At 42.6% G+C, this 144,179-nt stretch overlaps 4 protein-coding genes across 7 annotated transcripts; 2 read left to right on the top strand and 2 right to left on the bottom strand.

Moving 5' to 3' along the window:
• Positions 1–24,917: 24,917 nt before the first annotated feature.
• LOC123773656 (uncharacterized) lies at positions 24,918–48,557 on the bottom strand. 3 transcript variants are annotated; one of them, XR_011224426.1, is made up of 11 exons: positions 48,227–48,557; positions 36,962–39,009; positions 35,159–35,271; positions 32,785–32,941; positions 31,949–32,019; positions 31,160–31,250; positions 29,924–30,069; positions 28,875–28,947; positions 27,620–27,793; positions 25,411–27,203; positions 24,918–25,329 (listed from the first exon to the last, which is right to left on the bottom strand). XR_011224426.1 is itself a non-coding variant. In XM_045767478.2 (10 exons), exons 2-10 carry the CDS (start codon positions 37,120–37,122, stop codon positions 26,612–26,614), a joined length of 1,578 nt encoding a protein of 525 aa, XP_045623434.1. In that variant the 5' UTR covers positions 37,123–39,009; positions 48,227–48,557; the 3' UTR covers positions 24,918–26,611. The 3 variants fall into 3 exon arrangements, 2 of the variants coding, with proteins under 2 accessions (XP_045623434.1, XP_045623435.1); XM_045767478.2 differs by having other exon boundaries at positions 24,918–27,203; XM_045767479.2 differs by lacking the exon at positions 48,227–48,557 and adding an exon at positions 44,102–44,702 and having other exon boundaries at positions 24,918–27,203.
• A 1,126-nt stretch (positions 48,558–49,683) lies between these two features.
• LOC123773655 (cubilin) lies at positions 49,684–137,480 on the bottom strand. 2 transcript variants are annotated; one of them, XM_045767477.2, is made up of 79 exons: positions 137,054–137,480; positions 121,256–121,408; positions 120,827–121,003; positions 120,165–120,383; positions 119,643–119,828; positions 119,316–119,504; positions 118,491–118,565; positions 112,430–112,541; positions 112,074–112,203; positions 108,089–108,241; positions 107,663–107,839; positions 106,889–107,107; positions 106,364–106,549; positions 106,037–106,225; positions 105,338–105,479; positions 104,750–104,844; positions 102,648–102,771; positions 101,206–101,418; positions 100,656–100,796; positions 100,017–100,204; positions 99,608–99,782; positions 99,072–99,256; positions 98,683–98,845; positions 97,502–97,692; positions 96,111–96,267; positions 95,196–95,386; positions 94,398–94,569; positions 93,970–94,198; positions 93,656–93,789; positions 93,255–93,441; positions 92,682–92,845; positions 92,036–92,217; positions 91,283–91,442; positions 90,776–90,972; positions 90,198–90,366; positions 89,582–89,763; positions 89,090–89,258; positions 88,750–88,931; positions 88,308–88,469; positions 87,514–87,631; positions 87,090–87,175; positions 86,678–86,811; positions 85,842–85,975; positions 84,821–85,057; positions 83,712–83,899; positions 82,841–83,039; positions 81,966–82,172; positions 81,356–81,511; positions 79,947–80,131; positions 79,081–79,221; positions 78,129–78,334; positions 76,940–77,124; positions 76,038–76,256; positions 74,862–75,008; positions 74,447–74,658; positions 74,087–74,149; positions 72,487–72,604; positions 71,877–72,068; positions 70,248–70,348; positions 69,597–69,770; positions 68,657–68,879; positions 67,412–67,596; positions 64,598–64,756; positions 63,787–63,952; positions 62,132–62,341; positions 61,013–61,133; positions 60,674–60,900; positions 60,403–60,477; positions 60,004–60,143; positions 59,303–59,468; positions 58,864–59,078; positions 56,598–56,687; positions 54,286–54,427; positions 54,008–54,171; positions 52,956–53,112; positions 52,014–52,157; positions 51,636–51,739; positions 50,892–51,009; positions 49,684–50,382 (listed from the first exon to the last, which is right to left on the bottom strand). In XM_045767477.2, the coding sequence occupies exons 8-79, from the start codon at positions 112,525–112,527 to the stop codon at positions 50,348–50,350; spliced, it is 11,649 nt and encodes a 3,882-aa protein (XP_045623433.1). In that variant the 5' UTR covers positions 112,528–112,541; positions 118,491–118,565; positions 119,316–119,504; positions 119,643–119,828; positions 120,165–120,383; positions 120,827–121,003; positions 121,256–121,408; positions 137,054–137,480; the 3' UTR covers positions 49,684–50,347. The 2 variants fall into 2 exon arrangements, with proteins under 2 accessions (XP_045623433.1, XP_045623432.1); XM_045767476.2 differs by lacking the exons at positions 118,491–118,565; positions 119,316–119,504; positions 119,643–119,828; ... (2 more) ...; positions 121,256–121,408; positions 137,054–137,480 and adding an exon at positions 113,640–113,655.
• Positions 125,645–126,658, top strand: LOC138356419 (sperm acrosomal protein FSA-ACR.1-like). Its single transcript, XM_069312562.1, has one exon. The coding sequence runs from the start codon at positions 125,645–125,647 to the stop codon at positions 126,656–126,658; it is 1,014 nt and encodes a 337-aa protein (XP_069168663.1).
• A 1,339-nt stretch (positions 137,481–138,819) lies between the features above and the next one.
• On the top strand, positions 138,820–142,473 carry LOC123773654 (prothymosin alpha-B). The gene is made up of 5 exons (XM_045767474.2): positions 138,820–138,923; positions 140,254–140,394; positions 140,744–140,821; positions 141,156–141,250; positions 142,349–142,473. The coding sequence occupies exons 1-4, from the start codon at positions 138,919–138,921 to the stop codon at positions 141,241–141,243; spliced, it is 312 nt and encodes a 103-aa protein (XP_045623430.1). The 5' UTR covers positions 138,820–138,918; the 3' UTR covers positions 141,244–141,250; positions 142,349–142,473.
• The last annotated feature ends 1,706 nt before the right edge of the window (positions 142,474–144,179 follow it).

Below are 144,179 nucleotides of genomic sequence, written 5' to 3'. Positions count from 1 at the left end.
GAAAACTACATTCCTGGTCTTGTTCTTCATTTTCTATTATCATCCCTTATCCTTCCTTTTTCTCTTCACCCGATATTCTCCCTTTCTTGGCTATATCTTCTTCAATTCTTCGATTCGTTACATTCATGAACATATTCTTTCTTCAGGATTTTAATTCTAATTTGATCTTTAGCTTAGTTTGTCTTATAGTAGATCTTTCCTCTTCGTTCGTAAGGCCTTAATGCGGCCGCTACCGTCGGTTAGAGTACTCTTGTACCCTTGCCCGAAACTTCAGTGTAGTGTACCGTTGTATCTTAAGCAGTGTGCCGAAGTTCCTTCTACCCAAGTAAGTGAAGGATAGTACCCATGAATAACCTGTCTGAGTACCTGACGCAGAGTACCCTTGTGTACCCTCCAGCTCGAATTGCCGATGGATAATACCATTAATTGTACCGCATGCCCCGAACCGAAAAAATGGAAAGGAAATACTTATACCCTTGACCTGATCATCCAAGCTGTGATTCATACGTCAGGCTGCGAGCAGCCGCGAACGACAGCCTGGTTGAGCAGTCCAGCAACGAGGAAGCCTGGTCGAGGACCGGGCCGCGGAGACGTTGAGCCCCCGAAATCATCGCAAGGTATATCCCCCTATAAGGTTAACCGTTACGTGGAATGCACTGAAAGGAGAAGTCGTGGAAGCCAACTCCATCTACAATTTTAAGGAGAGACTTGACCAAGAATTCAAACAGCAGAAAAGTTCAAGTAAAGCACAATAGGTACAACAAAACAAGTAGACGAGGCACAGAGAGCTAGACCTCACTTTCTCGCAGTCACTCTTAGGAAATAAGTGTTAGGTAAGCACTCTAGTACCCCCCTACCCACTAGTGTCCAACACCGCCTACCTGGGTACCCAGAGTGAATATTTCATGTGGAACATCAAACACCACTGTAGACAGCTTAGGAATTTTCGCTCTGTTAAATTAATTTTCATCTTCCCGCCTTTGCTCTCTTAGGAAAAAAATGCCTCTTTACTTATTCCACCCGCTATTTTTCCTTCCTTCTCTCTTTCCTTACCTCCTTTCTCTTTCCTCTGCCTCCTTTCTAGACCATCCTAACCCCTATTACTTTTCTGAAAATCTTCCAGCGACGCTAGCATTCCTACATTTACCATTATTCTTCATTCTCTCCGCCTTGCTTACTGTGATATAAGCATTCTTGTATTTCCTCCTACCTTTAATCCCGGGTCGGAAATAGGGTGTATTGCAGACATCTTATCATCAAATATTTATTTTGAAACAATATCTTTTGAAGCTGGTGTTGTCGCTAGTTCTTTACCGAAAATAGTTTTTTAATATACACAATTTTCCTGTCATGTTTTTCTGGCATCGAATGTTCTATATTTACTTAAAAATAACTCTATAGCATACACAGCAAGTCTCCCGTGCCAGGTAAGTACGATAGACCCCCGATATCATCTCAGGATACAAGTTAATGCCTCGTTCCTGTGCCACGTAAGTCCACAACGGGCTCACCTTAGCCCGTGCTACTTGGAACGTTTTGTTCAGAGTAGCTGAATCTAAAACAACAACAATCTCAGGATAAGGTTTCCCAATGTCAAGAAAACAGACAAATTAAAGTGTTCTCTCCTAATCTATCAGTGAACCCAGAACAGACAATTGGAACAGTACGTCACTTTCGCGAGTCTGATCCATTTTCAAATACGAAAATTTTTGGCCTTATGTAACGCATACGAGCGAAATGCAACGTTCTTTGTAAGAGGACAGGTTGCACCATAGCCCGTGCTGCTTGGAACTTTTTGTTTCCAGTAGCTGAATCTAGTAGAAATATCATTGATTTTTATCTCTCGTAGGCTTCGTTGTTTACATGGCCTTGATTATGTATAAAACTCTTCCTCTTTACACAGAGATCAGAGCGTTTATGAACTCATTTAAGTAGACTGTAGTCTTCCCTCGGATATTACATAGCTATTTCTGCCCCTTCACTCACACAAAGTCATCCCTCACAGACTGTTACAAAGACAGTCATCACTCACAGACACAGAATTGAACTGGAGGAATCAGACTCGTTGCTTTAGATTCAGCTACTCTGAACAAAATGTTCCAAGCAGCACTGGCTATAGTGAATCTGTAGTAGACTTTCCTGGCACAGGAGCGGGGCTGTAACTCCAAGCAGACATTATTCACATCTTCAAATATGAGAGAAGTCGAATATGCTCCAGAACCTGCTGAGTGAACCCTCTCTTCAGGCGGGAACCAAGAGCTTAAGTTCATCTTCCACTAACAGAAAAGAAAGTACATACTTCACAGTTTCACTAAACAATTTTCTCTTATGCTGTTGAGACAGCCTTGATTCCTGTGAATCTTCCCTCACGAATTATTGACGAAATATTTACATCTTTCCTCAATCATTGCTGCTTTGTTTACCTTTAAGTTTATAAAGCTTAAAAGCATTACGAGGCTGTAAAGTTTCGAAGCACATAAACTGTTTAATAAATGCAAATAGTGCCAGCATGATTAAGAAAAGATATACAGGCTTCGTAAATGGTCGCGTAATTGGTTAATGAATCCAGGACACACTGTATCGCTTGCAAACACTGTCAGGTATACCTTAACATCAATTTACATTTATATCAATGATATTATCAAGCCATATTCTTCTGTCACGATTACTTTAATTGCTTCTTCTACTACCAGTACTAGTGTTACTACTACTACTTACATTTCCCGTTTGCTTCTTCATGGTAAACAAAAGTAATTAATATTGATCCCGAATAAGGCCAATGTTTGCCTTGTCTACACAAGGAACCTCGTAATTCAACCGAACAAATACTGACCTCCAGAGAAAGATATATTGTAATAATAGAGTTAATCTCCCGAATTAATATTAGTTTGCGGGAACACACACTGTTGTTGTACTTAATGCAGGCACAGGTGGTTAATGCACGAATGACGTAGTATAATTACTTAATACATACAATAGCGGATAACACGAATGATGTATAATTATTTAAGGCATGCAGTGACGGATAACAGACGATGTTGTATAATTACTTAAAATATAAAATGACAGGTAACACAAATGACGTTGAATAATTATTTAAAGGCGAATAGCACCTCTATTATGTCTACTATATATATCTCTAAAAACCCGCACACACATTCCCAGGAAGCAGCTGTTTTTAACTCCCAAATAACTATTTTCTGTTAGGTGAACAGGCTCATCAGGGTTAAAGAAACTGCCCGTTTGTTTCTATCTCTTCCGGAAATCGAACCCTGGCCCATAGAATTATGAACCCCGAGCGCTGCCCACTCAGCCGCAAGGCAACCTACCTATTACTAGAAGCTAAGTTAGTGCCTCTATCCAATAGCAGACGTCCTGAAAAAGTCTCAGTTGTTCCTACTATCCAGAATCTTTCGTTTTTTTCGTATCCAGTGTCTTGTGCAGTTCGAGACACGTATGTGGCCCTCTCATCATCAATGGTGTTCACACTAGCCATGCGCTACAATAGAATGATAGAAAGAACAGAAATTACCTATCAATTAATAGAATACTATGACTCAAATGTGAATAAGAATATAAATATAAAATATCTAAGTGCAATTATTAATAAACTTTTGTCAATATTTCCTGGAAAGCAGAGTTTAAAAACGAGATTTTTAGAGAGTCGGGTCGCATGTTTATTTTCTTGTGGTAAATGACCGTCGCTCGTAAACAAGAAGTTCAGGAGTGCACGGGGCGAATAGAAATATATTTCCGGAATCTCGAATAACGAGTAAATTCATGTAATGAGGAGAAATCATCATTACAGGTTTAATGTGTTCGTGTCCCTTAACGAAGGGACTAGAAGATAGACCCGTGTCAGGTATAAGTGTTCGTTCGTGGCTTGATTACGTTCGTTTAATTACATTAAACTTTAGGTAATATTGGCTTCGGCGATTTGGCAGCCAATGTAGAGTCTCTCGCCTCCTGCTTTGTTAAACTCTTTTTTCCTCTTCATACAAGTTTCTTCTTAGTTGTGTTCTTACATACCACACTGTCACCTGACACTCTTTTCTATCTCCTTTTATTTCATTCTTTCCTCTTTCTCGTCGACCTCTATTTTCACCCTTACATGTTTTTGTCTTAAATTTTCTTTTCTTGAGATCTCCTCCCTCTTTCCTTTCTCTGTATTTCTTTCGTTTTTCAGTAATTAAATTTCAAAATTCCATTGCATCATAACTCTCACCAAACCTGCAGACCTTCGTCAGAAACAACCAAATTCACCCAAAAACAACCACCACTGTGCAGAATCAACCATTTTCCATTCTCTTACGCGACATAAGGAAAGAAAACTGGTTTCGACAAACACCAACTTCTTATCATAACATCATGTAGATGGAATTCAATTATCTGTTTAATCAGGACTAAGGATCCAGACCTGACTGGGTTTAGGTTTGGAGTTCGTGTAATGAAGCGAGGATTCTCCATCATTCGCATTAATACAATTATAGATGATGGTCGGCTGAATCGTCTTATGTGGGATTAGCTCGAAGATCGGGGGGGGGGATACTAGATTAGTTAATTAGGTAATTCTGGAAGACCAGAGTGATCAGGTCATATTGTGTTTCCAGACATCAGGCAATATTGAAGGTCTGGAAATCAGGCCATATTGAATGTTTGGAGAGTAGATCATATTGAATGCCTGGAGATCAGGTCATGATAAACGGCTGGAGATCAGGCCACACTGAATGTTGGGAGATCAGATCATGTTAAATGGCTGGAGATTGTTAAAAAATACAAGACTAAATGTTGTTTAATTAAATGCGAGACCACAAGAATCAATGTTATACTATTGAAACTAATTATTTTCGACTGTGAATGTATTATACAACAATAAAATGTAACTTTTTTCTTCGTTAATGACTTCATACAAAACAATTGTATTAATACTAAATCACTACAAAATATATACAACAACATGTTTGTAAACACTGAGCCAGATGTAATGTGAAAATATGTATTTTTTGCATTTACAGTAATTAGTAAACAGAAACGGGTAATAAATACTCATGTAACATTTTAATACAAAAATATGCGTTCATTTTGATTAATTAATCCTACTGCTTTGGACGTCTATTTTCTAATAGGCGCGAAAAGACCTAATTTGTGTCAGCCAGGCAGGCGTTCCCTGAGAAACTATTTTACGTCAACCGGGCAACTTATTGATTTGCAAGTTTAATCTAAAAAAAATCTCAGTTTAATTACCTTTGTTATTGAATTAAAGTGAAACCTAAATTATAAATAAAAAAAGCAGGGGGCCTACATTTGCTTTTCATGAGAAGACTCATATATAAACACCCTCGGTAGTTCAGAACGAATAGTTTGATGAAAATCTCAAATCCCGCCTTAATGGGCCACTAGCTCTAGAATGGACCACCTCCTGGTAACAAGAACTGGTCACAACAGACAAGAATAACTGGGAAAGTCCGACTGATTCGAATCGGTGAATCATTTATTAAATGATTTAGTATCCGTTACAAATTTTGATTGGCTGTGCAACTTACCGTCGTTCACGTATGTGTTAAGTCGTGTGAAGTTTGTCTTGGGGAAAAAGTAGTTTGCTAGTTTAAATGTTAAATTGAAAATTAAAAATAATATAAATTTACCTCATAAAGTTATAAATTTTGCTTTATTGATTTAGGATTAATATAATTCCTTTGTTATTTCTATAATTGTTATAAGTTAATATGAGACTGGATAGTTCAAAGGCCTTATAGACACACTTAATTATTTAGATAATTTATACGAACAAAATCTCAACAAAACTTCACGTCAAAATTCGATATCGAACCTAAATAGTTTTACACGAAAGTATAAGTTACACAAAAATATTGAACACGCTTGTAATACAAAACTCTTCTGGAAAACGGGGAATTGTGGTAAAACATTTTTCCCAATATGGACTGGGTCGCGAGTACGGGCTGGGGATGATTGACTGGGCGCCGATCCTGAACCGTTTACCTATGCAGTAATTTGGTATCTGGTTGTAAACCAACTGGCGGGTCGTGTTCCAGGGAAAGAATTAATAGGAGATAGCCTCGCCATTGGACATGAAAGGAGAAAGTTCTCAGCCTGTTAATAGGAGTCAGATGCATGTTCCAATACCCACCTGAGTAAAAAAAAGTTATGGGGCGATATTATTATAATCCCCAAATAAACAGACAAAATATTTCAGTGAAAATACAAATATTCACTGAAAATCAGATAATCATATTAAGATGTTTCCATACTCGACGTGAATAATTGTTTTCATAATTATAAAAAACTCTAGTATTATAAATTATCTAGAAATATATAAACTCTAGTATTATAATTATAAATGAGGCATTTTTATAATTATAAAAACTCGCAAATGTTTTTTTTTCCAATTTCGATAAACGAAAAGACATTTTGTCACAAAATTACTTCACAGGCCGCAGTAATTTTAAACATTTCTTCATGTATTATTTAGTATTATGCCAGACATGTCAGTGATTGGATCTGAGCGTAATTCAAAATTCTTGGTCATGTTTATGTAATGCTGTAATATCACCCGTGTTTATGAAACGCTGAATCCCGTGTGTTCACTTAATACTGTAACATTACGTGTTCAATAAATACCGTAACGGCAATTAATCATTGTAATTTGAATCGTAATTGTTTGAAATAATTCTGAACGTAGCATTGGTTGTACCACGTATTTTTATACAATAAAAATATATATATATAAATGAGGCATTCAGTAGCGCCCAATAATTGTATTGACAATACACAATTACATCACAATAACGGGATATATCTGCAATACAATCTTCGGAGCACGGGGATGGGATCGAAGCAGCGTCCTGGGATCGAAACGAGATCTTTGACTGTCGGTCTGTCAATAACACATACATAACAAAATGCAATGTGCAAAATGCTGTATACAAAATTCAGCATTCAAAATACAGTACTGTATACAATTACAGCATTCAAAATACAGTACTGTATACAATTACAGCATTCAAAATACAGTACTGTATACAGTTACAGCATATAAAATACAAAATACATTATATAAAATACGGTATACAAAATGCAACACACAAAATACATTACCCAAAATACGGTATACAAAATGCAGCACACAAAATACATCAAAAAATCTACAGAATACAAAATATAGTATCAAACACGGAAAACAAAACACAGCATGGGAAACACAACATACATAATACAGTATACAGCATGCAGAATACAGCATGCAGAATACAGCATGCAGAATACAGCAGCAAAAGCGTAAATTTCTAAATACCTCAACAACTCAGTCAGCCTAGTAATATTTTATGCCATAACATGATGGAATATTCTGTCATGATGATAGACTTGTTCAAATTTGGAGCCGAACCAGAGAGTGGTGTTGTTGTAGTGTCGTGTAGGTGTGGTGTAGGTGTGGTGTGGTGTAGTGTAGGTGTTGTGTGGTGTGGTGTAGATGTTGTGTAGGTGTGTTGTAGGTGTGGTGTAGGTGTTGTGTGGTGTGGTACAGACAGTGTGGCGTGACGGTGGGTGTTAATCAACATGAAAACCATTCTGAATGCAGGTCGATGAGCATCTGCTGTTAAGTGTACTTAGTTAATGACTCTATGGGCGTGGTTAGCAAGGTCATTAATGACTTTGTGGGCGTGGTTATTTGTAGTTGTGGGCGTGGTTATGTGTAGTTGTGGGCGTGGTAAGGGTAGTTGGTGTGCAGATAATACTGAGATCGAGGTAAAGGGGGGCAATGATGATTAGTTAAGGTGTAAACCTGATGATTAAACACCTCAGATGTATCTATAATCATTATTATATACAATATATTAATAATCAAATTTTTAATTGGATTAGGATGTAGCGGCTAAGTACGAGTCAGTGGCCCTGCAGAAGAGGTGGTGGTTAGGGATGAGAAAACGCAAACTCTGAAGGTCAGGTCAGGAGAAAATGCTAATCCAAAATCCAGAATCTAATCCAGGGGCTAGGATATGGGGACAAGGAGCTAGGATATGAGGGGGTAAGGAGCTGGGATATGGGGACAAGGAGCTGGGTTATGAGGACAAGGAGATGGGATATGGGGACAAGGAGGTAGGATATGATGACAGAGTGAGGGAACGATGCCCCACCACCTGGATCATCAGGGATCGAACAACGACCTGCAGAAACGATGCCGTCGCTCTACCAACCAGTCCAGGAGAGCTGGGAAATGGTTAACGCGGCAAATTCAGCCGAAATAGTCCCGGGTTCGACTCTCGCACCGGACACACACGTTCGGGCGACGTTTCCTTTCATCTGATGCCCCTAGAGGGACCACCTCGATAAACCCTAACAATCTGCACAATCGTCATGCAAACACACACACACGACGCTTGTACACATGCACACACGCGCGCGTCGGCCCTTGTTTGTGGTGGTCGGGGCGCTAACATGTGTTTGGGCCAATTATGTGATCCATCTCCTGTGTTTGTCAGGTCAACATGTGTTGCTCTGGGACGTGTCCACCCCCCTGTACCTCCTTCTACCCTTGATCCGAGGCGACGGAGACAGGCAGACAGAGATAGTGGTGAGGAAGACTGACAGACAGAGATAGAGGTGAGAAAGGAAGACAGAAATAGAGGTGAGAAAGACTGACACTAATATAAAGCTGAGGAAGGAAGAGAGAGAGAGAGAGAGAGAGAGAGAGAGAGAGAGAGAGAGAGAGAGAGAGAGAGAGAGAGAGAGAGAGAGAGACAGAGATATGGATGAGAATGACAGACAGACAGAAAGACAGATGGAGGGTAAGAACAGCACATGCACTCGTGGTATTTACGGCTGTAATCCATAGAGACTTGTTTCAGTGGGATTATAACGTGGCCAAGCAACCCATTAGTGTGCTCAAGCAACCCATGAATGTATCCAAGCAACCCATTAGTGTGCTCAAGCAACCCATGAATGTACCCAAGCAACCCATTAGTGTGCTCAAGCAACCCATGAATGTACCCAAGCAACCCATTAGGGTGCTCAAGCAACCCATGAATGTACCCAAGCAACCCATTAGTGTGCTCAAGCAACCCATGAATGTACCCAAGCAACCCATTAGTGTGCTCAAGCAATCCATTAGTGTACTCAAACAACACAGTAGTGTGCCCAAACAACCCATTAGTGTGGCCAAGCAATCCACTAGTGTGCTCAAGCAACCCCATTAGTGTGCTCAAGCAACCCATTAATGTGCCCAAACAACCCATTTGGCGGCACATAACTTCTTCACAACATAATTATCATAAAAATCACAAGTGGAACCTGAACACGTTTACAAACACAGATGTTTACAATTTACACTTCAAACGCTTTCTCTTTCTGGTGTAAATGGGCTCCACTGCGTTATTGATCTTTCATCGTCCTAATGGATGCTTAATAGAGGGTTGTAAGCAGATGAATGGGGGATGGGAGAAGGGGGGTTTGTTGAGCAGTAGAGCGTTCGTGATTGGTTGGGTGTTAGAAGAATATGCGTGAGTAATTAGGCAGGTGTTGGTTGGCGTGGGGAAGGCAGAGGTACACTGAATGGTTGGGAGGATTTAGGACAACCCTATGCTCTATGCCCCTGTTACCTAGCAGTAAAATAGGTACCTGGGTGTTAGTCAGCTGTCACGGGCTGCTTCCTGGGGGTGGAGGCCTGGTCGAGGACCGGGCCGCGGGGACACTAAAGACCCGAAATCATCTCAAGATAACCTCAAGATCAACACAAAACCCATGCAGTTAAGGTCCCAACGGACCAACAGAAAATGTGACAAACGAACCAATCATCTATAATGATACATCTTCAGCAGGACCACATCATCATCATGCAGAAGTAGAGAATTACTACAATGAGATTGAGGATGACCTCGAAATAGAAGATAATGAATTAAACACAAATACAAAGACACAAGACTACCCCCAGAAGACCACAGAACATTACAAACCAGGGGCCAGATTCACGAAGCAGTTACGCAAGCACTTACGAACCTGTCCATCTTTTCTCAATCTTTGGCGGCTTTGTTTACAATTATTAAACAGTTAATGAGCTCCGAAGCACCAGGAGGCTGTTTATAACAATAACAGTTGATTTCCAAGTTTTCATGCTTGTAAACTGTTTAATAAATGTAATCAAAGCCGTCAAAGATTGAGGAAAGATGTTCACGTTCTTAAGTGCTTGCGTAACTGCTTCGTGAATCTGGACCCAGATATATTTAGCAATCTCCTTTAGCTGAAACAACTGATGCACACAAATGGGAACGAGAGACAGCAGAAGGAAGCCTCAAGATGAGCTACAAGATTATGCAAAACAGAATACACAAATGGGACGATCTTACATGCCAAATCCAGACAGATTACAGACACCCCATGAAAGTTCTTGATAAAATAAATATCACGATGGGGACCTCGACCGAGGGAACACCATAACACCAATGACGACGTCTTAGGAAATAAACTTGATGAAGACAGAGAACAAGAATTCAGGAGATATGAAGAAAAATATATTCTGAATACACCATGGGGAAAACTTTTGTGTCCAACACAGAAAGAGCAATTACGAATCCTGGTTGATACCTGGTTGATGGGGTTCTGGGAGTTCTTCTACTCTCCAAGCCCGGCCCGAGGCCAGGCTCGACTTGTGAGAGTTTGGTCCACCAGACTGTTGCTTGGAGCGGCCCGCAGGCCCACATATACCTGGTTGATGGGGTTCTGGGAGTTCTTCTACTCCCCAAGCCCGGCCCGAGGCCAGGCTTGACTTGTGAGAGTTTGGTCCACCAGGCTGTTGCTTGGAGCGGCCCGCAGGCCCACATATACCTGGTTGATGGGGTTCTGGGAGTTCTTCTACTCCCCAAGCCCGGCCCGAGGCCAGGCTTGACTTGTGAGAGTTTGGTCCACTAGGCTGTTGCTTGGAGCGGCCCGCAGGCCCACATATACCTGGTTGATGGGGTTCTGGGAGTTCTTCAACTCCCCAAGCCCGGCCCGAGGCCAGGCTTGACTTGTGAGAGTTTGGTCCACCAGGCTGTTGCTTGGAGCGGCCCGCAGGCCCTGTGGAAAACAGAGTCGCAGCAAACAATGGACCTTAACAACACTGTCAGTGACTACCTTATGAAGCATATAACTACCGAAGAGGTACAAAAAAGCAGTTAGAGGTGTTAAGAACAAGGCATCTGGCATTAGCAAAATAAACAAATATTTACAAAAAACGACCCAGTAACGACAGTCCGCCATTTTACCCGAAAAATAAATGCAACTCTAGCATCTGAACTATTTCTCATCTGTTCCAAAAATACCTCTATTATGCAGGCGATGAGTCACAATAACGTGGCTGAAGTATGTTGACCAGACCACACACTAGAAGGTGAAGGGACGACGACGTTTCGGTCGTCCTGGACCATTCTCAAGTCGATTGTGAATTATTAGATTAAACTCTATTAGATTAAACCTTAAGCCAGATAAACCACCACACAAAACGATGCAATGTTGAGTGAGACTAGCCGCAAGCCTCAGGCCTCCAGCGTTGAACAGATATAATCTTATTGATATAGATTATTTTTATATATAAAAATCGCGTGTTTTTGTAAATAAAGTGGAGACTGGCATGTTCAGCTGAGCTTAGTGTAGCCTAACATGCTCAACCTTACTTGAACTTTGTTAGAACTTACACCCATCAAGTATAAAAGATTAGTGTTTTAACTTGAGTGCTTCATCAGCGAATGAGCGAAAATTGTTTTAATGTGTAAAGTTTTAATTCTTAGACAGTGTGTATGTCTGTACTCACCTAGTTTGTACCTGCGGGGGTTGTGCTACGGCTTGTGGGCCTGTCTGTTTATGCACGTAGGTGTACGTGCGTGTGTACGTGCGTGTGTACGTGTGTGTTTGGATGTGTACTTATGTATATATCAGCTGTCTAATGTCTTATCTCCAGACTCTTGGGCTTCTCGTGCCTACTTGTAATTCTGGCTTAGCTCCTTAAGCTCGTTTGCGTGCGTGCGTGTGCGTTGGGTACCTATGTACGCGTTTGGGCATGATCAATATATGTTTTCGTACACAATGAAATAACACTAACATGAGCTGTCTGAGAGGAGATATTTGTGTACGGTGCGCGTCTGGAGTGAAGCTGGACGATAGTTCGATCCCATCACCGAGGGAGCCGGTCGGCCGAGCGGACAGCACGCTGGACTTGTGATCTTGTGGTCCTGGGTTCGATCCCGGGCGCCGGCGAGAAACAATGGGCAGAGTTTCTTTCACCCTATGCCCCTGTTACCTAGCAGTAAAATAGGTACCTGGGTGTTAGTCAGCTTTCACGGGCTGCTTCCTGGGGGGTGGCAACCCGTTCTCGCAAATTCGTAAAGTCAATATTGACTTATTAACTACGTGCATAGGTGACATACTAAACATAATAGATACCCTTAAAAAGATTCATAGAAAACACCGACCTTACCTAACCTTGTTAGTATCTTAAGATAAGCATCTTATTGCTTCGTAATTACAATTATTACTTAACCTACACCTATTATAGGTTAGGTAATAATTGTAATTACGAAGCAATAAGATGCTTATCTTAACATACTAAGTAGGTTAGGTAAGGTCGGTGTTTTCTATGAATCTTTTTAAGGGTATCTATTATGTTAAGTATGTCACCTATGCACATATTTAATAAGTCAATATTGACTTATTTAATTTGCGAGAACGGGTTGGGGGTGGAGGCCTGGTCGAGGACCGGGCCGCGGGGACACTAAAAAGCCCCGAAATCATCTCAAGATAACCTCAAGATAACCATCGTACCGCTGTAAAGGTTTTCTCATATATCATAAATATTCTAGCTGTTTCATCCAGGTGTCTGCTTGATAACAAATGGTCAGCAGACGCGGTTGTAAGTAATGTAACAATTTATTTTACCAATATGTCAATATATTATTTGTTTTGCTGCTAAACCAAGAAAAAAAAATCGATGCGCATGTGCGCGTGCGTAGCCGGAATTCGTACGTATGCGCGTGCGTGCGTGTTTATGGGAGTTTGCGTGTGCCGAGAGCATTCAGATGATCCTTGGAAGTGATTCTGATTATATTCCGGCCGGCACTCTCTAATACCTCCATGCTCTTCTCAGCTAACGTTACGACTCTCATGCACGCCAAACACGCTCCCCCCCCCCCCCACACACACTGTACACCACACACTTTACACACGTTCAGGAATCTGTACCCTGGCTGATTGACAATTGAGAGACGGGACCAAAGAGCCGAAGCTCAACCCCTCCCCCCCCCCCGCATGCACAACTAGGTAAGTACACGACACAAACACCCTATATCACCCCTATCCCACTAATCCAACACCCCTCCCCACAACCATTCATAACTAATCTCCCTCGGAGCACATGATTAGTAATCGACAGTTTCCTTGCTCCGACCTACTCAAGGAAAGGCAGTTCAAGTTCTACCTCGACTTAAGGGAGTGTGTGGAGACCATAAGTACATCTCCCAAAGTGCCTTCGTCAAGGAACATTGACTTATTGATGTCTACGTAAGTCAATATTTGACTTCAAGTTCAAGTATGTTTATTGAGATAAGCAAGAAATACATCTCAAAGGGATAGAGTAGCTTAGGCTATTTCTACCCCCCCCCCCCATTTGACTTTAAGAGGGTCAATTAGACTCGAATTGACTCGGCAAATCAGTCCGTTCTCTCAATTTGTAAACAACGTATCTATTTTGCCTAACCAGAAACGTACCAACCCAAACAGTTTACCTATTGTCAGGTTGTCTTACGTGAACACTTCAATTTGAAAAAAAAATATATGAGAATCTGTGAAAATTTGTCACACCAACAACTTTTATTCAACTTTGTATTCGACTTAACAGCAAACGCACCTGAATCTTTTTCTTCACCCACAGAATCCTCATCTCCACACCATCTACAAGTTCACTACTCACACGTTACTTTGTTCCCCTGAGCCCCACCCACACCCATCTCCGCCGTCAGAAAACCTTGTCCAACACGCCCAAAAGAGATACTGAATATTCAACACATGAAAATCTGATGAGTTTCCCTGGGACTTGTTTAGATCGTAATCTTACTTATGTAGTCCCTTTTAAACTCGTAAATATATATATATATATTCATATATTCAAATACCTCTATTCATCGCAAACTCTATACATGTATATATTTTGTGAACGATAACTCCTTTATGACAGTAAATTGAATTGACATGCTAAAGGCTGGTAAAAAAAGGAAAATTTCGCTGGGGTTATTTGATTTATTCAAGCTTTTTATTTTATTACATTTATTTACTAGCGAAAAAGTCCATGCAAGCGCCAGCTCTCTTGTCAAAGCGAAAATGCGTCTGTATTGTTCTGTGTCGTTCTTTCGCTTGCGAAAACAAGTTGGATTCAGAGGCCTTTATGAAACATTCTCGTCAGCGTGTAACTTACTTAATGTAACAGTGATTGGAGAACCCAGTGTGAATGCAGTTTATGAATACAGGTGGTGTGAATGCAGAGATTTTTTGAATGAAGGTGTGAATGCAGAGATTTTGCGAATGCAGGTGGTGTGAATGCAGAGATTTTGCGAATGCAGGTGGTGTGAACGCAGAGATTTTGCGAATGCAGGTGGTGTGAACGCAGAGATTTTGCGAATGCAGGTGGTGTGAACGCAGAGATTTTGCGAATGCAGGGCTAGTGTGAATGCAGTAGATATGAATACTTATCGAGCATCTTTGATAGATACATATATATGCTGGAAATGCTTGCAAGGTATACTCATTTTCTTAAAAGTACAGTATACTGATATTAACTCTTTTGTCAAACTTTCCAATATGTACTGTACGACCCCTCGAAGAAAAAGTCACGTTCTGACCTAAGACAATGTAATGACACTACATTAGACCTAAGCTACCGCATTAGCCTTAGGATTGTTTGAATAGATTAGGTTAGATTGTTCAATCACAATTCCGATCAACAGATGATCATTTGGGCTAATTCAGTAAATCAAAATTAGATTTTTTTTCGGAGGGGGGGGGGGGAATATGCTGCAACGCGTACTATCATCTTAGGAGAACGTGGCTACTTAATTAGTTGTACTGCTGTTAATACTGCTACTTCAGGTAGGTACTTATATTACTCCCTGAAGTATACGAGTTAAATTTGAGTGGATATATATAGTAGCTGCCTCGTGTAGGCCCAATGTAGGCCTTCTGCAGATTCATTATTTTTCATTCGTATTCGTGACACTGTTGATGAGGCTGTCGTGGTTATTGCTACTGCAATTACTCATGACCCAATTTCAGCAATAATGGCAAAAAATACTGCTACTCCAGCCATTAACAACATTAAACAATTACCAGAACAATTGACAGATTTAAAAACAACTCTTGCACTGAGCGATATATTTACCTCTCATCCCAATTCCTCACATCTTTCACATTTCAAAATTTTAAAAATATATTTCCAATCGTGTGCCAGGAAAAGTTGTTAAAAGATGTTTACAACCAGCCGTCTTAATTAGGCGATATCATTAGCTAGCAGTTAAGAGGTGTTGCCATGGATTCCTCTCAGTGAAGTGCGATATCTGACGCCATCTTCTGGCACTTAATCCTAGAGGATTTAGTTATTGGGTGACAGACAGAGAGAGCTTATAGAAAACATTCCAAAATACACAAAATGCAATAAAAAATCATGTTATAAAGACTGAAACATAGTGATGATACAGAGAGAGAAACACAGATGGAAATCCGTGTGCAAGGCAAAACGAGAACAAAGTTTGACGGGGGAAAGTCGAGCTGAGGCACCAGCTGTGGCTGCTGGATAACCAGCTGGAGCCAGAGCTGGCCAGGTGGCACCTGTGTGGGCCAGGTGGCACCTGTGCGGGACCACGTAACACAAAGGTGAGTGTTGCTCACGTGGACCCACAAAGTGAGGTGATTCGATGAAATATCTATGCCCAAGCTTACCACCAAGTGCTGTCGGGTCGTTGGGGATATAGCCTCGGCTGCCAATGACTTTTGTATAGTCCCGGTGGTCGAGTGGTTAAGGAACTAGGTTTGCCATGGTGCATAGTGCTCCTAGCTGTCTGGGGTTCGAATCCTTCTGGGGTGTGGAGATATATATATATACAGCATATTTAAATATAGCCAATAAATTACCAGTTTTTTTCACAATTTTGGTGTAAAAATCCATAGTGCTTCTCTTTCAGTCATGAACAGATACAAAGAGAGAGAGAGAAAAAAGTCCAAGAAATAGTCCTTTGACTATTTCTTGGAGTCTTTGAAGTCTCATTGATAAAAGACTCTTCTTATATCTCTAAAGATATAACCCACGGGTGACTGAGCAAAAACAAAACAAAAAACACGAGTGAGAAACCACCCCCTCACAAAAAAAATATATAAAATACGAAGAGAATAGAGAGCAAAAAAATCAACTTACAGTTTCTAAGGTTCCAAAATTGCAGCCATCAACCCAAACGACCTCCGCTCTGAAGGCTGACGTGCAAGGAATTAAAACTTCAGTGATTTTGGAGAAAGAAAGCTTTATTTTTTTTAATAAAGCAAGGAGAGAGGGAGGGAGGGAGGGAAGGTAAGCTTACAAGGAATTAAATTCGAACAGTGCCAACCACTGAAACTATCTGTACAAAGCTTTATGTGAACCTGAGAACAGCTTATGTTTACATTTGGAAAAGCTTTTCCGAATCCCTTGAAAGGAAAGTGTGGGGAAACTCAAGAACATGTTTCGTGAATTAGATAGTTACAAAATTCAGGATAGGGGGAGAGGGGGTGATCGACCTTTGAGAATCTGCGAAAAGTTTGTATGAACACTGGCGAAACCTATTTGAATCTGAGTGAACCTCTGTGAATCTTGGGGGAGAACCGCTATCCACATGGCTGGAATCCTTGTGAACCGAGAGGGGAAATCTATGTGAACCAGAGGGAAACAGTTGCCAACCTGGGGAGGAAACCTTAGGGAACCTGGAGAAAATTTTGCAAAGCTGAATAAAAGTCTTTTGTAGTCTGGGAAAATCGTCTTAACATCGAGGAAGCCTTCACTAACGCCTCGCAAAATAAACGCGATTTTTCGAATTTCTGAAACGATATCTCTCTCTTTTTCGACGATTTTCATATTATATCTTTCGGCTTGTAGGCCGCAGCTTACAAGACCGCAGCTTACAAGACCGCAGCTTGTAGGACCGCAGCTTACAAGACCGCAGCTTGTCGGACCGCAGCTTGTCGGACCGCAGCTTGTCGGACCGCAGCTTACAAGACCGCAGCTTACAAGACCGCAGCTTACAAGACCGCAGCTTACAAGACCGCAGCTTACAAGACCGCAGCTTACAAGACTGCAGCTTACAAGACCGCAGCTTACAAGACTCGGAGAGAAATATGCCGGAAAAGATTGAAGAAATATTGGACGAAGACCCAAGAACATTGTTTAGTTATTTAACTAGAAACTGAAGACTGAATCAAATAAATTCCTACTGTCAGGGGGACAGGAAGCCTGTATACTTAGGCCTATCGAGGCCCTCCTTAGGTCAACTACTGATGACCTTTCCCAGGATGCAACCCCACAACACTTGTCTAACTCCCAGGGTACCTATTTACTGCTAGGTGGACAGAGGCATCAGGTGAAAGAAAAGGTGCATATTTCTGTCCCATCCGGGGGTCGAACACGTGGTCTTAGAGTATGGATCGAGGACAACATACAACAGGAAGACAATAACAGAAAACACTAGGAAAATCGACTCTTATAAAAAATATGCAATTTAGCGCCTTAGTGTGGCGATCCAGAGAGGAAATGCTCACTGCATCCATGGTTCCTGCGCGCCATCTGAGGAGCTGGAGGAAATCTACAACCAGTAACAAGCAGTCTTGTACCCTGCATGTAACCAATGTTGTAACCATTTTTGTGCAATGAAATTTGAATATAAAGTGAGACATATATATACACACATGCAAAAAGAATAGTGGAGGTAGGAGAAGGAAATATCAAAGTGTTCGGTGAGGATCCACAAGGTCTTCTCTGAGTACTCTTCATTTTCTTCTCAAGAGGCTATGGGTCCCTACAATTGCACCAGAGGTGGTACCCCATTTAGACTAAAGTAATTACAATTTGTAGACAAAATATGAAGAAACTAGTAAAGCTATCGTACACCTTAGATTTTTCTACGGCATAGTTGGGCACCCTTTCTTCTCCCGTCCCATCCCAAACCCCAATTTTTATTTTAAATTATAAATTTTTGCCAAATTTTTATTATTATTTAATATATAAATCACCGTATATCCTCGTATATGCACGAGTTGCATTGGTACTCAGACGCTACGCACTCTATACAAGAGTTGCATTGGTACTCAGACGCTACGCACTCTATACAAGAGTTGCATTGGTACTCAGACGCTACGCACTCTATACAAGAGTTCCATTGGTACTCAGACGCTACGCACTCTATACAAGAGTTCCATTGGTACTCAGACTATGTACTCTATGCAAGAGTTCCATTGGTCACTCAGACGCTACGTACTCTTGCAAGTATTCTGTAAATGGATTAACTCCGGAGCCATCAACGAGCCATTAGGGAGAGTATTGTGTGTCTGTTGTGTGCTGTGTCCGAGTTCTAGGGTGTTGCGAGGGGCAGGGCCGGGTGTTAGGGTGTTGTGAGGGGCAGGGCCGGGTGTTAGGGTGTTGCGAGGGGCAGGGCCCGGTGTTAGGGTGTTGCGAGGGGCAGGGCCGGGTGTTAGGGTGTTGTGTAGGGCAGGGCCGGGTGTTAGGGTGTTGTGTAGGGCAGGGCTGAGTGATAGGGTGTTGTGGGAGGCAGAGAAAAGCACTACTGTGATAGTACTTGCATGATAGTGAGTGGAATGCATATAGCATAACAGCGATGGTGAATTCCCCCATTACTGTACAATGAAAGTGAATTGTGCAGCCCCACAGACATGATGGGGCTGTATTGTGTCACAATGATGGGGGGTATTGTATTGTGTTTGATTGTGGCAAAGGGTCGTGTTGATAAGAATTATCTAGATCCTGCCACATAGCGAGGATATAGATTCACAGCTACTAGGGGTTCTATCGCGTTAGAATATCTAAATGTTATACACAGAGTCAATGGTAAGGATGATTGTGGCATAGCGTCAGAGAGGTGCCCTGGGCCACAGTGACAAAGAGCTATACGGGACAGAAGTTGCAAGTGGGAGTGGGGGGGTGGTGGGGTGGGGGGGGGGGTGGGGGGGGGAAAGGGTGACACAGCTGTCAGAGTTGCAGGCAGTGTACGGTGCCACAGAGATTGATTGAGGCACAGCGATTGAACTGAGATGTCGCACAGTAACAGAGAGCCAGTAGAGTCTGGTATTGGGCTAGGGTGACATAACCTGCCATATCGCCAGGGCGTCCTGCCATATCGCCAGGGGGGGGGGTGACCTTCCAGGTCCATTTAGGCAAGTTCATACTCACACTTACGGACTGGAACGAGGCTCATTCATTAGCTTTCAACAGTATCTTCCAGAGAAGACAGGTCACATTTGCGGCTGAAAAAAACAGTAAGGCCGCGCGATATTGCAACTTAAATTTGTATACAAATGAGAGGCACAAAATTCTAGTCTTTAGTGATGAAGTTAAGGGGAGTTAGTTGATCCGTCAACAGAGAAGGAGGCCTATACTCTCTCTTCCCCTTCTCTGTCTCTCTCCCTCTATTTCTCTCTGTCTGTCTGTCTCTCTCACTTTCTGTGTCCGTCTCTAAAGCCCATTAACCTTGGGTGCAGCGCCCGGCGCGTCGATAATCAAAGCCATTCCAACTTTGTTCCCGACACAAAACTTTGTATGGGTTTACTTGTTACGTGTTAACTTAGGCAGAAGATCGTTCCAGTGAGTCTACGACCCTGAGTTAACTATGCCGGAATATAACCTATTCGTAAACACTGCTCCAAATGGTTTTTTTCTTCTAATAACTACAAGCCTGAATTTCAGAGCTTCATGAGAACTGAACTATCCATAAAATCTTGTTTAAATCGTTCCCTTTTGATAAATAGTTAGCACAACATTCATTTATAATTAAATATGACACTGCTAGAGTTGGCGTAATGTTATTTACATCAGAATTAATGCCATAAACGAAGCAGTGACGTCAGTGGCAGCTGTTACCAAGGCGACCATATAAACTCTGGTCACTGTAGCCAATTCTCGGAAATACTTAAAATAAATAAAAAAAATTAAGAGTAATTGTCTTCACTGCATTGTCTTGGGATGTTTTCCAGTTCTACCCTTTTCATAGTCTTATCCAGCAAACGTGCAATACAATAGTGACGTTTTCTGACGTTATTACTGCGTTATTTGTTGTGATAATGTATTCAAAATGCGTTGTGGTTATCTGGTGACTATGTCTATAGTTCCCCCTCGTCAGTTCTTCAATTCCGGCCGTTCAATAAGCTGCAAAGATTAGAAATATACCCGGCTTAGATACCTGCACCTGTACTAAGGTCGGCACCGACGGCTTGTCCGGACATTGCTCCTTTCGGCTCGTCCGAACATTGTTCCTTCCGGTTCGTCCGAACATTGTTCCTTCCGGATCGTCCGGATAATCCATCGTTAGCTCCTGCGACGGTTGTGGTTTCTTCCGGCTCCTGAAATAGCCTGTTCTTTAACAGGTCGCGTTTTATACGTTTTGGTGACCAATGTTGCAAATGCAACCGACCATGAAACAGCAAGAACCTATCTTCAGGCTAAACACGCAATTAATCAATTTTAACGAATTCTATAAGAAAAAGTTTTAATCATATATAAATTAATATTATATTAATATATATAAGCTTTATAGTTAGGCATAGGTTAAGTGTTTAGGCTCTGATGGCAATTTCTTGTATTTGAAGTACGTGAATGAAGCATTTACGGAGTTGCTATTCGAACAGAGGTCGTCAGCGAAGCACTGTTCGAGAAATGTTCGGTGGCTCGAAAAATCATGGCGCAGGGCGGAGGTGCGCAAAGCGTTACTTTGACCGAAAATCATCATCATTATAACTTTTTAGAAACCACCGACTCATGGGAGCCCTGACGAGGCTCTCTAAGGTGGAAGACGACGACGATTTCACACGGCAAATACCACAGCAATGTAAACAGACTTGGAGGCTGCGACGCGCCGCCTCTAAGAGGTAAACAGAGCCCTTCCTGACCAGAGGTCCGCGGCCTGAGCCCCAACACTCGCGCCACCGAAGTAAAACAAAATTTTCGTATCCTGAAAATATTCTTGTTTTCTTTTGAAGACAATTTGGATAGGAGCGTTTTTTATATTACAAAAAACCTCCCAGGCTCATATACAATGCATTTTCCAAGATATTTCATATCAGAGCATTTGATATACGATCAGATAAACAATAGAATTTTATCCCAAATAGACCACAGCCACAGCGAGCAACGTACAGAGCTCACAAACATTACTGAAATCCCTGGGTACAAAGTGAGATGCTGTACACAACCAGGTGACTGACTAATCAAACACATTGCCAAACGTATCATACACGTTAGTGAAGCTGTCCAAACACAAGCAGACGATGCTTGTCTGCGATGAGTTACAATAACGTTGCTGATATGACTACTAAACCTTCACAACAGGAGATGGAGAAACGGCGACGTTTCGGTCCGTCCTGGACCGTTATCAAGCCGTATGTTGACTTGAAAATTATGTCCAAGACGGGCTGAAACGTCATCATTTCTTCATCTTCTTATGTGTGGTTTGGTCATTATATCCAAACACTACTTCAAGCACACGAACTTCCCGTCTACGGAATACAGAAATTTATGCGTAAAATGGACCACTTACCTAGTGCAACTTACCTTCCAAGATGATCCTCGACTTGATCGGATGTGGACTGATGATTATCTTCACGAACTAGAAGTATATATATGCCACGTCAAGTGTTTCAGATGTAAAGAATTTAACCACAGTTCATATGCACAAAAGACACCAAATGTGGCAATTGTTCAGAAACAAATTACACCCAAACATGCACTTTAGACGCACTCAAATGTTCAAACTTTGAGGGCGACCATGGTATTAAACCACGCACATCAAAAAGTGTTTCCAGTATAGCAGCAAAACAACCCACCACCAGTAAGACTTTCTCTGAATCCACCGTCCACTACAGTGGTCCGCTGAAACAACTCACCCACCGTGTTAACTGGGCGCTTCTGGTCCCTCACTCGTCGACGCCTCTCAACCCACAACACCGTTTTAAACAATCTCCACCAAATCACCAAACACCAGACTTCGCACTTATTTAATGCCTCAATCACTATAACCACCCTGACACCCTCAGTAAATAATCCACTCCCACAAGACGCTCAGCTAAATAAAGATCTCGTCTCCAAACTCATAATATTGAAAATGCAATAGAAAAACTTACTGGACTCCTTGATATATTTTTAACACAACAAATCCAACCCATCCCCAAGACTAGACCCACACTTATAGAAAGTGAGATACAATCACACACAACTTCCAGCGACCCAAACATCAGGATAGAACTGATACTGAGCCAAGAAATAGATAAATACTTCAGCAAAAACGAACCCAGTCCATCTCCCACCTTAACGTGCCATATGATACAGCCACGGAAAATATTAGCAAGAAACTCACAGCAGTTAACCAACCAACGACCATATTGAGCAGACCACACACTAGAAGTTGAAGGGACGACGACGTTTCGGTCCGTCCTGGACCAGTCTCAAGGCGATTGTGACCATACACTCACCAGGCTGAAAAGGCACATGTATCTCCCCGCCCTTCCCCGCACTCTCAGATACCAACTAGCCACGCCCCTGAACACCAAGACATCAATACCAAACCAAAACGTACTGAATGACTCCATTTGACTTTTCATGACCTGAAAAGCTAAACACATAAATAAAAAAATGTGAATTCCTGTGTAAACTGTTTTTCATTCATAAACAAAAGAGGGGGGAGGGGGGGGGGGTGTTTGGCGGATGGATTAGCTAGCATTTGGCATTTGTTACATTCTAACTACGCCTAACTATACATATAATTCTAATATATAATATTAATTTATATTTAAGACAAACTATTTCGAATACACAGTTCGTTAAACTATCGTTGATATAAACGTGTCCTTGGGGGGGGGGGGGAGCCGCGGCATTAACGAGCCTGTCTTGAGAACAAGGTCGCACTCTAGTCATGTGTAAATCGTTAATCTTCATCTATAAACAAGCAAGAAGTTTTGACGGCTGGATTAACGAACCTATAACGCAGAAGAAGGGAATATTAAACGAACATTCCTCCCCTCATCACCCGTCTGGGCGACAGTGGGTCATCCACGTACACGGGAACATCCCCACGTACCTTCATAGGGCTACAGTGGCTCATCCACGTACACGGGAACACCCCCACGTACATTCATGGGGCTACAGTGGCTCATCCACTCAACACGTCCTCCTAATAGAACGTCGCATTTTGACCTATACTTTACCCAAAGCTAAAAAAAATTGTACTAGAAAATGGAAGCAGTTCACGAAAACGACATAATGCCCCGTTTTCTCTTTTGGGTCCTCTGGTAGGTTTGGTTAAGGGGGGAGGCACTTTAGTACGACAGTTTATTGACGTTGGGAAACCTTAGGAGGACAGGCTGATTCACTAACGTCACTCAACGCATCTGTACCTAACCTGAGATTTTATCTAAGGATTTTATTTTATCATAAGTTAAAAACAGAAATTTAACTTCATTCAACGGGGACAATAACATGACAAACTACCCGATGGGAACCTTAAGACACTCATTTGACATCTAATTAATATTGATTGCGTCAATTGAACGCTGCCGACGTTCAATTCGTCTGTGGAAGAAGATGAATTCTTCGAAATTTTCAAGTCGACGTCCTAGCCAATTTGGCGTCGAATTGACGTTGTTCTTGGGTATTGTACCAATTGGGACGTTGACTCAAGTGTTATAAACGTCAATTCAACGTTTATAATAAACGTTGCATCAATAAACCAGAGTATCCCTTTCGCTCTTTCTTAAAATTTGACGAAAGACAGAGGAAAAAATAAAACAATTTTTTTTGCGATAACAGCTCAATTATTTATGTATATATTGCGTCTTTTTCCAGTATGCGATAACAATAAGTCCGAGAAGCATCCATAACAACAGCATCATCTTCATCACGTGATGACATGATGAGTGAACAAGCTGGACTGACATGAGCAGAACACTCATCAGCCAAACACACACATGTCATCTAGATACTATAGCTCAATCATTCATGCGTCTACTGCACACTCTTCCCCGAAACTCTATTTGCCATTTAAACTTTTAAAAAATCAAAAGACAAATTATTTACATAGGAAATGTAGATGTTTATCTCTCAGAATGTTTGGTAATATGTTTATTGTTTGTGATGTGTGTCTATGTATGTATTAACACGATGTACTGAACGGGGTGAGAATAGCTTGAGCTACCTCATCCCTTTGTGTGTATTTTACCTCAATAAACTTATTTCAATTATTTACACAATTCCCGACAAACAATAGTCATAACAATAAATAGTTTGCTGTAAAAGGGGAAAAATATATTCGTATTTCACACATTATATATATATATATATATATATATATATATATATATATATATATATATATATATATATATATATATATATATATTCATGATATATATATATTATATATATCACTATTCAGTGATATGTCCTATACCATATTGGACAAATCGGGTAAGAAGAGATAAGCAATTATAAATTCTTTGAGATATTCTCATTCCTTCGAGTATTTTTGTCTGTCGGTCACTCTTATTTCCATTATTTTGGCGCCAGAAACAAGAGTAATTTTCGAAAGAAGGTGCCAAGCCACGAGGCTATGTCGCGCCAGTAACGCAAGTCGTACAATATTTTAGAGCAGAAATAAGAATACTCTTATTCTTTAATCCATGCTGCCCACCACAAGAACTGTCAATCTCTTGCGTTGATGGATTGTTTCATGGCATTCTGTGATGTTGAATACTCTCATGGGGGACCTCGCTATATTTCCAGAGACGTTGTACACTTCCATGGAGTCCTCGCGATACCTCTGGAGACGTTTACAATCCCATGGAGTCCTCGCGATACCTCTGGAGACGTTTACAATCCCATGGAGTCCTCGCGATACCTCTGGAGACGTTTACAATCCCATGGAGTCCTCGCGATACCTCCGGAGACGTTGTACACTTCCATGAAGTCCTCACGATACTTCCAGAGACGTTATACACTTCCATGGAGTCCTCGCGATACCTCCAGAGACGTTGTACACTTCCATGAAGTCCTCGCGATACCTCCAGAGACGTTTACAATTTCACGGAGTCCTCGCGATATCTCCAGAGACGTTGTACACTTCCATGGAGTCCTCGCGATACCTCCAGAGACGTTGTACACTTCCATGAAGTCCTCGCGATACCTCCAGAGACGTTTACAATCCCATGGAGTCCTCGCGATACCTCCAGAGACGTAATAAACTCACCACGAAGTCCTTGCCATACCTTCTGCACCGGGCAGTTGACCAAGATGGCTTTTGACTCACGGAGATCGCATGAGAAGGCAAGCAGATACTACGCAGAAGTTTCCACGTTACTGTGACTTACGCGGGTGTGGAACTAAGGAACTCTACTGTAAACAAAGAATGGCTTTAGGAGTGCGTGCAATGTAGGAAAGGCGTGCTCAGTGGTGTTTTGTCATTGGAAGCTACGTACCGCAAAGATAGGACTATAGTGGCGCGCTGCTGTGTCTAAGGTACGCTTTGTGCAGTGTTCTTTTACAGTCGAGTGGGCACCATAGAACGAGTGACGCCCGAAGCCTGTCGAAGATGGGAGTGGCGGTGCTTGCTATAGCGTCACGACCGATGGCATTACACGGAAAACCTGGCTATAGCGGTGAATCGGGCGAAGGTGCGTCGAAGCACTTATTCTCGCTGCTCAACCACTGGGGGCTGGAGGCAAGTTACGCCAGACTAAGCTACGCTTGCTCTCACTTAGCCAATAGCGCTGCTGTCACACATATAATGCGCCCTACGTCCCCACCGCTTCCCTCCCGCTCTGACAGCCTGGACAACTACATAGCAGGATAATCTACGTACAGCTTTATCTCAATAAGCTCGATTCGGGACGAGCTACAGAGTCGAGAGCTGGGCCAGGATTTACAAATGACTTACGGTTCCCCTTACGAGATGTGTACCTCTTAGCTCCATCATGGCGGCTTAGTATGTCTTTATTTTGGTTTACGAGTTCCGAAGCGCTTCGTGCATAACAGGACTAACTTTCGGTTGATGATGTGCTCTTCTGAGATCGTAACTATTCAACAAGTACAGACCAAGTTTTCTTGATCACGGTAAGAGGTACAGGTGTCTTAAGTGAACACGTAAGTTCTGGCCGTCCTATGCCTTACCAGAGGCTGAGAAAACTTAAGTCCTCCCTAACTGAGAGTTATAACGATAATATTCTTGCCAGTTATAGGCAAAAGTTACGCAAGTATTGAGGTCACAGGAGTACTTTCATCGTTTTAATATGAGCGCCTCCGGAAAGATTCTTGCCTTTATTGACCGTAGACGTGATCACGTTCTTCTCATCTTGGTTTCATCCAGGGAGATAACTTTACAACTCTTGCGCCATTTTCGTACCGTTTCACGGACTCCTTCGGCCTTATGCTGTTACTCTCTCTCTTGTCCTTGTCCGCAAGTCTTCGGTCGACTTTCTTTCGGTATGGGTCTTTTCCGTTGTGTAAAATCTCATTACCGGTCAACGTAACGTCTTTATTGAGGGTCTTCGTCACCTTGGCGACGTTTTCGTGAGCTCGACGGCGTCCTTCGAGTCCTTTAACGCCTCTGTCGGTATTCTTCGTATCCCGTCTGACGTTTAATGTGTCTTTAACGCCGTTCTTCGGGTCCGTGTTCGATACTCTCCAACCACTGGCAGTGCTCTTCGAAGCCCTGACGATGCTCTCTGGGGTCCTTACGCCCATGTCTTTCAGGTCTCCTGTTGCGCCCTTCAGATACTTTACTGGGTCCTTGGAGGGTCTCACGGAGGTGGCATTGAGTTCGTAGTGATAGCTGTAGAGGTGGAGGGGCAGGCCTGGCCAGCCGTGCTTCACCAGGGCGGTGTCAACCTCCTTCATGGCCGCCTCCATTACCAGGTGCAGCTCCTGGGTGAAGGGATCCCTGTAAGAGATAAGTATATGAGCCTAAAATACATAAATAGGAAGTAAAATCTACAGAAGAGAGAGAGAGAGAAAAGAGAGTCAGTTTGGGAGGAGTGTCACAATTAAGAATTAATTTGGGTCTACACATGTCCCCTTCTTAGAAATATTCATCGTCATTCAGGTCCTAGCCCCCACCGTCCTAGCCCCCACCGTCCTAGCCCCCACCGTCCTAGCCCCCACCGTCCTAGCCCCCACCGTCCTAGCCCTCACCGTCCTAGCCCTCACCGTCCTAGCCCTCACCGTCCTAGCCCTCACCGTCCTAGCCCTCACCGTCCTAGCCCTCACCGTCCTAGCCCTCACCGTCCTAGCCCTCATCGTCCTAGCCCTCATCGTCCTAGCCCTCATCGTCCTAGCCCTCACCGTCCTAGCCCTCACCGGAGCCTGTAGAAAATGTTATCCGGGGTGGCCCGTCTGAAGGCACCGTCGAGGTTGGCCAGGACACACTGGAGGCGGTTCTTTTCGGCTCGAAGTCGGAGGAACTGGATGATGCCGCGAAGCTCCCGTTGTGGATCCTCCAGCAGGTGCTCGTAGTGCACCACCATCACGCTCCTGCAACAACACGCTAATAAACATCAAGAACTCACTTTAGCAACAATAACAACATGCTCTCTCAGCAGTAGAATCAACAAAAACGCTCCTGAAAATCTGCGTAACGGGGGGAGGGAACACGGGAACATTTAGTAATGAAAAATGGCAGGAAAGAGGCAAAGGAAGCAGCTCAGGCATATATACAGAAGCAGGAGAGAGATAGGGAGAGATGATGGAAGCAAAGATCACGAAGAATCAAGCGGAATTAGCAGCGGGCTCTTGACTGAACGAGGCACCAGACGGAGCCATCAGTAACCTCCAGAAACAAGACCACCATTCGTTTCTGGCATAGGGGCGGGCGAGACTATCCGGGTCATGGACCGAATCCTTCTTACCCTTTAGGAAGAACGAAGGGCAGGTATCCGTTTTACGCTTCTGACTGGAAGGCGGAGGTGTAACGAGACCTGGACTGGCAGATGCAACAAACCCTGCGATATCAGACACTCTCTCGACAGAAGAATGTCGAGACCAGCTGGGACACTGTTGGACATCGTTATAGTCAGAATTGGGAGGACCAGTACCCAAGGGCAGGAAGTGGAGAACAGGGACCTAATGGAACCCCAATGACTAAGAGGCTGGACATCAGGGGTGGAGCCACACAAGGAGTACTATCAGGGCAAGCTGGCTGGAAAGGACATGCCAAATGGGGTAAAACGCCGAGCGGAATACCCGCGGAATCAGGTCCTAGTGGCGCAGGAGATAATGGGAATCCGGTTAGTGCATCAGGACTAAGAACCTGGTACAAGTCTCGTAGCTGGGAACCAGAAGAACGTACGAGGGGGGACGGCCCTCACGAGCAGCACTGTCTTAGTGATGCACAAGAGTCCCAGATAAAGAATTTTTAGCCTCAGTAAAGGGGCTATTGTTCCTATGTTTTAGTCTAAGGGTAACGTGTCCGGGCTTAAAATGGATGCAGATTAACGTAGCGAAGCGGTAGCTTGTGACACTTGCTCTGAGCATGGTCTGATTCACTACAGGGAGAGAGAGAGAGAGAATGAAGAGAAAAGAATGAAGAGAAAGTGTGAATATACACCAGACTCACCTTCCTAAGATGATCCAGTCGAGGGCATACGCTTTCCACAGCTCCATCTGACCATACACAAACCGTGCCCAATCTGTTAAGGTGGTATGTCTTAAGTGATTCCTGAAATCATTTACAAGTTTTTTTTATAATTGAAGAAACATTAATTATCTGGCGAGAACGTTATAGTATATGACTATATAGCATTTGGGATACGAGGACATGGCGCTGGGATACGAGGACAAGGAGCTGGGATACGAGGACAAGGAGCTGGGATACGAGGACAAGGAGCTGGGATACGAGGGACTAGAAGCAGGGAAATGAGGACAAGGTGCTGGGATTAAGAGGGCAGAGTGAAGAAGCGATGCCCAACCCCATGCACAATCGGGGATCGAACACCGACTCTGCAATAAGCAAGGCCGCCGCGAAACCATCCCACTCTAAGTAGATGGAATATCCATACAGAAGAGGAGAGCCATATACCATTATAAATTCTATACGAATAACAACTCAACTTGAACACATAATTGAAACAACAAAGTACAACTGACCCGGTCAGGTATATACATGTGTCTTTCCATTTTACTGAATGGTTATTGCATTGTTATATTAAACATTCCATGTGATAATAACAAATATAGATAGAAGGAAGTATCTTAGAATGAGATTTTAATCTTTAAATTAAGATCCCAACACCAAGACTAAAGACAGGGATGAGAATGAAAAGGGTTGGCGTCAGGTTCTGGGAAAAGGTGAGTGAGAGGGGGTTGGGAGAGAGTGAGAGGGATGAGAAGAGAAAATGTGGGGGGTCTGGGATAAAGTGAGAGAGAGAGAGAGAGAGAGAGAGAGAGAGAGAGAGAGAGAGAGAGAGAGAGAGAGAGAGAGAGAGAGAGAGAGAGAGAGAGAGAGAGAGAGAGAGAGAGAGAGAGAGTTGGGAGAAATGAAAGTGGTTAAAGGGATATGGGAAAATTGTCTCCTCCCACAGGAGTAAATTTTCAGGAGAAAACTCTTGAGAATTCAGGAATCAGTATGAGGACAAAGAAGGGAGAAGAAGCGATTGGGTCCCATACCTGCTCCTCTGAAGGCCGCGGGGCCGGCCACACCCAGATGCCCCGCCGACAGATAGTTCCGGTAGGCGATGAGGGTGTCGTAGGGGTTCCTTAGAAGCAAAAGTCCCCGCCCGAAGAATTTATCCATCTCCTTGACTCGTTGATCTCTACGGGAACGAGGAAAGGATTATAGTGTTGGTAGTTCTCCTTTTGTTACTCTATTATTTTTGTCTATTATTTTTTGGTGCTTTTGGATACGAGGACTGTGCACATTTCGGTAATGTATTCAATCTGGGAATAAACCTTTGAAGAATATACGAGTTATCTCTCGATAGTATAAAAGAAAACGATTCAGCGTTTCTCATTTTCTCTTACAGAGGACAATTTATTTTACCATTTTATTCTTAACTTATAAGTAAAATAAGCACATTGGTAACAAAACATTGCCTACATTAATGTCACTACACTACATTTGTTAACGAACAGGCGATATCACAGGGAAGGTGGTTCTTAACATATCTACGTTTACAGACCACACCACAATAACCATTGCGTTTATCTCAGTTGATTCACAGTTGAGAGGCGGGACCAAAGAGCCAAAACTCAACCCCTACAAGCAAGAACATGTGTCTTCATAACCCCCGTTCCCAAGACTGTCGACAACTAATGGATTATATCCAATACGTCCCATACCTTCCAGCACCAGCCTCTATATCCTCACAATTACCATGACTTAAAAAGCTGTGAAAAGGCTTAGTTTAACTTTACATATGACCCCCCACCTGTGGGGTCATATGCAAATATATTTATCACCTGTGACCCCCACCTGTGCTGTGGGTCACCTGTGTCACCCCCACACCTGTGCTGTGGGTCACCTGTGTCACCCCCACACCTGTGCTGTGGGTCACCTGTGTGTCCCCACACCTGTGCTGTGGCAAACCTGTGTCACCCCACACCTGTGCTGTGGCTCACCTGTGTGTCACCCCACACCTGTGCTGTGGCTCACCTGTGTGTCCCCCACACCTGTGCTGTGGCTCACCTGTGTGTCGCCCCACACCTGTGCTGTGGCTCACCTGTGTTTCCCCCACACCTGTGCTGTGGCTCACCTGTGTGTCACCCCACACCTGTGCTGTGGCTCACCTGTGTGTCACCCCACACCTGTGCTGTGGCTCACCTGTGTGTTGCCCACACCTGTGCTGTGGCTCACCTGTGTGTCACCCCACACCTGTGCTGTGGCTCACCTGTGCTGTGGCTCACCTGTCCTCTGGGAGACCTCCCAGGCAGTAACCGTGGGTCTTGACTACTATCGTACACCCACATTCTGGATTCTCGTTCTCGCCGTAAAATCCTGCAATGACAACACTATCGTTCAAGTACAAGTACATTCATAGTAGACGAATTACAAACAATGTTGGATTTACAGATAAATCCTATATATATGTATTTATAGATAAATCATATAGGAGCCTCTAATCATACACAACAAAAGAACAGCTGATCTATGAACTGCTAATAATATTAAAAAGCCTAACAGCTTTACAAATTCCACAAAGGAATATTAAATTATGATATAAATAATTTGTTGTACGCAAATGCTATTGTTTTAAATTTCATTTTCTGCTTTAAATGCAGGGCGAAGGTTCATCCTTATTCATCACCAAACACATTCATCAATTTTAAATTAATGGGACTTAATGAATCTCCCCTTGATATTAGCCCATTAGAGTGGTCATGAATCAGCCCATTGATATTTGTCTATTACAACGGGTCATGAATCTTCCCCCCCCCTCTGATATTAGCCCATTAGAGAGGGGTCATGAATCAGCCCCCTGATATTAACCCATTACAGAGGGGGTCATGAATCAGCCCCTGATATTAGCCTATTATCCAAGGACTACACTAGGCTCTTTGTGTGGTCGGACGAATGATCAATAGACTAATAGAGCATTATAACAAGCGGGCACCGAAGCAAGGGGGCCACACTATAACGAGGGATACCACTATAGCACTAGAAGATCCAACCTAAAACAGATGACTGAAGAGTACCTTTAGCGGCCAGTTCTCGGTCGATGTAGACGGAGCCGGTGAAGAGTCCAGTGGCGCTCTGGATGAGGTACCTGTGGAGGGCCAGTTGATGGGTTTATCGAGGGAGAGAAAGTGAGTTTACTGACGGAGGGAAAGTGGGTTTACCAATGAGAGAAGGCGGGTTAACTGATAGAAGGAAGGTGGTTTACTGAGGGGAATGCAGGTTTGTTTAGCGAGATGAGGAAAGCAGAAAAGGAAGAGCAAGAGAGAGAGAGAGAGAGAGAGAGAGAGAGAGAGAGAGAGAGAAAGAAAGAAAGAGAGAGAGAGTAAGAAAGAAAGAGAGAGAGAGTAAGAAAGAAAGAGAGAGAGAGTAAGAAAGAAAGAGAGAGAGAGTAAGAAAGAAAGAGAGAGAGAGAGAGAGAGAGAGAGAGAGAGAGAGAGAGAGAGAGATACATAACGTAGATACACTTTTAAAAACATAGATACACATACACACACCACACAAATGAACGGAATGAGCAGGTTACGAAAAAATTACAAATGTCCTGTGCCTTCAAGTATCTTTTAAAAGAAGTCTTCAGCAACCTTGACCAACAAGACCTTGAGAATCTTTGACTAAGAAACATTTATAACCCTTTACGCAAAAAATTAAACGCGTAAAAACAGTGTCAATGAAAAACCCAATGCATGATAACTAAATATAAGAAATAGGACGTATTAAGTGATTCAGTGCATTAAAGGAACGATAGTATAAATGGGAAAGGTTTGGGCGTAGGAGCAACGCTCAACCCAACTAGCACCTACACACATAGACAACCAAAGAACCTCAAATACAATCACGTGAAGGACACACGAACCTCAACCAGGTGTTGCCAGAGCCAGGGTAGGAGGCGAGAGCTGTTCGTGGTAGCGTTCTCCGTCGTGCGAATCCGACTCGAAGGCCCATACATCCTGCCTTGCCCGCCCACGGCTCGTGCTGGGGTCGGCCGTAGTCCAAGTGGATCTTCAGGAACCCTGCGAAGTAAGGAAGGAGTTCGTTCTAAAACCAGAGATGAGATGTCTTAAAAGATCTGAGCGGCGTAAATCTACATGGGTGAAATGAGAGTGAATCTTTATTATATTTACATATGTATATTACAGTAGGACATTCTCACCGAGCACGGTATATCGATATACCAAACAAATTAGACTCAAACACTAGGTAATGCAGGCGATGAGTCTCAATAACGTGGCTAAAGTATGTTGACCAGACCACACACTAGAAGGTGAAGGGACGACGACGTTTCAGTCCGTCCTGGACCATTCTCAAGTCGATTGTGAGAATGTTCTCAATCTGAGAATGGTCCAGGACGGACCGAAACGTCGTCGTCCCTTCACCTTCTAGTGTGTGGTCTGGTCAACAACACTAGGTAATGTTAGTAGAATACGAACCCTGTCTGCTTTAATCATTACTGTTGCTGAACCATTCCACGTTTGTGATTAGTTTTTCTTCTGCGAGTTATATATAAGAATTAATGACCCGAGTCTTGCGTGCCAAGGCCAACGACGTTGTTACACGTCTTCACAATTCATCAACGAGGATGAGGACGTTCTGGTGTGTATTAGAATGTATTCTTTACCGACCAAGTTTTGAGTTAGATTTCTGCGTATGTAGGTGGTTGAGTGAGTGTAGCGTGTGTGTGTGTGTGTGTGTGTGTGTGTGTGTGTGTGTGTGTGTGTGTTTTTCCCAGTTAGATTGAGCTGTTAGCTGTTGGACCCGCCTTTCTAACTGTCGGTTGTCCAATGTACTGACGCCACACCTATTTTCTCTATCATATCTATTACATTTTTCTCTTACACACACACACACACACACACACACAGGAGATCCAATCTACAACAGCTGTCTAACTCCCAGGTACCTCGTTACTCCTAGGTGTCTTTTGAAACAGGAGTTTTTGTGGATTTTGATATAAAAATAGAGACTAAACCCCTACACTTACTATCAGCATCTATCATGATCTATGACGTTTTCCTTCATATAATTTTTTAATATGCTTTCATTTGAACCTTAAAAAAGGCTTTATCACACCTGGATCCTCGTATGGTTATTCTTCACGAATAAACCGATTTGTACGAAATATTAGAAGACCACCTCAAGGTCAAGTACGTTTACCGAGACAATAAAATACATCTAAAAGGGATAGAGTAGCTAAGGCTATTTCTACCCTCCTTAAAAGACCATTGAATTCTCTCCAAGGATTGCTTCGTCGGTGCCGAACTGCACAGTAAGGCGACATCATAGACCGTTTATAATTACTCCTTGCAAGACAAGTGGTTGGACACCATTCCTTCCCCCCGTCCCATCCCAAATCCTTATCCTGACCCCCCCCCCCTTCCAAGTGCTATATAGTAGTAATGGCTTGGTGTTTTCCCCCCCTGATAGTTCCCTGCCCTTCCTTGCAACGCAGACAAGAAATATCGTCTACTCTTTGAAGTATAATGAATTAAAAGGATTTTCTTAATGGCAGGGAAGCACTTGCGTGTGTAGGTTCCTTTGTGGGCGTTCGAAGGGGGAGTTTATAAAGCCGCTCCCTTGCTGGTGTTGACCCAAGATTACGCGAAGCCAGAGTATTGATCCTAAAGTGGCCTCGCGACTTATGAGGCCGTCAGAGACCCTGTGTTGCAGCCGGTTGCTTCTGCAACTGGCGGTGGAGGGGACCAAGAGGTCAAGGGTCACATTTATGATTCGTTAATGACCCAGATAAATGATTTAGAACTAAAACATTTTTGTCTGAGGTTTGGCATGTTTTGTGATCTAGAATACAGTGCGCAAGTGTCTAAGGAATGTAACGTTAGACTTGGCAGGGAAGAAGGATATGTAAGTCTTTCTGACAAGAACAAGACTTTTGGAAGCTTTAATCACTAGTTCAATTAAATGCGTCTTACGATGGCCATGGCACGCAAAGGAGCCAGTCTAAGGACATGCCGATATTTCCGAGTCTTTGTGTTCAGTCCAACATCACAATACCTGTACATACAGTTGCCGGAACATGCGTACATAAACATTCTTTGAGGGGACAAGTGTTGTCATTGTAATGGTTACCCCCATAAGTGGGTGGGAAGACAGGGGGGATGAGCGCCTACCCGTTTTCTTTTCCTCCAAATGCGGCCTCAAAGAAAGTGGACCAAACAGACTTCTTTTTACAGCTATGTATATATATCAAGAAAAACCACGTTGCAGGGGCCAACCTGTGTTGTTGCCGGAGTAATCCCAGGCCGCCTCTCGCTTGACGGGGACTCTCTCGGGGACCTCCTCCACATCAACAGAGACCTCCGCTACGTATATACCGGGGTTCTCCAGGCTGTAGCAGAAAACGGGAATATCGGAGATCAGAATCGACATCAGTTATAAAGGAACAATTTAGATAATAACAACATTACACCAATTACAGCATTCCTTTTCAGTGATCCTATTTTTAGAACAATTATAAAGAAAGTTCGTCATTGCAAAATTGACTTTCGGCCTTAATGACAGCAAATGCAATTTGAGTTGCAACATTTTAATTAATTTTAACATTGTCCTATTTAAAAAAAATTAACAAATCTTAAATTTATTAATATCTTGAACATTTCATTACACATTTAAAAAAATAATACGAAGAGAGAAACAAGCGAATTAAACCTCACTTCCAGAGCCGGAATTAGGCATAAATTAATCAAAATAAAGCCTAGATCCTTATGAACAAATCCACGAGGACGTAGATCATCCCGGACGTAAGTTCGAGCCCTCATCACGGCCCTAGTGGATTTATTAATGTGATATATCACGCTATTGTGATTTCTCTGTGCATACTTAGATCCTTTATTCCCCATAACCGGAACTTTAAACCTTATCCCCACTCCCCCCCCATCACAGGAACCATAAGTCACGACCCCAAACAGGACTTTCGCACACCCCCGCTCCTGTGCCAGGTAAGTCCACTACGGGCTCACCATAGCCCGTGCTACTTGGAACGTTTTGTTCCCAGTAGCTGAATCTTAAAAACAACAACAACAGGACTCTCATGCATTAACCTAATTGTTTGTGCTTGCGGGGGGTTGAGCTCTGGCTCTTTGGGCCCGCCTCTCAACTGTCAATCAATCAACTGTTTTTTCACGGGCCGTACAACTGGTCCGCGTCCGTGTGTGAGACACTGGTATCACGCTATGCAATCACACGACTCCTATTGCCCTAATTATTCAGGTAAACCGCTGTGCTTCCGTGCAACCTGCCTGGTTTACCTAGTTTACTTGCAAAATGTTACTAAGAATATTTGGCAAGGTAGAGCATGTTCTTAGGTCTTTCCCCTGATGGATTTTTCCTCCTTGTATTATAATTTATTATTTTAATTATTAATATGATTTGTATTATAATTATCGTTATTATGCAATATTATTAAACGATTTTATTTGCATTTGGTTGTATATAAGAATTAATTTATCCTTGACATATATACAGTCTTGGCCTCTGCATCATTAATTGGGATAAAAAATGACTAAAGGATGATAAACATGAGAGAGAGAGAGAGAGAGAGAGAGAGAGAGAGAGAGAGAGAGAGAGAGAGAGAGAGAGAGAGAGAGAGAGAGAGAGAGAGAGAGAGAGAGAGAGAGAGAGAGAGAGAGAGAGAGAGAGAGAGAGAGAGAGAGAGAGAGAGAGAGAGAGAGAGAGAGAGAGAGAGAGAGAGAGAGAGAGAGAGAGAGAGAGAGAGAGAGAGAGAGAGAGAGAGAGAGAGAGAGAGAGAGAGAGAGAGAGAGAGAGAGAGAGAGAGAGAGAGAGAGAGAGAGAGAGAGAGAGAGAGAGAGAGAGAGAGAGAGAGAGAGAGAGAGAGAGAGAGAGAGAGAGAGAGAGAGAGAGAGAGAGAGAGAGAGAGAGAGAGAGAGAGAGAGAGAGAGAGAGAGAGAGAGAGAGAGAGAGAGAGAGAGAGAGAGAGAGAGAGAGAGAGAGAGAGAGAGAGAGAGAGAGAGAGAGAGAGAGAGAGAGAGAGAGAGAGAGAGACAGAGAGATTCACTTACCTCTGCATAACGAATTGACTGTAAGTAAGATCAGTCTGCCGGTAGAATCCCGTGGAGAGTCGCATGTGGAAGTCCGGAGTACAGAGGAGGACGAGCACCATCATCATCCCCGTCATCACCATCACCGTCAACATGTACAAAGTCTTCAGAAACAGATGCATCTTGGAGAACCTCTTCGTCTGGGCTGGAAAGACTTTAAGCTGACACAGCTGCCTTTAAGGGTCAAACTGTCCTTGACACAGTCGTGTAAGGATAACTGGCGCTCCTGGGTGCAGTTACTGTTGTTGGAAACGATTGGGCAACAGTCGTTTTAGGAGGATTGAGAGTGGATTTGCGTTTAGGTGCTGCGGGCTTGGAATGCTTCATAGAGGCGTGAATAGTGGGGCTCGCTTCAGAAGGGCATCTTGAATGCACACTCAGATATGCTTACATATTTTCACATTAAGTAGTGTGTAGAAATATTTACTTAACAAGCCTTTATAACATGCAATATACATATAACAATGTGTTGTCTCAATTGCATATACTTAATTCCTCAAGAGTGATGTTGCTTCCTTAAGAATATAGCAAGATCACTTCTCATCTCACAAACAAAACTAAAAGACTTCAAGTACACAAACTGAACCATTGAGCAAAAGTGTACATATATTGAGCAAAGTTAAAGATATGTAAAGAACTCTTAAACAATCGTATTAGAAACATTCATCATATTAATCATATTAAGTACGGCCATCTTCTCTCTCCCTCTCTCACAGTTAAGTATCCAAGTACAAGTTACTTTTATTAGTTATCTTAATGCTCGTTCATTTATTAATAATTATATACAAATAGCCGTATATATATATATTTTTGGGTACAAGGTTAAACAGCCTTATCCATTATCCAGAATTTGCATTTTATCACGTTGATTGGCCGACTTTTTAATGGTGTTGAGAGCTTTTTTTACTGTGGTAAACGTAACTCCAGTTTGGATGTGACTTTGCGTTCCGTTAGCGAACTGTCCCCGGCACTAACAAGGAGGCAACTGATGAGTAGATTGAGGTAATAACAGTCCTTCAGTACAGAGTTCACAAAGTTCAACTTCAAGTATGTTGCAGGTTGTTGACCAGACCACACACTAGAAGTTGAAGGGACGACGACGACGTTTCGGTCCGTCCTGGACCATTCTCAAGTCGATTGTGTATGTTTATTGAGACAAGACAAAATACATCTCAAAGGGATAGAGTAGCTTAAGCTATTTCTACCCCTCCCTCCTGTTCGCAAAGCAACCAATCACAGGTATTTGGGACACCTGACGGAGGCTCCTTTACTAAATAATTAACGATAAATAATTGATAATTAACGAGATCATCCAATCACCATTATGGATTTCAGGTGCTCTCAGGCGGGGGCATCCACTGCCAACGACCTCAATAAGGGTCTCCCCCGGGTACAATTAAGGCTCTTGCAGGACCTACCTTGTACCTTGTACTGTACCTCGCATTGTATCATCCAGGTACAAAGCTCTTACAGGACCTCGAAACTGTCGTTACATTCCTCCTGAACCAGAGTGTGACACACGCGAACTAACTCACATTCTTGCCTCTTGGTACGAAGATTTTAGTTAAAAGTTTCTTCAACACAGTGAGAGTTTAGTAATTTTATGGATTTTCGAAGAGCGGTTAGTTGTACGGGCGCATCGTTCTTCATGCGCGCAGAGTAGCGACTTGAGACAACATGCGCGATTTTAGTGCGGAACGGATTTGTTCATTAAGCCACAGCGTCTTTTATTTTGATAATTTGAACTTTACGTCACATGTAAATTGCTTCCTAAGACGCCAGGAATACGTCTTGTGTCCCTCTCCAAGATGTCTTGTGCAGCCAACATGTAAAGACGTAACACATAGCAGCAGCAGCAGCAGCACTAGAGGTGGTCTGCCCTGGTTTCTCGCTCTGACCCACCCCTTAATTCGGTCTCTCAAGGGCGGGTCGATGGGATTGCAGAGGAGCTCATGCAGCAGCAGGAGGCCAGCCCTCGTCGGTGTCCTGGTCCCCCCCTTCACCTACACCTGCAGGAGGAGGCAAGGACACGCTGTAATTAAAAGATTATTTTTGTACATATGCTGAATATTATTCGTCTTGTCGGGGTCAGCCAGCACTTTCCCTCCCCCTCACACACACAATAGTTGATTATAACTCCCGGGTATCTATTTACTGCTAGGTGAAGAGAGGCATTAGGAGAAAGGGAACTAAACTTGCCATTCCATTTCCATCCTGTCAGGGATTCAAACCCGATATCATATATCATTTTCTCTATCTCTTGTCTGACTCTCTGTCAATACACGTTTTTATTTGTTTCTCTACCACTGATTTATTTTACATTGTTCAAACACCTTTCAGCATAACCAACTGTGACGAAGCAAAATCTAAACAGTATACACACATGCATACACACATCAGCGGCGTATGCGAGGCTGGCTAACATCAGAACAGCCTTCAGGAACCTGTGTAAGGAATACTTCAGAACCTTACATACCACGTACGTAAGGCCAATCCTGGAGTACGCGGCCCCAGCATAGAGCCCGTACCTTGTCGCGCACAAGACGAAGCTGGAAAAAAGTTCAGAGGTATGCCACTACTCTAGTCCCAGAACTAAGAGGCATGAGTTACGAGGAAACGCTGCGTGAACTGCACCTCACGTCGCTGGAAAAACAAAAAGTCTCAAGCCAAGATTCTTATTAACTTTTACCGTGCGCTTCAAGGAAAAGTTTAATGGTGAGGTCATTTACCGAGCTGCAGGGGTCGAGGTAGCTTGTTGGGGTCAAAGTTCTTAGTGTTTACGTCAGTGGTGGCACACGCTAGCCGGTTTCCGAATCAATTTAAAACCAGAAACAATTTGTGATTGGAAACAGATTGGAGAGGGGGAGGGGGGGGGGAGAGGAGAGAGGGGCAATTTAAGAGGAGAAACAGAGAGAGAGAGAGAGAGGGGACAATTTCAGAGGGGGAAAATTCGAGTGGGAGGACATTTTGAGAAAAGACAGATTTGCGTGTGGGGGGGGGGGATAATTTGCGGAGAGGAGACAGTTTGAGAAAAAGGGAAGGGGGGGGGGGATAATTTGAGAGGGGAGGGGGGGGGGAGAAAAATTTGAGAGGGATAAAAATAGTTTTTTGCAGCGTCGATTTAGGGTCATTTCCCATAAACATTGGATATGAAAAATACTCTTCAGTCTGTTAAGCGATTGAAGACGTGTGTCAACAGCGCTAATGAGAGAGAGAGAGAGCGGTAATATAGGACACACATACCGTGCTCTCTACAGTCTGTCTGTCTAACTGGTAAGATTGTGTGTCTCCGGCTCACTCTTCAGGAACCCGGATCCGACTGCCAGCCAATACAGAAACAATTGGTCTATTTTTCACCTCATGCCTCTGTTCACCTAGCAGTAACTAGGTACATATAAGTCACATATGTGTGTGTCACATATTTGTAACACACACACAAATGTGTGTGTGTGTGTGTGTGTGTGTGTGTGTGTGTGTGTGTGTCACAAACATATAGTAGATATAATAGAAAAAGATAGTCGGGAATCAGTACGTTAGAAAGGCGGGACCCCAGAGCTTGCAGCTCGATCCTGAAGCCACGTAAAAGTTAAAAACAAACACACACACACACATACAGAAGGAAGAACGAAACGAATGATAAGACTTTTCAGAAGAACTTGGAGCACCTCGCGACGGTCCCGAAACTCCTCAAGCGACTAATGTCAACTTCTTGTCAACTAGAGCAAGGATTTTTTTGTTTCATGTTTTTGTTTAAACTTTCCTTACCATTTTACATGTCGTTAGGGAGAACTGATATTAAAATCAACAGTAATTAGGGTAAATATTTTGAAAATTTGAAATTATATTACATTATGTTTGATCAATTTTTGCAGTTTCATATTTGTATTATATACGTTTCAGCATTATTGTTCCTTCGCCTTCTTTTGTTTTTCTTTTGGATTGTGTTCGTCTTATCCCTTAGATTTACCCGAGGACGAGGACAGGAAGCCGGCGGCTTGTTGAAAGTCCCACTGGTATCAGGGGTTCGCACCCTCGAGCCAGGTAAGTCCACTACGGGCTCACCATAGCCCGTGCTACTTGGAACGTTTTGTTCCGAGTATCTGAATCTAAAAACAACAACAAAACAACAAAACTGATGTGCTAAACTGTCCCAAACTTGCCTTAATCAAGGACCAACAAACAGAAAACGGGTCATCACGTCGATTTTGCGACCCGCTATGATTTTGAGTAGATAATTTTTGGGGGACTTTGGGGAGTTATACGTGAAAATACGATGCACTTTTCGATAGGACCGGGAGAGAAAAATTATCCCTATTTTAAGTTTAGTTGAATTCTTACTTGTTATTTTTAATTGATAGTTTTAAACGTTATAAAGGATTCTAGTGAGCCTTCGTGTATAGACACACACACACACTAGAGAGAGTAATTACCTAAGTATAGTAAGTATAGTTCACTAGTGTGTATAATTACCTAAGTGTAGTTACAGGATGAGAGCTATGCTCGTGGTGTCCCGTCTTCCCAGTATAAGTGTGTGTGTGTGTGTGTGTGTGTGTGTGTGTGTGTGTACTCACCTAGTTGTGCTTGCGGGGGTTGAGCTCTGGCTCTGGTGCGCGTGTTTCACACATACCCTCTCTCTGCTTTGAAACAGTGTTACAATTACAATTATTAACAGAATTGTGGTTGTTCCTTGGCTCTGAACACGCACACACAAACACACACATTCACACGCAACCACACAAAGAAGTACGCAAGAGCACGCAAAAAAAATTTCATTACCGTTCTCAGGGTACAAAGCTCTCTTTGAAACGCTCTCTCGCTCTCTCTCTCTCTCTCTCTCTCTCTCTCTCTCTGCTTCACTTACTCCTCATTCCCTATCCATACATTCCATTCGTGTATTCACTGCATGATCGTATCAATACTGTATTAACCATCACCCAAGAACCACCTGGACCCCCCCCCCGCGCCAAGCAAAGAACAAACACACAAACAAACACTGACTTCCTTGAGGGTCAACAAGGAGTCCTTTGTTCCAAAGCTTCAGGGTAAAGATGCGCGGTTCCCAAGGGTCTTATAATTATTACGATCGTAGGATAAGCTGAGGAGGAGAGGGTCGTAGGATAAGATCTGGGGGGGGGGTGGGGGGGGAGGATCGTAGGATAGAAGGCCAGGGTCCTGGAGAGTCACAGTGAGCCGACCGGTCTTAATGGATAGGATGTAGGGTATATCCTGACAGTTATGAGGGCTGGGTTCGAGGCCCGGGTTTGTTGTTATTAAGATGGTGCTTGGTGTCAACTATGAAGAGAGGGAGAGAGAGACAGAGAAAGAGAGAGACAGAGACAGAAAGAAAGAGAAAGAGAAAGAAAGAGAAAGAGAAAAAGAGAGAAACAAAGAGAGGCATTTCAACATTATAACGCTAATTATTATAGCAGCCCTTCTTCAAAGTAACCATATACCATCTTAGAGTGGCGTTCCTCGGGGTAGTTATTTACATATTCACATAAATGTTGCTTTTGGACTCTGCCTCTGACGACACGACACGAATCTTAAGCTCAAAGAAGTATATTGGAGTCCAAACTGATGTCAGTAGTCTATACTATCCCCGATAGTCAGCCGTTACTATCATGAGAGGCAATAGTCACTATCGCGAGTACATCTTTCATCTTCACTATCAAGTCCTGTTCATTTGCTGCTATTGACAATTTTCACTATTAGTGTCCATGTCACTATCACGCCCCCCCCTATCGTTCTTAAGGATCACCACAGTCGCCTAACCACTTACCTTAACAGTCAAGGTAATCTCACTATCAATGATCATTACGTTCTAGCATCACTATGACGGGCCATCATTATCACGCCACTGTCAAAGAATGATCACTGTCGCGTCATCATCTTCCCAATGCAGTCACGGGCCTCAGTCTCATAACTTTCACTATCACAGATTATCACAATAATCCGTGATAGCGAATCATCGTTATGGATCCTCACCATTTTTTTCAACAAGTCTCACGAAATATCACTATTTCAATTTGCGTATATTGTGATCATTGTCTATAGAAGTAAACATTTAAATATACTCTTACTTTTCTAAGTAAAAACACCTGTAGAAAATTTCTTAAGAATATATGTTTCCTTACTTTCAGTCTTGTGCTAAAAAATATGTGAAATCAGCATAAGCTGTGCGTCACTGATGGTTTGTAAACACCCTTTCTAGAGGCCAATATGTGTTGAACATTCTCAAAACATCCCCATTAGAGTCCTACACATGTTGAACCTCCCCCCCAACAACACCTGCACTACTCCACACATGTTTAATAAACACAGCTAAGGTTAAGACAACAGAAGTTCCTCCACTCTAGGGCGAGCAATCTACTTGTCATAGCTTCATATCATTGGTAAATATTTGCTGGAACTTTAAAAGCTATCGTTAAACCACTTATAAGAGTGGATAAAAAGTTTCCTTAAAAGCTATCGTCATAACACATTGATCTGCACAAAAGATCCTTAGAAGTTATCGTAAGATATGTACAAGCATATCGTTAACCACTTAAAATTCACAAGTTATCTTTTAGAAGCTATCGTCAAACACGTGTAAGAAAGAACAAAGGATTCCTAGCAGATATCGTTACACACTTGTGAGATGCACATGGGATCCTTTCAAACTTTTCTTAAGACACGTGAAATGCACAAATAATCGTTAAACGATATCACTGAACACGTGAAATGCACAACGAGTCCTCATTTAAGCTATCGTTAAAACACTTTAGCTCACGTACCGAGATATCTCAAAAATCCCAAAAGCAGTAACGAGAAGCAACGGAGACACGGCGACAAAGATAACACACACACACACGCTCAAAATGATAGCATAAATGAACACGCCAAATGTTAATATTTGATGAAACCAGAACAGATAAACGACACTAATCATAGGTAATTGACCACGCTAACCCGATTCGCGAAAGCACAGACATACACGTATTATATATATATATATATATATATATATATATATATATATATATATATATATATATATATATATATATATATATATATATAATCGTCAATCATACGAGAATGAATGAAAACGGAGTCAGATACCTTGTAAGCCGTCAATCGTCCCTTTTTTGACGCACTCAAAATCCTGGTTGAACACGAAGGACGGTGGAGAGGACAGCAAAACCCTGTCCTCGGCACAGGTTGCAAAAATCAATACAGACGAAGCAGCTACTGACGGAGCAGGTCTTGTCCTGGGTGCCGGTGAAGCCTGCTGGTGCCGGAGGAGTCTAGGCGTGGCCGGTTGGGCTAGTGGTGGGAGCAGCACTGAGTGCCATGGTGCCAGGCGAGGTGAGAAGGCCACACTGAAGCTGTGGTCGTCGTTCGAGGTGTGGAGTGTGGTGGTGGTGCGTGGGGGAGTGTGGGGGGGGGGAGCCTGTAGTGGGGATGGTGTGTTCCGAGTTGCTCCACACTGCACACTGCGGCAGGCTGCTGCTGCTGCTGCTGCTGCTGCCGCTGCTGCTGCTGCTGCTGGCTCAGCCAGGGATGGGGGGAAGGCAGACGCCACCCTCACAAGCTTGGGCCCCCACACACATATGGGCCCCCACACACACATATATGGGCCTCGCGGCTGAGTGGCCAGCACTCGGGGGGGTCGTAGTCCTAAGGGTCCGGGTTTGATCCCCGGGCAGAGGCCGAAACAAATGGGTAGAGGTTCTTTCACCATGATGTGCCTGTTCACCTAGCAGTAAATAGGTACCTGGAAGTTAGACAGATGCCATGGGCTGCTTCCTGGGAATGTATGTGTGTGTGTGTGTGTGTGTGTTAGAGAGAACTATATATAGTAGCCACAATAGAGACAAAATAAATTGGTTAGAAAAGCGGGGTCCAAGAGCTAATAGCTCGATTCTGTAGACAAATAGTAAATGCAAAAATACTGTGTAAAAATCTAGATCCGTAGTTCACCTAAGCCGTACTAGGTGAACGACGTAACATAGTGAACAAGGTGTTTTCACTACACCATGCGTGGGAACAATTAACGAGGCATATACTCCCGGCCCCACCATCAGAGCCAAGGTCACCATATCTCTAACTCCAGCGATGCTGAAAATGTTGACCTTCCTGTCCATTATTCTCTCTACTTAATACGAGTCAAAATGTGTATTATTTAATCATGGAAGTACGAAGCTCACATGATTGACATCTTTTTCAATTCATTGTAGTCATTTTCTACCATCTTTCGGTAGTAACTTGCAAGGGAGTAGCTTACACCCTTTTAACCCATTAACCTCTTCACCATAGACAACTTCGGTCCCTTAACCTCTTCATCACAGACAACGTCCGCCCCTGGAAGGAGCATCCAGTGACCTCCATTCACACCCATGTAAACACACATTTAAGTCTTATTCAAGCCTCGTCAACAGAGGTCAAACTTCCCCTCGATCTCTTTCCTCCTATCTCTCCCATTTTCCTCCCACTCCCCACCCGCCGTGTCAATTGACAGACTAATTTATAAAGTAAATCACGAAAATGCTCGGGTAAACGGCGGGAGTACGGTCAACATTCTACTATCAACACATCAACGACTTCATGAAACTCACACGGGAAGGGGTCTGGGGTTACAGGCCATATATATCATAAAGCATTTAATTTAGGCCATCCCCTACTAGCCTATGTTCATCCCATACCCCAGACCATGTTCACTACAAATTTGGATGAGGTTAGCCCTAAGCATCTATCTCCAACTTTGAATAGACAAACAGGCATTCGCTCTTACAGGTATAGACAAATGGTAGATTTTCTCAGTACACATCAACAGATGATCACACCATTTAAATATAAAAGAATACAAAAAATTGAACAAACAGATTATTGGTATCTGAAGGTTAATTAATTTATACAACAAAGTTGAAATTTATATCCAATTTCTCTCGCTCGGCTCATCAACTTAGGCTCTAAACTTTTAGTTCATCATTGCCTATTTTGTTTACTTTAAATTGGCTTAGAATTTATTGTTTCCTGTTTTAAGCACCATTTCTATTTTAAGACCTGTCTATATATCCCTTAGTTAAACAGTTTCATTCGATTGTCTACTTGTGTCTCTTCTTATCATGTGTGATATATCTAGATATCATTATCTAAGGAAAGGAATTTAGTTTCCTCCGTCTCTCTTCACAAGGGAATGTAAGAATTAAGGAAACTGCAGAAGGCCTTTTGGCCCATACGTAGCAGCTCGTATTCATTTCTACCCAAACTCATTCATATACTGTATATATAACAGAAAACTCCTCACCCCAAAAGGATACGAACCCAGACAGCCAGGGGCTTCATGCACCTTAGAGTGTCCGGTACTGGCACTGGATAGGTTAGGTGGGCTGCTTGGGTTCCCACATTTCTGGTCAGGTTCGGAGGATGGATTTTTAACGGAGTGGCAAATCAAGAGAACGGGCCGCAGTGAAAAGGGGTTATGGAAGTTCAGGTGATGAGTCACAATAACGTGGCTGAAGTATGTTGACCAGATCACACACTAGAAGGTGAAGGGACGACGACGTTTCGGTCCGTCCTGGACCATTCTCAAGTCGATAAGTCGACAATCGACTTGAGAATGGTCCAGGACGGACCGAAACGTCGTCGTCCCTTCACCTTCTAGTGTGTGGTCTGGTCATCTTATGGAAGTTATCGAAAAGTTATGGTGTTGCGAGGGATGAATGATGATATCCGCATGGTAATTTGTTGCACAACTGGTTAATTACGTATTCCACAATAAGTTAATTACGTTAGGCAATTACAAATTTTGGTTATCAATCGTGATGTACCCAATTTCGATACCGGGGGGGGGGGGAGGTGGGAAAGACGTTTGGGCACTTTTGGTTTCACCTGATGCCTCTGTTCACTTAATAACCCGGGATATAGGTAATTTATGCGCTGCATCCCGAGGAAGGTCAAAGAAGGTTAAGGGCAGGGACCTGCTTGATATACCTAACTGGACTCCCGTCTGTCAATAAAAATCCAAATAGAAAGTGAAATAAATGAATTAGTCTCCCAATAAAGTAAATTGAGTTGTTTTCTCTAGTAGTTTTATCTCAGAAAACGTATTAAATATGAATGAAAGGATAAACTATGGCATTTATATTTACTCAGCGCCATGGCTACGGTAATTCAACAGTGGAATTACACTTATAAATAGTTAAGTGACAGACCGGACAATTACGCTGCTACTAGAATGTACCAATCGTCATGTTAACCTTGCGCTTGGCTGCCTCCCGTGTCTTATTTAAGGAAACTTCAGTTTGTTCACATAGAACAATGTTTTTTTACCTTACGACTAGACAACATTATTATTTCATCATTATTACATTTTGGTAACGAGAAGCAGCCGATACACGTAATTCTTGGAGCCAGATTCACGAAGCAGTTACGCAAGTACTTACGAACGTGTACATCTTTTCTTAATCTATAACGGCTTTGTTTACATTTATTAAACGGTTTACAAGCATGAAAACTTCCCCAACCAACTGTTATTGTTATAAACAGCCTCCTGGTGCTTCGGAGCTCATTAACCGTTTAATAATTGTAAACAAAGCCGCCAAAGATTAAGAAAATATGTACAGGTTCGTAAGTCCTTGCGTAACTGCTTCGTGAATCTGGACCTAGGATATTAGGCAGAACGGACGACAAATTATACCTTTAGTCCTGAAAATAGTCCAGAACTAGAGTACACTCTCAGCGTAAGTTGAGGTCTGATAAAGATCTTTTGAGCCCTCTGTAATGCTTTTTGCGCTACCGCTCACAGGTTGAATATGGGTTGCACAGTAAATTGGCCGCCTCCGGTGGCACCAATAAGAAAATCTCAGCGTATTTACGCGGAGAAGATGCGGTAACCACTATGGGAGGGCATTATGAAGGGGAGGGGAAAGCGCCAAGCCATTACTACTAAATAGCAATTGATAGGGGCCATGATAAGGATCTGGGATCGGACGGGGGTAAGTAATAGTGGCCCAACCACTTGGACGGTCGGGGATTGAATGCCAACCCGCATGAAGCCAGACCGTCGCTCTACCGTCCAGCCCAAGTGGTTGGGCAAATAAACCTCTATGAATGAATACACAAACTAATTTAACCATAACCCCCATTATTTAATACAATTTAAATCGTACCCTAATTTGATAAAGAAATAAGTTACCTTTGAGGGAAGTCCTTAAAAACAACAAATCAAACAAGTGGTCTTACCTGGCAAAGAAACTATTTTAGAGGTCAACCATGCAATTGGTGTCGAACCGTCATCTTGAGGTTATCTTGAGATGATTTCGGGGCTTTTTTAGTGTCCCCGCGGCCCGGTCCTCGACCAGGCCTCCACCCCCAGGAAGCAGCCCGTGACAGCTGCCTAACACCCAGGTACCTATTTTACTGCTGGGTAACAGGGGCATAGGGTGAAAGAAACGCTGCCCATTGTTCCTCGCCGGCACCTGGGATCGAACGCGGGACCACAGGATCACAAGTCCAGCGTGCTGTCCGCTCGGCCGACCGGCTCCCTGTACGAGCAGCCGGCGCCCTCTGAGGTCACGTCTCTACTGACTGCTGAACCCTCCACACCGTCACAAGGTAACCCGCCCTCATACCAATCCATTCAAAATACGACGTATTAGTTAAAAATCAGAGCCACCGAAATATTTACGTTTTCCGTCCAAATAAGGCTTCGATATAGGTCATAACTGGGTTGGTTACGTACGCTTCTGGTTAGACAGAACAGTTGCATTTTCAACGGAGTGGCAAATCCTTAGAACGGATCGGATTTAAGTAGAGTGAACAGGAAAACACAACTAGGTGGTGGTGGTTACCCGCTAACGATGGTTATGCTCGTTCCCAGTTTAGCCAACAACTAGGCCACAGTTTTACATTGGTATGTAATGGCAAAAATGCATACAATCTCAACACACGTCTTTGCATATAGGCATAAGTAGAACAATCCTAGTCCATAGACAATCTTAGAAAAACTATAACAATCTCTTAAAGCTAGGGAAGCTTAATGAGTTAAACTTGAGGGAGTTTTAAGCTTACTGAGGAACTCAGCTAAGGCAGTTTAAAAGTTACAGAGATGTTCAGTCAGTGCAGCTTAAATAGCTTATCGAGATGCTTAATCAGGGCAGCTTGAAATTTACCGAGATGCTAGCTTACTGAGCTTAGAGATTACCAAGATTAACCAGGGCAGCTTCCTATCTTGAGGTTATCTCGAGATGACTTCGGGGCATTTTAGTGTCCCCGCGGCCCGGTCCTCGACCAGGCCTCCACCCCCAGGAAGCAGCCCGTGACAGCTGCCTAACACCCAGGTACCTATTTTACTGCTAGGTAACAGGGGCATAGGGTGAAGAAACTCTGCCCATTGTTTCTCGCCGGCGCCTGGGATCGAACCCAGGACCACAGGATCACAAGTACAGCGTGCTGTCCGCTCGGCTCCCGGTCGGAGCTTGAACTATATATTTATTCAACATGCTTAAATAATTTATTGACGTCGGGAGGAGGAAGCTGGTAGTCTTGTCGCTGTTAACTCAGACGATGGATCATACCCATTCACTACGAGGTGAACAGAGGAATCCGGAAAACTGCCAGAAAATTGGCCAGGAATCGAACCCAACACCAAATGGATCGAGAGCCACCTGCCCCATACAAATTGGATATGAAAAAACATATTAATTTTTTTTTTTATTTTATTCGGTAGCCTTTCAGTAAATAAACAGTTAGTATATACAACACACAACTGAGCACTTAGCATGTTGATGTAATTATTTATGCTATTAAATATGTTATTGAGAGTCTACATGAATAAAATCTTAACAGACTCAATGACCAATATATTTAATTAAAAGTAATTAAAGGAAAATTTCTAATAACGTAACACATGAATACCCACAGAGCAGCTCTGTTTAGGGGGTGAGTCACTCACATACACAGGTGGCGATGAGTCCCTAGTTGGGGGGGGGGGGTAGAAATAACCTAAGCTACTCTATCCCTTTAAGATGTACTTCTTTCTTGACTCAATAAGCATACTTTAACTTGGCGAGTTCCAATTAGGCCACGATGCGATGCGTTATCAACTGGTTTGGACGATGAGCCACTAATATGGTGAGACTAAAGTAATTCGTCGACTCATATGGTGAGTCGCTGGGAGGCCAGGTGAGTCAGTCATGTGGATGGTTGTAACTATTAAGAGGTGACTAACAGTTGAGTGAAAGATGAGTAACAGATCAACAAGAGATGAGTCACTAACAGATCAATAAGAGCCGAGTCGGTAACAGATGAGTAAATCAATAACAGGTGAGTATGAGGCGAGTCCATTACTGCCTCTTCCTGGACTCATGGCGAGGCTTCAGCGGAAGACTCATCATTTACTGCAAGTATACCCATGAGATCATGTTGAGTATATAGTGAATGTTTAAAACATAACTCACAACTAGAACGCACTGAAAATGTGTAATATTTTTTGTATCTCATCAACACAAATATATAACAAAAAGGTAGAAGTCTGTTTTATGGTGTGTGTGTGTGTGTGTGTGTGTGTGTGTGTGTGTGTGTGTGTGTGTGTGTGTGTGTGTGTGTGTGTGTGTGTGTGTGTACTTGTGCAGTTAACAGAACTCTACAAACTTTATTTATGCTCATCACTCTCCAAAGTCCTTCTCTACTGAACGTTGTCCAAAGTGTTACCAAAGCTTTATAAAATATAGGAACGGAAGGAATGGTGCCCAACCACTTAAAGGACGATCGGGGATTGAACGCCGACCTGCATGAAGCGAGACCGTCGCTCTATACCGTCCAGCTCAAGTGGTTGGGCTCCTTTCTAATGAACGACACTCTCCTACACTCTTAAATGAGTGACACATTCCTTCACTCTGTCACTCACCTACGTGATGGGCAGGGAAGAAGTTAACAGACCATCCTTGTCCTGTGACGTTACCAGAACCAGTCACGTAACGGAGGATCATCTTGTTGCTCTGTGCCAGGTGCCTCGAGGTGTCCTCCTAAGGAAACAGTAAGATGGGTTATCAACGGTAAACCTGACTTCTTTATTGGGAAGCATCAATGTATTGGCGCAACCTACACTCTCCCCCCCCCCTACCCCAACACCCACACAAACGTCCCTACGACACAAGCCTACACATCAATATATCTACATCAACCCTCCCTACACGTCCCTTCTTTATTAGACAAATGTGTGATACTATTTACCCAATATACGCGCCATACCTATTTATAACCCGTTGAACGAAGGTATTAACTGGAAGAAAATGTGCCCAACCATTCTATCCCACCTGGGAATCGAACCCAAGATCTCCGATTGTGAGTGGAGACGGAAACTAACTGTACTACGAGACTCCCTGTGTAAATCTGCCACATATGCAGACGAGGAGTCACAACGTGGCTGAAATATGTTGACCAAACCACACTAGAAAGTGAAGGGACGACGACGTTTCGATCCGTCCTGGACCATTCTCAAGTCCATTGTCTTTCCACTTGACAATCGACCATTCACAATCGACTTTAGAATGGTCCAGGACGGACCGAAACGTCGTTGTCCCTTCACTTTCTAAGTGTGTGGTCTGGTCTGCCACATATCTATGTATACGCTCATAGCTTTGTTACTCACATGGCCACAGAGGGTGTTGAAGAGGGAAGGTTCTCCTGACAAGGAGACGTCATACAGCTCAAGGAAGGTGCTGTTGCAGCCTTCAGAACTCCCGAAGTCCAAATCTGAAGATTAGCACAGACAATTTAGTACTATGTAGTCAATTACAGACGCTTTGGAAACTGATAACTCTTCATTAGTTTAACAAAGATACAACAAAGGTTCACCATTTCACTTACTGATCCCAGTTTATCTCTCATCAAACCTGCGCTTCAAATGTTGCCACTTTTCCTCTGCTTGAACTATCCTACCTGTTGTAAGAGTTCTGTGCAAGATCTGAGTTCGATCCCCCAATAATCCAAGTGAGTGATATATATTATATATATGCAAACGTCTTACACATGATCCTGAAGACCAGGTTGTGTGATGGGTTGACGGACAGGGCGTAGACACAGTCCAGCCCCCCAGGGGCAGGTCCAGGATACGATGGGCTGGTCATTGTAGTCCAACGATAGGCGTACATGGAACCACCACATCCTCCTCCTGTAACATAGTTCATGCAGCGTTACACGATCATGATACAGTTATGATATAGAAAAGGAAGGAGGGAATTAGATTCCCATGTTCACAGCTCTGTGTCTGGGTTCTCTTTCTCTGTCTACCGTAAACACATGCATAGTGGCATGTACATTCACTTCTTTTCCTACCATGATACAGAAACATTGACATTCGTTCACAATAACAGCGGAAATCGGTTACAACATACATCATTTAAATACAGTTAAAATATACTTTATATACTTTCTCAGCAATACAACAACCACAGATACAGGTTTAATGATAACCTAACGTAGCGATACAGCGATTCCGATACACAAAATAGATGCTAATGGGTAATATCCTCCGACTCTGAGGATCATCAGCTCGATCAACCAGGCTGTGATTCATATGTCAGGCTGCGAACAGCCGCGTCCAACAGCCTGGTTGACCAGTCTAGCAACCAGGGACACTATTCACGAAGCAGTTACGCAAACACTTACCTGTCCATCTTTTCTCAATCTTTGACGGCTTTGTTTACAATTATTAAACAGTTAATGAGCTCCGAAGCACCAGGAGGCTGTTTATAACAATAACAACAGTTGATTGGGAAGTTTTCATGCTTGTAAACTGTTTAATAAACATAATCAAAGCCGTCAAAAATTGAGGAAAGTTGTACACGTTCGTAAGTACTTGCGTAACTGCTTAGTGAATCTGGCCCTAGGAGACCTGATCAAAGACCGGGCCGTGGGGAGGTTGGGCTCCGAAATCAACACAATGGTAAGGTAACTCTTGACCTCTGACCTTGGGTTGACGTGGAGTAAGCGAGGTCGAAATACCCAGAGTGAGCACGCTTGAATTCTAGTCTGAGCGCGTTCCCTGTGGAGTAGACAGGACCCGGGAGCGCGAACTCACAAGCAGACAGCAGAAGTGGGGCCGTGGCGTCTGCGCCGTCGTAAACCTGCCGGATATAACGCCCTTTCTTCAGTATACACAGCGTTATACGCACGATAAATATACATAGGCACGATATACACAGTAGCGAGCCCGAACACCAGGACCGGTCATCGAGTTTATGTGTGTGTGTGTGTGTGTGTGTGTGTGTGTATTTACATCGTTGTATTCACCTAGTTGTGTTTGCGGGGGTTGAGCTTTGCTCTTTCGGCCCGCCTCTCAACTGTCAATCAACTGTTTACTAACTACTTTTTTTTTCACACCACACACACCCCAGGAAGCAGCCCGTGACAGCTGACTAACTTCCAGGTACCTATTTACTGCTAGGTAACAGGGGCATTCAGGGTGAAAGAAACTTTTGCCCATTTGTTTCTGCCTGGTGTGGGAATCGAACAGAATTACGAGTCCTGCGCGCTGTCCACCAGGCTACCAGGCCCCTGTGTGTGTGTGTGTGTGTGTGTGTGTGTGTTTACTAGTTGTGCTGTGTTGTGTTTTTGCGGGGGTTGAGCTTTGCTCTTTCGGCCCGCCTCTCAACTGTCAATCAACTGTTTACTAACTACTATTTTTTTTTTTTTTTTTTTTTTTTTTTTTTTCCACACCACACACACACACACACACACACACACACACACACACACACACACCCCAGGAAGCAGCCCGTGACAGCTGACTAACTCCCAGGTACCTATTTACTGCTAGGTAACAGGGGCACTTAGGGTGAAAGAAACTTTGCCCATTTGTTTCTGCCTCGTGCGGGAATCGAACCCGCGCCACAGAATTACGAGTCCTGCGCGCTATCCACCAGGCTACGAGGCCCTGTGTGTGTGTGTGTGTGTGTGTGTGTGTGTGTGTGTGTGTGTGTGTGTGTACCCATTCTCATACCCCCCATAAGTCTATCTCACCTTCAAGGAGTCATCATTAGAGCAGTTTGGGCTCACGGTGTAGAAGTTGTTGAAGTAGAGGTTGATGAAAGAGCCCGGTGGTGCCAGGAAGGTAGAGAAGCAGCTAGATCGCCCTCCCGCGCTCGTTACTCTCCCGGAGGTGCTATTGAAGGTCCGGTTGCAACCTGCAATAGGGAAGAAAAGAAAATAACCTCATGTTGGGTCGTACCGTTTGTTCGCCAATAAGCGCCGATCATCCACCGAATGATTATCGATGGTTTACCTAGAGCTCTGCTCACCTGCGATGGAGTAGTGTAATCTGAAGCCCGGAGCGACGGTGGCTTCGTCACTAACGAAGGCGAGTCTGACGGCGTTGGTGGTGGAGGTGAGGTGGTGGGAGAAGGTAGAGCCGCAGTAACCATGGGACAGTCTGTTATCCAGCTGCAAGATAACGAAGATTTGTTGGTTATCATCTTTTGTCTTTTCACCTACCCGCACACGTGCACACGCAGAGAAGGATACCAGAAAGCCAGGAATGAATACGTCAGGGTGAGAAGAGAGGCAGGAGGGCAATATGAAAACGACATAGCAAGCAAAGCAAAGACTACCTAAATTGCTGCACAGCCACATCAGGAGAAAAACAACAGTGAAGGAACAGGAAATTAAACTGATGATAGGGGCAGACAGATTCACTAGAAACGACAAGGAAGTGTGCAAGGAACTCACTAAGAAATTCCAGGTTTTCACATTAGAGCAAGGAGAAGTTCCAGAGATAAGAGAAGGAATAGTTAACCAGACACCACTAGTGGAGTTTGGGATTACCAGTGGGGATGTAAGGAAGCTTTTGCTAGAGTTAGACGTGACAAAAGCTATAGGCCCGGATGGAACATCGCCATAAAGACTAAAGGAAGGAGCAGAAACTCTGTGCCTGCCACTCTCCATGGTGTATAAAAATCCTTGGTAACAGGTGAACTGCCAAAATTTTGGAAGACGGCTAATGTAGTCCCGATATTCAAGAAGGGCGATAGACAGGAGGCACTGAACTACAAGCCAGGGTTCCTAACTTGCATACCATGCAAAATGGAGAATATTGTGCGAAAAAAAGCTAGTGGAACATCTGGAGGGAAAGAATTGTAACATCAGCATGGGTTCAGGGATGGCAAATCATGCCTCGCAGGATTAACTGAATTGTATGACCAGGCAAGATAGAGAGGGCTAGGCAGACTGCATATTTTTAGATTGCCAAAAAGCTTTGGACACAGTACCACATATGAGACTACTACACAAGCTGGAGATGCAGGCAGGAGTGAAAGGGAAGATACTCCATTGGATAAACGAGTACCTAAGCAACAGAAGACAGCGAGTCACTGTGAAGGGGGGGATTTCTCAGATTGGCAAGGCGTCACCAGTGGAGTCCCACAGGAATCAGTCCTGGGACCTATACTGTTTCTGATATATGTAATTGATCTCCCAGAGGGTATAGACTCGTTCCTCTCAATGTTTGCTTATGATGCAAAAAGTATGAGGAGGATTAAGAGAGGAAGATAGTACGAGGTTACAAGATGACCTAGACAAACTGAAGGAATGGTCCAACAAATGGCTACTAAATTTCAACCCAAGTAAATGTAAGATAATGAAACTAGGTGGAGGAAATAGTATGCTAGACACTGGATACCGAATGGGAGATGAAGTCCTTCACGAAACAGAGAGAAAGATCTAGGAGTTGATATAACGCCAAACCTGTCTCCTAAAGCCCACATCAAAAGAGTAACATCGGCGACGTATGGGAGGCTGGCTAACATCAGAACAGCCTTCAGAAACCTGTGTAAGGAATCCTTCAGAACCTTGTATACCACGTATGTAAGGCCAATCCTGGATTATGCGGCCCCAGCATGGAGCCCGTACCTTGTCAAGCATAAGACGAAGCTGGAAAAAGTTCGGAGGTATGCCACTAGGCTAGTCCCAGAACTAAGAGGCATGAGTTATGAGGAAAGTCTGCGTGAACTGCATCTCACGTCGCTGGAAGACAGAAGAGTTCGGAGAGACATGATCGCCACATGCACAATTCTCAGGGGAATTTACAGTAGAAGACACGGATGGATTATTTAACACGGGTGGTACATGCACAAGGGAACACAGGAGGAAGCTGCGTACCCAAATGAGCCACAGACATTAGAAAGAACTTTTTCAGTGTCAGAGTAGCTAGTAAATGAAATGCACTAGAAAGTGATGGAGGCTGACTCCATACACAGTTTCAAATGTAGATATGATAAAGCTCTAGAAGCTCAGGATTCTGTACACCAGTAGATTGACGGTTGAGAAGCGAGATCAAAGAGCCAAAGCTCAACCCCCACAAGCACAACTACGTGAGTATACACACACACACACACACACACACACACACACACACACACACACACACACACACACACACACACACACACTGTACATAAGACTCGTGCTCACGCCACTCTAAATATGATCCGCATGCTCCCGTCACAGTACCCAGGACCCCTTCATTTTCACTCTCGTGACACAGGACCCCCCACAGTTCAACACCAACTGAAGCAGGACCCTCAACTTCGCAACCAAATCGTCTGCAAATACTAACGATGAAGTAAGCCCGCCGTCCATTAAAGTTTAGGGCGACTTCGTATGGTCTCGTCCTGGCGTTGTTGATGGGTATCCTGCCCGGATCAGCCTGCAAAATTTACATACAAATAATAGCAAAATGGGAACTGTTAATGGGGTGAACTTTGTGTAATGTTATGATCCCAGGTAGCTAAAAAACGAGTCTCCCCTTGAGAGTTATTCTATCAGGCCTGACCCAACTAAGAGGTTAAGAAGATATAGACCTAGATATTCATATAGTAAACACTCGATTGAATTTGACAGATAGTTTGCATGTATGGGCAGTAAGCAAGAATATAAATAAATGATTGGTCATGAGATGTGGAGAGTTTGCTGGGGGCGTGAGGCTCGCTTCTGAGGACCTTGACACCACTCGAGTACCAGAGGTCGTGAGGGGAAGTTGCGCTCCGTTAGAGAAGAACCCCTAGTTGATATACCTTCAAGAGGAAGGAAGTGTGCAGACGTTTCAACTGTGGAATCATTCTGGAAACGTTGGGCACTCAAGTCCTGGACGACAGGAAGAGTTGTGAAGCTGCCGAGAAACATTTTCGTGGGCAGCAGTATGTGCACCCTGGTCAGGCATCATCGAGTGAGCGCCCTCGCAAGATACAATTTTGCAGGTTTGTATTGAGGAGAAGTTGGTGGGAGAACTTCGAGGTCAGAGGAGGAGTTAGTGGAACTCCAAGGCTGCTAGAGGAGCAGTATACTTTGAGGAAGAGTAGCCCTACAGTGAGGAGTGGAGGACCTAGAGCTGTGAGGAGAAGCAGTGAAGAGGAGTGCCACGTGCTTCTGCGTTACCAAGGGTGAAGCACCATAGCTGTTAAAGATAAACTTTATGGTGTAGCAGCCTGGAAGATCTGTGGAGGACCGTGGTAGATAATCCTGGAAGAACCTGAAGACGTTCTGGGTAGAGAGCCTTTGGATGTAGAGGAGGCCTTTATTGACTGTTTGTAGAGAGCTGTCGGAGTGTTTGAGTATCATTGGCGTGCAAGGCACGGAGGAAGGTGGGTGACTGGGTATCTTTTTGGTATCAAGGAGTCTTTATATTGATATTTATAGTATTGCAGCCATAGGCTGAAATTATCTGCAGATATTTACATATATTCCAGAATTTATAGTGCCATATATTGTACTACATGATTTACCCACTTGATGAGGTTGATAGCATAAGTGGCGAGCCAGAAGTTGTGCGACCACTTGGTATAAGTGACTGATAGAGTCCTGATGGTTTTGAACTCCAACCAGGTTATAATATCAAACTGTAGAGGTTTGTATTCCCATGTATGTGAGTGCTCTGTATATGTTCTGTGTTATTAAATCTGTAGTTAACAGGTGTTTGCCCTTGTCCTAGTAAGGCTTCCCAGAAAGTAGAGAGAGAGAGAGAGAGAGAGAGAGAGAGAGAGAGAGAGAGAGAGAGAGAGAGAGAGAGAGAGAGAGAGAGGGAAAGAACCACAGCTGTGGGCAGGGTGATACAGAATTCTAATTCAAGGAAAGGGGGATTGAGGAGGTCATACCAAATAAGGAGAGAGTGGGGAGTCACGGCGGCTCGAATAGGTGTGTGCACGTGACAACGAGGTCAGTATTGTAGCCGCATCCCCGAAACGTGTGACACTGAACCCCTCTCCAAGTACCAGAAGCGCCCAGGGTGATCTCCTGGTCAAAATAAGCACTCTACGGAATTTTGGGTTGGTTGTCCGTAAGGAAGGACGACCGACGGATAACCGACCGACAACAACTATAATAGTACATAGAAGTAAAAATTGGCTTCTCCATCACAAGTTCAATGAAACCACAAAGGATTTTGCAGGCGATGAGTCGCAATAACGTGGCTAAATTATATTGACCAAACCACACACTAGAAGGCGAAACGTCGTCGTCCCTTCACCTTCTAGCGTGTGGTTTGGTCAATTACAAAGGATTTTCTTATAGTGAATGTAATGACGTATTTGGGATAGGTGAAAATTGTAGCAATTTTATTTTGATCAGTAAATACAGAAGTATAAATACAGCCTGTATTGTTGAATATTATCACTAAATTGATATACAAATATTGATGCGATCATTAGAATTGTCTAGGGTTCTAGCAGTGTCATTTTTTTACAAGCAGAATAATATATATATTTTAATATTTATATGCTCTAGTAGCATATAATATGGTCAATATACAAGTTTTAGCAAGTCTCCAAACTGGTTCGAATTTAACATATAAAATCAAGCATATTAAATATTACATCAAACTTCCTTACCCTATCATATTCGCTAATGTAGAGCTGGTCCTTGGAGCAGCGAGGGGAGGCCTCAAGGCTGAAGTCGTTGATCTCGAGATGGATATCCATGTCGTCCTCGGGTGCCGTGATGACCCACTGGCATCGGGTACTGATCGGGTATGCTGTTGGGTACCCGGGCGACTCGAGGACCTGGGTTTCGTTTGTTGCCTCAAGACTTGAAGCTCCACATGGATCTAGGTTTTGTGGAAAGAGAAAGAGAATGAAGTAATTACAGATGACGTTTTGAAGCTTCTTAAGCAGGAAAAAGCATGGAGATTCCCTTGTATTTGATGACGGAGCCCCTGGAGATGCTACGGAGCGTCTCCAGGGGGTTCCTTGGCGCTCAAGGAATTTTGCTGGACATTGTGTCGTGTGTCGAGTGGGGACTCACTTAAGGGGACGTCGAGTGGGGACTCACGTGGGGTGTTGGTGAGCATGGCGGTGAAGCCGGGGTACTGGTTGGTGCTGTCTGAGTAGAAGCGAATAAACATGACGTTGGAGGATGACGAAATAGGGCCGGGCAGTTCCGTGGAGTTGCAGCGGGTGGTGATGAGCGCGGAGGCCTCAGACGGCCCGTCGTACACCTGCATGGAGAAACGCGAAGCACTTATTTTAGAAAACACGAACAGTTTTTTTTTTTAATTTTCTAAAATTAAACAAACATTTTCTAAAATTTAAAAAACCTAAACTAATTTTCTAAAATTCAAAAATTAAATTGTTTACAACTTAAAAACCTAAAATTAATGTTCTAAAATCTGTAAAACCTAAAATAAATGAATTTTCTAAAATTTAAAAAACCTAAAACATTTTTCCTAAAAATAAAAAAACCTAAAATTTTCTAAATTAAAATTTATCAATTTTAAAATTAAATTAATTTCGTTGCATATAATATAAGAGCTATACCTCGTATGGGTCAATAGGTATTCAGCAGGTTTCTTCATGCTTATGTTAATATAGAGACAAATCCAATGTTAAACAATTGTAAAATGCATTATTGAACAACTTTTATCATTAAGCAGAGAAAGTTACTTCCTGTGTGTGTACATTATGAGCTCCGTTTACCGAGATCTTCCAGCCACTAAGTAAAGGCAGCGTCTAGAGCCTTTATAGAGCCTTTACCTTCACGGCGTCGTAAGGGCAGGGCGAGGTGTCGTTGGCGCCGGGCGGCTCCACGTCGAGTCTACTGAAGGTCAGCGTCACCACATGGTCGGCCAAGCCCTCGACCAACCAACCACAGTACAGCATAGGTTCATAGTTTCCTATTGGGGAGGGGAAGTTGTTTTTTGGCGATGGTCAGTTTATAATCAATTTGAGAAGTCCGTAGCATACGCGTGATATTAATTATTTGTGAAGCGTTATAGTCGGAATTACGAAATATGAAATATTAAATCAAGCACTGGAGATAAAATTCTGATTGAGCTTTAGCTCTAAGCACTCGGGGAAGAAATGTCAGTCATGGCAAAAACAACGAATTTCGAACAACGAAATTGCATTTTTGAAAGTATCAAAACATCCTACCGTCATTATCAGCATCCAGTGATCTGATCGTCTCCGAGGCGCCATTGTAGGAGATGTTGACGTTTCCTCCGCAATCTGAAACACATCACACCATTAACAACAACTTCATATACTGTCACTTTAGTTGATCAATGGAACTAATTACTGGGTAATGTGATAGACGCGTGTTATTCGTAGATTGCTTCAAGCGCAGGTTAAGACATATGGGCATAGGAAGACTCACATGGAGGTCCAGTGCAGGACTCTCTCCAAGGATACCCTACACACTTACGGTACGTAAATTCCAGCGCGGCCCGGAAGCCCTCTCCGGAGATACTACGGTCCGAGCGGAACACCAAACGCGCCAGCCTCTCGCGTCCGACGACGACAGGCATCGCTCCCATATGGTTTCCACACAAGCGTACCACCATCTTGTCGTTTCGTATCGCGTGACCGTCGTAGATGCTCAGACTGTCGTACTGGCAGCGGTAGCTCCCCTCTATCTCTAGCTCTTGGAACCTGCGGAAAAAGACAGTGATAATCAAAGTACGGGTATGACACCATGCCCATTCTAATACCCATAAGCATTATACCAAAGTGTGTAGTTCACCTTCCCTGTACCCACACTCACTTGAAGTGTGGCACCTTGCCCTCCGGCGCTGTGATGTACCAAGTACAGGACATGTGTGGTGCGTAGATGGGTCTAGTGGGAAGCTGTATCACCCCAGGAGCACTGATGTTGCCTCCACAGCCTGCAGGAATAGTCAACCAGGAGCGTTATACTGTACTCGGTAACCTGATGTAGAAAGCGTTTTAATGCGGGAGCAACGATATTGTTGCGTTAACTGGATTGAGAATAAGCGATTGATAAAAGAGAGAGAGAGAGAGAGAGAGAGAGAGAGAGAGAGAGAGAGAGAGAGAGAGAGAGAGAGAGAGAGAGAGAGAGAGAGAGAGAGAGAGAGAGAGAGAGAGAGAGAGAGAGAGAGAGAGAGAGAGAGAGAGAGAGAGAGAGAGAGAGAGAGAGAGAGAGAAGAGAGAGAGAGAGAGAGAGAGAGAGAGAGAGAGAGAGAGAGAGAGAGAGAGAGAGAGAGAGAGAGAGAGAGAGAGAGAGAGAGAGAGAGAGAGAGAGAGAGAGAGAGAGAGAGAGAGAGAGAGAGAGAGAGAGAGAGAGAGAGAGAGAGAGAGAGAGAGAGAGAGAGAGAGAGAGAGAGAGAGAGAGAGAGAGAGAGAGAGAGAGAGAGAGAGAGAGAGAGAGAGAGAGAGAGAGAGAGAGAGAGAGAGAGAGAGAGAGAGAGAGAGAGAGAGAGAGAGAGAGAGAGAGAGAGAGAGAGAGAGAGAGAGAGAGAGAGAGAGAGAGAGAGAGAGAGAGAGAGAGAGAGAGAGAGAGAGAGAGAGAGAGAGAGAGAGAGAGAGAGAGAGAGAGAGAGAGAGAGAGAGAGAGAGAGAGAGAGAGAGGAGAGAGAGAGAGAGAGAGAGAGAGAGAGAGAGAGAGAGAGAGAGAGAAGAGAGAGAGAGAGAGAGAGAGAGAGAGAGAGAGAGAGAGAGAGAGAGAGAGAGAGAGAGAGAGAGAGAGAGAGAGAGAGAGAGAGAGAGAGAGAGAGAGAGAGAGAGAGAGAGAGAGAGAGAGAGAGAGAGAGAGAGAGAGAGAGAGAGAGAGAGAGAGAGAGAGAGAGAGAGAGAGAGAGAGAGAGAGAGAGACGGTCATGCAGATCAAGTACTCTTGTATTGAACATCGCCACAAAGCGCTCACCTTCGACAGTAAAGTTGGCCACGAAGCCAGCCTTGGTGTAAGTAAAGTCGGATGCAAAGACCAAGGTGGTGGGACCCCTGGTCGTGATCGCGGCCGGAGGTGGGTTCCCCCCGCAGTAAGGGCCCCAGCTTCTGGTCGTCTGCCATCGCCTGAGAAAGCTAGGTCTCTCCTGTATCACTGTCAGATTGTCGAATAAACATGATGGTCCACCTGAAAGCAAACACATGGAGTGAGGGTAGTGTGGTAGTGTAATGATGTAAAAATCCACAGCAGCCCTGATGAGAATTCGAACGAAAGCGTGTCTGAAAACACAGTGCATTGGTTCGAATCCTCATCACGACTCGTGTGTTTTTTCTCATTAATTTGAATAATTATCAGTATAAATATAATTTTCTTATTCTTCTTGGGCTTCGTGTATGCACGAAGTATATTGCATCGAACCCTTTGCACGTCCAAAGGGTTCGTGTATATCGAACCCTTTGCACGTCCAAAGGGTTCGTGTATATCGAACCCTTTGCACGTCCAAAGGGTTCGTGTATATCGAACCTGGACGAAGATTCATGGCCCTTATAGCTGAAATAACGTTCAGCCACTAGGTTTTCACAAAATAGGGGAGAGGGTGGTATTAATAGAATAGTAAGCTCTGGACACTTGAGTAGTCGTTAATTGTCGGGGAGGGGTAACCGACAATTAAAGACACTGTAAAGGGGGAAACGGGATTTATGTAAAACGCTGAATGTCAGACCAGTAGCACAGTCGCTGGGTATAGTTAAAATAAAGGAGTCGAATTAAATGCAATAGCTTATTATATTGACTTAATGAGATCCTAACTCTTGTTTCTCTACTTGAGGCTGATAAGCGACTAGAACAAGAGATCAGTACTTATTCCACAGCTAACTCCACTCTTCATGATGCTCTGATGTCCAGCACTCATAGATTCGCTGTGTAACACACTCCAAGACACACTGCCTACTCTATCTATCCTCCAATATTTTATACAACCAATGAGAACGCCTGAGGTCCTTCGGTGTGTGTTGATCTTGACTAGTAATCTCAAGCGAGTTAGTAATGCCGCAGCATACCTGACAACGATGTTATTTCTCAAGCATAGAAAGTGTGATCTCCCATCGTCTCCGAACACAGTGGCTATCGTTGCATCCAAACCTGTTCTATCGTTATCCTGTCCCCCCTTGTTACAGGGGGCACAAACCCAATAAAAACAGCATGACTGGGGAGAACATTCTCAAATAGTTTGACGATCTTGAACGAAGAGATAATCGTAGCAAGGCTGAGTGTGAATCCGAGTAAATTGGAGAGGAAGGCCTTCAAGCAGATGAACAGATATGGTGAATGAGTAAGACGTGGGGATATAATATCTCTGGCTGCCTTACTAGTTCCCAGGGTAAGTTTAAAACGCAGTTAGCCACCAAATGTCTTCTTCCTCTTTGTGAGCACCGACGGGCCAGTGGTAGACAGTGTACCTGCTGCCTAGGAGGGCGGAAACTCTTTCCTATGTAGATTTGATAGACCCCAGTAGGCTCAAGAATATATATACACCAGTTGATTGACAGTTGAGAGCCGGGATCAAAGAGCCAAAGATCAACCCCCGCAAGCACAACTAGGCGCACAACAGGCATCAGCGAATCCCTACTCACTTTCCAGATCGAAGCTTAGGAAGTTGATAGTGATGTACTTCTCCCGAGGCGCAACAATCCTATAAACACACAGAGCGTTGTCGGGATAATTGTTGGGATGTTGAGGAGACACGATGTACCCTACGCTGCCGGTGTAGATGTTGCCACACACCTGTTGCCACGACACCTGTGGAGGCCAACAACACAGTTGCGTCAATGCACCCTACTTAGAAAACTTTGATTCCAGATAATGTGAATAAAAATATAGTTAGAAGCTTTAACGAGAGAGCGACAGGGGTCGATACAGATCGATATATATATAAATAGGCATACGCAACCCGCTCTAGCACAAGACAGCACATATAGAACTTATTGCTTATAGTCACTATTTCGCTTATAAATAAGTATATATGTGACATATTCCAACCCAAATTTTTTTTTCAAAGGCACTAACTCTTCTTCTCAGTTTTATTAAACAATAGAAATTTTATACAAAAAAATTACAATATCCCGAGTTACTTTACAATTTATTTAAATATTTTAGTTTTGTTTTATTATTTTTATAAAACTGTAATATCAATATAGGTATAGGTTCAGTACTGATTGTAATATCTTAACATACTAAGTAGGTTAGGTTAGTGTTTTCTATTCAGTATTTCAAGGTAAACTCAAATATTCACAATAAATTAGTATGTCACATATGCACTTATTCATGTGCCAAATATTGACTATAAGCAAGTGCGAGAACGGGTTGGCACACACAAGAGGCAAATATAAACATATGGAGGTGAATACATAAGAGGCAGTGTCAGAGAAATGGAGGCAAGCGCACCTTGAAACCATCGCCTTGGACTGCATCGTTGGTGTGGAAAAGCAGCTTTATACTACTGCCGCTTGAGTTAACTGGTGGAGGGAGCTGTTTCCCACACATCTTCTCTCCTCCTACCCAGCGAACGGGGGCGTGGGGGTTTGTCTCCATAGAGGAGAATATCTGTGTACCAGAGAGAGAGAGATAATCTAGGGATGCTGCATGTTAACACATAGCTAAGCATATTAATATTATAGATAGATAGCACTCACGAAATCAGATCTGTGTCGCTTGGAGATGGACATCTCAGACAGCGTTACAAAGATGCTCAGGACTCTTCACGGCTTCGCCAGGTAAAATTTTGTGTTTTATTTAAAAAACAGGCAACATTTCCATAAGCTTTTAGCTTTATAACAATGATTCACGAAATGTATTGCTTGATAAATATACTAAAAGTAACAGTGCTACCTTAATCTTCTTCAAAAGAAAAAAAATAGCTTCTGTTCCCTTTGAGTTGGGTCCACCATACCTTACCTTGAGGTGCTTCCGGGGCTTAGCGTCCCCGCGGCCCGGTCGTCGACCAGGCCTCCTCCAACCATAGTGATGTATTTAACTTAACTTTTGAAGTTTTTGATGTGAGAAATTTATTATTTATATTCCACTACCAGATGGACAAGCTGTCATCTATACACACAACATTAGTAGTATTACACAGAGTAATCACACTAACCTGACGGCAGCAATGAGGAAATCCATAAAGTTCGAACCTATGCTGTGGATGTCCTCGTATATTTTGTTTTTCAGCAACAGTAAGTTAAGGGTCCTCTGATAGGTTAGGTGGGCAGGAAATCCTCAAAGTTTCAAAACGTTATGAAAAACGTTAATTTAAAGTGTCCTCTTATAACCTCTGCGCGTACGCCGGACGACTCAAATAGAAAACGGAACAGAACGTCACTTTTGTGAGTCGATTTCATTTCAAATTACGTCCAAATTTAGCCATATCGCGCATACCAGCCAAAAGTGACGTTATTTTTAAGAGGACGGGTTGCGCATACACGCTTCTAGCGACTAGACCACATGGTAATAAGGATTGTAACCTTATTACTTATTATTACCATATCGTGGCCTAGTCGCTAGAAGCCTGTGCGTCGAAACACCATCCGCATAGGTTTGAATCCTCATTAGGGCTCCAGCGGATTTTCATTTTTACAAATACCCAAATTCTGCTGCAGATTCTACTCGATTCCCTCGTTGCTTCTAGCGTTAAACGTGGAATTGTTATCTCCTTATTACTAGAACAAAATCTAGAACCCAAATTCCCCATAAGTGTATTAATGTCCTCGTTTGTAAAGACAACAATGGAATCATTGAGACCTACACGAAACATAAATGTCTCTAAAACAGGTGTGTACAGCGTCAGTGCAAATGACCTCTTTTCAACCTTAAAAACACCTAAACCCTTGAAAATAGTTAATGATATGAATAAATGCATAATGTTTAATAAGCCGTTTTATTTATATATGATGGATCTAACGTTCAGTACCACCATCTGTACTTAACAACTTTCACACTACGGCATTGAAGAAATTCAAGGAAACCCGAAATTAAGCTTTTGAAGGCGACTATCGTTGTTTAAGATTCAGCTACTGGGAACAAAAAGTTCCAAGTAGCACGGGCTATGGTGAGCCCGTAGTGGACTTACCTGGCACAGGAGCGGGGCTGTAACTTTTTTTTTTGGAAGGAGACCATTTGGTGCCTACTAAAAGGCATAAGGAGCCACGCCTCACTTCCCCGTAGTGACTGACTGATGAAGATTAAGCCACGTAAGAGGTAGCACGGGCATGAATAGCCCGTAAGTTCCCTTCCCTGTGGTCATGGAGAAGCAGGTATATACTGATTGGCAAGAATCTTCTCATTTTCATCCCCTCCTCCTCCATTTCACGACTAAAGATCACATTCACTCCAAAAAATCTACCACTTACGGCAGCCCATCCTCCTGTTTTGGTAGTACTTATAGCAACGATGAGGACCATTGTATATATACCGACGTTTGTCCCTCTTACGGTCGTGCATGTCGTCCTTGAATGTCCTGACTTCCAGGACGAGCGTGTGTCTTGCTTTCCGACCGCCCCTCGCGGACACCTGTCCCTCGATAGAATTCTTGGTGACTGATACTTTTGATATCGTTCGCCTTATGCGTTTTTGTTCTCGTATTGGCATCCTTGGTGCTACATAGCCTTCCCGGTTTGGTGCCTTCTTTTGATAATTACTTACTTATATACCGACGTACAACGAATGTGGAAATCTGAACTATTGAGTTGGACAAACCGGAAAATTATTATTTACTTGCGTTGCTTTGACAAACTAACCTAACCTAACCTTCCTAGGCCTAATACACGATATCTGAGGCCTAATATAGTACATATTGTGTCATACAGCTCCAATGGACATTGGAGGAATATCCAACTTAGTTAGACCTAGGAATATTTAACTTTGTTTTTTAGCTTCATTTATTAAAAAAGAAATTCCTTACTAGTCAGTGTACTATTATCTAAAAGCCAAGTACGCACGAATTCATGACTATTGACAACCGTCACAATACCTAAACAGAAGGATGGGTTGCTTACGGGATATTCATGCCCGTGCCACCTCTTGGGTGGCTTAACCTTCATCAAACAAATACACACACACACACACACACACACACACACACACACACAGCACCGCTCCTGTGCCAGGTAAGTCCACTACGGGCTCACCATAACCCGTGCTACTTGGAACTTTTTGTTCCCAGTAGCTGAATCTAAAACAACAAACGTTTCTGAATGAGAGACGCACCTGAATGTAATCGTTCTGACAGGCGGGGCTAGTCTCAATATCGAAGCGGTCGGTGAAGGTGATGATAGCGTGATACCCGGTGGTGATGTCCACCTCCCACTCACACTCCAAGTTCGCTTCGTACTGCCCCGGGAAGCCGTGACTGGAGAAGTTACCCGCCAGTCCGTGGAACACTCCGCCGCAACCTGAGAGGGGAAGAGAAAATTGGTTCTCGCGACCGCATGCGGCTCAGATGGTTGAATGGAATGGAACTATCAGGGGGAAAGCGCCAAGTCATTGCGACTTTATAGCACTGGGAAGGGATCAGGATAAGGATTTGGGATGGGTCGGGGGGAAGGAATGGTGGCCAACCACTTGGATGGTTGGAGATTGAAAGCCGACCTGCATGAAGCGAGACCGTCGCTCTACCGTCCAGTGGCCAACCACTTGGGCAGGACGGTAGAGCGACGGTCTCGTTTCATGCAGGTCGGCGTTCACATCCCCCCCGACCGTCCATTAAGTGGTTGGGCACCATTCCTTTCCTCCGTCCCATCCCAAATCCTTATCCTGACCCCTTCCAAGTACCATATAGTCCTAATGGCTTGGCGATTTCCCTCTGATAATTCCCTATCTCCCATCTCGCAAATATGCTATATAAGAATAATCCGTTTTGTCGGGGACAGGTAGTCTGTGTATACACACGTTAGGCTTATGTCGAAGTCCCCCTTCCCTCATTTTCCCAAGATTTACCTACTTACCATATGCAGGATGAAAACCCACAACTGTTAACTCACAGGTACCTATTGAAGCTGGGTGAACAGTGTCATTGGGTGACAGGAAACGCACCCAACCATTTCTGTCCCTCCAGGGATTTAAACCCGGAATTCCCGATTATGCGTCGAGAGATTAAGAGTCGGTGCATTCAGTAATGAAGCTGGATGGACATTACTCAAGGCTAAACTGAGTCACATTCATTCATTTATTCGAAAGTAGGTTTTCGCATTTGGTATAACTGGACTATTAAGTGACAGTTTTGTATACAGAGCCTAACCTAAGAGCTCACAGCTTGTTGAACCTGCTCGCGAGAGATCAAGGCGGTGGATTTATAAATATATATATACCTTTGGCATGTCCAAATAGTGGACCAGCCTGCGATATCCAAGGTGGAGGACCACCCCAGTGACATGCCTATAGGTCCCTGGTTTACTCTTGATATGGCTATAGGTTCTGGACCTCCCTACTGACGAGCCTGACCGCAGGACCTACCTGTGACATGCCTTGTAGCCACTGCCCTGAAGCCTCCGTCAGTTGTGGAACCATCTGTGTGGAACGCGACCAAGAGGTTATTGGTCATGGAGGGTCCCACAGAGAAGGGCTCCTTCCTCCCTGTGTAGTGGCCTAACATGGGTGAGGTGATCCGAGGGCCGTTGTATACTACTACATAGTCATGATTCATGGAGTTTTCCAGTCTGAAACTCGTGAATTCAAACTGAAAAAGAAAGTGAAACCTTAGAATGCTATCAAAGTTATACAAATGTCAGGAGAACTGAAAAAATAATACAATAATGCACGTCAATTTGATATGTGTGTGTGTTTGAGTGAGAAAGAGAGAGAGAAACGAGAGGTATGTAAACACACAGCGTGTGAGAAGGAATTTTGATTCTTAGGTCTAGTGTAATAAAGGTTCTCTCTTAAATTCTTAAGTGAATAACATTATGTTTAAGCCATTATAGGATTAACCCATAATGGTTTATACATAAAACGAGAACACTTCATCCTTCGCTGCTTTTGCAATAAGGAGACTTAAATATAAATGAATAAAATGTTTTTCCCTTTTTTATATTGAAGAAATAAAAATTATACTGTATTTAATAGTCAAAATATTTACTTATAAATCCGAATCCAGAAAAAAATTGTTGGTTCGATTTTAATATTGTCTGATTATGAATATTCAAGCTTAAAAAGTCTATTCACTATTTACGATCGGATTGCCAAACAAAGTCATATAGATACAGTTCTACAGCGAAGAGCCAGTTCTAGATTGAACAACCAGCTATACTACGGAAACAACCATCTCTTACAATCTACAATAAACAATTGTACAGTGATCAACCACCTCTACAGTGACCAACCATTAGCCACTTCAAACGCACCGGTTCTGAAAGCTGCTCTCTTACCCCCCCAAAAAATATTAAAGACTTATTACCTCAATCTGCTCTCCCTCGTCATAGTTGAGCGACCAGGCGCAGTGGACGTTGTTTGGGTAGTGGGCTGGGTAGTTAGGGGAGGTGAGGACACTCTGGGGACCATGAACTACTCCCCCGCAATCAGCAAGTCCGTAGGTTAGATTCCAGCCAGAGGCGTTGACCGTTCTGTCTGTCTGTAAGACCAAAAAAGGTGGTGGGGAAAGAGGCATCACATACACAATGGTATATTGCAAGCATCTGTGGGGAAACTGTAGGCAAGATTGTATAATGCACTGACAACAACAACATGCATAATCAACAGAGGTCAGCTGTCCGCAACTCAGGTTTAGCTAAAGCACTCACATACAAGAGACTCATTCGTACCTCTACATACAACAGGTCACACTTAACCCTCATACTCATGGAACGAAGGTCGCACTCATTCCTCAAATTCACGACTAACCAGGACACACTCACCCCGATACTTGTGTAAAGGAGGAAATGTTTATGTTTATCTCTCAGAATGTTCGGTAATACGTTTATTGTTTGTGATGTGTGTATATGTATGTATTAACACGATGTACTGAACGGGGTGAGAATAGCTTGAGCTACCTCATCCCTTTGTGTGTATTTTACCTCAATAAACTTATTTCAATTTCAATTTCACTCACCACGAAGGAGATCCTGAGCGTCGCGTAAGGCACAACGATGACGGAACGATCGAAGTCATTGCAGACATTCTTCACAAGCTCCGCCTCCCCCGTCACACTCACTGTGGATGTAGAGACCGAACTCCCAATCTGATTCCATATTTTAAGAAGCTCACGGCACAATGGCTTGTCAAATATTTACAAATATGTATGCACTAATATACATATAAGCAAAACACATACACAGCTATGTTGGTATCTGGGATAATTTAAACGGCAAAGGTAATCTACAAACAAGATTACACATTTGGCATTGTGATATTGGAGGATTCCCATAGTGGTAGCCCTCCTTACCTTGAGGTTACCTTGAGGTGCTTCCGGGGCTTAGCGTCCCCGCGGCTCGGTCGTCGACCAGGCCTCCTGGTTGCCGGACTGATCAACCAGGCTGTTGGACGCGGCTGCTCGCAGCCTGACGTATGAGTCACAGCCTGGTTGATCAGGTATCCTTTGGAGGTGCTAATCCAGCTCTCTCTTGAACACTGAGGGGTCGGCCAGTTATGCCCCTCATGTACAAATAGTCCGAGGCAGGGATGCAACACATTTAAGACCTGCCTTCAAGAAGGAAATCGAGTGCTACGATTCTGATACTAAAGGGATTTTAATCAAAGTAAAATAGACTGGATAACAAAGGAGGCACACGAATGGGTCCAACATGGAAAGCAAAACTGGCGGATAGACACTTCTCAAGGCCAACATATCACGGAGCCGTCAAAAGCAAGCGTTTACCCAAAATATAGTGAGAAGACCGAGTACTAGATGCACCTAGAAGCTAGTGGCCACTGTGTTATTGTTTTCAATTACATTGAAGAGCTGCAGGAGAGGATAAAACAAAAAGGCCGAGGAAGTCAAGAGACTACAAACTGGGGACTGAGAACCAACCTACAAACACGAAAACTGGAGAATGGATTAGAAGGGAAGATGGCAAATGAGATGATAAAATTCGTATCTCGTATGCCGATGCCACGAAACACTTAACCCTCCATAAGATGGAAGTGGCCGAAAATTTAAAATTAATTTTTGGTACAAATGGTAGTCCAAGGAAGATAGGGACAAGAACGGAAACTACATAGCGGCTAAAGCTATGGATCAACCGAAACAGTTGCATATGAATGAAAACAGTCTGAGATCAGACTGAGGTGACAAGGTTATGAGGAGCTCAACAAAACGTTGTAAGACATTGTGAAGAGATAAAAAAATGGTTCTAAAAGGTTGTTCAGATTTCAATAGGAGGTGTAAGAGATTGTGAGGAACTCAACAGGCGGTTACAAGATGTGAGGAGCAAGCCTGATTGAGGACTGGGCCGCGAGGACGTTAATCCACGAAATCACCTCAAGATCAAGATAGATAGCACATCAAGAGGCTGTGAAGAGCTCATCAAGAGATTAAGGAGGCCTACCAAAACCCAGAGTGAAGCCCTAAACTGCAAAGACAACATAGATAACATTAAAAATAATAACTAAAATAACAACACAACATGATAAAAGCATAAAATAACAAAAGCACAAAAAAAATCCACTCTGTTCTCCAAGTTAAACCACGGAGAACAGTGAGCCGTCAAGTGAATCTGAGCAAGAGACAGGTTTAGCATACCTCCCTCGATCACGACGTGATCGAAACAGTGGCCCTCGAGGTGGATGTAGGTGAAGGTGACGAAGAAAGAGGCGTTGCTGGGGTTGGGGTTCGTGACGGTCCACACACAGTTGAGACTGTTGTTGTACGTGCCTACGTGGTGGCCGGGCGATGTTAGTTCCCCGTTGGGCGACAACAGCTCCCCGCCACACTCTGCAATACAACACATACATGTACAGAGCCACACTGCTAAACGAGTACAGACGCGTACCAAAATGCAAGTGAAACATCCTCTTTCCCTCATGGGGGCAAATATTACGATGGGGAACTAATGAGCAGAAGCAGCACTGCCGTCTATGGAATTATAAGCTGTCTACAAAACTTACAAAAACATGTTTTTTTTTACTTTCTCTGCTCATCGAAGAGGCAACGAGTCATGACATTATTCTAATTAGCAAGGCAATGCTTTTCGAGTTAACCTGAACGGTCGTTAACTCTTCAAGGGGGGTAAGGAGAACGAGCAAGTACTTCTTGATGTGGGTCGCTGGAGGCTCCAGCAGGAGGAAGTCCCATAACTTACCCACAAGATCGTTGACAGCTCCAGGAGATGAGGAAATTGACTAAAACTTACCCTGTGGGTCGTCAGACGACCAGCGTGCCCGGAATCCTCTGCCAAGGTTGTGACCGTAGGTCTTTAGCCTCACACGCATGGTGTTCATGCTCGAGTTGATGCCCCACTCACCATTTTCCTGTAAGGATGCCAACAATATTATATAATATAATTATATATATATAGTTATGACCCCAGGTAGCCTGAAGAACGCGTCTACCCCTATGAGAGTTATTCAGCAAATCCGGACCTGATTGAGAGGTCAGAGGAAGTATAGATATGTGAATATATATTAAATACTTGACAAATGTCAGTTAATAATTTAAAATCATTAGCAGAGGATGAACATGTAAATAATTGACATGGAGGGAGATGTCGATATTATGGTGACATGATGTGAGGCTCGCGAGGACATCTCAAACTTTACTCGAGCAACAGAGGTCGTGTGAGGGTTGTACTGTGTACTGTGAGCTGGCAGAGGAGGAAAACCCCCTAGTTATGCGCTCCTACAAGAGAAGGTAATCAAGCAGGCATTTATGTGCGAAGCCTAAGTGTAACACCGTAAGGTGTTTTGTTTAGTTTTATTTAATACGTACATAGAGATACACAAGTCAGAGACAAGGATCCGAGAGGCGCCAGTTTGTCGGCCTGAGACTCGCACCTCTAAGCGAGGTCGTTAACTTGAGGTCAGAGCAGAACCGAGGACAAGAAAGCACAGGCGATTTGAAAAGAAGACGAATTTTGATGAAATTCCGAGATTTGAGGGTTTTCATAATCCATCTTGTCATTTTCCTAGCTGGCGCTATATTTGCTCTGTTAAGCTCACTGAACGTTAAGTCGTCTGACATCATTATTCTTAGTTCTTTCACATTGTTTTTCTTCTGTTAGTCGATCTGATTGTGTCTTGCACACTATTTCTTTTTTCATAATGTTTATCATATTTTGTATCTGGAATTTATCACCATTAAACATCATGCTTATCTCCGTTGCTAAATAGAAGACCTGCCGATATCAGTTTGTAGTTTTTCAATGTCTTTTACTAACGCAATATTGATGCCGATTTTTGTATCGTCTGTAAAGGATACACAAAGTTGTGACGTATTTCAGATTTAAAAATGATACAAAACAGAGGCGCAAGGACTGTGCCCAGAGGTACAGAACTACTTTTCACCATGCTTAAATTTAGACTATATTTTATTTGACTTATTCTTTGCATTCTGATTGACGGGAAAATGAATATCCATCGCCCTAATTTACATATAATGCCTAGTGATCTTATAGTATGGGCTATCACTATATGGTAACATTAAATACCCCTGCAAAGCCAAAGCATACAGTATGAGAATATACCTTTTCCTCTCTATGCTTCAGTGATTTTGTCATAGCGGTCGAATGCGAAAAAACAGGATGATCCTGCTCTAAATCCATATTGATTTGGAATATGAAGTTCTCTGTTTTCACAAAACTGGAGATTTGATTCCTAATCATTCTTTAAAAAACTGCATTAAGCCCGTAGAATAAAAACTGTATTCAACTTTATTCTATTTTTATTCTACAAAAGCATTACTAACAACTGAAAGAACCTGTTGGTAAAGAATTGCAAAGAAAAGGAGGTACTTACAATAGGTGTGGTGCAGATCGGATTGGTCAGGAGGGGAGACGTATCCAGCGGTCCATTCTGGATCTGTGAGAACTCGCGTTCAGTTACATGTCGGAAAAAGAATGCTGAAATAGTGACCTTAATACATAGCCATTTTCAGATAGAGGAAAAGAGAGAGAGAGAGAGAGAGAGAGAGAGAGAGAGAGAGAGAGAGAGAGAGAGAGAGAGAGAGATGATGATAGTTAGAAGTCAGAGATAAAATCACATATCCAATATATATAACACAACATATACTGGCCCATATATGTAACCCTGAACTCATATAACACAATGCCAGCCTCGACCCCTTAACCAACCAGCAGAACGAACGCCCGTAATCACCATAATGTAATCTGCGCAGTATCGGAATCTGGCGTGCGGAACTTCAGGGGGACTTAAAAGGCTGCCGAGATCAAGGTCAATAAAATCCAGTCGTACCCTCTTTCCTCGGGGCACTGTGATGACCCATTCACAAGTCCTGCCCCTGCTGTAGCCGTGAGGGTAGCCAGGGGACCTGATCTCTCCTTCAGGTCCTGCCACCTCGCCTCCACACTCTGTACAGTGGAGAAAATGGGGGAAGAATCAATTTAATTGATGGGAAACGCTAGGAAGGGTTTGGAAGGGGAAGGAGGTGGAGTTTGTTCTTGTTGACTTAATATTTAAATAGTGATATTGACGGTGAAGGAAGTAATAACAGTGAATTGTAGCGATTATATATATATGAAAAATGTGAGCTAGACAGGCCTATGCAAATTACCGTCTAAGCTCTTGTTATACATAATCCTGAAGCCCTTGCGGTTAGCGGGATTGGGCCCCCCAACGAAGCTGATGTAGGCGATGTTACTGAAGGTGTTGATGGGGGCAACCTCTTCTCCAGAGCTGCATAGCGTCCCTAACTCATCACCTGTGTGGACGAAAGTTATATTGTTAAACCAACTTTATTTAATTTCAGAGATTTTGCCAGTCTTAACCCCCCTTTTCCCCCCCCCTAGAAGGGAAAAATTTGAACAATATAAATAACTTCAAATTTGTTAAAGATTAGTTTGTTTTCTTCTTCGATGTTTGCTGCTGAATTGTGGGAATATCAAGAAAAGAGTAAAAGTGAAAAAATCGAAGAAGCATCACATAGTTTGCGAATAGCACATTTACACACACACACGGGTCTTGGGGTTCAAGAGCCGACAGCTCGATTCTGCAGATACAAATATTAAACACACACACACACATGGCTTGAAGGCAAATTATGTACAGAAATGAGCCACATGTAAAAATAAACTAATTTTTTTAGTGTAAGAGGTGTCAATAATTAGAATGCTTAAATAAAAAATTAAATGTTAATTGAATAAGTTAAAATAAAAATGTAAAAATGACTGTGCAATGCACTAAAAATGTTTAGATGGTGGGGCTAGGAACTGAGCTTATCGTAGCAAGCAAATCAAGGTGACCATTGAATGCAGTTAATATCTTTAAAGAAGTAGCCAGGAGCTGAAACTTGACCCATTATTATTATTATTAACAAATGTATTGACAAAATTAATTACAATTTTGCCTAATCTGAGGATTTTGATAGTCTTATTAAATTGAGGATAATGCTAGTATTCACTGTCACGCAGGACAGAGGGTCATACATAAGACAATAGGTCTAAACTGTAGGCTGGAGCACATATATATCATGGTTACAATCAATGTTTTAATGTATGGATATGTGAAAACAACTTTCTATTGTGCACTGCCACACAAGGGCAGGGATGGGTTCATAAGTGATACAGCTTAGAAGTAATATAAATAAAAATTGTTCTTCATTCTTTAAACTTGACCCATAGGAACAATCATGCAAATACATGCTTTTGCAAGGATGTATCGAGAGCCAAATACTCAAATACCTTCTACATGCACTAACATATTGAAGAACCCACAAATTATTATGTCTCACCTGTAGCATTTTTCTCCCGTATCTGAAGGCGTCCCCAGGGGCCGGTACAGTTCTGTGACAAGCTGAAGATGTCGACATCGAGGAATTGTAGGTTAACAGAATGTCCATATGGTGCCACCACCTTGTATGTACAGTTGAGATCAGCACTGTAGGGTGTAGGAAACCCAGGCGAGCTGATGATTCCGTCCTCCCAGGCATTATACGTTCCACCGCAACGATCTGGTGCGAAGGACCAAAACCTATTTGTGTACCTTGAGGTCTTCATTCCAATTTCAAGAACTATATTCTTTAAAGTGAATCTTCTAGTCACAATGAGAGAGTTTACAGTGTCACTTTAAAATGAAACAAAATCCAAGCTGTGCTATTGAGGCTACCTTTTCTATCTTGTGTTTAATTAATCATCGAAGACTGTACAAACATGCAATAATAATAACAATTGTAGGGTATAATTGGGTGGATATAAATAGAAGCTGCCTCGTATGGACCAATAGGTCTTCTGCAGCTTCCTTGATTCATATGTTCTTATGATAAAATATTACACATTTAATAATTCCATATATCGTCAATCATATCAGTGACATAATGCTAACGAACGATACATAACATAACAATCATTAAATGTATCATAAGACTTACAAACCCTTCCCAGAGCTCTCCTTGGTGGCTGGATCCCATCCCAGAGATCTTCTCTCATGGCTGGAACCCACAACCCTCTTTTCTGAACTTACAAAACCCCTTGACCACGTTTAGAACCTTCCTGTCTAGCAAGATATACATGGAGGTGCCTTGTACCTCTATATATACAACGAGAGTTTCCATTAATCCTAGACTATGTTCAAGACTAATGTGTACCTGTTGGTTGATCATAGCAATAGTGTTATGACCTGAAGATCAAACTTTACCTATCGTTGCCTCGGCCTTGAAACCAGAGTGAGGCTCGCTGACGTTGTTGTAGTAACGGATGTAGATGGCGTTGCTGGTCGTGTGCTGGGTATCGGGCGAGTGAGAGCCACAGAACTTCCCCAGGAGTGGGGAGATGAGGGTCCCGCCGTCCCGCACCTCAACGAAGGCCTGGTCGCAGTTATCGCTGTCAGAACAACATTAATGACGATGAGTTTATATAATAAGTTTATAATAATAATATAATAATAAGGGGGGTAGAAATAGCCTAAGCTACTCTATCCCTTTGAGATGTATTTCTTGCTTATCTCAATAAACATATTTGAACTTTAATGACGATATGACATTTTACTTCCGTGCAGTAAGAAGTAAATATTTTAAATATAATAAGATATTTATATTTAATTTAGCATTTTTTTAATTTTTTGAATTCCTAGTTAATCTTTGTTAATTGATAATTGCTCTTTACTGCAATATTATTTTATTGGTCTTCATCTACATTACTTCCTGTTGAATAATTGGTTACTATATGTTGATAACGTAAAGATTAAACTAATGGAAGCTAATCTAAGCCAAGTTGAGCTAATGGAAGGTATGCTAGTGTAGTCATGGTCGACTGGTTATGCTAGATTAGTCAAGCCGGATTACGAGACGCTAATCTAAGCCAGTATAATAATAATAATAATAAAAAAAAAGCTTTACATGTTGATACAAAATAAAAATGCCTGTCCATACAATATTGTTAACATGAAACATTCCGACTTTGAAGTGGGAGTCAAAACTTTTTTTTTCCCTTTTATGGGATACTATAGGCGGTGGGATACCCGCCGGTGGCCGGGTCGATTCGGGAACCTCAGATATGTCTCTTTCTGTTCGTGTGTTTTTTCTATCTACCTACATTTGCCCGTCTCTTCCTAATCACAACCTCCCTCTCTCTCTCTACCCTTCTCCTTTATCTATATCTGAAAAAAACTAGATATTTCCATTTATGGATATAAATTGTTTTACGGTTTGCTTGGGTAATGTTTGGTTAGAATGAACAAGATTTAATAAAGGTTAGGCTTGTTAAGGCTGTTTATGGTTAGGTTGGTTTTAAAATGGCTTGACACTACCACTATATATACAGTTAATAGTCACTTCCTTGGGTGAAGCATCGCTCTGTACAGAAAAAGATCTCTACTCATGTCTTACTAAATAGAGGTGATGTCGAAGGGGTCGACAAAGTGCAGGGAGATGGCCTTCTCAGGGGGAGCCAGGATGGTCCAGCTGCACTCTGTGTTGTGGTTCGGAGGGTTGGGGAAGTTGGGCGACTGGATGGTCTGCTTGGGAATGTCGACGTCGAGGCGGTGGTTGCCCCCACACGTGCTGGCCTGCTCGTAGTACCGCAGCTTGAAACCCTGCAAGAGTCAAGGTGGAAGGCATCATCTCAAACTCTGGTGCGTGTGTGATAACCCGTGTCGTGTGTGATAACCCGTGTCGTGTGTGATAACCCGTGTCGTGTGTGATAACCCGAGTCGTGTGTGATAACCCGAGTCGTGTGTGATAACCCGAGTCGTGTGTGATAACCCGTGTCGTGTGTGATAACCCGAGTCGTGTGTGATAACCCGAGTCGTGTGTGATAACCCGTGTCGTGTGTGATAACCCGAGTCGGTTGTATTCCAGTGATGGATCAACCTGTCGGCTTACGAGGAACGTTGCATTTCGATCGTAATGCGATACCCAAAGGCAAAAATGGTACTAGAAAATGACAATCGGCTGGCGAAAGTGACGTGCTGCCCTGTTTTCTGTTTTGGGTCCTCTGGTAGGTCAGGAGAGGACACTTTATATTGACCATTTTCATTACAGAGCCATTGGGTGAATGGAAACTTGCCCAGACATTTATGTCTCGCCCGGCAATCGAACCCCAGGTTCAATTGCCCGGCGAGATCCACGTCTGGATCTCGCGTGGATCCATCGTCCAGATCACGTCTGGATCCATCTCGCAATCCCTGATTGCGAGACAATAACGAAGCCAACGGTACTATACCATTATATAAAGATCAAATGGGGAGGGGTGATATATCGAAGAAAATCTTGTACATTCATCATTCTGCTTCATATAAGAACTCATGAAAGCCACTGAAGTGAGTGGAACACTCCTTACCTTGTCAGTATTAATTATGCCCGAGACGACGAAGTTGAGTCTTAGAACGTTTGAGGAACTCTCAAGACCTTGAGGGATGCTACGACCACAGAACTTTCCCGCTCCAACGAACGGCGAAGTTGAATGTGCTCCATTGCGGATCTGTCGGAGAAGGTTACGTTTACGGATTATGAAGTGATTGGTGAAGGCGATAATGCTCAGGGGCAAGATTCACGAAGCAGTTACGCAAGTACTTACGAACGTGTACATCTTTTCTCAATCTTTGACGGCTTTGGTTACATTTATTAAACAGTTTACAAGCATGAAAACTTACCAATCGACTGTTATTGTTATAAACAGCCTCCTGGTGCTTCGGAGCTCATTAACTGTTTAATAATTGTAAACAAAGTCGCTAAATATTGAGAAAAGATGTACACGGTCTTGCGTAACTGCGTCGCGAATCTGGCCCCTGGTGGTTCAAAGAGTGACTGATGAAGGGGGTGTTGGGGGTTGGAGATTAACTGTTGCAGGTGTTTATGGTTAAGGCAGTCTAATGCAGGTGTTAAAACACTCACTTGTTTTAGTGCACACGCACTAAAACTTTAACACGCATTGGGTTCGCGGTTCGAATTTCTTCCAGGTAAGTCCAGGTAAATGGGTGTTTGCATTGGAACTGATGTTTGGGGGAGGGGGACAATGATTGCTGTAGTTACTTTTTTAGGATGTATAGTGATTGTCGAAGGTGCTATTCTTTGAGTGAATATTGATTATTGTTTTGGTGCATAGTGATTGTGAGAGGGATTGTTTACACCTACCCCCACCCCACAAACATCCCCTCCCCCCCCCCCACACAGACTCACACCCACACATGAACAAAATCAACTCACAGAGAGGTAGGCACCACCACACGTTGGAGTTGTGTTTGCAACCCTGAAATCTTCAAATTCCAAGCGGATAGTTCTCCCCACACCAACTTTGATGATCCAGAGGCAATTCCTATCCGCGGGGTAATTTTCCGGGTAGTTGGTTGTTGCGATGACGCCTTCAGCTCCGCCAACGTATCCGCCGCAGACTGGAAGAAAAAATGAACCAGTTTCAACATTGATAAGACAATGGTTGTCTTGTGGTACTTAAAGAGGGGGGGAGGGTGAGGGATTTCTTGGGAAGGATGCCAAGAACGTAAAGGCTGCCATAAGTATGATTGATTGTTTGATGCTTAAGAGTGTACGTGTGTAGGTGTATTTACTATTTGTGCCTGCATGATCGAGCTGTTATAGCTCTTGGACCCCGCCTTTCTGACCGTCGGTTGTCTAACGTACTGACCTAGTTTTCTTCTATTAATATCTGCTACATATATTTTTCTCTAACACACACACACACGTACACTCTCAAGCAGAAATGCAAAGTAACAAATACAAGGGGAAACAATCAATGATACTTGGGGCAGCCTAAGTATCAAGAATAAAAAAAAAAAAAAAAAAAAAAATAATATAGGGATTTCTTGGGTTAAGTAACACAAACAGGATGCAGCCCGTAGCAACTGTATAACTCCCAGGTACCTATTTTCTGCTAGGTGAACATGGACATGCAGTGAAAGAAACTCTGCTCATTTGTTTCTGCCTCGGCCGGGAATCGAACCCGGACCATTAGCACTACGACCCCCAGGTACTATCTACTCCACCGCGTGGCCCTCCAAGTTGTTTGTGTGTGTTTTATGTCACAAGAATATGAATAGAGTATTCTGCGTCACATGACAAGAATGCTCATATATTTTGCGTCACGGGGTCACGAATATTCACATGTTCTGCCATATCAGAAAGTAAAACAGAGTCGCAAGGAAATATATATATATATTATATATATATATATATATATATATATATATATTTATATATATATATATATATATATATATATATATATATATATATATATATATATATATATATATATATATATATATATATATATATATATATATATATATATATATTATATATATATTATATATATATATTATATATATATATATATATATATTATATATATATATTATATATATATATATATATATATATATATATTATATATATATATTATATATATATATATATATATATATATATATATATATATATATATATATAAACACACGTGAACCCCAGCAAACAATGTAAACACGTTGCGATAACGTTTTCTACGTCGATAAAACGTTGTAATAAAGCAATAACACATTTGTATTTCGTTGCGCCTCTGTTGGGGACGCAGAACTTTTCCCAACGTCAGGACTGCTCACCTGCAACTACATAAGACGTGAACCCTTGTCGGGTGATGCTGGAGTCTGTAATGAAGCGCATCCGGAGGAATCTCCCGGAGGAGGCGACATGTGCAGGAGACTGATCACGACGACACAAGGTGTGGGTCAGGTTCCAGTTGGTCGTCCCTTCCAAACCTGCCAGAGGGGGTCGAGATATCAGCAGATCAGAGAAACAACAACATCAGCTGATCAGGGAATCAACATCAGCTGATCAGACAATCAACAGCATCCATTTATTAAGGATCATATCATCTGTTCAATCAACATGAGTAGCCGACACGCACTATTTCTCGCCCACATACAGTGTAATATATACTCAGCTTACCGCTCACGCACTCAACGTGCCACACACGCAGTCAACTTACCAACGCATACACAGTGACACGCACAAGCAAGATTAGTAACAATACTCTGCTTCTAAGCTTCGATGGAAACAGTGGCAGGTAAGATATGGCTGTCATCCTATGGAATCACCACACAATGATAATCAGCAGAGAACCAACATATGGACAGCATTCAGCAGTGAACCAACATACGATAGCATTCAGCAGGGCAAGTAGCAGCGGTGACATTCCGCAGAATACAGTACCGTCGTAGACCTCAAGTCGATCGTAATAGCAGGACGCAGACTCCTCTAGCTCGACAAAGATGTCCATCAGGATCCTCTTGTGAGGCAGCGCCTGGATGATCCACTCACAGTTGAGGTTGTTTGTGTAGCCTGGGTAGCCAGGGTTATGGAATACGTTATATGTCTCGTTCAGAGTCATCACGAAGCTGCAGTTGTTGCTCTCGTCTCCTGTAGAAAAGTTTATAGAGTAAGCAAGAGGAGTAATTTGAGTAAAGTTTGTGATGCCAAATATTATATTATATAAAGTAAGCGAAGTAACTTTTATACAAGAGTTCGCGCTTGTGTGCCAGTTTTATTTCGACAGGCGTCTCTCCACCACAATATTAATGATAAAGCAGGTAATCATTTTCATATACACACACAATATTCAAACTATACAAAATACAGCTGACTAAATCGAATCAAAACTGAAAGAAACAAGAGGCAGCACAATAATAAAATTAATTTATCAAAAGCCAGCATTAGTAATAATATATACCAATCTTTAAAACGCACATGCATTAGACATTCCCAAATGATAATAAAAATAATAATAATAATAATAGAGATTAGGCATTCACGTACTAAACTTTATACAGACTGTTGCACAGTGGACGATCCCAAAGAAATTAAAAACAAATGCACACATGAAAATGCCAAAACACACTCAGCCATTCATTTGATTTCATGGGAACGTGCACGAGAACGTCACTGAATTTAAGATGTCGAGATCCTGTGATTATAACAGACTATAGGTCTAGTTTTGCCAACGAAAGTAAGGCAAGGTTACGGTTAGGTTACGCAAAACCCTCTATTGAAATATATATTTTAGAATTTATGAAACATAAGAATCGCACCTAGCCGAGTCTGGCCTGGGGTGCCTCTGGTGTCGACAGCCTCGTAGCGGAAACGGAACTTGGAGCCCTCGTGACGATGCTGGGCGTTCAGGCGGACTGCCACCGTCCGCCTGGTGGATACTATGGGAGCAGACGGCACCTGGTATCCACAGAACGTTCCAAGTAACCTGCCTCCTCTAACCGAGCGTCCGTCGTAAATCTGACAAGGACAGAGTTGTGGAGGTGGTGGGATGGGAGTTATGGAGTTAACCTAAACGTGGAGTTTCGGTTAACGCCAGGTGTACTGTGCAATTACTGTTGTGTATCACGGTGTCATTGATTCATTGTTATGGTGTGTTACCTTATCATGCGTTTACCGTTTTACCTTATCATTGAAGAGCTTAATCAGTGACTATCACTGCAAAATTAATTTATCATTTTATTGTTGAATTATATCACAATGAAGATAAATTTATATAACTATTACAGTGAAACAATAAGGCTATACAAATGTACTTTCTGCTTTATTCAATTTTTCTGTAGTAACATCAAATTATCACAGCACTTCTAACACTAATTCTGAAACCATGTTTTCCTGACCAGTAATAATAATTATTATAACAATATGACAAAATTAATGGTTATTACACCAATAATAAAGATAATTATAATCATAAATAATAAGAAAACTTAGGAGGTACGTCATTAAAGCATGCACACTCCAGTAATCATCACACAGGAAATTACTATTACAATTACGAAACACTAAGTCACACCTGGACAATAGCACAATCGCCACGAATCGCTCAATAACCATCACAATCACTTCCAGACAAGCAATAACCACTACAATCACTAACCACCACCCTCACAAGCATCAACTACCACCAACCACTAGAGAGGCGAAGCACTCGTCCACAACAGGGCTGCCCTCTATTGCCATGTCAAGGAGGGTGATGGAGACGAATTTGTATCGTGGAACTGTGATGGTCCAAGTGATGTCATCGCGGCCCATGTAGGTGTGTGGGTAGAGTGGAGACACCACTTCCCCGCTCGTCCCATAGAGGTTACTCCCATGCACTGTAACAGTGAGTGGTATATATTTAATGCTTTGTGATATGTAATACAGTATTTTATCTAGTAAGGAAAATAAAAAGTTTTTGGCTTAATATACTGAAAACGTCTTATAATTTCTACATTCTTATGTAAATTTACATCTGCTCAAAGTGTATTTTTATAAAGACTTTAATATCAAAAAGTTATTATACAGTAAAGATTTTTTGTGCATTAACTAAATAATGTCAGTAAATAGTTGTAAAATAATTTGTCATTTTACAATTTTCTTATTATTTGGTGTATTTTGCTATTTATATTAGTCTGCCCGATTGAATATCCCTTCATGCATTTTCTCTGACTGTCCTCTCATCCTCTCAGGCCAACCCATCCTCTTAAAAAATAACGTCGTTTTTGGCTCGTATACGCGCTATGGCCAAAAGTGGACGTAATTTGAAATGAAATCGGCTCACGAAAGTGACGTACTGTCCCGTTTTCTGTTTGAGTCGTCCAGCTTACTCTGAAAGGTTAGGAGAGTTAACTTTCAACTAACGTTTCTTATAACGTATAGAAACTTTATGAGAATTTCCTGCCCACCTAACCTATCAGACTACCCTTGACTGTTGTTGAAAAAGAAAACTCATTTTAATTTTCAAATTACGTCCACTTTCGACCATACGGGCAAACGGCCAAAAGCGAAGTTATTTTTAAGAGGACAGGTTGCAGCCTGCTGTTCCCCTCTATCTCTGTTCGTCCATCCCCCCTTTGTCTATCTGGTTGTTCTCCTCTATGTCTGTATCTGTCAGTTTTATTTTTCTGTCCGTTTTCCCTCTATGTCTATCTGTTACCCGTTTCTTCCTCTGTCCACTATCCCTCCCAATGCTGGTGCCCCCTCATATTATTCCTCAAGTTCCCCCTCCTCCGAACACTGTTTTCTGTTACACTTACAAAGACTGTAATCCGCTAAGAAGCCTCGCGCTCCGACCCCAGACTCATCAGAATGGAATTTGATCCATAGGGCGTCCCTGGCGATGACCGCGGCTGGGATCTGGGAGTTGGACGAGGAACAGTTGTGGAGTAGCAGGGGGCCGGCTGCAGTTCTCTCGTGCACCTCGACGTAGTCCAAGTTGCAGCCGGCGGATTCTTCAATGTCAAACTCAATGAAGTTGAGCTCCACCCGGTTTCCTGTGTTGGGGGAAGGAGAGAAATTTAAGTAAGTTTCCCCGGAAGTTATGAGTAGAGTTCACGTTAAACACACGACGAAACTACAACGTTGCTACAACCTTCAAACAAGTAATAACTTTCTAACACGTCATAAAAAGTTTTATAACAAGATGCAACAACTTTGTTACAAGTAGTAACAATTATAAAGTATACTCTACAGTTTACCTGTCTCGATAACTAATAGGGCAGCTAGAGGTAATAGGGCGGGCCTGTTACCCAATAATTAGTCATTACTGGTTCAATAGTGGCAGGCGTGGTATAGTGGCAGGTAACTTTGCTAGCTGGCCTAGTAACAAATGACGTACTTACCTCTGTAACTAGTGCTTTGACGAATTTATTCAACCAAGTAGTGGAGTGCTTGGGCCACTCGTTACTGAACCAGTTGCTACAGTGGAGTGTTGAGCACAATAGTTACCGAATCAGTTACTCCAGTGGAATGCGTAGTTCACTAGTTACAGAACCAGTTACTCTAGTAATTACTCGGTACCCAGCAATTAGTGAAGAAAATTACCCAATGAGTAATGGCATACGTTATTGAATAACTAGTAATGTGTGTGTTCCAGTAACGTATAATAACGCACCTGGTCTAGTGCATTATGCAAAAATTAGTTTTGTAGTGACACTTAGTCCAGTAATTAGTGAAATGTTTAGTGCTGTGACTAGGTATGACAGCTGGATCCAACAATTTGTGAAGAACTAGGTATAGTAATTATTGGGGCAGCTAGTTCAGTAACCAGTAGCATACCTGATCCAGCAGAGATGGACCATTCACAGTCTGTGTTATCTGGATAGGGCTCAGGATAGTTGGGGCTGGCCACCTCCCCACTCATGGAGGTAAGGTCTCCCCCACATCTCGAGGTCAGTACACTGTATACAGCCCTGGAATAAGAAGGGTTGGGTTAGGCTGAGTTAGGCTAGGCCAAGCTAATTAGGGTAATACAATGCGCGTTTGTCAGAAATCTAGTTCCGAAACACAAGTACTACGTCACGTGTAGCACGATGCAAAACATGTGCCATATACTTAAAGACATCCAACCACACATCTGAAAATATAGTGACGACGTTTCGGACCATCCTGGACCATTATCAAGGTAGCACAATACACCTTGACTCAGATGCTAAAATTAAAATATTTCTGACGTTGGTAAAACTTCGTACCTTCTGGTTAAATATTTTATAATTAAAATATTGACAAATGCAAGACTTTTGCCGATTATTTTTATGGTTACATAGACAATGTCTAGACCTCTCGGCCAGCACATAGTCCTTTTTTAGGCTTTTATAAACACAGACATATATTCACGTTGAAAGAATTAAAAATGTAAAATTAAAGTTTCACTCATTGTCACTAAACAGTTAGAAAAAAGCTTATAACCACTACAACCAGTCTATAACCTATATAATCTATAACCAGTCGATAACCACTATAATATATGCAAGTTAGACAAGCAATACAGAGAATTCCCCCTAACGTGATACATATGAATGAGAAAAATCTACCAGGGGCTGTGAGGCAGCTCGAATCTCCGAATCAGACATTTTTTTCCATTAGACAGAGAAGCCCTCGCAGTGCCAGTGTACCTGAAGCTGACGTAGGCGTATTCATTGATTAGCGTCACGGTCATGTACTCTGAGGAGGACACTATGGACCTCGGAGCTCTGTTCCCACAGTATCGGCCTCTTTCCGGCGAGTCTAGTTGACCTCCGTCGAGTATCTACAACACAGAGGAACCAAAAACATATATATATATATATATTCCAGGATTTTAGAGCGCGTTTTCAGTGTTATCTTCAGCAGTCATGCACTTCAATAGAAGAAAATGGCTAATATTGGGTGTGTGTGAGAGGGAGAGACTATTGTAAACCTATTTGAGGGTCGTGTTCCGGTGAATAACTAGATGGGTACCGTTTTCTATGAACTATGGAAGGAGAGAGAGAGAGAGAGAGAGAGAGAGAGAGAGAGAGAGAGAGAGGAGAAAAAAAAAAAACTTACCGCCAAATACTGGAAGGTGCAGTTGTCATTAGAGGGAGCGCGGGTATGCATGTCCAGATGCACTACATGGAGCATCAAGCGGTAACCTGTCGACGAGGGGGAAACTATAACAGAAGCTACGTTGACAGATTACCCGACCCCCCGCTGACAGGCCTGCAGGTCGGGGACCGGGTAGCGGGGACGTTGAGTCCCGAAATAATGGCAAGCTATAATCCCCCTCACCCACATTACCAATTATCACTTCTTGCTAATGATTATGTGATTCCTCTCAATAACGATAATAACCATCCTTCTATATCCATGACTAAATAGACATATCACTGAAGCTCGTCGGTGCTATCAAGAGTATATAACCAGGAGACGTATTTCTAGGGCCCCGATAACGTTATAGATCGCGAATAAATATTAAAATGAGGTGACAGACCTGCAGGAGCGTGCAGATGCCAGGAACAGTTGAGGGCAAAGGTGTACAAGCTTGGGTAGTGAGGCGACACCAGCTCTCCAAGTTCCTCCACGCCCACTTCCACCGATGCACCGCAGCCCTAGGCCAGGAGGAAGCACATTTTGTGTGGGGGTTACGGAAAAAATTAAACACATGTCGAAAAAAAAAAATTAGTTTTACGCCTTGCTGATGGAGGATAGTCAGTACCCGTTACATTATATATATATATATATTTATATATGTATTGTTCATAGTAAAACAAAACAAAATATTGATATAGCGTTTTTGACCCCCCTCTCAGGCCTTTGTCAATAGCAAGAACAAGTCATTCTTGCTCTTGATAAGGCCTGAGAAGGTCGAAAGGGGTATATCTATTTTTTATATTTTAACATGTGCTTATTCTGTATTTAATATCAGATTATATTGACCTATTTGGGGATTTTTTTTAAGTTTTTCCACAAAACACGGTAACATTATGGATAAAAAATGTAACATTTACTTTAAGCAAACGTGAAAGTTTGTATGCATGTGTGTATGTATCAGGCAGCACAATTGGAAAACTGGTGTATATACGACTGAATATACACATTTATGTATAAACCATCACTGCCTGGCTCTACATGCCAGGACTCTAATGCCAGGTATATTAGTGCATGTATGATCAACTTCAAAACGTTAATGCATGTGTATGACCAAAGACACACACACACACACACACACACACACATACATGGGAATCACATAGAAGTAAACAAAGACTACACAAGACCCCATACCGCGAAGTAGTCAGCCTTGAATCCCCTCCCGCTGGAAGACCCATCGGCTTTGAACCTGATAGTCATAACGTTCGTCGAGGACCGCACCAGAGTGGGGTTGGGCAGGGTGCTCCCGCAATGTTGCATCAACTGGGGCGCCTCCTCGCCTTCTCCATCATACACCTGCAACATGGCGCAACACTGCCGTCAATGAGTGCAAGATGCAACAAGGGGGAGGGGGGCCCAACCATGGGTAAACAGAACCCACGAGAGGAAAATGCAATGTTTCTGCCTCACTTCATTTAGGAGATAGCATTTAGTAGCATTTAGGAGATATAATATATAAATATATATAATGATTGATACTTGTATAATAGCTTTTATTTCGTAAACCCTGATCAACAGGGAATTAAACTCGAACCTCTATTACAAATTAAATAAACAAGTGCACTCAAGTTCTCACCGTTAAGTAATCAAAAGTGCAGTTAGCGCTGGGCTCTATGTCGAAGTCCGTGAAGTTGAGCTCGACTACGTGAAGCGGGTCGACCCGGATGGTCCACTCGCAGTCCGAGTGCACGTCGTACAGCTCCGGATACTTGGGAGAGTGAATACTGCCTTGTACTGCTGTGAACAGCCCTCCACACCCTGGGGAGTGGGAAGAGAGTCGTGTTATGACTAGGCAACGAGTTAAGCATCACAGTGGGTAAAGCTCTCGAGGTAAGCATCACAGTGAGACTGTTCATCAAGTTTACAACTAACGAATGAATTTTTGCCAACAAGAGCACGACGCAGGCGGCACTGACCATCAAGAAGGGTGACATAGGAGGCGCGGAAGCCCTTGCCTCTGACGGACTGGTCGCTGTGGAAGGTCAAGAGGGCGGTGTTGCCCTGGGTAGTGACGGTGGTGGGCCTTGACTGCTCATGACAGACAGTTGTCAACACGGGCGAGGTGGTGTCCTTGCCTCCGTACACCTGAAAAATTTACCAAGTGGGAAGAGACTCTTAATCGATTCGAAAAGCTGGTGGTACACGAAAGAAAGGTTTAGGTGCTCCCGTTATGTTTTAGATTCAGCAACTCTGAAGAAAAGTTTCAAAGTAGCACGGGGTATGGTGATTCCCTAGTGGACTTTTTGTTAAGGTGCAACCATTGGATAAATGTCTGAAAACTGACATGACATTAAAGTTTGAAATTGTGCTGCTCTTTAACTGAAATGATATTACTATTTATGATATGGAAGTCGGTTAAAAGGGGCAAAAAATGGGACTCAATTACACTGTCTCATCCTGTAACCTACCTGCAACACATCGAAGTAGCAGGTGCCCGAGCTTTCCAGATCGAACTCGTGGATGGTTATCTGAATCTTGGTGCCTGGAGCTGTTCGGATGAACCACTCGCAGTCCGTATTGATGGGATACGCGTTCGGATAGTTTGGACTCGTAAAACTACCCGAAGGTCTTGTCATTTCACCGCCGCAACCTATGTGAAAGATCCCAAATAAATAAATATATATCTTTTAGAGTTTTTGTCATGTCTTCCCCCTATAAAAAAATTCCGAAATGCTTAAATTGATAATATAAAACAATTGACAATATACCAAGTGTGCTCTTTGAGAAGCTTCTGAACATAGAGTTAAAACATTTAACAACTAACCCGTTCACAAATTAACAGAGAATGTCAAAATGCTAAGAAAAAATCCCCATCAGAAGGTGCCAAAAGATCATATGCACTACAATTCAACTTACAAATTACCATAATTTGCAGTATCAATTACAAACCCAGAATTGAAAAGTTTTGCAATATTTTTTAAATTTTTACCAATTTGTTTCCCCGATTTATTAATTATTCCATGTCCTCCTGATTGCTCTTCCTACCAGTTCTGTGGCTGTTCACGCCAAGTCCCCGCCACTCACCGTTGACTATCCATTCCAGCCTGAAGCCGTTGTTCGCAACGCTGTAATCGCTGACAAAGTTAATTTCCAGGACGTTCATTTGGCTGGCAGTGGCCACGGGCGGTGGTACGTTCTGGCAGTAGTGACCGATTTGTGACCTCACTCCTGTTCTCTGCTGACCTTCATAGATCTGGCGGTCGGTGGACAACGTTAGAGCCTCGGGGAAAGGAATTCATCTCTGTGGTACATGTGTGTGTGTGTGTGTGTGTGTATATATATAAAGTACAAATCAATAAAAATTAAATAACTCTGTCCCCATAACAGTAAACGTAATTCACAAACAAATAATTTTCCTAACTTATTGACTAAGTCACAATAACAAGGCTGAAAATTAAGACTCCCAACCCACAGATCTGAAAATTAAAAGGTGACTACATTTCGGTGCGTCCTGGACCATTAGAAAGTCGTGTACACGACTTTCTAATGGTCAAGGACGGACAGAAACGTCGTTAATTGCTTTATTTTCATTTTTGCGCGTCTTTTTTACATTTTTTATTTAGTGTGTTAAATACTAAAACATTTCATTCATCGCCACTAACTTCCACGAAGTCGTAGAAACATTGACCACTCTCAGGGTCCATGTGATCCTCTAGCACGAACTCGCTGAAGGAGGCGTTGATGGAGTTGCCTGCTGGGGCCTGGATGGTCCACGTACAATTGCGGTTGTGTGGGTAGGGGTCTGGATAGCCAGGGGTGGTGATCACGCCCCGGTGGCCACGCAAGACCCTGTTGCATTCTGTTGGAGAGAGGGGTAGTTGGCGTGTCTTAGTATCGCGGGCCACCAGCTTCAGGGTAATGGAAGGAAGATCTCTTAGATATGGAGAACACGAGGCCAGGAAGAACACAAAACCCAAGAAGATGATAAATACAGGGCGAAAACCCTTCCCTGCCTCATAACAACAGCTCATTAACTTGTTCTCGCAGCATGTCAGTGATACGCACAATCGGGAGAACTCGATTCACTCCCTGTACAATTAGTTAAAATCCTACATAGCTAATAGTGAATGGAATTTGGTTTCGTTTACAAATGCAAGAGTGTTCCTTACCCGTCATGTACTGGGCCTTGAAGCCTCTCCCGCTTTCACTGTAGTCAGAGCGGAATCTGATCCAAAGGGCATTGGAGGAGGAGTTGATGCTGACGAAGACTTGGTTGCCAGAGCAGTAGCGACCCAACAGGGGAGACTGGGGGGTGCTGCCGTCACGCACCTGGCAAAGTTAAGGTAAAATATGGGAGTCTAACAAAAAATAAGGAATTCTAAGAATAGGGGATTCTAAAGAAAAATAAGAAGTTTTAGAGGAAAATAAGGGAATCAAGACAAAAATAAGGGTCTCTGTGGATAAAGGAGGAATTCTAAGCCTAAATGAGAGATCCTAAGATTAAATGTGGGATTTTGTGTAAATGAGGGATCCTAATTATAAATGACAGCCTAAGGATAATTAGCTTACAATTTCGAAGCCATATTTCCATGAGGAATTTGTGCTTATATGAATGTGACATAACAGTTGACAATAAATTAAACCTGTTACAAAATTTATTCATTTTATCTGTAAAATATAGTACAAAAACTGCCCCCCCAAAAAACCTTGGTCATTTCGAATGTATGCTTGTAAAAATGTCTTCTTAAGACACCAGAAATGTACATTTAAAATGCAAACAAATACCCCTTGAATAGACAAAAAGCACAATAATGCCTCGAACAGGGGGACCCCAAAAGTGCGAGCCTGCATCTCTACCGACCACACTACGGACGACTCAAGAAAAAACACATCTAATGTGCTGTCTTCACCAATGCCCCCACCTCAACAAAATCAAAATAACAGTTCGGCGTCTGTTCAATGTCCAAGTCTGCGAAGTGGAGTTTGACAGCCGAGCCCTGGGCGACCCGGATAGTCCAGTAGCAGTCAGCATTGTGATGGTATGGTTCAGGATAGCCAGGGGAGATGATCTCTCCAGATACCGCAGTCAGGGTCCCACCACATCCTATAGGGGAGAAAGATAAACAAAACATTTGTAAATTTTGGTGTTAATCGAGTAAAATGAAATATTAAAAGTTTTAAGTTTAGGTATAACTAGAATAAAAAATTTATTTGTTTGAAAAAAAAACAAAAAAAACTTGAAGACTGCTTTAATTGTTCGGCTTCTGGTTATAATCGTTAAGAATTGTTGCAAATATTCAACTTTTATACGGAAGGGTTGAGTTGTATATGAGGGAATTAGCACTTCCATTAACACTTATTATTTCAATGGACAACGGAGAAATAAACTTAAAGCAGCGAGTCTATAAGATCTTGAAACCACCCACTTCTCTACACAGCACCTCGCCACTTTCAGGTAATGTTCAAGACGTATCTAAATAACAAAAAAAAAAAAAGGCACCAAACCTGGAGAACTATTTAATTTAAAAAAAAAGGAATCTTTTATACGGGGAACATGAAGAAACTAACCTGTAGAAGCAGTGTCCCAGAAAAGCTTGAAGCCTTTGAATGTACGACTGTAATCGCTGGTGAACTTGAGGTAGAGCTGGTGGCTATGGGAGATCACCTCTGGCACCGTCTGATTCCTGCTGCAGATCTTCCTTATTAACGGTGAAGTCGAGTATCTGCCGTTCCTGCAGGTCGAGCAAATGAGGAATAAGGAGAATGGAAGGAACGAGGTGAAAGCGAAAGAAGGGAATGCGGCAGAGACAAAATTTTGGAATTATTTTGTTTGTGCCAACGAAGAGATTACAACATTTCTTGTACCTATCATCTTTCTTTCCTACATGTTGCTGTAGATATCCAACATATCCCTCGCGATATCTGGCAATATCGCGAGGGATAATCTGCTAATTTCAGTGGAAAAGTAAATATTTTGGTTTTCATATTCTGTTGTACTGAGCTATGTAGATTACTCGAGCTATTAAAAAATAGTGTATCATTCTATCATGCGTTCTTGGGGCATTTTTTCTATTTGCTTTTGTGAGGTTAAACTAAGTTTGTGTGTGCTTGCATGTGTAGGTGATTTTTTTTCTTCCTTACCGTATCTCAAGGGCATCATAGCGGCAATTCTCAGCCCCTTCAATCTCCACTTCTTCAAAGGTGAGTCGGATTTGGGTCCTGATGGCCGCGGTGATTGTCCATTCGCAATTCCGGCTATTGGGGTAGTTGAAGGGGTAATTTGGAGAGGTGATCATCCCTGCGTTAGTGTGGTAGTGGCCTCCACACACTGGTAAAGAAGAACATTTTAAGTAGGTGAAGGGATTTTTTACCGAATGGTATATTGGATCACACTATATTTTAACCAGATTGTTTATGAGTGTAGAATATGGATTAACTATATTGAAGAGATCAGTTATCACACATACTCTTGAATATGGTCAGACACATGGCCACACAAAAATAAAACTAAGACAAATATTCTCTCTCTCAGTGACACGTACTTCTGGAGGCGTTTAGACCATGATAGATAAGCGAGAAGCCGTCGTTGTTGACGTCATAGTCAGAGTGGAAGTGGATGGTAACCAGGTTTGAAGACGAGGTCTTGAGGGGCGGCGTCTGCTGCCCACAGTAACGCCTGTCGGAGGTCACAAGCCATTAGATAAAACACAAACAGAATTGCGAACAGGAGAACATCAATATTTTCTCTCCAGAACGGGGTAGAGTTAGGTTATTTAACAGGCGAGTCAATACATCAAAAAACGTACAAACACACAGTCTCTGATACAAACAGATCAATTCAAAGGACTCTACGTACGGGCCCATCCGGCCGCCCATGCCGGGGATGGAGGAGTTATCAAAGACCTCTACGTAGTCGTTATTACAGGAGCGGGACCCACTCAAGCTGAAGGAGCTCCAGGTGAGCTGTATGACGTAGCCTTCAGGCAGGTCCAGCACCCAGTAGCAGTCTGTGCTGCCCGGATACCTCTCTGGGCTGTTGGGAGAGTTGATGACCCCTGAGAGCGCCCGCATCACCTCTCCACATCCTGGGTGAGCAGGGAAGGCGGCGGTGTCAGCAGCCGAGGCAATTACTCAGGAGAAAACACTAAGCAATTAAGACTTTATAACACTTGAAAGGGAGGAAGATTAGGATTTACAATAGAACGCAGGAAAATAAAAACCTTAAGTTGCATTATCATAAACCTCGACGAACCCGAACACGTTGATAAGAGGATAAAAGCTCACTGATATCAATGGTGGTGAAATTGGCGACGAAGCCCATGTTGGTGACGCTGGCGTCTGTGCGGAACTTGAGCCACATGTGATTAAGTTGAGAACGTACGGGCTCTGGAGCGTGCGAGGCAGGTCCGCAGTATCGTCCTAGAAGAGGGGAGGATGCACGGCTCCCGTCACGAATCTAGCAACAAAAAAAAATAATTTTGGCATTATTACGGGTAACTGCGGAAGGTGTGCGTGTGTACACCTGGAAGGAGAACTCTTGCCATAACCCTTCCTCCGAATAGACAGTACGTTTTAATACTGAATGTAATAAGTGTTCCTGACTGTGCATAGTACATAAATACATTTAATTGTGCTGTTACATTTACCTCCCTATCTTTTAGGTTGAAGTTTTTGCGTTTTATTCTTGAAAACTTGAAAATGTCCAAAGAGCTGGCAAGCAGGGGATGGAAGAGGCAAGGAAAGGATTTAGGAAAACATGAAGGAGGATTGGGAGGTTGAATGGAGAGTAGGGAAGACAGGGTAGTGGCCCAACCACTATGGCTTTGAGAGTGATTATGGAGTGATACGAGTTGATGGCGAGGCAAAACTGCACTCATAGATGCTGGTGATAATTTTTTGTTGAAAAAAATTTATAGACATCGTAATCTAAAATATCATATGATAACATTTCCTTCATACATAGCAGCACAAGCATCGAGTAGACATGCAATAATCTCTTAAGAGAATATCGTTGTTAGAGAAACAAATTCTTAACACCAGTCACTAAAGTATTCAATTGCCATCCCCCCTCCCGTCTCTCACCTCCACGTAGTCATACACACATCCGCTGAAGAAAGACGGGCCTTCGATGTCGAACTCTGTGAAGTTGAGAACGATGGCTGTGCGAGGCGGGGTATTGATGACGTAGATGCACTCTCGATTGTGTGGATAGGCTCGGGGATGGTATGGTGACCTGATCAAGCCTGTCGTGCCCCCATACTCACCGCCACAGGCTACAAGGCAGGCCAGGATATATTAGTTACACGACAGGATATACCCTATATATATATCTCGGGATACAGCAGTTATATGACAATACAAAGGGCATTGGTAGAGGGACGGTCTTTAGGTCTATTTCTATCTATATGTCTACCTATTTGTGCGTTAGTCTTTCAAAGTGTCCGTCTGTCTTTTTCTCTGCATGACTTTGCCTATCTGTATGTAAAAATATTCGAAGGCCTGTATCAAGACAATTAAAATTACACTATTAGAGATGGGAGACTGGACAACTGTAGTGATGTAAACTATGCAAAATAACGAGTGAACAAATATGAACATACGAATTACCATGGTGGAAATATAAATCTTAATATAATCTTAAATATAATTAAGGAAATATTAACCTTAATAGCCTTAACCCATAGACGACGGCTCACGTCAACTGATGTTCTTTTCATTAGACAAAATTGTGATAATTGTATTCTAATTATATAACTATAATTACCAAGATGTGACAATTCTTTGGTAATTGTTGTATAGTTATAAATCAAATATTTAACAAAATTATTCATGTTAGGTTTTTGGAGCATAAACTATTATTTTTAATCATCAACTTTTGAGACCTTTTTTCGCATGTATATTCCACGTAAATAATTATTAACAATTTCTCATGGATTATATAAGCACTTGTAATGACCTTTATTAGGCCCAACACAAACCACCAATAGTTTCACTCACCCACTTGGTAGGAAGCGGTGAAGCCTCGTCCGCTGATGGAATGGTCGGAGTGGAATGTGACGTGGAGCTGGTTGCCTGTGGAGAGAACAGGCAGCGGAATGTTCACTCCACAAGACCTGCTAATCTCTGGGCTGTCTTCACTACCTCCGTCTCGAATCTACAGGTAATAGGGAGAGTGGCTGGTGACGGACGAGGAGACTATACTGGACAAGTACACGTGGGTGGATGATGTGTTATGTATGTGTGTGTATATATTATATTATATATTATATATATAATATATATATATTATATATATATATATATATATATATATATATATATATATATATATATTTGCTTATCTAATTGTACTCGCCTAATTGTACTTGCTGGGGTTGAGATCCGGCTCTTTGGTCCGGCCTCTCAACTGTCAATTTACTGGTGTACAGATTCCTGAGCCTACTGGGCTCTATCATATCTACATTTGAAACTGTACGAGGTCAACCTCCACCACATCACTGCCTAGTGCATTCCATTTATTAACTACCGACACTGAAAAAAAAGGGAGTCTTTCTAACGTCTCTGTGGCTTATCTGGGTACTGTGTTCCCACCTGTGTCCCCGTATTCGTGTTCCGTGCTGAAGAGTTTGTCTTTGTCCACCCTGTCAATTCCCCTGAGAATTTTGCAAGTGGTTATCATGTCTCCCCTTACTCTTCTGTTCTCCAGGGACGTGAGGTTCAGCTCTTTTAGCCTTTCCTCGTAGCTCATTCCTCTCGGTTCCGGTACGAGCTTGGTGGCATACCGCTGAATCTTCTCTAACTTTGTCTTGTGTTTAACTAGGTATGGACTCCAGGCTGGAGCTGCATATTCCAGGATTGGTCTGACATAAGTGGTATACAGGGTCCTGAACGATTCCTTACACAAGTTTCTAAAGACAGTTCTTATGTTGGCCAGTCTAGCATATGCCGCTGATGATATCATTTTGATGTGGGCCTCTGGGGACAGGTTCGGTGTAATATCAACCCCCAGATCTTTTTCTACTCGACTCTTGCAGGAGTCCATCTCCCAGATGGTACCTTGTGTTCAGCCTCCTGCTACCTTCGCCTAATTTCATTACCTTACACTTTCCCGAGTTGAACTTTAGCAGCCATTTTCTAGGCCATTCCTCCAGCTTGTCCAAATCTTCCTGTAGTCTCTGTCTATCTTCATCCGTCCTGTGTGTGTGTGTGTGTGTGGGGGGGGGGGCACGCGCGTTTGTGTGTACGTACGTGCGTGCGCGTGTGGGGGGGGGGATTTGTGTTTTTATTAAGATTTTGTCTGTATATTTGTATTACGAGAACGCCACATTAATTTTAAGACACAGCCGATATCTATCAGTACACACACAGGTGATATATCCAAGACTCACCGCCAAGTAGTCCCATCGACAAGCGCGATGGTTCTCCAGATGGAAGTCGCTGAAGTTGAGCCGAATGGTCTCCCCAGGAGGCACCCTTATGACCCACTCACAATGGAGATTATGCTCGTAGGCGTCTGAGATCGTTGGGGCTGAGAACTCTCCCATATCGTTGGTCAGGAGGCCTCCGCATCCGGGCGAGCCTGCTCGATGGAGGACAAATTGTGTTTGGACCAGGATTCTCTAAAAGCATTTACGAAACCTGTACATCTCTTCCTCAATCATGGTGGTCTTGTTAACATTTATAAAACGGTTTACAAGCTTCGACACTGCACAACCCAAGGTTATTATTTTTATAACCCTCTCGTTGTGTTTGAGCTCATAAACTATATAGTAAATTTAAATAGAGCTGCCATTATTTAGGAAAGATGTAGAGGTTTCGTAAGTGGTTGCGTGAAGAATCCCTACCGTAGATCAGGAATGAGTTTGATAAGCAGTCACCCCACCAAACAGGGATCACATAGGATAGGTTTACAGTGTATGATGGTGAAAGGGGAATTAATAGTTCAGTGATAACGAATTAACTGAAACTAAGGTTGTAATTATGATGTATTGTTGACAAGTGTCAGTCTGATATATATTGATAGACTACAGAGTGAGAATACTTACACTGATGGACTATATGGTAATGGTACAGGTACCTTGTAAGATATACGATAGTGAAAGTTAATTTTTAATCTACGGTAAACGGCTAAATTTTAACATACAATAGTAAAAAGCCAAATTTGAACATTTTATGCTGGTTAAAGGTTAAACAGTATATTTCATTATACAGATTTTTTAGCTATAAATAGATCCGAGCATGTTTAAACCAGAAGACATTACATCCTCCAACACTTCAGATTTCATATTGCCAATCGCTCTGTACAAGAATTATAATCACTAACTTTGCTACCCCGTAGGCCATTAAAACTTTAAAGAAGAGAGGAGGGGGTAGGGGGATTAACGTCTGTGGTTAAAGGGAAAATACACCCTGTTAACAATTGCGTAACTATCTTCACAAGATTGCCCCCTTTTTCGCTAACTAAACTATGGTATTCAGTTCCTGAACCCATTATGTGCCTCTGTAACCCTCTCCGCCATGGCCCACGGGATGGGTATGCATACAAAAAAAAGTACGTAAATAAACTAACCGGGTTCAGAGTTGAAGGTGATATGGAAGCCGGTGTCAGTGAGGGAGGGGTCGGAGTGGAAGTGGATAAAGGCCTCGGCACCCGATGTAGTGAGCGGCGCCGGCGTCTGGGTGTAGCAGTACTTGCCCAGGCTATGGTCAGACTCAGTCAGGCCGTCGCGCACCTGTAGTAGAGTCATCAGTTGTGAATTTATGCAGCTTTCAGGAAAAGCTGAGAAAGGTGCTCTGTTGAGCATCTCTTTAGAAATTTTTAAGACGTAGATCAAGTAATGAAGGATTCTCAAAATCATTTGCGTGTAAAAGCGTTTAAACTCTAGAACATAAACAACCAGAAGACGACAAAAACGAAATCTTTTTGAAAATATTAAGCCGCATGATGGAGCATCTCACCTCCAGGAAGTCATAGCTACAGTTGCTGTGTTGTTCAATCTGTAATGTAGCGAAATGGAACTCTATTCTATTGCCGGGTCGAACTTGTATGGTCCAATAGCAATCGCGGTTGGTAGGGTACCGCCCAGGGTAGCCTGGAGAATTGATGGATCCATGCTCCTGCCCCCGGATGTCCGCCCCGCATACTGTAGGAGAAAGGGGGGGGGGATAGAATTCACTTCGTACACAAGATGGTTAGTCTAACAGGTTTTAAATCCAAATCAAATTTATCCTAACCCAAAGTAACCTAGCCCATCCGAGCCTAACACACACCCTAGCCTAAGCTAATACACTGTAAACTTACCGAAACCAAACTAACCTATCTGAATCCAACGCAATAACGTCAATTTAAAACTTGTCACAACACTAAACAAGCACCTTACACCTTACGTATCAAGTTTCCCCATGAAGATAATTTGCGATTTAAGAAATATTCATATTGTTATTGACAACATTTTATGAAATAATTCCCACAAGTTTCCACAGGACAACTTCACCTGGGTCCGTAGCGTTCCAGGTGAAGTTGAAGCCATAGCCGGCCCGGGAGTGATCGCTCCTAAACCACAGGTAAAGGTAGTTGTGTGTGCTGACGATAGTGCCATTAGTGCCTGGGAGACGGGTGCCACAGAACCGTCCGATCATCCGTTCTTGGCTGTCCCTCCCATCGTGGATCTGAGAGACACAATTATCAGGAGAAAGCGCCAAGCCATTAAGACTATATTGCACTAGGAAGGGATCAAGATAAGGATTTGGATGGTGCCCAACCACTTAAAGGACGGTGAGAACTCCTCACTGGTTACGTTTGGTAGGCGAGGTTCGATTTGATCAAATTTCAATATTAGTTTTAAATAAAAAAAATCATATATAATACAATGGAAAGCAAATAATTTTTATATAATCCTTTACCTGCAGCCAGTCAAACCTACAACCGCCTCTGCCTCCCTCCAGATGGAAGTTGTTGAAGGTTATGTTGATAACCTTGCCCCGAGGGACGATTAACCGCCAAGCACAGCTGATGTTGTGGTTGTAGAAGACGCCTTGTGCCCCTGGGTACGCAATCACGCCGCCAGTACCGGAAATAAGCCCGCCACATCCTGTGTCAAATAGAGGGTGTCAACAATGTCTTAAGCTCTTAGACGTAGTCCATAAACTGTAACGAAGCACTTTAGTCTACGGGAGGAATGCATGTAGTTAAGGTTCAACTTTTGTAGCTTTAATGTAGATCTACTTTCTATAAAGAATTGGCTACGCCGTTCTCTCTCATACATATGCTCCAATACGCACTATAAAAATATAATTATGTAGTTTAGAACGTTAACATATGAACATTTGTGTCTTTATTAGTGTGGAATTGATTCCCCTCAGTTGAACGGAAGTGAAAGAGTAGAGGACATGCTTGCGGGAACCAAAGAAAAGGAAGAAGAGAGCTATAAGAACCAGAAGAATGAGAAACAAAGATGAGGTAGAAGTTGCATCCCACATTCCCGTCCTCCACCCTCACTCGCTCATAAGGATCAACATAACCCCATCTTCCTCACTACTCACTCTCGTTCTCCGTCTGACACCTGTCGCCTGTGTGGCTCGAGGGGCAGCTACAGGTGTAGCTGTTGATCCCTTGCGTGCAGGTGCCCCCGTGGAGGCAGGGGCTGCTCGAACACTCGTCGAAGTCTACTTCGCAGTTACGTCCTGTTCGGAAGCATTAAAAAATAAAAAAAAAGCGGATAATTGAGTGACTAATTAAAAACAAATCACAAGTAAATTATTCCCCCAAAATATATTTATTCGTATGTCTTAATGTGTATATATTGTACATATTGTATATATTTCTTAGAGATTTACACAATGTATTTTATATATTATGAAGCTACTACAGTTACCTGCATCAAGCAAATGGCCTCTGCCTGTATCTTCAGGCAGGCTGTTACAGCCCTTTTCCTGTAGTTACAGGCAAAGGCTGCAACAGCAATTGCATCTGTAAAAGCATCAGGACCCGCATTTGTACACCCAGGTGTACAAATGCGGGTGAAAGAGGACTAGATGCAGGTGCTTCCGTTAATGCAGAGTGAAACGTCTATCAACACCTTGGGAACCTCACCTGTATACCCAGGTGTACAGATGCAGGTGTAGGTGGACGGGGACTGAACGCAGGTGCCTCCGTTCATGCATTGTGAAACAGCACACCAGTTGGTGACGGGCTGCACCTCGCTGCCTCCCGAAGGCGACGATATCAGAGTACATCCGTGGAACCCGAAGCCTTGTCCTTGATACCCACTTGGGCATATACACTGGACGTAGGTCGGCGATATTCCTGAATGGAAGGAAACGATCAGGAGAGAGCATCGATTGACTGATGAAGATTAAGCCACCCAAGATGTAGCACGGGCATGAATAGCCCGTAAGCAGTAAGCACCTAGCCATTACGACTATATACCACTGGGAAGGGATAGGGATAAGGGTTTGAGATGGGACGGGGGATGGGAAGGAATGGTGCCTAACCACTTTATTTTTATATTTACTTGTCAACGGCATGCTACATAAATATAATAAAAACATAAATGCTGGCAATAGAATTACAGGTTTTAGTTCCATGTAAATGTTACTATCACAGGTCGGTAGTTTCGAAGCTAATGTTTACAGTCATATGCTAGGTATGGAAACACGAGTAAATGTAACCAAGCACGTGTTATAAGTAGTCAACACATGTGCTATGACCTAGCACAATGGTTACTTCCTGGCGCCAGATTCACGAAAGCACTTACGCAAACACTTACGAACCTGTACATCTTTTCTCAATCTTTGACGGCTTTGTTTCCAATTATTAAACAGTTAATGAGCTCCGAAGCACCAGGAGGCTGTTTATAACAATAACAACAGTTGATTGGCAAGTTTTCATGCTTGTAAACTGTTTAATAAATGTAACGAAAGCCGTCAAAGATTGAGGAAAGATGTACACGTTCGTAAGTGCTTGTGTAAGTGCTTTCGTGAATCTGCCCCCAGGATCTCCGATGTTCGAATAAACATCGTGATTTAAAGACCAAATGTTGTATGATAATATTTTTTTGTATAATCACATCATTCTTGTACGATAACATCCGTTGCTAATCCATAATACGATTTTGTTGTATAATAAAGCAACAGCGTAGCAACAATATAATGATTTATATTAGGGAAATAAAACCAAATAGGAAGTAAAGAGAAAGCAACAAGTTACAGATAAAGTAATGTCAACAAGCAAATCTAATAAACGAACTAAATTATATAAAAGTATGCAGACGATGAGTCACGATAACGTGGTTGAAATATGTTGACCAGACCACACAATCGAACACAATTGTGACCATTCTCACAATCTACTTGAGAAAGGTCCAGGACGGACCAAAACGTCGTCGTCCCTTCACTTTCTAGTGTGTGGTCTGGTCAACATATAAAAGTATCTAATGAACAGAATAAAAATACAAAACTGAATTTCAAAACTAAATAAAGCAAGAAAAATACTGCAAAAGAAGACCTGAATTAGATAATAATAATAATACTCACTGGGATCGTCAAAGCAGCGAGCGAGGTAGTGACAGGGCGACCTTTGGCAGGGTGAAGGGGCCTGGTAGCAGGTAACTCCGTCGCCGGTGTAGCCTGCAGCACACGGCCCACAACGACGGCCACCCTGCAGAAGGAACAAGATCCTCAGGATCAACTGAACGTGCTTTAGCGTGCCATCTAGACCCGTTCTTGCTCAGTAATTTTGGTGCGTTGTGCAGACGATGAGTCAAAACGTGGGTGGAGATACAATGACCAAACCACACACTAGGGGATGAGGAGACGACGACGGTTCGGTCCGTCCTGGATCATTATCAAGTCGATTATGATAGTGGTTCAGGACAGACCGAAACGTCGTTGTCTCCTCATACTCTGGTGTGTGGTTAGGTCATTTGTCGCCTGCTTTCCAAACGTAAAAATTGCGGTGATTTTGTTAAATTAAAACATGGCAATGTTGATGTTTTCCTCGTCCAAGGTTCTTGTGGCTCTTGTTCACGATTCTTGTTGAACCAGAGTCGTACAAGCTGGTGGACAACTCCCCCACCCCCATAGACGCATTCGTCAGTTTTAACATACTGCATGCTCGAAAACGATATAGTTTAATTTAAAATAGTATTAATGTATAATTTTGTGTATATTTAAGTCAAGGATAGGTTTGGTTGAGTGTTTTACTTCTGTTATTAAACACTGGCATTTTCCAGTTCGTGAGCGAAGCATTTAGAGAGGTACGATTCGAACGCAAGAGTGAAGCACTATTCAAGCAAAATTTGGGTGCAATAAGTTGTGAATTATATGTAAAGTATTTTCCATTCATAAACAGGAAAGTTGACGGCTCAACTAACTAGAATTTTACTAATGTATATGAGGACGAGCTGTTAGTTACACACACACACAAAATCAAATTTGATGCTCGTCAAATCGAGAGACGGCGCTAAACCAAAATGCTCGACTCAAGTCGAGTCCAACTATAAACAACCCGTCCCCCGTTCGAACGTTTTTTCGAACGTCACAGCTTAGTAAATGCTTCAACTGTATACTGCATGTTCAAAGAATTGCTAAGAGAATCCTAACAACACCTTACCTAACCTAGGCCTAACTATACGCTAAATTATAATACGTTATAGTAATACTTTATATATAAAAATACAGGTTTTGGACTACAAACACTTGGACTAACATAGTTTGAAGATGGTTTGATGATTCACGTTTCTAAATGCTTCCCCCTCACATACAGAAAATGCATATAATTGCCACCAACAATTAAACCCAAACTAATCTATGCCCTATGTACGAAATTTAAAATAATATTAATTTATATATATGAAAAAAATGATTTTTACTATACAATGCTGTAATATATGAATGTTTCTTTGGGGTTGGCCACATCCTGAACGAGCCTAGGCTGAGGACGAGTTGTCCATCGAGGCACACGTTCAGAAACCGTCTTTATTACAGGGCATTAATTTTAACTAAAACTCTGGCAATTTTGATGCATTGGTCAAATCTATTAAAAATACGATGTATTAGGTGAGAGAGAAGTTGATTTATTACGTGTGAGAGGACAGGTTGATATATTAATAAAAAAAGCCACTGTTCAATCATATGCAAAGTGACAGATATAACATCTGTGGAGAGTCGACCTTTACGACCATTTGAGGCCAAGGAGGAATACAAGGGAAAAATATGAAAACAAAAATTACAGATATTAAAAAACAGAAAAAGTTATAATCAGCTTTTGCGATTGGAGAGAGAGAGAGAGATATTTGGCAGCTGTTAAGATTTCATTATTTTAATGCCAGCATGTGATGACTACTGATACAAGGCACTAAAAATATCACAGATTTTATTAATAATAGTATATTTTACGTGTAAATTCCTGCTTCTTTCTCCATTTGGCTCTGGAGTACGTATTCTCTCTCTCTCTCTCTCTCTCTCTCTCTCTCTCTCTCTCTCTCTCTCTCTCTCTCTCTCTCTCTCTCTGTCTCTCTCTCTCTCTCTCTGTCTCTCTCTCTCTCTCTCTCTCTCTCTCTCTCTCTCTCTCTCTCTCTCTCTCTCTCTCTCTCTCTCTCTCTCTCTCTCTCTCTCTCTCTCTCTCTCTCACTTACCACTGTGTTGTAGCAGATGCTGTAGGGGGAACACCCGCCGTTGTTAATGTCACACTCATTCACGTCGCTACACACAAATCCATCGCCACTATAACCTGGAAGAACAGAACCAGAAAGCAAATAGTGATGGAGTTATAAGTAGTGCGGATGTTATTTGGTTCTATCTTCATTTAGTACCTCTGTAACGCGAGATAACTTGGATGAAGAGTTCTTGTTCGTGAATCACCTTTTTGTGCCTGCAAGAACGAGATTTAGCTCTTGGATTCTGCCCTTCTAGCCACCACTTTAGTTATTCAATGCAATGACTCCTGGCCTATTTTTGTTATATCTACCTTTGATAGTTAGGAAAGGAGTGCGTAAACACGGTAATATTATATTATATATATATATATATATATATATATATATATATATATATATATATATATATATATATATATATATATATATATATATATATATATATAATATACCAAGAAGCGGAGTATATCTCAAGGTTAACATCTCCTTGTCCAGGAGAACAGTTTACAAGAAGGCCAATATACGTCTTCTGTAAATTTCTTTAAATCTAATTTCTTGTGTACTGACCTTGAGGACAAGGGCCGCAGGTGAACCCCCCGGGATAGTTGACACACTGAACTAGAGGATTCGTGGAACAGTGCGGCCTGCTGGTAGACCTACACTCGTCTACGTCGACGCACGCTGGGGTGTCGTTTCCTGACTTCCAGCCCTTTTGGAGGAGGAGCAGGAGGGTAGAAGAAGGAGGAGTAGAGGTGTTCATTATGCTCTGTGAGATCTAAATGACTGAAAGTGCTTTTAAATAGTTCACTGTGTGTAAAAGGGCGAAATTTGATGGTTCAAAATGAAACAGGAATCCTGCATTCAGAATTAAGATTGCAATTTTGAGTGACATTGATGGTAATGCTCAAAGCAACCTGGACAACCTTAAACAATGGCTAAGGTGTTCCATTGACAACCACAAGAGAACGCCCGTGGAACAAAACAATACTTTCATACACGACCAAAACCACACATCAGAAAGTGAGGAAACGACGACGTTTCGGTCCGTCCAGGACCCTTATCAAGCCGTTTAATTATGCCGTTCTGTTCCAGGACGGACCGAAACGTCGTCGTGCCTTCGTCTTCTGATGTCTGCTTGGGTCATCATATCTTCACCGACGTTATTGTGACTGAAGTGGTCTGCACTTTCATACACGCCCATTACAGACTTTATGATACCATTATTATCCAAAAGATCAAGCCACAATCCACAGCGAACTGACCCACCTCGTCGCAGATGCAGGAGTAGGGGAACCGGCCTCTTGCGGAAGGGATGCAGATCCCGTGAGCACCACACAACTCCGTCCCAGTGGCGGCAGTGCAGTTGTTGCTGGTCAGTTCGCAGTGGATTCCGTAGAAGCCAGGTCGACATACGCATCGGAAGTCTCCGGGGATGTTTCGACAACTGGCACCGTTCTGAGGACACAAAAACCACGCCTGATCAAGATTCAACCCTCGTGCACTAGACAGAATGGTTGCGTGTAAATTATGCTCAACTGACAATTATCACCGGATCTTCATGCTAAGCTGGCTATTATCACCAGTTCCTCTTACCTGGCAACCAGATTCTGTGCCTTGCAACTCGTAACACTCGTTAACGTCTTCGTCGCAGTTACCCCCTTTCCAACCACTGGGGCAGAGACAGTGGAATTTCTGGAAGCCGTCAATGCAGGTGCCTCCATTGCGACACGGCCCACTCTCGCACTCGTCCAGGAGCAGGCGACTCTTGAGCTGGTTCACCTGTACGACACCAGAGATGAGCCCGTCCATGTGGTGGATGACAGGGTGATTTTTATGGGGAAAAAATATCGTGCCGGGAGGAAGGGGGTGGGTTGGATACTCTCTAGAAGGTTTAAGGATTATGAGCGGGGAGTGGTTCAGGTTGGGGGGTAAGGGAGGGGGTTGTGAATGGGTCAAATTACGTGGAAAAATGGTATTAGGTGAGAGTTGTGAAGGAAAGGATAATATGACCAGAAAGGGATTGAAGAGACAGAACTAAACTTTTCCGCACAGACACGGTCAAAAATGATAATTTTGCTACTCTGAAGCACCACCACTCAATGTAAAAAATACACTCACGTCACGTTTAAGCTTCCTAATGTCTCGCCTAACACTCCGAGAGGTGTTGGAATCATCCGTGGTACTGTCATTGGTGTTGACTTGAGATTCCAGAGCCTGTAGCCTGTTCTGGACCTCTGGAAGGCTGGCTACCGCTCCCTGGAGATGCGCAACGCTCTCCTGGATCCGGGGAACGGTCCGCTCTTCCAGATTACGTATCGCTTGCTGCCTCTGCGTTGCCTGGAAAAGCAAGTTTGTGGAAAATGATGAACAGACGAATAGAGAATTTTTGCTTCATCTATTTGCTTTACTTGATTTTATTTGTCTAAATTTGTATTTACATCTTTTATGTTTCATTCTCACGTTAATTCAACATATAATAAATTATTTTATATATTTTCTGATGATCATTTCAAGTGTTCCGTGTCCGTCGTACCTAATTAAGAAATTGTTGCTTCATGCATTAACAAATTCGTCTAAGCCTCCAAAACCAATCTATTCTATAAATGTTGTACCTATTAACTTGCAGCGCTCCACTGCACTAACTTCTCTCTCTAACTCATTCAGACTTAACCTTACACCTTGGAACTGATTTATATTGCGAAAATTAGACTAGAGTTGAACATGTGAATCTTCGACTCCGTTGTTTACACATTAATTTCGTGATCCACCAAGAAAGTTGTCAGGGATCTCATATCTTTCAAGGAAATTTTGTAGGTCTCTTTAGTTGAACTTGATTTTTAATAATCTCCGATATTATTATTTTGTATACATTTTAACTAATTTGATACATACCTCCTGCTGGAGGCGCGTGAGGACGTCGTTGATATTCTGCAGGTGCTGTCCGCCGTCGGGAGTCACGAGGGCTACCTGCTGGCTTAGACGGGAGACGTTGGCGACTAGAGGATCCAGTCGATCTCGCAAGGTCGTTCGGATGCTGGTCACCTCGCCACGCAGAGCCGTTGTGGTACGCTGTTGGTATGGTACAGAGGACTAGGGTGATGGTAGTGGTAGTGGTGTCGGTGTTTGTAATGGTAGTGTTGGTGACTGGTAGTTGCGGTGATGGCTGTGATAGTGTTGGCTGTGTTATAAAGGATAGTGTTGTTAGTGATGATAATGATGCTAATGATTAAAATATTAATGGTAGATGAGTGGTAAGAATTAACTCTCCTAACTCTACCACCTCCAACCTGGCCACACAGAGGAGGAGGAGCAACTCACCGTACTGGAAGCGACGGTGTCGTTGAGGAAGGCGATGCTCGTGGAGACCCAGTTGAAGGAGGCGACGGTGCGTGCCACCTGAGACAGGTTTCGGACCAAGAAACCCAAATCGGTGTTGTGTAGGCCTTCCAGCTGCGGGCGGACTGCTGCCACCTGGCAACAGAGAAGCCCCAGTGTCAGAGAACTTAAGTGTCAGCGCCGTAATTGAAGAGCAGCTGAGGCAGACACTCTGAAAATGTCAGCATTTAGTCACTACCTTGAGGTGTTTCCGGGGCTTAGCGTCCCCGCGGCCCGGTCGTTGACCAGGTCTCCTCGTTGCTGGACTGGTTAACCAGGCTGTTTGACGCGACTGCTCGCAGCCTGACGTTTGAATCACAGCCTGGTTGGTCAGGTATCCTGCTCACTAGCATGAGGATCAATCACATAGGAAAGTTTGCATCACATATATACGATGGGATCTAACCTCCGTCTGAAGGAAATCCTAACACACGACAGCTAATCGAATGGTAATGGGGGTTGATACGCCCTGGTAGACCTATAGTGGGGTTGGTAAGCTCTTCGAGGCAGAAAATGGAGTAATAAACTCTACAAGACGGGGATGGTAAACCCTGAAGGCCTTGAATATTATATTAAAATACTGTCTTGAGTTACAGATCTTTTTAATTCCAGAAATACAAAAATATTACCCCTTAAGGTAGGTTAGGTTAGGTAGGGTAGGTTCGGTCATATATCTACGTTAGTTTTAACTCAAACTAAAACAAATTAACTCATAGATAATGAAATTGATAGTTTTATCGTTTCATAAGAAAAATATACAAAAATATATAAATTCAGGAAAACTTTGCTTATTAGGCAAATTGGGCCTTGCATAGTATGCCAAGTACTGCGTTCTGGCTACTAGGTACAATATTATATATATATATATATATATATATATATATATATATATATATATATATATATATATATATATATATATATATATATATATATGTCGTACCTAGTAGCCAGAACTCACTTTTTGGCCTACTATTCAAGGCCCGATTTGCCTAATAAGCCAAGTTTTCCTTAATTAATATATTTTTTCTATTTTTTTTTCTTATGAAATGATAAAGCTACCCATTTCATTATGTATGAGGTCAATTTTTTTTATTGGAGTTAAAATTATCGTAGATATATGACCGAACCTAACCAACCCTACCTAACCTAACCTAACCTATCTTTATGGGTTAGGTTTGGTTAGGTAGCCGAAAAAGTTAGGTTAGGTTAGGTAGGTTAGGTAGTCGAAAAACAATTAATTCATGAAAACTTGGCTAATTAGGCAAATCGGGCCTTGCATAGTAGGCTGAGAAGTGCGTTCTGGCTACTAGGTACGACATATATATATATATATATATATATATATATATATATATATATATATATATATATATATATATATATATATATATATATATATATATATATATATAATTTGTATGATTGTAAAGACGATAACGGCGACGGCAAGAATGATGATGACGAAGATGATGATATAGACGACGATAAAGATAATAAGAAGAAGGAGAGAGAAGAAGAGAAGAGAAGAAAGAAAAAGGATATGATTAGAAGAGTTAAGAAGTGCATAATGATGACCAATCAAGGAGGATTAGATTTAGAAAACTATCAATTTAGACGAAGCTATATTAAGATGATTATCTACAGTATTTAAAATTGTCATCTCTAATTGTGAGTGAATATGTGTTTATATTAGAATGATTTGCTATAGTAACTTTTGTATTTGATGTCGAACTTTTATAACTGTTGAACTTATTTACAAATTTTTGTTGCTGTTGTAATTGAACATTTTCTTTATTTAGTGCATCATCTGAATCCGTATTTCAATTAGGTTCAAGTGAGGTTTATTTAAGCATGTACTTTTTTTCATTGTTGCTTTCAATAAATTGTTTCAATATCTTTATATTTGTTACCTCTGATTATGGACGTGTGTGTGTATGTACTCATCTAGTTGTGGTTCAGAGGGTTGAGCTCCGGCTCTTTGGTCCCGCCTCTCAACTGTTATAGAGGTTCCTGAGCCTATTGGGCCCTATCATATCTACACTTGAAACTGTGTATGGAGTGTGCCTCCACCACATCACTTCCTAATGCATTCCATTTGTTCACTACTCTGACACTAAAAAAAATCTTTCTAATGTCTTTATGGCTCATTTGGGCACTCAGTTTCCACCTGTGTCCCCTAGTGCGTTTGCCCCTTGTGTTAAATAAATTACCTCGACTTTGTCTACCCTATCAATTTCCTTGAGAATCTTGTATGTGGTGATCATGTCCCCCTAACTCTTCTGTCTTCCAGCGACGTGAGGTTTAATTCCTGTAGTCTTTCTTCATAGCTCATGTCCCCCAGTTCGGGCACTAGTCTGGTGGCAAACCTCTGAACCTTCTTCAATTTAGCCTTATGTTTGACGAGACAGACTCCATGCTGGAGCTGCATACTCCAGGATTGGTCTGACATACGTGATATACATGGTTCTGAAGGATTCCTTACACAAGTTTCTAAAGGCCGTTCTTATGTTGGCCAACCTGGCATAGGCCGCTAGTGTTATTCTACTCTCTCCCAAAGTGTGTGTGGGTGAGAGTACTGTTTTTTTTATTTTGTTCACTCAAGATATAGCTTCAGCTCTTGGTCTTGGTATTTTCAACTGACTGCTGTTTAATACATTGGCTCCAGACCAACTTTTATCCTGACACAATATATTTACAAATAAACTGGTAATAAAATTGACCATCTTTCGTCTAGTTTTTTAACTACTCATAGGTAAAATAAATATTTTCCCACTGCAATATGGCAGATATGTCTCTAGCGTTCACCCATCCCTCTCCTTCAACCGTTATTCAATGCAAATTTTCCTCCATTTCTCCCCTCTCGTGTCTCTAAATATGTTGTATGTCTCAATCATGTTTCCTCTCTCTTGTATTTTTTCTGTGTTCTCTTTTTGCAGCTTCTCAAACTTTACTTTGAACCTCTACGGATTTTTGTGAATAACTTTTATGCAACGTTAAGTGTGTTTTAGGATCTTGACTGTGTGCTTTCTGAGGCGGTTACTCCAAGTCAGGGTTGCATATTCCATGACTGGTCTTACGTAGGTGGTGTAAACTGTTTTGAATGATTTTTCCTTAGGTTACTGACAGCTGTTCGGATGGAAACCAGTTTTATCATACGCCACTAACATTAACCTTGTTTTGGGGGCTTCATCTATTAATTCTGTATTCTGGTTTCCCTTTTTGATTTTTTCCCACCTGGATGGTATCCCGTTCCCTGGTCCTCCTTTTCATCACCTTACACCTACTTGTATCGTTTTGCCGTCCCGCCTCATCTCGTTAGACTTCGTCTGGTCAATCCGTCCTCCTGTTTAGATAGTACTTTTTGCAACTATGTGCACCATAGTACAAATGCCGTACTAAGGCATTTAAATAGTAGAATTTGGTACTGTTCACTTTATAAGATTCCGGAAAAAACAAAGAAATATTCCTATTTTAGGCCTCATATAGCGTGTATTAGGCCTAGGAAGGATAGGTTAGGATAGTTTAGGTCGTCTTTGCAACATAAATACAAAACCTTTTCGGGTTTGCCCAATTTTAGTAGTAACAATATCTACTTTCTGATTGCCCATCACGTCATATATATATAAGATGGTCCTCACCGTTTCTATAAGTACTAACTAGACATGAGGATGGGCTGTCAGAACATACTGACATGCAGGAAAGGTACTGCCTGACTATGGCTCGTTGATTTCTGTATTTCAGGTGTTCTAGTTTCGCGTTCTTCAGTTTCACCTCGCCTGCTTCTCAAATTTATACCAGTCTCATATAAAATTGAATCAAAGGTTCTTGGCATTGGTTGAAATATGCAGTCTGCCCATCCTGCTCTTCCCTGTGCTGACGTGTTTACTATGTCGTATATAACCAAGCACAAGATACAGGTACTCACCAACGTCAAGGAGCCGGCCACGTCGACGCCATTGATGACGACAGCACCGGATCCCTGGGTGCGGAGGGAGATGTTTTTGCCCGCACCTGCGTCCAACCGCAAGTGTCCAGACTCGCAATGGACCCTCGGCCTGTCAAAAATAATTAAACTGATCAACCACAACCTATTTTGATAGTCTTAAAGAATCCTCATGAGGTTGATAGGCCATAAACTCAAAGCCCATGATCACGAAGGAACATAATAGTATTTTAAGGGAGCATAATAGTATTATGAGAGCATATGATAGTGAAAGGAAGATTACATTATGGTGACTTGGGGAAAGATGGTGTAATGATAGTTATAAGGTTATTACTCACCTATCACTGAGAAACGCAGCTGTAGGCTGAGTCACTATCACCAGAGTGCAGGACACTATCACCAGGGCCCGGGATACCATCACTCTCGTCTCCTGCATCCCTTACAGCCTCTCTGTCGGAAGATGAGAGTTGATCTGTATACATACATTAGATATAGGCAGTGTGTATTTTAAGGCATTAATTGTAAAGTTAGAGTGTATAATGTGATGTGTTGATTGTACTGTGAATATTGTGAAACGTTGATTGTAATGAGAGTGTATGGTGAACAGTTGATTGTACAGAGTGCTTGAATTATGAATTGTTTGTACGGAATTGTGTATTACGAGGTGTTTATTGTACTGCATGTGTGTATTAAGGTGTTGATTGTAGTGGGTGCGCACATTATATCTTGATGGTACCGTTATACCGTATAATGGGGGCATTATTTTGTACCGGTAATGTGTATTTTCGGGTGTATGTTTGAACTTACAAATGTGGAGTTTCAGATGAATGTTAGTTCCGTTCAGATATTTTTTTCTACCGAAAATGTCTAAGGTCTCTTGTATTTTTTTGTACTTTGGAATGTATGTGAATCCTTAAGTTTAACGTTTGTGTCGGTGGTTGCACAAGTATGACAGGAACGCGTTGTGTCGCCATGGTCAAACGGGGGATTCGAACGAGCGTCCTGGTAAATACCAGACGCGCGCTTTAAACCCGGTTTCGCCACCAAGCGAGAAAAATGCTTTTAGGAGAAAATTGCAACAGTCGTGACAAGTGAGAAACACCTTGTACGACGCCTTGGAGACGTGTGGAAACCACCTTGTTGGTTCTTACCGTGTGTCTAAACTGCGTCTCCTCTGTTTTGTCTGTGAGTGTGAGCCCTGTGACACGAGTATTGGAGAAAAAAACACGCAGAGTATTCCAAGAATTTCGATGCCAAATATTCCTATATTACAAAAGCAAATAAAAATAAATGCCTGTAGTTTTTTCTCTCTGAAATATGATTCTAAGTGATATTTGGAAATAAATTTGCTGACTAGATTGTTTAGCATATAAACTAGTTATTGTGTATATTTTACAAATAATTCTTTCGAAATTATTGCCCCTTTAATAATGTTAATATATTATCTTCACTACATGAATTATTAACATAGGACTAATAAATGCGGGGCATAGTAAATAAACAAAATTAAAATATACACCTAACTAGCAGTAACCTCCAAAGACTTACACACACTCTCTGTTCATCCAGGTCTCTCTGGCTGCTACACAACAACCCTCAACACCTTGTTAGCCCGGGGTAACCACCGAACTAAACCACCATTCACAGGACACTGCCTCAGGCCGGGAGGGTCACTTACCACTAAATGCAGCTGGGGCACCGTGGCATTTCTGGCACTCCTATTCCATAGGGGAGGGACGGGGGTTAGAGATGGGAGGTAGGAAGGGGAGGAGGAGCGAGAGAGAGATATAGGGGGATATGTTACATGGTTTATGTAAGCAATATACCCCCAGTCGCTGCCACCAAGAATATTCAACTGTATCAAAGGTTTATATTCATACAGAAATTTTCTGTACTGGACCTTATCTCAGTTTAGATTCACACGTTTTGAACATAATTATGTGGCTAATAGCAGCTGACAATTAGGAAGAAATTATGTATTAACAAACTGAGATCCAACATAATGGTGTATATATAAGCAAATCCGGATCAATAACTTTTCCTGTAAACAATTAATCAACGTAGAAAACGTGTCCAAAGTTAACATAAACGATACTAGAAAATGCGATGCTAAATGGGGGGATATATAAATGTATTTAACGAGAGGTGATCGGGAGGGCCGGATCCGGTGTCAGGCGAGAGGGCTCGAACCAGGGAACCTGAGAGAGGTGCAGCTCCTCCCCCAGCGGTGTCGCTCTACGGGCTACGCCCCCAACACCACAGGCACTACCAGATACCACACTGTACTAGGTACCATACTACAAGGTACCACACTACCACCCATCACACTCCCAGACACCATACTACCACTCACCACACTACCAGACACCACACTACCAGACACCACACTACCACCCACCACACTACCAGACACCACACTACCACTCACCACACTACTACCACCCACTACAGTACCACCCACTACACTACCAGACACCACACTACCACTCAGTACACTACCACTCAGTACACTACCACCCACTACACTACCAAACACCACACTAACACCCACTACACTACTAGACACCACACTACCACCCACTACACTACCAAACACCACACTAACACCCACTACACTACTAGACGCCACACTAACACCCACTACACCACCAGACACTACACTAACACCCACTACCAGACACCACACTAACACCCACTACACTACCACTCACTTTACTACCACTCACCACATTACCAGACACCACACTAACACCCACTACACTACCAGACACCACACTAACACCCACCCACATTACCAGACACCACACTACCAGACACCACACTAACCCTCACTACACTACTAGACACCACACTACACTAACAGACACCACACTAACACCCACTACACTACTAGACACAATGCTACCAGACACCACACTAACACCCACTACACTACTAGACATCACACTAACTTTCACTACACTATTAGACAACACATTAACACCCACTACACTACTAGACACCACACTAACCCTCACTACACTATTAGACAACACATTAACACCCACTACACTAACAGACACCACACTACCACCCACTTCACTACCACCCCACCACACTACCCCTCCCCCTGAACCTGCCGGTGATATTGACATTGTGGGTGCGGTGCGCCCCACTGGTGCTGACGTGCCGTTTCCGGTGTCTGTGGGCTCCCCTGGTGTGGGCAGTAATAAGGTGGTCAAGCATGTGGAGGTGCATCCTCCTCTGGTTGCCGTCATCATAGATGTTGACGCTTCGGTGGGACATGACCCTGTTTTGTCGCGCCAGATTCTGGTGCGCCACTGGAATGGTGTGTGCTTCTGCCCTTGGAGGCGGATGAGTTCTTTGAAGGGGGCCGCCCCTCTCGTCGTCCTTCAGCCTCTGCTGCTCCGGGTCAACCTGGCTCTCAGACGAATCGCCGGAAGACGGCCAGGAGTGGTCGCTCCGGGGACCGGGGCCTTCGGTGCGAAAGTTGGAGCCTGATGCGAGTGTATGTGATGGTGAGGGTGTGTCCCGTCGGTGCCGGGAGGTGGAGGGTGTGTTGTGGACCCTCCTGGAGATCTCGTATGTGGGTCGCTTGGGGTACGGAGCCCAGAGTGGGAGGTGGTTGGTCAGGGGGGACTGTGGTGGTGCGATCGCAGCCTTTTGGGGGTGGGTGCATTATGTGCCCAGCGAATTGGAGTCTTTGTATAGGGCGGTTGCGGGGTTGATGGGGTCCTTCCTCCAACACTGTGCACCCGGTTGTCGGAGATGGATTGTGTGGGTCTTTTGCGGGAGTTTAGCCCTTCGGAGCTTTGGGGGGTTGTGCGGCCCTTTCGTCGTGGTAGGGTTCCGGGGTCGGATGGGTTTCCAATGGAGTTCTTTGTCGAGTTTTGGGATGTGCTTGGTGCCGATTTTTTGGAGATGGTTCGATTTCTTCAGTTATTCTCTGTCCGATTCGGATCACATCACCTGTGCCAGGTAAGTACGACTGGGCTCACCACATCTCCTGTGCCAGGGACGGGGGTTAGAGATGGGAGGTAGGAAGGGGAGGAGGAGCGAGAGAGAGATATAGGGGCTCACCACATCTCCTGTGCCAGGTAAGTACAAAAGGCTCACCACATCTCCTGTGCCAGGTAAGTACAAAGGGCTCACCACATCTGTGCCAGGTAAGTTTGACTTGCTCACCATACCCATGCTGCTTGGAACTTTTTGTTCCGTGTAGCTAAATCTTGAACAACAACGTCCAAACGGTTATAAGCTTAAGTTCTTCACTCATATCGATTCTGTTCGATTCGCAAAATGATGGTCTTGTGCGGCTTCTTTCAAAGCCGGGGTACTTACGTTTTTTTTGCGAATTGGCAGCCTATTACATTGCTAAATGTGGACTACAAGATTGTTTCCAAGTTGTTGGCTGGACGTTTGCGCTCGGTGATTTCTTGGAGTCAGTTTTATGGTGTTCCAGCTGCAGTGCAATTCCCTTTTCCGGGATTTGCTCCTTTATGTGGAGGAGTTTGGTGTTCCCGTGGCCATGATCAGCTTGGATTGATCCAAGGCTTTTGATCGAGTGCCAATTGGGTTTGTTTTGCGGGTCTTGGAGAGATTTGGTTTCCTGCCCCAGTTTGTGGGTTGGATACGGATGTTGTACGCTGGTTGTAGTAGTAGGGTGTGTGTCAATGGGTTCCTCGGTGTTCCCTTCGCTGTTCGGCGTTCGGTTCGACAAGAGTGTCCTCTGTCGGTGCTTCTCTATATTCTGTTTCTGGAGCCCTTTGTTCGGGCTGTGCGTGCTTGTCATTCGGTTGTTTCGCCGAGTTTACCGAATGGTTTGTCCCTCAAGATTTGTAGTTACGCAGACGACACAGTCTTGTTTGTTGCTTCTGAGGGTTCTGTGACTGTGGTTCAGGATCTAGTGCTTCAGTTTGAGTCGGCTACAAGGGCTTTGGTCAATCGTGGGAAGTCTTATCTTCTGGGGTTGGGCCTCTCGTTTGATGTGGTCTGGATCGTGGTTTCCGGTGGTTCAATCTATTCGGGTTCTGGGGATTACGTGGTTCAGGTGGTATGTGCAGTCTTTGGAGTTTAATTGGGATGCAGTTTCGTGAGGGGTGGGCGTGGCTGTGGGGATGTTGATGCAACGGGCCCTGACTATTTATCAGTGGGCGCTTGTCGTGTCTTGGACGGGAGACATCTCCCGTCACGCAGGGTGCAGTCGCACCTCCACAGATCTACAGTATCATCTACTGATACTGGTTATGGCTCAAAAGGGCCACCACTTATGGGCTATTCATGCCCGTGTCACCTTTTGGATGGCTTAATCTTCATCAATTGTGTGGGAGACATCTCCCGTCACGCAGGGTGCAGTCGCACTTCCACAAATCTCCAGTATCATCTTTTGATACTGGTAATGGCTCATAAGGGCCACAGCTTACGAGCTATTCATGCCCGTGCTACCTCTTGGGGTGGCTTAATCTTTATCAATCAATACTGTCTTGTAAGGTTCTGTCGCGGGTCTGGTTTGTTGCACAGTGTTCTCTGTTGGATCGGCGGAGGGCTCGCGCTCTGGAGGGTTTAGTGTATCGTTATGTGTGGCGTGGCCGGTATCATCCGGTTCGTCGGTCTACGTTGTGTCTCAGGGTTTCATAGGGTCGGAATTGGTATTTCTGATGTCTATTTGAAGGCGTTGGCTTTGTTTTAGGGGTCAGTTCGGAGGAGTTTGGTGTTAGGGCTTAAACTCTTTGGGGTTGTTTTATTGCTCTATGAGGCTTAGTTTTTTGCTTGACCTGGGTCGTTGTCGGGAGGTGGTCCTGTGTACCCCTCTGGTGTACTCGTGGGCGGTTTTGATCCTTTGGGCGCTTTGTTGTTTTCCGGGGTTTGAAATTTTTGGTTGTCGTGAAGTGTATGGGGCGCTTGCCTCTTGGTTGCCTTGTTGTATGGCGGGTATTGTGTGTATGGGGGGGGTATGGGTGTGCTGGTGTTGTTGTGTGATATGTCTGTATCTCTCCTGATGTATCAGGTGCGTGGGTGTTTTCTCTGTTTGGCGGTTAGGCGTCCTCTGTTTGTGGTGGTCGGGTTTGTGTGCTGGGTGGTTGTGTTTGTCTCATGTGTGTGTTCCTTTGTTTTGCGTTCTTTGTATGCTTGTACTCATTGTCATTATGTATTGCTGCCCTGTGTTATGTGTTTTCCATTATGTTTCCCGTTGGCACGCCCCGTATGGGTGGCATGAGTTATCTGTTTGTGTGTTTCATGCTATTTTTCGATTTGTTCTGTTTTCTGTGTCCTATTTACTATGTTGATTGTATTATAACACTATAATTATGATTTTTTACTGTTATGTTCACTGTGTTCTGTTTCCTATGTTCTATATACATCTCCTTATCTCCCCCGCGAAGATTTTTTGCATCTTACCGTCATTATCTGCATCCAGTGATCTGATCGTCTCCAAGGCGCCACTGTAAGAGATGTTAACGTGTCCTCCGCAATCTGAAACACATCACACCATTAACAACATCATATACTGTCACTTTAGTTGGTCAATTTAACTAATTACTGGGTAATGTGATAGACGCGGAATTCGGGGATTACTTCAAGCGCAGGTTAAACAATATATAAAGGCATAGGACTCTTCACATTGAGGTCCAGCACAGGACTCCCCATGCAGACGTCCAGCACAGGACTCTCCACGCGGACGTCCAGCACAGGTCTCTCCATGCGGACGTCCAGCACAGGACTCTCCATGCGGACGTCCAGCACAGAACTCTCCACGCGGACGTCCAGCACAGGTCTCTCCACGCGGACGTCCAGCACAGGACTCACTCTCTCTCCAAGGATACCCTACACACTCACGGTTCGTAAACTCATTGACAGTATTGCTCAGAGAAACCTGGACAATCTTAAAAAATGGCTAAGGTGTTCTGTTGACAACCACAAGAGAACGCCCATGGAACAAAACAATACCAATACACGACCAAAACCACATATCAGAAAGTGAAGAAACGACGAAGTTTCGGTCCGTCCTGGCCCCTTATCAAGCAGTGTAATAATGCCGTTTCGTTCCAGGACGGGCCGAAACGTCGTCGTGCCTTCGTCTTCTGATGTCTGCTTGGCTCATCATATCTTCAGTCAAGTTATTGTGACTAAAGTGGTCTGCACTTTCATACACGCCCATCACAGAATTTATGATGGCATTATTACCCAAAAGATCAAGCCACAATCCGCTGCAAACCGACCCACCTTGTCGCAGATGCAGTAGTAGGGAAAGCGGCCTCTTGTGGAAGGTATGCACTCCATGTGAGGACCACACAATTCCGTCCCTGTGGCGGCAGTGCAGTTGTTGCTGGTCAGCTCGCAGTGGACTCCGTAAAAGCCAGGTCGACACTCGCATCTGAAGTCTCCGGGGATGTTTTGACAACTGGCACCATTCTGAGGACACAAAAACCACGCCAGATCAAGATTAAACCCTCGTGCACGAGACAGAATGGCTGCCTCTACATTATGCTCAACTGACAATTATCACTGGATCTTCATACTAACCTGACTATTATCACCAGGTTCTCTTACCTAGCAACCAAATTCTGTGCCTTGCAACTCATAACACTCGTTTCTGTCTTCGTCGCAGGTACTCCCAGTCCAACCACTGGGGCATAGACAGCGGAATTTCTGGAAGCTGTCAATGCAGGTGCCTCCATTGCGACACGGCCCGCTCTCGCACTCGTCCAGGAGCAGGCGACTGTTGAGCTGGTCCACCTGTACGACACCAGAGTTGAGCCCGTCCATGTGGTGGATGACAGGGTGGGTTTTATGGGGAAAAAATATCGTGCTGGGAGGAAGGGGGTGGGTTGGATACTCTCTAGGTTTAAGGATTATGAGCGGGGAGTGGTTCAGGTTGGGGGGTAAGGGAGGGGGGTTGTGAATGGGTCAAATTACGTGGAAAAATGGTATTAGGTGAGAGTTGTGAAGGAAAGGATAATATGACCAGAAAGGGATTGAAGAGACAGAACTAAACTTTTATGCACAGAAACGGTTAAAAATGATAATTTTGCCACTCTAAAGCACCACCAGTCAATGCAAAATAACACTCACGTCACGTTTAAGCTTCCTAATGTCTCGCCTAACACTCCGAGAGGTGTTGGAATCTTCCGTGGTACTGTCATTGGTGTTGACTTGAGATTCCAGAGCCTGTAGCCTGTTCTGAACCTCTGAAAGGCTGGCTATCGCGCCCTGGAGATACGCAACGCTCTCCTGGATCCGGGGAACGATCCGCTCTTCCAGATTACGTATCGCTTGCTGCCTCTGCGTTGCCTTGAAAAGCAAGTTTGTGGAAAATGATGAACAGACGAATCGAGAAATTTTGCTTCATCTATTTGCTTTACTTGATTTTATTTGTTTAAATTTGTATTTTCATCTTTTAAGTTTCATGCCTACGTTAATTCAACATATGATAAATTATTTTACATATTTTCTGATGATCATATTAATTAAGTGTTCCGTGTCTGTAGCACCTAATCAAGAAATTGTTGCTTCATGCCTTAACAAATTTGTCTAAGCCTCCTAAACCAATCTATCCCAGAAATGTACCTATTAAAATACTAACCTCTCTCTCTAACTAATAATAACCACCTTCCCTGCCCTTCACCTTCCGGAGCGATAAAGACGCAGGTGGTGCAGTCATCGGGAGGACAAACCCTACATGTAAACTGCACCTACTATCCAGAAGAAGAAGACGCAGGTCCACGGATACATACCTCCTGCTGGAGGCGCGTGAGGCCGTCGTTGATATTCTGCAGGTGCTGTCCGCCGTCGGGAGTCACGAGGGCTACCTGCTGGCTTAGACGGGAGACGTTGGCGACTAGAGGATCCAGTCGATCTCGCAAGGTCGTTCGGATGCTGGTCACCTCGCCACGCAGAGCCGTTGTGGTACGCTGTTGGTATGATACAGAGGACTAGGGTGATGGTAGTGGTGGTAGTGGTGTCGGTGTTTGTAGTGGTAGTGTTGGTGACTGGTAGTTGAGGTGATGGCTGTGATAGTGTTGGCTGTGTTATAAATGATAGTGTTGTTAGTGATGATAATGATGCTAATGATTAAAATAATAATGGTGTATGAGTGGTAAGAATTAACTCTCCTAACTGTACCACCTCCAACCTGGCCACACAGAGGAGGAGGAGCAACTCACCGTACTGGAAGCGACGGTGTCGTTGAGGAAGGCGATGCTCGTGGAGACCCAGTTGAAGGAGGCGACGGTGCGTGCCACCTGAGACAGGTTTCGGACCAAGAAACCCAAATCGGTGTTGTGTAGGCCTTCCAGCTGCGGGCGGACTGCTGCCACCTGGCAACAGAGAAGCCCCAGTGTCAGAGAACTTAAGTGTCAGCATTAAATCACTAGCATGAGGAGCAATCATATGGAAGAATCTGCGTCGCACATATATACGGTGGGATCTAACCCCCGTCTGGAGGAAATCCCAACACACGACAGCGAATCGAATCAACATAATACAATTATAGGTTATAAGAATCAGCGTTAAAATTAACCAAACTTAACAATACTGTTTTAGCCAATCCTGACTTATTGAAACATGTCTTATACTAGTTTTTAATACTATTTTAACAAATGCTGACAACGAATTCTGACTTAATACTGATTTTACCAACACAGATTTAACGAACAGTGAAAAAACATATGCTTACTATGTTAATACACACTTAAGATATACTTACAAATTCCATATTACTTTTAACATGATATTGAACTATTACTGAATTAATCAACATTAGCTAAATACATTCCTATCAGATATTGATACGCACTTAGGAGACCTATAATGGGGTTGGTAAGCTCTTGGAGCCAGAAAATGGAGTAAATAAACTTTATGAGACCGGGGATGGTAAACCCTGAAGGCCTTGAATATTATATTAAAATACTGTCTTGAGTTATAGACCTTTCTAATACCAGAAATACAAAAATATTTCCCTTTAAGTAAACAAAACCCAACTTATCCTCACTTAAAGACAAAAGAACAGTAGATAACACACATGGTTATCGATTTTTGTTAATGGTTATCGAAACAATATCCGATATTGCTAAATACATATAACTAAATGATATTCTTGTTCGCTCTTGCCAAAAAGAGTATTTTTTTTTAAAGTGAATACAAATTATAGCATTATATAAGGTAGATCTACAAATATTCTTAGCAGTTCATCGTGAGGGAGTGGATATGATCACGACATTCACGATCAGTAATGTCAAGGAAGAAAAATATTCATGGTTTGAGGTGTCCAGCTGGACGATTTGCTTATCATAAGCCACGTCTGCAGCTCGCGACCCCCCCACCACCTTTCTGACCCTCACTACCACCCCTCCCTCTATACCCCCGTCCAACCCTGCTCACGCCCCCCATCTCACCTCCCTATTCCTATCACACGCCACGACCCTCCCTCCCATCCCCCCCACCACACACCTGTTGAATTTCTTCATGAAGCACACTTGTACAAGTTGTTGGAGGGGGAGGGGAGAGAGAGAGGGGAAATGGAAGGGAGGAAGGAATGGTGGGATGGAAGGAGGTGGGGAATGGTTCATTAAGTGTGCATGCACACGGAGCCATGAGTCATGTACACCCAAGTGTTGGGATTGTGCTCCAGCTCCTGAGTCCCGAGGGTACATGTGTGTGTATGTGTGTGTGTGTGTGTGTGTGTGTGTGTGTGTGTGTGTGTGTGTGTGTGTGTGTGTGTGTGTGTGTGTGTGTGGTGTGCTCACCTACGCGTGTGGGGGGATTTAATAATAAGTTTATTTTTAGTATTAGCCAATATTACTGCAATATCCAGATGATTAAATTATTAAATAGTTCGTTTAAATATTCATGCATCTCTTATATATATATATATATATATATATATATATATATATATATATATATATATATATATATATATATATATATATATATAGTTTTCGTTGCTAACATCACAGACGAAAAGGCCCTGATCAAGCTAGATTTAAAAAAGGCCTTCAATTTGGTGCGGAGGGATATGCTGTACTCCGTGGGGTTCATCGTCATTTCCCTTTCCTCTATCCTTTTGTACATTCATGCTACGTATGGATCTAAAGCTACTTTTTGGCAAATATGAAATTGACTCGCGAGAAGGCGTCCAAAAGGGTGACCCCCTTGCTACTCTTCTTTTCTGCTTAGTCATCAAACAAGTCACAGAAGTCCTGTCCAGCGAGCTTAACATCTGGTTCTTGGATGATGGTACCCTAGCTGGTTCCCAAGACTCCCTCTTGGAGAACATCAGAAAAATCCAGGAGCAAGGTGCAGTTTCAGGCCTCACCCTGAGCCCCTCTAAGTGTGAAATAATATGTTCCAACCAGGGCGTAGTAGAGGGAATTGAGGGTGTTCTGCCAAATATCCATATGACCCAACTTGACGACAGCACACTTCTAGGAGCCCCCATCCCCCTGGGGTAGAAAGCCATCGATGAGGACCTTGATAAGAAAATCGCCGACCTTAAGAGGATGGATGGGCGGATTGAGGACATTGATGCTCATGATGCACTCTACCTCATCATCAGATGTCTGTCCCTCCCCAGGTTAACCTAATTTCTGAGGTGTTCACCATCCTACAGTAGCCTAAATCTAGGTGAGTATGACCTGTAACTGAAATCAATGCTAGAAAAAGCCCTTAACCTCTCTCTTGATGACCTACAGTGGAAACAAGCTTCTCTTCCCGTAAGACTTGGGGTCCTCGGAGTTCGAACAGCAACGCAAATCGCTGTACTAGCCTTCCTGTCCTCCTCCTCGGCATCCGAAGACCTTGTGAAGGAAATTCTACCTGCCTACTTACATCAGCTGGCAGATGTACACGATCCCAATTTTACACGCTGTGCCACTGAGTGGGCCTCTCGTGCAGGCCCATCACCTCAAAGATGCACCATCTCCTTCAAAACCCTGTGATTTTGAAGATGGTGTCTTCTAGTGTTCCCATATATAGAAGGTAGGAAAGAGGACTCCTATTGGGGACCCACATGGCTACTCCATCTATCTGCCTATATATGTCTCCCAGAGGGGGTTGTGAATGGGACCATCTTGGTGCAAATCTCCAGAAGATTATAAAGGACAGACTCTGGAATATCCAGCTTTGGAGTAGTATTGTCATGGCAGATTCTGTCTAACATTAAGTTGATAGTGGGGTCTACAGGGACGTTCGTAAATAGGAATTCCACGTCTAGAGATGCTACGTTCCCTCCTGGTTTAGTGGTCTTCACCATGTCTACAAAGCTTTAGCATATAGATGTTGCCTTTTCTAGCATTAACACCATTAATTATACAGTTGACTTTTTTCCTGGTATTCTTAAACACACACACACACACACACACACACACACACACACACACACACACACACACACACACACACACACACACACACACACACACACTGATAGAAAAATGAGGGCAGTGATCAGAGGCAATGTATCGGACTGGAGAAATGTCACAAGTGGAGTACCACAGGGTTCAGTTCTTGCACCAGTGATGTTTATTGTCTACATAAATGATCTACCAGTTGGTATACAGAATTATATGAACATGTTTGCTGATGATGTTAAGATAATAGGAAGGATAAGAAACTTTGATGATTGTCATGCCCTTCAAAATGACCTGGACAAAATAAGTATATGGAGCACCACTTGGCAAATGGAATTTAATGTTAATAAATGCCATGTTATGGAATGTGGAATAGGAGAACATAGACCCCACACAATCTATATATTATGTGAGAAATCTTTAAAGAATTCTGATAAAGAAAGAGATCTAGGGGTGGTTCTAGATAGAAAACTATCACCTGAGGACCACATAAAGAATATTGTGCGAGGAGCCTATGCCACACTTTCTAACTTCAGAACTGCTTTTAAATACATGGATGGCGATATACTAAAGAAATTGTTCACGACTTTTGTTAGGCCAAAGCTAGAATATGCAGCGGTTGTGTGGTGCCCGTATCTTAAGAAGCACATCAACAGACTGGAAAAGGTGCAAAGACATGCTACTAAGTAGCCCCCAGAACTGAAGGGCAAGACCTACGAGGAGAGGTTAGAGGCATTAAATATGCCAAAACTAGAAGACAGAAGAAAAAGAGGTGATATGATCACTACATACAAAATAGTAACAGGAATTGATAAAATCGATAGGGAAGATTTCCTGAGACCTGGAACTTTAAGAACAAGAGGTCATAGATATAAACTAGCTAAACACAGATGCCGAAGAAATATAAGAAAATTCACTTTCGCAAACAGAGTGGTAGACGGTTGGAACAAGTTAGGTGAGAAAGTGGTGGAGGCCAAGACTATCAGTAGTTTCAAAGCGTTATATGACAAAGAGTGCTGGGAAGACGGGACACCACGAGCGTAGCTCTCATCCTGTAACTACACTTAGGTAATTACACACACACACCATGAGAAATACCAATATATATCATGTCAGAGGCTCTGGCATGTTATTAACTCACATGCAGGATCCACACTTGCATCGTAAGTCTTTACGTGAAGTACGTAGACAAATGGCCCGAGGATGTGCCTTGAAGCAGAGCTGAGACGCCACCCCATCACGGACCACCCCATCACAGACCACCCCATCACAGACCACTCCATCACAGACCACTCCATCACAGACCATCCCATCACAGACCACTCCATCACAGACCACCCCATCACAGACCACCCCATCACAGACCACCCCATCACAGACCACCCCATCACAGACCACCCCATCACGGACCACCCCATCACAGACCACTCCATCACAGACCACCCCATCACAGACCACCCCATCACAGACCACCCCATCACAGACCACCCCATCACAGACCACTCCATCACAGACCACCCCATCACAGACCACCCCATCACAGACCACCCCATCACGGACCACCCCATTACAGACCACCCCATCACAGACCACCCCATCACAGACCACCCCATCACAGACCACCCCATCACAGACCACTCCATCACAGACCACCCCATCACAGACCACTCCATCACAGACCACCCCATCACAGACCATCCCATCACAGACCATCCCATCACAGACCACCCCATCACAGACCATCCCATCACAGACCACTCCATCACAGACCATCCCATCACAGACCACCCCATCACAGACCACCCCATCACAGACCACCCCATCACGGACCACTCCATCACAGACCACCCCATCACGGACCACCCCATCACAGACCACCCCATCACAGACCACCCCATCACAGACCACCCCATCACGGACCACCCCATCACAGACCACCCCATCACAGACCACCCCATCACAGACCACCCCATCACAGACCACCCCATCACAGACCACCCCATCACGGACCACCCCATCACAGACCACCCTATCACAGACCATCGGAACCCAGGTGGTTGCCTTAATTGGTTGCCTCAAGGCAAAGAGAACTTTAGACTTCGTGAGGAATTTAGACTTCGTGAGGAATTTAGACTTTATGTGGAATTTAGACTTCATGAGGAATTTAGAATTCATGAAAGATTTAAACTTCATAGAGAATTTAGACTCCATAAGTAATTTCAACAATACAAAATGTAAATTCCATGATGACTTTTAATTTAACACAAATAGATTACGGTCGACACTACTTGGCCTTGAAGAAAAACATGTCTAAATGAAAAAAGTTCTAAGAAACAAACAAACGTGAAAAACAACACCAATAACTACCAGAAGGATTCGAACCGAGACAGCCAAGGCGCGATGTGATGGAGGTAGACTCTACATACATCCTGAAGTTAATCTAAACACGAGTCGACACACACACACACACACACGCCCTGACAGCAAATTATAAATCGACCCAGATGTTTTCGCATGACGTCACTCGCGCATGCGCCACGCACGCGTCACGTGACCGGCATCGCTTGGCCTTGACACCTCAGCAAGAGCGCATGGCACTGGACAGTGCCAGAAAGGGCCGGACAGCCGGCGCCACATGACTAGGCGATAGTCAACACGTGACCTCTAGATCTCCACGTCACCAAGTCCTATTTACCTTCCATCAAGTCCTATTTTCCTTTCATCAAGTCCTATTTCTCTTTCATTAAGTCATATTTCCCTTTCATCAAGTCCTATTTACCTTTCATCAAGTCATATTTCCCATTCATCAAGTTCTATTTCCCTTTCATCAAGTCCTATTTACCTTTCATAAAGACCTATTTCTCTTTCATCAAGTCATATTTCCCATTCATCAAGTCCTATTTCCCATTCATCAAGTCATATTTCCCATTCATCAAGTCCTATTTCCCATTCATCAAGTCCTATTTCCTTTTCATCAAGTCCTACGTCCAGCCTCCATCACTCCTCCCGTCATTATCCACCAGATCCTCGTCATCAAACCGTTTCCAAGTGTGAAGATGAAAAAAATGATGAAGGTAAGGGAGATATTAGAAGAATTAAAGAATTAAACTAAAGGGTGGTGTCACTTTAGTTCACTTCGAACTAGGAACTTACTTTAGTACATGTCTAACTAGTTCTTTCCTGATACCTAGTATCCACACTCATGGCGTCACTAGTTCTAAGAAACTAATGTTTATTATTGGGTCAGCTCAACGTATCCAAGGGTGATAGTTTCTCCCAGTGGAAGCCTTTGATGGATAACTTCACCACCCCCATCATTTAGGGGGCGTCAAACAGCTGGGTGGATAGCGGATTCGTAGTCCTGAGGTTCCGGGTTCGATCCCCGGTGGAGGCGGAGACAAATTGGCAAAATGTTTCTTTTACTATGATGCTCTTGTTATCTAGCAGTAAATAGGTACTTGGGAGTTAGACAGCTGCTACGGGCTGCTTCCTGGGGGTATAGGCCTGGTCGAGGACCGGGCCGCGGGGACACTAAGCCCCCGAAATCATCTCAAGATAACTACCACCATGGCTCTGAACAACGCAGGTTGGAGAGAAACAACAGATGTTTCACAGGTGTTTGGGATCAAAGACCTCCGAATACATCTGTGGCTGTATTTTTTTTTTGTATAGGTGCGTCAGCGTCTGTTTTAAGTGTTTTCGATATATATATATATATATATATATATATATATATATATATATATATATATATATATATATATATATATATATATATATATATATAGTGTGTGTTTTCTGTAAACTGTAGCATTGCAATAAAATCAAATAAAAAAAAAATAATAGGGGTGGTAGGAGAGGAAAAGATTAAAGTATTCAGTGAGAATCCACAAGGTCTTCTCTGAACACCATTTATTTTCTTCTTCGAGGATGTGGGGTCCCTTCAATTAAACCAGTGGTGGTATCCCTATATATATATATATATATATATATATATATATATATATATATATATATATATATATATATATATATATATATATATATATATATATATAAGCAACACTACCACGCAAACATCATGTAAATTCTGTCGGAGGAAATATTTATGAGACGGTCATTACTTTCGGAATAATATTTAAGTTAATGAGGTGAAAAAATATAGCTCATATTAAGTACTAAATTTGAGTGTGGAGAAATATGATAGTAACGAAGGTTAAAAAAATTATTAAATAAAAATATTCTGTAAACCCATAAGGAAGACTGTAGGATATACATTCAGTGGAAGCCATGTGATGGTGAAGATCGTGAGAAATACAATTTTGCAGCATATCTGAAGAGAAGATTCTTTGTAAGTACTACCAACACGGGTTCTGGGATGGTAAATCTTGCCTCTCAGGTTTACTAGAATAATATGAGCAAATGGTAAACATTACAGAAAGAGAATGGTGGGCAGATTGTATTTTCTTGAACTGTCATAAAGTGTTTGATGCAGAACCCCATAAGAACCTGGTGCATAAGTTGGAGAAACAAGTATAAGTATGCAGGCGAGGAGTCACAATAACGTGGCTGAAGTATGTTGACCAGACTACACACTAGAAGTTGAAGGGACGACGACGTTTCGGTCCGTCCTGGACCATTCTCAAGTCGATCTAATATACAAGTTAAGTATAAGTAACACGTACAGGGCTCCAGTGGATAAGGGAGTACCTAAGCGACAGAAAACAGCGAATTACTGTGAGGGTGTAGATCTTAGAATGGCAAGATGTCACCAGAGGAGTCCCACAGGCTTTTCCACATGGATATCTCCTATTTCTAATGAACGTAAACGAGCTTCCAGAAGGTATAGACTCATTCCTCCTAATGTTTGTTGATGATGCTAAAATTATGAGAAGAATTAAGACGGGATTATTATTATTAACAAGTGGATACTAATCAACTAGTTGGATATTAGTATCCAACAAATGGGTACTAGAGATTAACTCAAATGCAAAGTAATGAAAATGGGTATAGGGAGCAGGAGACCGGACACAAGGTACCAGTTCGGAGATGAAATTTTTCAAGAATCTGGTAGAAAGATGTGAAGGTTTTATCAAACCGAACCTGTCCCCTGAAGCCCACGTCAAAAGGATAGTAACAGCGGGATATGGCCAGCATAAAAACAGTCCTTTGAAATTTGTGAAGGGAATCATTCAGAACCTTGTATATCACATTTGTCAGACCAATCCTGGAGTATGCAGCTCCATCGTAGAATTCATATCTAGTCAAACACAAGACGAAGTTAAAGATCAGAGCTATGCCACCAGACTAGTCGCGGAGCTTAGAGGTATGAGTTATGAGGAAAAACACTAGACTTAACCTCACGAAACTGTAAAAACAGAAAAGTTACGTAGACATGATTACCGCCTACAAGATTCTCAAATTAATTGAGAGGGCGGATAAAGACAAATCAAATTATTTAACGCCGGTGTAACACGCACAAGGGGACACAGGTGGATATTGAGTACCCAAACAAGCCACAGAGACATTACAAAGAATTGTTTCAGTCAGAGTAGTTAACAAATGAAATATACTAAGAAATTATGTGGTGGAGGCAGACTTTACACAGTCGAAAAATGTAGTTATGATAGAGCTTGAAGGACCGTCAACACACACACAAACACACACACACACGCTAGGGGTCTGGTAGCTGAGTGGACAGCCTGTGGGACTCGTAATCCCGGGTTCGATTCCCAGCGCCGGCAGAGATAAATGGGCAGAGTTTCTTTCACCCTGATGCTCCTGTTACCTAGCAGTAAATAGGTACCTGGGAGTTAAACAGTTGTTATGGGCTGCTTCCTGGGTCTGTGTTTGTGTGTGTATAAAAAAAAAAGATAGTAGTTAGTAACAGTTGATTGATTGACAGTTTAGAGGCGGGCCGAAAGAACAGAGCTCAACCCTCGTAAGCACAAGTAGGTGAATACACACACACACACACACACACACACACACACACACACACACACACACACACACACACACGCGCGCGCGCGCGCGCGCGCGCCCGCAACCGAAGCAGCTGCTCTCATCCAGGTACACGTGGAGCTAATTTTTCTGATGTATACATTTCCAATACACGAGAAAATTTGTATATTTTTGTACGACGTCCATTACAACATTGGCATACATATTGACATGTTTATTCGCTATTCCTTCCTGCCAGAATTAATCTGCATTTATATTAGAGACTTTCTATCATTTGCATGTCATGTATATTTTGATGGAAGGAGTAGTAATTAGTGACAGAGCTGGTTGTGCGATGGTTGTGGTGGTGTGGTGGTAGTTCCTACCTAACAGAATGTATGGGGGGGGGGTGAATGAGGGTCTAGCTCTTTATGCTCCAACTTTTGGTCTTGTTAAATTTAATGCATTACAATTGAGCTATCGTGTCGTTCAAATTCATTGTCGAATATGGCCTGAGATTTGTGGATGGAGGTGGCTTTTACAACTTCTTTTACTTATTTCTACTTCCTGACCATCCGTATATGCGTATTTTCTTACTGGCGTATGTCCTTAATCACGTATTTCCTTACTAGCGTATGTCTTTAATCGCGTATTTCCTTACTAGCGTATGTCCTTAATCGCGTATTTCCTTACTAGCGTATGTCCTTAATCGCGTATTTCCTTACTCACGTATGTCCTTAATCGCGTATTTCCTTACTCACGTATGTCCTTAATCGCGTATTTCCTTACTCACGTATGTCCTTAATCGCGTATTTCCTTACTAGCGTATGTCTTTAATCGCGTATTTCCTTACTAGCGTATGTCCTTAATCGCGTATTTCCTTACTAGCGCATGTCCTTAATCGCGTATTTCCTTACTAGCGTATGTCCTTAATCGCGTATTTCCTTACTAGCGCATGTCCTTAATCGCGTATTTCCTTACTAGCGTATGTCCTTAATCGCGTATTTCCTTACTAGCGTATGTCCTTAATCGCGTATTTCCTTACTAGCGTATGTCCTTAATCGCGTATTTCCTTACTAGCGTATGTCCTTAATCGCGTATTTCCTTACTAGCGTATGTCCTTAATCGCGTATTTCCTTACTCACGTATGTCCTTAATCGCGTATTTCCTTACTAGCGTATGTCCTTAATCGCGTATTTCCTTACTAGCGTATGTCCTTAATCGCGTATTTCCTTACTAGCGTATGTCCTTACTCACATATTTCCTTACTTACGTATTTCTTTTCCTTTTACTTATTTTCCATCTCCAGTTTCCTTATATATCCTTCAGATCGACTCTTCATTTCTAAATTTGACTATTTGTTTTACATCCTTACGGTACTCCCTTACCCAATTATCCCAGCTTACTCCTCCATTTTGTGCACCAGTCTTTCTTGAGGACCAGTTTCAAACAGCTTTGGACAATTAAGGTTAGGTTAGGTTAGGTTAGGTTAGGTTAGGTTAAGTTAGGTTAAGTTAGGTTAGGTTAGGTTAGGTTAGGTTAGGTTAGGTTAGGTTAAGTTAGGTTAGGTTAAGTTAGGTTAGGTTAGGACACTTAAGGTTTGCATTCTGGGAACAGTCTTACAGTTACAGTGAAGGAGATAGTGTTTAGTGTAGATGGGTAATACTTAATGAGGTCGTGTGTATCGAAGATGGTTACAGTGAGGATTGTGTGTGTGTGTGTAATGAAGATGGTTACAGTGTCAGTGTGAGGGGTGAGACGCGCGTGTGTAGTGAGGATGGCTAACACGGTGAAGACGTTTACAGTGCCAATGGGCTGTGTACTGTACATCGTTATAGGTGAAGATAGTGTTATCTTCACTACACACTGTGTAGTGAAGTGTGGTTAGCCTGACGATGGTTATTTTACTTATCTTCTTGAGATTATTTCGGGGCTTAGCGTCCCGGCGGCCCGGTCCTCGACCAGGCCTCATTTTTGTTACACACACCCATTTAGCAGCTCGTAATAGCTGTCTAACTCCCAGGTACATATTTACTACTAGGTAACAGGGACATCAGGTTGAAAGATACTCTGCCCATTTGTTTCCGCCATCGCCAGGGATCGATCCCCCAAGCCATAGGATTATAAATCCAGAGTGCTGACCACTCAGCCACAGGCCCCACAGATGTGTGTGGGATTTTTTTAAAAATATCCTGATTATTTCAGTATGATATTGATATCTTGAGATGATTTCGGGGCTTTAGTGTCCCCGCGGCCCGGTCCTCGACCAAGGCCTCCACCCCCAGGAAGCAGCCTGTGACAGCTGACTAACATCCAGGTACCTATTTTACTGCTAGGTAACAGGGGCATAGGGTGAAAGAAACTCTGCCCATTGTTTCTCGCCGGCGCCTGGGATCGAACCCAGGACCACAGGATGACAAGTCCAGCGTGCTGTCCGCCACACAGTCCGTGGAAACATTCACAATGCCAAATATGCTTATTTGGATACTGTGAGCTGTCATGTTAGAAAGGAACTTAATAAATTCTTAAGACATTCTTATACACAAACTAGTTTTCATGTTGAATATGAAATTGAAATTAAAAATTAAATAAGTTTATTGAGGGATACATAGAAAGGGATGAGTTAGCTCGAGCTATTCTCACCCTGTTCAGTTGTGAAACTCACCCCAGCTGTGAAACTTAACACAGCTGTGAAACTTAACACAGCTGTGAAACTTAACACCTCACGAAACGTTAAATACGACAACTATGAACGTACAGGCATCTTACCCCGAATGTTTGCCACTTGGGTAAGTTACGTCCTCTGAACAAATCCACAAGGGCCGTGATGAGGGTTCGAACCTACGTACGGGGTGATCCTAGACGCGCCTTAGTCCATTGCGCCACGGCATGGTTAAAAGAATTGTAACCGGGAATGCTATACTGCCCTCACACGGATCCCGCAGCGTCTTGAGATACAAACCGAGGGTTGTCGTGGCGCAGTCGACTAAGGCGCGTCTGGGCTCATCCCGGACGTAGGTTCGAACCCTCTTCACGGCCCTTGTGGATTTGTTCATTTGCTGTATCACGCTATTGTGATTTCTGTGTATTGTATCTTGAGGTTATCTTGAGATGATTTCGGGGCTTTAGTGTACCCGCGGCCCGGTCCTCGACCAGGCCTCCACCCCCAGGAAGCAGCCCGTGACAGCTGACTAACTCCCAGGTACCTATTTACTGCTAGGTAACAGGGGCATTCAGGGTGAAAGAAAGTTTGCCCATTTGTTTCTGCCTCGTGAGGGAATCGAACCCGCGCCACAGAATTACGAGTCCTGCGCGCTATCCACCAGGCTACGAGGCCCCATGTTGTAAGTTACATCCTCTGTTGTTAGCAATCACTGTGAAGAAATGGACGACCCTCTCACTTATAGCGATTTCGCTGTTTTGTTATTTTCAATTCTCCTCGACTAGATCTCAACATCTGGTAATCAATTTCGACCGGGAGAATGGGACTGGGATTGAAGGGCTTCAACTCTTAATTGTTTACATACAATGACTTTTCGTCTTCTTGAAGTATGTTGATTGGCATTTTTCATGCTTCGTTGTCTAATTCTTATCAGTAAAATTTTGGATTATATTTAGGTTTTACTGTTTTAGTCTTTTTATTTGATATTAATTTATATAAACTTTGAACTTCTTATTTTGTATTCTGTCCCAATCTTGCTGTGTAACGTGTTTTTTTGTTTTAACCCTTATGATAGATTATATTCTACGAAACTATTCTATGTTTCAAATACATTTGAAGCTCTACTTGTCAAAAACACACACAGATACCTTCTGGAGATCTTGATCGCCCTACAGGGCGGGAAAATGGCCACGTCACTGTTTGTTTGGTTGGTTTCAGCGGCGGTAGAGGGCTCCACACACACATGATAATTGTGACTACATAGACACAGGTGTTAGTAGCCGCCCACCTGGTCGTTGGCTGACAGGTAAAATATTAAACTTGCTCAACGCGGGTTATGGCCCCTCCCCACTTTTGGTATGCGAGCCGAGTGGTGGTAGTAGTAGTAGTGGCGGTATTCCACGAACGCTTTTCAACTTAATCCTCGAATTTGATCAACACACACTGGGTTGAATAGGACGGAGGGGAAGGCATGAATAGGACGGAGGGGAAGGCATCGGGCGAGTGTTGGAATGACCATCTGTGCCTCAAGCGTCCAACTCCTGTTGCTTATGCGATTGGGCTTCAGTCTCTTTAATGGCGACTTAAACTTCTTCTTAGTTTGCAACCTCTTTGTTTATTCAAACATATCGTTATGATTTCTTCCCTATAAACTTTTGTATTGAGTACCAGGGTTTTTAAATCTTTTTTTTATGCCATTTTTGGGGGTACATTATAATTGGTGTCAGATGTAACGTGTAAATTTTTTAATTAAATTTAAATGTGTAAATCCAGTCATAAAAACACTAAAGTGTATGGTTTTCTAGTAAATCGTCAAAAAACGGCCAACCTACTCATGAAAAACTCTCCAGACACCAAGCAGAACGCCTTGAAGGAAACCAACGTCGTCTATACCTTCCAATGCCCACTTGGGAACTGTAAGCCCCAAAGAACTCAGTATATAGGCAAGAAAACAACGTCTCTTTCCAGGCGATTAATAATGCATAAACAACAGGGCTCCATAAAGGAACATATAATCTCCTCTCACAACCAGACCATCACCAGAGAAATCTTAACAAACAACACAGAAATCATCGATAGCAGGAGGCTCGACATCTGCGAGGCACTACACATCAAGAAGTCAACACCAGCAATCAACAGCCACTTATTGCACAACTATATTCTGCCCACTTCAAGACTCCGAACCAATATAGAAGCATCAAGATGAAGTATGGGTCAATAGGCCCACTGCAGTTACTTCCATTCTTATGTGCTCATATCCAATTAATACCCATAGTTTCGTGTTTTGTCTTGTGTTTGTCACAAGTTTGTTCACCTCACCCAAAACTGTTGTACCATATCACCTCACCCAAAACTGTTGTACCATATCACCTCACCCAAATGCGAATAAAAGTATGGACATATATTGGCAGCAGTTTTTCTTTTAAACATATTTAATTGAAAACGACAGGAACGGAAGCAACCAGAAGAACATAAGCTACCAACAAGTCACACTATTTAATACCCCATTAGCACCCCATTAGCACCCCATGTAATGTCATTCATCCATATGTCACCTAACCACCTCACCACAAGAGGATATAGCCAGGTGCTAACACAGCAGTATTTTACGGGCTCACCATAGCCTGTGCTGCATGGACATTTCGTTCTGAGTAACTAAATCTAAAACAACAACAACAACAGCAGTATTTGTTAGTTACATATTACACACACAAGTTACAGCCCCGCTCCTGTGCCAGGTAAGTCCACTACGGGCTCACCATAGCCCGTGCTACTTGCCCCGCTCTTGTGCCAGGTAAGTCCACTACGGGCTCACCATAGCCCGTGCTACTTGCCCCGCTCTTGTGCCAGGTAAGTCCACTACGGGCTCACCATAGCCCGTGCTACTTGCCCCGCTCCTGTGCCAGGTAAGTCCACTACGGGCTCACCATAGCCCGTGCTACTTGCCCCGCTCCTGTGCCAGGTAAGTCCACTACGGGCTCACCATAGCCCGTACTACTTGGAATTTTTGTTCCGAGTAGCTGAATCTAAAACAACAACAATCCTTGTAAGCTCAGTATACCTCTGTCAGTCACAGTGTACTCCTGAAGATGTCACACACACACACAGATGTGTGTGTGTGTGTGTGTGTGTGTGTGTGTGTGTGTGTGTGTGTGTGTGTGTGTGTGTGTGAGATGGGTGAATATCAGCAACTATCAAATTAGTGGAATATATTTACATGTTGTCAGGCAGGGATAAAATGAGCTAGTTTGAAGCCTACAACCCCAATATTCTTCCTCCTCCCTCTATCTCTGCGACTTCTCTAGCACCCCCTCCCCAGCTAAGCACGCCACCCCCTCCCCAGCCAAGCACACCACCCCCTCCCCAGCTAAGCACGCCACCCCCTCTCCACCATTCTTAATAAACCTCATAACCTGTCAAACACCTTCCCTATCACAGTTCGACCCCTTTCTTCTTCTGTCTACAGTCCCTCTATCCTTCCCTAACAAAATCTACTTTTTTTTTAGCAAAGAGGATGGAGACACAGGCGAAAAGAGAAGTTTGGACATGGGAAATACTATGTGAGTCATGACTGCAGGCGGGCTGTCCGCCTTGCTGACACAATGCTTGTGTTGGTAGCTTAGCTAAGCTTGCTCTCTCTTGTCAGAGCGCTGTGTTTGTGTGTGTGTGTGTGTGTGTGTGTGTGTGTGTGTGTGTGTGAGGTGGCACAATGCGTGTGTGTTTGCAGCTTAGCTAAGCTTGCTTTTACTCTTTACTGCCTTATGTGGGAATCGACTCGTGAGATTTATATTTATTTAATTTATATGAATTTATATAGAATTTATATTTACATTAATTTATATATTTCGATAGCAATTTGTATGATGTTTAGTGGACTGTATTTCTGCAATATTCTCACAACTCGATTTCTACATATTAAGGGGGTTTATATTAAATTTATAAATATGCAGCCAATCAAACTACAGTATTAAACTACACATATTAATAACTAAATTGAGGTGCGTTACCTTATTGTATGGTAGGCCTAGTCCACCAGATATAACTAGGATGTAAACAGCGCCAACAATCAAATCATCAATAATCCTCGTGTGAGCCTAGCTTCCAACACTCAAGTAACTGATGCACCAAGATTAATTCTTGCTTCCTCTTCTATGTTCCTGTCAAAAAAAGGCACTAGCTGTAAAACCGGAATCCAATATATGACAGCTATATCAGAGAAAATACTGTATATCATTCGATAAGGACCAAGGAGTAATGACCTAGATTGAGTAGTTGCCTCATGTTTTAACCGGAATTAATCCTATCTACGTGACATTACTGGCCAGAAATGAATTAGATAAGATTTCGGAAAGCCACTTCCCTTGTGGATGTTGACTGCGTGGTGGTGATAATGGTAGAAGCACTAATTTGATCTCCATAACACTTCCTCCAAGAGAGAATTATAGGAGCTCAATTTGCGCCGCGACACTGTTGGCTAACAATAGCTAACCTCCCTCACCACTGACGCCTGGCTCTTCTTATCCAGACATGTCAATGTGTGATAGAAGGGTCACATTTACTCTATTTTGATATTGATAATTAAGTTAATTCAAATGTTATGTTTTTATGATGTAATAAGTCCAAAGACTACTGTATTTATGAATAATTCCCAACATTCCCTTGTGAATTTATAGCGCTATGTGGCAATGATATCTCGTTTTCTATTGACGGAAAATTCCACTGCGCCACTTCTTCTATGGGAGAATATATATATATATATATATATATATATATATATATATATATATATATATATATATATATATATATATATATATATATATATATATTTACCTGAGAATATATATTATTATTTACCTGGAGAAACCTCCTACAATGCCGTAGTGCTTGACTGAAGGCGAAGGAAAGACTCAATTTATATGCAAGTGTATTTATATACCAAATTTTCAGATGTAATCTACATTATTTTTCAAGGCTCTGTATACAATGTTCACATTGTGTAAAGTAACCCGTATAAACCATCTTGAGAAAGGAGGAAGATTACACCCGAAAATATCGATTTTTAACACACGTTGGGTCAGATTTTTAACACACTTACCACACTTTTTATTTAACATAATTTGTGTCTTTCAACTATTTACCTATTTATCCATTTATTTACTTATTTATTTATATGTTTGTTATATATGTTATTTGTTAATCAACCCAATCCCTCACCCAATCCCTTCCTCCACTGCCTAGCCCACCAACAGCCTCGTTCTAAAATTCCAAGCTGCGCGTTGTTCTCTCCTTCCTAAGTTGACCTCATTTACCATGGCCCTTCCTCTCTAGGTCGACACACACAAGGCTGTTCGTATTTATCGTCACGAATTATCTAACAAATCTGTACTATATGGCAAGCCATGCATGCAAGCACGGGAGCGGTAGTTATAGCAACAGCGGTTGTTAACGGGGTCTGCCTACCACAATGAACACCTGTGTGTGTTGTGTATATGTGGTTGCATCTGTTGTCTGGGGGTTGTAAACACACCAACATCACGTCAAAATAATACGTCATTGCTGAATCCTGTTTGCGTTCAGTGCTACGTACATCTCGTTTTTATTTTTCGATCATGTCTCAGTTTGATCGGAAAATTGACGGGAGAATTGAACCGGGCGGCGGACAGCGCATCCTCGCTACAGGGTGGAGAACAATGGCATCTCTCCCGCCACGCTGACTCGAGCCACGTTGTCATATGGAAGCTGGAGAGGGGGGTGAGAGAGGGAGGGAGGGAAAAGATACATAAATACCTTTGCCGTCCACAGTTCGTTACATTCCATCTCCAGTTCTCCCCAACGATTGTTACTGCTTCGCTCCTTGTCTCTCGTCATCATGAGGTGAGCTACCACGGAATCTGTATTCGTGGAAGGGTTGAATTCCGCATAGCGATAGGACATTGTGGTAGATTCCACAACTGAGGAGGTGGTTCCGTATCACTGAGATAGCTCCACTCTCTCTTCTTGACAGCCACACCCATCACAGTAAACCCACAACCTCACCCAACACAGTACATCAACCCAACAACATCAGAGTAAGCCCAGAATCGACAGTGAATATCTAATATCAGTTCTCAATAGGGCATCTTAAGTCAGTCCCCCTAGAGGATATGGGTGTAGCATAACCAAAAGAGACTCCTGTGTCACTTCGTCTTAAGAGAGAGAGAGAGAGAGAGAGAGAGAGAGAGAGAGAGAGAGAGAGAGAGAGAGAGAGAGAGAGAGAGAGAGAGAGAGAGAGAGAGAGAGACAGAGACAGACAGACAGCCTGGGACGTAGTGTTGGAAGCCTAACCATTATAGCGACAGGCATAAGCTTACTGGACAGAATCTATTCACTGGACAGAATCTGCTAACTGTCACTTCCAAAGACAAGCTTTTGTTTGAGCCTGTCTGCTCAATCCGCCATAAAAGCGACAACAGTGACAGAATGATTGAAAATGGAAAGTAACCACCAAAATGCAGTTCAGTAAATTAGAAACATTCAATTCCAATAACAAAATATATCAAAAGCAATTAAACAACAGCTGTCACTGGCTCCTTTAGGCTCTTTTATGAAATATAATTTATTGATGGTTGTCAAAGTTTTGAGAAATTGATTTGCAATATACTACATGTATCCAGTTTTGCCTTACGTTGCAAATCAATGATAACTTCATATTTTCTATCAAACTTTCACTGTGTTAAAGTTTCCATGGTAAACTGAAAGGCAACATTATTGAAAACTTACCAAACCATTTTATGGAAGAGGCAAGAGAGCAGGGTAACTGCTGAAATGTCAATCAAACCTATTTTCAGATTGATGATCGTCTACGTCGTTATCATGTCTCCCTCTCCCTACTCGTGAAATACGGCCAGCAGGGCTGGATTCACAAAAAACTTACGTGTCCATTTACGAGATCGGTACCTCATATCTTGACAGTTAACGAGCTCCTTAAACGTTACGAGGTCACATTAAGTATTGTTACGGAGTGCTGTCTCACTATTCAAAGTATACTACACTCTTCCATGACACAATCTCGCTATATAAGGTATACTACACCCTTCCCGAATACAATCTCGCTATATAAGGTATACTACACCCTTCCAGAATACAATCTCGCTATCCAAGGTATATACGCCAAAGCAGTGATTTCATTTGTTTTAAAATGTGTATCTTCCTTTTTTTCTGGCAGGGTAACTGTGACTTTGCTCCTGCTGGTGGCCGTGTTGGGCGCCACTGACGCCTTCTGGTTCTTCGGTGGGTCTGCGACCTCTCAGGTAAAGACGGTGAAGGAGGAGGCGCAGCAGAAGCAGCAGCACCAGGTGGAGAAGAGGTGAGACGCAGCTATAAAACTGTATCGATAAAATAGGCCAGCCTGATGCATTGCCTATTTGAAGTAATGTGGAGTAATCTTGAAAAATGTTTATGGATACATATACATTTATATCCTTACATTTTCAAAGACAAATTTGTCTTTGGAGGTGTAAGGAATGCCATGCGAAACGCATCAATAGGCGTCAGACCATAATTTAGTGTGAAAATAAACTTTGGAGAGTTAATTTTTCAACTTCCCTCGACAGTGAAGAAATTCATAGGAAATATTGAGATTATATACATTTTTCACATTATTCATCACACGTTAATTCGTGATATACTCACACTCACATTCAATAAACTTCCAGAGATACTGAGCTGGACGAGGATGATGATGATGACGATGATGAGGATGATGAGGAAGTGGACCATAATATAGAAAAAAGGTAATTAATAGTGTCCATCAATATGAACACAGAGAAATTACATATTTGCCAAAAGTAACATAATCTGAATTGCTAATGTAACGGGCACAATATAAATAGATAACGAAATTGGAAATTAGAATAGATAACAAATAAGAACAAACCAATAACATTAAAAAATATAGCCAACTAATTATTTAAAAAAATAATGAAAAATAATTTAGTTAAAAATTATATTAAGTAAAAATATATAAAATGAGTGTATGATATTAATTCTATAATAATAATAGAGATAATAATAATAATAATAATAATAATAATAATAATAATAATATTTTCTCGATTTTCTCTACAGAGAGGCAGAAGATGAGGATGAGGATGAGGAAGAGGATGAGGAAGATGCTGCTGAGGATGAGGAGGAAGATGATGTGGTTCAAAAGTAGTCAAAAGGTACAGTAAACACACACATAAATTTGTACTTTAGTAGGGCCATGTAACCACACATAAACACTCACACAAGAACACACACATATGAGACAAATAAATAAATAGGTCACAGAGTACCTATAACAAAAATAATAATGATACTAATAATAGTAATAATAATAAAAATAAATAAATAAATAAAAAAACACCACAGCCTCGTGCCTGAGCTTAGTGCTGAGCTTAGTGCTTAGCTGAGAGGGTTAAGCTCAGATGACTAAGCTGAGAGGAATGTTTGAAGGAATCTTGCGGAAGCTGAGGTAACTCCGAATAGAAGAGACATAGTAGCGACATGAAAGATTTTTTCTGGATAATTGACATGGTAAATAAGGACAAAATGTACAATATTTAAGATAACAAAGGGGGACACGAATGATAAGAACACTCAAGACGCTACGGACAACACCAAAGAACTTGTTGAACTTTGGACTTTATAAAGTCCAACTTCAGAAAGTCCAACCTCAGAAAGTCCAACTTGAAAAAGTACAACTTCATAAAGTCCAACTTCGCTGAAGGATAGTGAACGTGTGGTAGATCGAGGGCGAGCGAGTACTAAGTTGTGATAGATACACTGGGCCTCAACTCACACACACACACACACACAAGGTGTAAATCCACATGTATATAAACAAGGAGATATATAGACACAGTCAAACAGAGAATCGCGTGTATAAACAAACAAAGCAACATATACAACCATCCACACAACCACTAACAAAATGTTATCAAACAATTTGGCAAAATCAGCTTCTCAAAATAATTTTGTTTAATGTACTAAATTAATAACTCTTATTTTCTTTAATTACATAAAATTACATATTTTTAATGATAAAACATTTAAACATAATTCCTAATATCATATCATCGCGATAATAAGTGGTTATAATGATTAATGGATTTTTAGAATCATTTGGTTAATCATATTCATTAATTTTGATTTAGATATACGAAGAGTGATACAGGGATTTCAACCAGGGTTCATATCTCGATCTGTGTAAATATGTCGTTTTCAGTCATTAATATATTAATTTATATAATATTAAATATATTCTGTTTGTTTTGCAGATGATTTGTCGATGTTAAGAAAACAGACGAACAACAGGATAATATCAAAGATATATAGATTGGTCGTCAGTGCTCATCGTAATCAGCATATTCATCATATCAGAATAAATCATATCAAAACAGTGCTCATGTTACTCATTCAAAAACATTTCGGGTTTTATGCCCCTCTTGGTGAGGTCAGCATATGACTCACACCAGTCATGATGACATCACATGACCTGACATGATGCCTTCTCATGCCTTATACCTGTCATGAAACCTTGCAATGCACTGACCTTGTCATGAAGATCATGCAAGCCCTGTACCTGTCATGCAGCTTCACAATGCCAAAAGTTCTTCCAGTTCTTCACACCTGCTCTCCCTCCTACCTTCCCCCCCCCCCAAAAAAAAAAAGTTTCAATGCCTTTCACTGCTAAGCTCAACTTATTTCCTAGTTACGAAAAGGGATTAACATGACAGTCAGAAATGACTGACTCCTTGGCCACTCAGAAGAACTTGACAATCTCTCTCCATTCACAATATCTTGAAAATCTTTCTCTACTCACATGATCATAACAATTTGTTCTCAGCTCACAAGAGCTTGCCAATTCTGTCTCCACTCACAAGATCTCACAGTCTACAACCTTGACTCACGGATCGTCTGGTCGTTTAACCCTCACACCCTGTCTGCTAACAACCCTTTCGACCGCCCCCTCTGGGTCGTGTTACTGCATAACCCACTATAGAGTACTAGAATACACAACACACACACATGTGTTGATGCTTGTTCGAACCAGATCTCATTTTTTTCGTCCTTTACCTTCTCAAGTGATCAAGTTGTGACCACAGAACTGTTAATTTATTATTATTTGAACCAACTACTGAGATATAAAGCCCACATTATTAAATTGTATGGTATTTGGCAGTATGATATGTTACACATATACAAACATATGTATATTTACACATATACATACATATGTATATTTACACATATACATACATATGTATATTTACACATATACATACATATTTATAAACACATTCAATTTTCCTGAAAAATTCCAATAATTTCATTATGATAACTGTTGGCTTTAGAGTTAAATTTCGTTTGGCTAAATATATAACAAAATTTACACTTGTTTGTAGTCTATCCTAATTGTTTATACTCGTGTACTGAGTTTTCTTGTCGATGCTTGAACAAAGTTTCAACAATGAATTTGAGAGAAATTGAGTCGAGAGAAGACTTGATTGATAAGAAGTCAAGTTTCACGTATGAATGATATATATATATATATATATATATATATATATATATATATATATATATATATATATATATATATATATATATGTCGTACCTAGTAGCCAGAACTCACTTCTCAGCCTACAATGCAAGGCCCGATTTGCCTAATAAGCCAAGTTTTCGTGAATTAATATATTTTCGATAATTTTTTTCTTATGAAATGATAAAGCTACCCATTTCATTATGTATGAGGTCAATTTTTTTTTATTTGAGTTAAAATTAACGTAGATATATGACCGAACCTAACCAACCCTACCTAACCTAACCTAACCTATCTTTATAGGTTAGGTTAGGTTAGGTAGCCGAAAAAGTTAGGTTAGGTTAGGTTAGGTAGGTTAGGTAGTCGAACAGCAATTAATTCATGAAAACTTTGATTATTAGGCAAATCGGGCCTTGCATAGTAGGCTGAGAAGTGAGTTCTGGCTACTAGGTACGACATATATATATATATATATATATATATATATATATATATATATATATATATATATATATATATATATATATATATATATATATATATATTGGGACACTTCAAGCGAAGGA

Source organism: Procambarus clarkii, chromosome 72 (genome assembly GCF_040958095.1).
Source record: "Procambarus clarkii isolate CNS0578487 chromosome 72, FALCON_Pclarkii_2.0, whole genome shotgun sequence".
In the NCBI taxonomy this organism is placed as follows: Eukaryota; Metazoa; Arthropoda; class Malacostraca; order Decapoda; family Cambaridae; genus Procambarus; species Procambarus clarkii.
Note: the sequence above shows the minus strand (reverse complement) of the source record. Positions and strands in the feature narration are given on the sequence as shown.

Coding starts and splice junctions, on each gene's coding strand:
- LOC123773656 (XM_045767478.2), bottom strand. CDS start 37,122: ATGCATCTGTTTCTGAAGACTTTGTACATGTTGACGGTGATGGTGATG. Junction 35,272..36,961: donor AGTCAATTCGTTATGCAGAG/GTAAGTGAATCT, acceptor TTTCTGCTACAG/CCTGGAGAACCCCGGTATAT. Junction 28,948..29,923: donor CGCGGCCTTCAGAGGAGCAG/GTATGGGACCCA, acceptor CCACCTTAACAG/ATTGGGCACGGTTTGTGTAT.
- LOC138356419 (XM_069312562.1), top strand. CDS start 125,645: ATGTGCCTTGAAGCAGAGCTGAGACGCCACCCCATCACGGACCACCCC.
- LOC123773654 (XM_045767474.2), top strand. Junction 140,395..140,743: donor CAGCACCAGGTGGAGAAGAG/GTGAGACGCAGC, acceptor ATAAACTTCCAG/AGATACTGAGCTGGACGAGG. Junction 140,822..141,155: donor GACCATAATATAGAAAAAAG/GTAATTAATAGT, acceptor TTTTCTCTACAG/AGAGGCAGAAGATGAGGATG.
- LOC123773655 (XM_045767477.2), bottom strand. CDS start 112,527: ATGCAGGAGACGAGAGTGATGGTATCCCGGGCCCTGGTGATAGTGTCC. Junction 107,840..108,088: donor ACACCGTCGCTTCCAGTACG/GTGAGTTGCTCC, acceptor CCATACCAACAG/CGTACCACAACGGCTCTGCG. Junction 91,443..92,035: donor GTTATTTTGATTTTGTTGAG/GTGGGGGCATTG, acceptor TAACTTTGCCAG/GTGCGTGACGGCAGCACCCC.